Source organism: Hemiscyllium ocellatum, chromosome 10 (assembly GCF_020745735.1).
Source record: "Hemiscyllium ocellatum isolate sHemOce1 chromosome 10, sHemOce1.pat.X.cur, whole genome shotgun sequence".
Taxonomy (NCBI): Eukaryota; Metazoa; Chordata; class Chondrichthyes; order Orectolobiformes; family Hemiscylliidae; genus Hemiscyllium; species Hemiscyllium ocellatum.
The window spans coordinates 849,348-971,243 of NC_083410.1; the positions used below are offsets into that span (position 1 = coordinate 849,348).

Sequence of the window (121,896 nt, forward strand, 5' to 3'; positions counted from 1 at the left end):
TGGTGACGAAACGTCTGGAAATGAATCTTCCAGCTCAGCGAGCAAACCTACATCCAGAACCTCAACCTGAGCTACAAATCTTCTCAAAACTGTTTGTCTTCTTAACTACTGTAATAACCCATCCCACCATCTTCAGGCATCTGTTAACTACCATCACAAGTTCCTTCTGTTGTTCCGATCTTCCTAGCATCCTGCCCTTCATTGACCATAGACCACAGCACAGTACAAGCCCCTCAGTCCTCGATGTTCTGCCGACCTTTTACCCGACTCTAAGATCAAACTAACCTACAAAACCTTCATTTTACTATCACCTCTGTGCCTTTCCAAAAGTCGCTAAAATGTCCCTCATGTATCTAACTCTGCATTCTTCATTCAAACTCGACCTTTCGAAATAAATCACTTCACACTTTTCCAGGTTGAACTCCGTCTGCCACTTATCAGCCCAGCTCTGTATCCTGTCATTATTGTGTTGCCACTACAACAGCCCTCCACACTGTCCATCACTCTACAACAGCCCTCCACACTGTCCATCACTCTACAACAGCCTTCCACACTATCTACGTTCGTGTCATTGGCAAAGTCACTAATCTTAACTTGTTACTCCTTCCAAACTTCTGACTTTTCAGGGTTAAAGTCCATCTGCCAGTGATCTACTTATCTGACCAATTCTTCCATATCCTCCTGTAATCAAAGACATTCTTCATTAGTGCCAACCACTCAGCCAATCTTTGTGCCAACAATGAAAAAAATAGAAATTAATAAAGAAAACTTTGTACCATCTGCAAACTTGATCATCATCCCAGAAGACAATAAGGCATAGAAGCAAAAATTAGGCCGTTCAGCCCATCAAGTTTGCTATGCCATTCAATCGTGGCTGATCAGTTTCACAACCTCATTCTCCTGCTTTCTCCCCCTAACCCTTGATCCCTTTGATAATCAGGAACCCATCTATCTCGGTCTTAAATACACTCAATGACCTGGCCTCCATAACCTTCTGTGGCAATGAATTCCACAGATTCCCCACTCTCTGGCTGAAGCAGTTTCTCCTTATCTCCGTTCTAAAGGGTTTTCCCTTTACCCTAAGGCTGTGCCCTCGGGTCCGATTTCCTACCAATGGAGTCATCTTCCCAACATCCGCTCCGTCCAGGCCATTCAGTATTTGTATGTTTCAATTAGATCCCACTCATCCTTTTAAACTCCATCGAGTACAGACCCAGAGCCCTCAAACACTCCATACCCCCTCTCCATACTCACGTCCGTATTGTTTACATGTAGCACAAACGGTAAGTTAAAAATCACACAATCACCAGGTTATAGTCCAACAGGTTTAATTGGAAGCACTAGCTTTTGGAGTGCTGCTCCTTTATCAGGTGGTTGTGGAGAATAAGATTGTAAGACACAGAATTTATAACAAAAATTTACAGTGTGATGTAACTGAAATAATATATTGAAAAAGACCTGGATTGTTTGTTCAGTCTCTCCTCTTTTAGACCAGGTTTTATTTGTAAATAGCAAACCTTTTTTTAAAAAGTTACATTCTCGAGTGAACTTTAACAATTGGTGTCATGTCGGCCCAGATGATGTATTGAAGGTGTGAGCTTCCCTGTGTGAGGCTGTCTGTGCCACAATGGTCAGACTGATTCTCATCTAAAAAACGGATTTACAGAAACTTACATGGATTCGTGCAATTTTTGAGCAAAGGAAAATGTAACTCTATAAGTACAAATTCACTCCACAAACTTATATGTGTGTGTATGTGTGTGTGTGTGTGTGTGTGTGTGTGTGTGTGTGGGGGGGGGGGGCGAGTTATGAGTGTCTGTGAGAGAGTGTGTGTGGGAGTGAATGTGTGAACATATGTGACAGGGTCAGCGTGACTGTGAGTGTCTGTGTGTGCGTCTGTCTGTGTGTGTCCATCTGTCTGTGTGTGTGTACGGTGCAATGGTGATCACCTGTAATGTGACATGAACCCAAGGTCCCGGTTGAGGCCCTCCCCATGGGGACCGACCTTGGATATCAGCCTCTGCTCGGCCACTTTACGTTGTTGCCTGTTCCGAAGTCCACCTTGGAGGATGGTCACCTGAAGGTCCGAGGTCAAATGTCCCTGACTGCTGAAGTGTTCTCTGACTGGGAGGGAACACTCCTGTCTGCTGATAGTTGTGCATAAAGGATTCATCACTGATCCCTGTGGCACACTATTAGACACCAGCCTCCAGTCACACAAACAACTTTCCAACATCACCCTCTGTCTCCTACCACTAAGCCAATTTTGGATTCACTTGCCAAGTTACCCTGGAAATCCATATGAACCACATCAACTGCACTTCCCTCATCGAGACGCCTGGTCACCTCCTGGAAAATTCAATCAATGTGACTTTTTAAAAATTCATTCATGGGATGAGACCGTTGCTGGCTAGGCCAGTATTTATTGCCCATCTCAGAGTAGTTAAGAGTCCTACACATTGCTGTGGGTGTGGAGTCACATGTAGTCCTGACCAGTAAGGATGGCTGTTTCATAGAACATAGAATATAGAACAGTACAGCACAGTTCAGGCCCTTCGGCCCTCAATGTTGTGCCAACCTTTTATCCTACTCTTAGATCAGATTAGCCTACAAATCCTACATTTTACCATTATCCATGTGCCTATCCAAGAGTCACTTAAATGTCCCTAATGTCTCTGACTCTGCTACCACCGCCGGCAGTGCATTCCACACGCCCACCACTCTCTGTATAACAAACCTGTCTCTGATATCTCCCCTAAACCTTCCTCTAATCACCTTAAAATTATGCCCCCTTGTCATTGACATTCCCACTCTGGGAAACAGTCTCTGGCTATCCACTCTATCGATGCCTCTCTTCCTCTTGTACACCTCTATCACGTCACCTCTCATCCTTCTTCGCTCTAATGAGAAAAGCCCTAGCTCCCTCAACCTTTCTTCATAAGACACACCCTCCAGTCCAGGCAACATCTTGGTAAATCTCCTCTGCACCCTCTCTAAAGCTTCCACATCCTTCCTATAATGAGGCAAGGGGAACTGAGCACAGCAGGTTTTAGAAGATTTGTGGTCCAGGTTGAGGGTCTGGACGTAGGTTTGCTCGCTGAGCTGGAAGGTTCGTTTTCAGATGTTTCACCACCCTACTAGGTAACACCATCAGTGAGCCTCTGGATGAAACACAGGTGGTGTAACCCGCTTTCTATTTATGTGTTTGGGTTTCCTTGGGTTGGTGATGTCACTTCCTGTTCTTTTTGTCAGGGAGTGGTAAATGAGATCCAAGTCAATGTGTTTGTTGGTAGAGTTTGTGTTGGACTGAACACAATATTCCAAGTTTGGTCTAACCAGGGCTTTATAGAGCTGCAGCATAACCTCGTGTCTCTAAAACTCAATCCCTCTGCTGATGAAAGCCAACACGCTGTACACCATCTTAACAACCCTATCAACTTGGGTGGTAACTTTGAGGGATCTATGTGCATGGAACCCAAGATCCCTCTGTTCCTCCGCATTGCCAAGAATCCTGCCTTTAACCCTATATTCTGCATTCAAATTCGATCTTCCAAAATGAATCACTTCACACTTTTCCAGGTTAAACTTCATCTGCCACTCCTCAACCCAGCTCTGCATCCTGTCAATGTCCCATTGCAACCTACAATAGCCCTCCACACTACCCACCACTGCACCAACCTTGCTGGCATTGAAAAATGTACTAACCCATCCTTCATAATCACAAAGAGCAGAGATCCCAGAACCAATCCCTGTGGAACACCACTGGTCATTGAGCTCCAGGCTGAATAGTTTCCATCTACTACCACCCTCTGTCTTCTATGGGCCATCCAAGTCTGTATCCGGACAGACAGATTTCCCTGTATCCCATGTCTCCTTACTTTCTGAAACCTTGTCAAACGCCTCACTAAAATCCATGTACACCACGCCCACTGCTCTACCTTCATCAATGTGTTTTGTCATATCCTCAAAGAATTCAATAAGGTTTGTGAGACATGACCTGCCCCTCACAAAACCATGCTGACTATCTCTGATCAAACAATACTTTTTGAAGTAAGCCTAACTCCTGCCCCTCAGAATCCTCTCCAATAATTTGCCCACCACAGAAATTAGTCTGACTGGGATATAATTCCCAGGATTATCCCTATTCCCTTTCTGGAACAAGGGAATAATCTTTGCCACCCTCCAATCATCTGGCAGTACTCCAGTGGACAGTGAGGATGCAAAGATCATCACCAAAGGCGCAGCAACCTCTTCCCTCGCTTCCTGTAGTAACCTTGGGTATATCCCGTCTGGCCCAGGGGATTTATCTGTCCTTATGTTTTTCAAAATTTTCAGCACATCCTCCTCCTTAACATTAACCTGTTTGAGCATAACAGCCTGTTTCACGCCATCCTCACAAACGACAAGGTCTCTCTCACGAGTCAATACTGAAGCAAAGAATTCATTAAGAACCTCCCCTACCTCCTCCTACTCCAGGTACAAGTTCCCTCCACTACCCCTGATCGGCCCTACCTTCACTCTGGCCATCCTCTTGTTCCTCACAAACGTGTAGAACACCTTAAGGCTTTCCTTAATCCTACCCCCAAAGCTTTTTCATGCCCCCTTCCAGCTCTTCTCAGTCCATTCTTCAGTTCCTTCCTGGCTACTTTCTAACCCACGAGAGCCCTGTCTGATCTGCACAGAAGTGTAGAATGTCTTTGAGTTTTACTTAATCTTACCTTCTAAAGCTTTTCCCTTTCCTTAACAGGAATTAGTGTACCAGCTGGGTTTCCCTGACAATGGATTTATTGTCGTCATTAGTCTCTTAATTCCAGATTTTATTGAATTGAAATTCTATCATCTGCTGTGGTGGGATTCAAACCCAGGTCCCCAGAATATTGAATCTGGGATTAACAGTTTAGTGATATTACCACTAGGTCACCTCCTAGGGGAAGGTGAGGACTGCAGATGTTGGAGATCAGAGTCGAAAAGAGTGGTGCTGGGAAAGCACAGCAGGTCAGGCAACATCCAAGGAGCAGGAGGGTCCTGATAAAGAGCTCTTACCCAAAACATCGATGTCCTGCTCCTCGGATGCTGACTGACCGGCTGTGCTTTTCCAGCACCACACTCTTCGACTAGGTCATCACCTCCCTAACTTCCAATACGTGGAGGTCTCTACTCCAGAGAGGTATCCAACTGGGATCACTCACTGAAATTATTTAAAGGGTAGATAAATTATTGATCTATCATTGATTTGAGGTCTGTGAGAGAAGAGTTCACAGAGGTGAGGTCTGGCACAGATCAACTGCGACCTTATCGAATGATGTGCTGTCCTGAGGGGCTGAGTGGCCTGCTCCTGCTCCTATTTCTTATGTTTTTTCTGTGACACAGGAATTATTGTAGTGTCGCAGGGACAGGTGTCACTGTGATTCTGAGGTGGAAAGGAAGTCGGCAGTGAGTGTTTAATTGGGAACCAGTGGAAGCTGAAAAAATAGGAGGAAGTCTCAACTGGAAACGGTGGCTGTGTGTGATGGTCTGTACTAGACAAAGGCAATGTACAATCTTAGAAGCTGAGTGAGGTTTTAAAAAGAGAGTAGGTAGTTTGGGGTAATTTGGGGAGCAGAAATGTGCAGCAAGTCCAATAAGAGAAACAGGGGGATCCAAGATGGCAGCGACCTAGGAGAATCTTGTTTGTTGGTCTCCACACCATGACATCAGCAGGATAGAGCTAGAACCCGTCCCATCCATGCTACTGTGAGGAACAACACAGTAAAAGAGCTACAGGACATGAAAATGTCACTGACCTTCGTTTTTACTGCAGGAGAATGCTGAAGAAAGGAGGAGGTTCACCCAGGACCAGGGCCCTAGCCTAACCCACTGAGGCAGCAGGATTGATTACTCACCAGGCACTGGTTGAGGAGCTTGCTAAACCTCTCAAGATCCTGGGGAAGCAGATTGAAGAGAAAATCGAGGAGGAACTATCCCCAGTTTTTGCTGTGCTCCAAGACCTGGGGAAAAGGACGCTGAACTCGAGCAACAGGTCACATGGGCTGAGGCAGAGGCTGATTCATCCAAGAGTTGGATTGAAGCCGTGGTTTTCTGGATCTGCTGGATGACCTTGAGAACAGGGGCAGATGAAAGGTCCTTTGTGTTGTTGGCATACCAGAGGGGATGGAAGGTAAGTGGCCAGTAGAATTCTTTGAGAAGTGGTTCCTGGACTTCCTTCATTTGGAGGCTGAAAAGGGAAGGATAAGGATTGAGAGAGCTCACTGGGTCACGGTACAAAAGCCAGGTATGGGTCACTACCCCCACCCTTTACGGGTAAGGTTCCATCATTATAAAGACAAATACCAGAGTTATGGAAGCTTCCAGAGCCCAAGGGAAGGATCCGGGGGCGTTGGCGTGCAAGGGCTCCAGGGTCATGTATTTTCAAGAGTTTTCATCGACGGTGATCCAGAAAAGGAAGTCCAATGATGGCATCAAGAAGAGACTGAGAGAACCTGGGATCCTGTACTCTCTAAGATATCCAGCGGTGCTTCAGATTAGTTCTAATGGATCTGTACATGTATTTGACTCGCCAGAGAAAGCGAGGAACTTTGTGGACACGCTGACTTCAGCCAGACGATTGAATAGGTACGGATGACAGAGCTGTTTGGGTTTGTCCTTCTTTAGTGGAGTCTCCTTTCGTTGGTAATAAGTTGCGTTAAGTTATGCTTGGGATGGATAGAGTATTTACCTTTAATTTCTAAGTGACGATATACCAAGGGAATGGTGACGTATTTATCTTTACCTTACTTGTGTATGTTACTAATCTTGCTTTTCCCTACTGGGTTGCCTGTGTGTAAGACATGACCCTTGCTGGTGGGAGTTAAGTGGCTGGTTGGGATGGTTAGTAGGGTTTTGGATGTGTAGGTGCACCTTTGAATTGGGTTGGGGGGGGGGTAAATTCTTCTAATTGGTGCCTTTGGCGCTTTTTTGTTTTTCCGTTTTGGTGTATATAGTTTTTGCAGGTTTTGTAGGTTTGTGGGTTGCAGTTGTTTTATTTTATGGAGATTGTGTGTTTTGTGAAGCCCAGTGATTTGTAGTTCTCTGGAGTCTAAATGGTTCTGTAGAAGATTAAGGCTAAGGATGTGTTCATGTGGGGAACCTAGAACATTAAGGGCAGCCACTCTCTGGTCAAGAGGAAGAAGGTACTTTCCAGTATTAAAAGGGAGAGAGTGGATGTTGCTTTATTGCACTAAACACACCTAAATGATTCAGAGCATTCGAAACTGCAACAGAATGGGTATGATTGGGTTTATTTCTCATCTTTCAATATGAGGGGTAGAGGGGTGACCATTCTTGTTAGGAAGAATCTGCCATTTAAGTTGTTAGAGTGTATTAAAGACATACATGGGTGATTTGTAATCCTTAAAACTTTGGTACATGGGAAAGAGTACGGAATCTTAAATCAGAGAGAAGGTAGGGCCGGTCAGGGATAGCGGAGGGAACTTGTGTGTGGTGTTTGAGCGGATAGGGGAAGCCCTAAATGAGTTTTTTGCTTTGATTTTCACTAAGGAAAGGGACCTTGTTGTGAATGAGAACTTTGAGGAGCCAGGAAACAGATCGAGATTGATGAAGTTGATGTGCTGGAAATTTTGGCAAACATTAAGAATGATAAGTCCCCAGGGCCAGACCAGATTTATCCTAGGCTGCTCTGCAAAGCGAGAAAAGAGGTTGCTAACCCGCTGGCGAGGATATTTGCCTCCCCACTCTCCACAGGAGTCGTACCGGAGGATTGGCGGGAGGCGAATGTTGTTCCTCTTTTCAAGAAGGGGAATAGGGAATTCCCTGGCAATTACAGACCAGTCAGTTTTACGTCTGTGGTCACCAAAGTTTGGAAAGAATTCTGAGGGATAGGATTTATGACTATTTGGAAAAGCAGAGCGTGATTAAAGGCAGTCAGCATGGCTTTGTGAGGGGCAGGTCATGCCTCACAAATCTTATTGAGTTCTTTGAGGAGATGACGAGACAGGTCGACAATGGTAGAGCAGTGGATGTGGTGCATATGGACTTCAGCAAGACATTTGATAAGGTTCCCCATGGTAAATTCATTCATAAAGTCAGGCATTATGGAATACAGGGAGATTTGGCTATCTGGATTCAGAATTGGCTGGCTGACAGAAGGCAGAGAGTGGTTGTAGATGGAAAGTATTCTGCCTGGAGGTCAGTGTTGAGTGGGGTCCCACAGGGCTCTGTTCTTGGGCGTCTGCTCTTTGTAGTTTTTATAAATGACTTGGATGAGGAGGTTGAGGGGTGGGTTAGTAAATTTGCCGATGACACAAAGGTTGGAGGTGCCTTTGATAGTATCAAGGGCTACTGCAGGCCACAGTGCGACATAGACAGGAGGCAGAGCTGGGCTGAGAAATGGCAGGTGGAGTTTAACCTGGATAAATGCGAGTTGATGCATTTTGGGAGGTCGAACCTGAATGCTGAATATAGGATTAAAGACAGGATTCTTGGCAGTGTGGAGCTACATTAACAGGGGGATTGAGTTTAAGAGCCGCGAGGTTTTGCTGCAGCTCTACAAGTCCCTGGTGAGATCACACTTGGAATATTGTATCCAGTTCTGGTCGCCCTACTATAGGAAAGACAGAGGCTTTGGAGAGGGTGCAAAGAAGGTTTACCAGGATGCTGCCTAAATGGAGGGCTTGCCTTATGAAGAAAAGTTGAATAGGCTCGGACTTTTCTCTATGGCGAGAAGGAGGAAGAGAGGTGACCTGATCGAGGTGTACAAGGTAATGAGAGACATGGATAGAGTCAATAGCCAGAGACTTTTCCCCAGGGCAGGATTGACTGGTTCATGGGGTCATAGTTTGAAGATATTAGGAGGAAGGTATAAAGGAGATGTCAGAGGTAGGTTTGTTACGCAGAGAGTTGTGAATGTAAGGAATGTGTTGCCACCGGTGGTGGAAGCAGAGTCATTGGGGACATTTAAGCACCTGCTGGACATGCACATGGATAGCAGTGAGTTGAGAGGGGTCTAGGTTAAGTTATTATATTTTACATTAGGATTAAACTTTGGTACAACATCGTGGGCCAAAGGGCCTGTTCCGAGCTGTACATTTCTATGTTCTATGTTCTATGTTTACTGTCCCGTGGCCCACTCCCTCAAGTTCTTGATAGATGCACTTTCTGGATTGATTAATCTCACATCCCATATTATCACTGGGGGAGAGGGGGAGCTGTTGGCAGGATTTTAATATCTAATAGACTCTGCGGTGGACAGATTACCCAAAGACCCCCAATGTCTTCTTCACGATCTAAGCAATTAAGGGATTTGTATGTTGAACTAGGATTGGTAGATGTTTGGAGGCACCTTCACCCTACTGGCAGGGATTTTACATTTCATTCAAGTTCACACAAATGCCATACCTGGGTTGATCTCTTTTGGACTCCCACAGTGCATTTAGGCTCGGTGGTGTCAGGTACAATTGGCAATATCACTATTACTGAGCATGCTCCAGTGTATCTAATGGTCAAGGGTAAGGATACTATGGCAGGTCCGAGGCATTGACCTCTTCATCCTTAACGATAGCAGGTTTACTGAACTCTTTTTGACTGAATTCAGGGCTTTTTTAGACATTAATTCAGAATCAGCCAGTAACCCATCTATTCTCTGGGAAACCGCTAAAGCCTATGCTCAGAGGTTCGTTATTTCCTACTCTGCCAGTAACAAACAGCAGAAAGCTTGGCAGCAGTGTTTGTTTGAGACAGACCTGAAGGCATACTTCAACAGACCCTCGTTGGTTAAACTGCAGAGGATCCCAGCGCTTCGGTCTACACTGAGCTACATGCTCACACAGACAGCTAAGAGGGAGCTTACATTTGTAAACCAAAGACTGTTTGAGCACGGGGACAGGCTGGGCAAGTACTTGGCGTACCTTGCTAGGAATAGGAGTGCTCCCCAAGCCATTACATTGATCAGGGAGGATACTGGAAATTTAACCCATGATTCTAAAAAGATTAATGCGGCGTTTCGGAAATTTTACTCTGAACCAAACCAGTCTGAAAGTTGTGAGGATGGGTGGGTTAGGATGGAATCCTTTTTTTAAGAATTTGGACCTCCCGGGAGTGACCCCTGAGCAAGGGTCTCTCCTTAATGCCCCGTTGTCAGTACAAGAGGTGCAGGAGGCTGTGAGGCAGCTTCAGAATGGAAAGGTACCTCCCAGTGAGTTTTGTAAGGAATTTGTAAGTATACTGTTAGGACTGATGCTTAATATATTTAACGATTCACAAAATTGTGACCTGCTCCCGCCATCTTTAAGGGAGGCAAACATTTCTCTTAAAAAAGGGGAAGGCCTGAAGGACTGTGCTTCCTATAGGCCCATCTCACTCCTGAATCCGATTTCAAAATCCTACCGAAGACTCTTGCATTAAGACTAGAAACTTTTCTGCGCTCCATCATTAGGGAAGATCAAACAGGTTTTATAAAAGGTCGCAGGTCATCAGAAGGTTACTTAATATGATCCAAGTATGTCTACAATTGGTACACGGATTAGTGATCTCTTTAGATGCAGGAAAGGCATTTGACTGGGTCGAGTGGCCATATCTTTTTTATACTTTAAGGCGGTTTGGCCTGGGTGAAGCCTTTATCAGATGGGGAAAGGTTTTGTATAATGACCCTCTTGCCGCAGTCCTCACCAATGGAATACGGTCAAACAATTTCAATATTCATCGGGGCAGTCGACAGGGCTGTCCCTTGTCACCATTGCTTTTCATATTGGTGATCGAACCGCTGGTGGAGGCAATACACAGGGTCCAATATAACCGCTCCAGAAGTGGGGACAAAGTCACATAAGATCACACTGTATGTAGATGATGTTCTTGTCTTTTTATCAAACCCAACAGTTTCTGTCCCTTATCTGATACAATTCGTTTGGCGGCTTTTCAGGTTACAAGGTTAACTTTACGAAATCTGAGGCCTTGCCCATGGCCGGTCTCCCGAAAATGTCTGGTCCTGAGGACGAATGCGATTTTCCTTTACATGGTCACAGGAGGGCTTTTTCTACTTAGGTATGTTCATTACTCACGTCTTTGATCAGCTATTTAAAAACAATTTTGCCCATTTATTTGACAGAATCAAACAAGACCTTCGAAGATGGAAGGAGCTTCTGATCTCCTGGTTAGGTTGGATAGCCCTTATTAAACTAACATGAAGAGCGGCACGGTGGCACAGTGGTTAGCACTGCTGTCTCACAGCGCCTGAGACCTGGGTTCAATTCCCGACTCAGGTGACTGACTGTGTGGAGTTTGCACGTTCTCCCTGTGTCTGCGTGGGTTTCCTCTGGGTGCTCCAGTTCCGCATACAATGTATCATCCGCCGCCATTTCCGCCACCTCCAAACGGACCCCACCACCAAGGATATATTTCCCTCCCCTATCAGCGTTCCGCAAGGACCACTCCCTTCGTGACTCCCTCGTCAGATCCACACCCCCCACCAACCCAACCTCCACCCCCGGCACCTTCCCCTGCAACCGCAGGAAATGTAAAACTTGCGCCCACACCTCCACACTCACTTCCCTCCAAGGCCCCAAGGGATCCTTCCATATCCGCCATAAATTCACCTGTACCTCCACACACATCATCTATTGCATCCGCTGCACCCGATGTGGCCTCCTCTATATTGGGGAGACAGGCCGCTTACTTGCGGAACGCTTCAGAGAACACCTCCGGGCCGCCCGAACCAACCAACCCAATCACCCCGTGGCGCAACACTTTAACTCTCCCTCCCACTCCACCGAGGACATGCAGGTCCTTGGACTCCTCCACCAGCAGAACACAACAACACGACGGCTGGAGGAGGAGCGCCTCATCTTCCGCCTGTGAACCCTCCAACCACAAGGTATGAATTCAGATTTCTCCAGTTTCCTCATTTCCCCTCCCCCCACCTTGTCTCAGTCAGTTCCCTCAACTCAGCACCGCCCTCCTAACCTGCAATCCTCTTCCTGACCTCTCCGCCCCCACCCCACTCCGGCCTATCACCCTCACCTTGACCTCCTTCCACCTATCCCACCTCCATCGCCCCTCCCCCTAGTCCCTCCTCCCTACCTTTTATCTTAGCCTGCTTGGCTCTCTCTCTTATTCCTGATGAAGGGCTGATGCTCGAAACGTCGAATTCTCTATTCCTGAGATGCTGCCTGGCCTGCTGTGCTTTGACCAGCAACACATTTGCAGCTCCAGTTTCCTCCCACAGCCCAAAGATGTGCGGGTCAGGTGAATTGGCCATGCTAAATTGCCTGTAATGTTAGGTAAGGGGTAAAATGTAGGGGTATGGGTGGGTTGTGCTTCGGCGGGTCGGTGTGGACTTGTTGGGCCGAAGGGCCTGTTTCCACACTGTCAGTAATCTAATCTCCCCGTCGGCTGGATCCTTTGTGAATGCTTCCTCTGCTTTTTATGAAGCAAACATTTAGAAGATTGAATGGCTGGTTCAGTTCCTTTATCAGAGTTTTACAAGGGGACATAAATTTAAGGTGAAGGGTGGAAGGTATAGGGGGGATGTCAGGAGTAGGTTCTTTACCCAGAGAGTGGTGGGGCATGGAATGCGCTGCCTGTGGGAGTGGCAGAGTCAGAATCATTGGTGACCTTTAAGCGGCAATTGGATAGGTACATGGATAGGTGCTTAAGCTAGGACAAATGTTCGGCACAACATCGTGGGCCGAAGGGCCTGTTCTGTGCTGTATTGTTCTATGTTCTATGGTATTGCAAGTGACTCCTTATTAAACTGACTAAATTGCAGCTACCCCACAGACTGGGAGGTATGGACCTCCCAAATATCAAAAACTATCAGTTAGACTCATTGCTATCTCACGTGAATGAGGGCCTGGAGGAATCCTCACTTACTATGGTTATACATCAAAGCATCTCAGGCAACTCACCCCCTTGCTAGCTTGCTATTCTTAGACAACACGAGGACAGTTCAGGAATATTGTCACAGCCCAAAAGTTATTAATACTGTCCGGGTGTGGAGACCAATGCTTCAGAGTGAGGGCAATACTATTAAACATTATTTTTTTACACCCATAGCTGGGATGCCAGTGAAGTGGGAGTTGACATGGGGCACACAGGCATAAGATGGCTGCTGAGCTATTATGTGGAAAAGTACAGCGATGCATACACAGATACTGCCTGAGGCTAACAAGATACCAGCACAATAGACATAGAACATAGATGGTAAAAACAATGACTGCAGATGCTGGAAACCAGATTCTGGATCAGTGGTGCTGGAAGAGCACAGCAGTTCAGGCAGCATCCAAGGAGCAGGAAAATCGACGTTTCGGGCAAAAACCCTTCATCAGGAATAAAGGCAGTGAGCCTGAAGGGTGGAGAGATAAGTAAGAGGAGGGTGGGGGTGGGGAGAAAGTAGCATAGAGTACAATAGGTGAGTGGGGGAGGGGATAAAGGTGATAGGTCAGGGAGGAGGGTGGAGTGGATAGGTGGAAAAGGAGATAGGAAGGTAGGACAAGTCATTTAGTCTACCTCCAACGCATCTCGTCCACATCCCGCACCTCCGTCCTCAGATCCCACCCCTCCAACCGTAACAAGGACAGAACGCCCCTGGTGCTCACCTTCCACCCTTCAAACCTTCACATAAACCAAATCATCCGCCGACATTTCCGCCACCTCCAAAAAGACCCCACCACCAGGGGTATACTTCCTTCCTCACCCCTTTCCGCCTTCCGCAAAGACTGTTCCATCCGTGACTACCTGGTCAGGTCCACGCCCCCCTACGACCCACCCTCCCATCCTGGCACTTTCCCCTGCCACCACAGGAACTGTAAAACCTGTGCCCACACCTCCTCCCTCACCTCTATCCAAGGCCCTAAAGGAGCCTTCCACATCCATCAAAGTTTTACCTGCACATCCACTAATATCATTTATTGTATCCATTGCTCCCGATGCGGTCTCCTCTACATTGGGGAGACTGGGCGCCTCCTAGCAGACCGCTTTAGGGAACATCTCCGGGACACCCGCACCAATCAACCACACCGTCCCGTGGCCCAACATTTCAACTCCCACTCCCACTCTGCCGAGGACATGGAGGTCCTGGGCCTCCTTCACCACCGCTCCCTCACCACCCGACACCTGGAGGAAGAACGCCTCATCTTCCACCTCGGAACAATTCAACCCCAGGCCATCAATGTGGACTTCAACAGTTTCCTCATTTCCCCTTCCCCCACCTCACCCTAGTTCCAAACTTCCAGCTCAGCACTGTCCCCATTACTTGTCCGGACATGTCTGACCTGCCTAGCTCCTTTTCCACCTATCCACTCCATCCTTCTCCCTGACCTATCACCTTCATCCCCTCCCCCACTCACCTATTGTACTCTATGCTACTCTCTCCCCACCCCCCACCCTCCTCTAGCTTATCTCTCCACCCTTCAGGCTCACTGCCTTTATTCCTGATGAAGGGCTTTTGCCTGAAACGTCGATTTCGCTGCTCGTTGGATGCTGCCTGAACTGCTGTGCTCTTCCAGCACCACTAATCCAGAAGCTGATTAGTTTAAGGAGAGTGGGGGAGATAGTACACATCAGTAATGTCCAGTGCCCGCCAAAGAGTTTGTGTCCAGCCATTACTGGAAATGTTAATAGAAATGTTAACTACCTGAGGCTGCTTGTATTTAAGTGTTAATTATTCAGATTTGCTGTAATGGAAAACGATCTTCCTTCTCAGAAAGAATGATCACAACCAATTACTGCAGCAATGGACTTCTGTGTAGCTGTTGAAACTGACAATGGCTCTGTAATGTTTTCTGTAAACAAACCATGCTGTACAAACAAAGACTGGATACTAGAATATTATACCATGAAATGTATAAAATATCATGACATGTACACCGAGGGGGAGCGAAGGCTCACAGCTGACAGCCATGCTGCCAGACATCTCTCTCTCTGTCCCCGGAGCTCTGGTTTCTTTGTACAATAAACTCTGTTGTTAAATCCCGATTCTGACTCCAGACTGGTAATTTTCCCCACAACCCTGGGATTTCAGCCAGGGATGTTGGACTTGGGTTTAAACTATGGGCAGCTAGGGGGATATTCTGATGTCTTGCCTGGGGGACTTATTCAAGGGGGATATTCTGATGTCTTTTGACTAGATGGCTTGGAAATACGAGTTGCCCAGTAGGGAACTCTTCTGTTTTTTTCAAATTAGGAATTTCATATTAAAAGAGACCACACTTCTGATTGTAATCAATCTGACGTGGAGAAGAGGGTGCTGAGTGCTGAGAGTAAAAATCTTCGAGTAAAAAATGAGGTCTGCAGATGCTGGAGATCACAGCTGCAAATGTGTTGCTGATCAAAGCACAGCAGGTTAGGCAGCATCTCAGGAATAGAGAATTCGACGTTTCGAGCATAAGCCCTTCATCAGGAATAAGAGAGAGAGAGCCAAGCAGGCTAAGATAAAAGGTAGGGAGGAGGGACTAGGGGGAGGGGCGATGGAGGTGGGATAGGTGGAAGGAGGTCAAGGTGAGGGTGATAGGCCGGAGTGGGGTGGGGGCGGAGAGGTCAGGAAGAGGATTGCAGGTTAGGAGGGCGGTGCTGAGTTGAGGGAACCGACTGAGACAAGGTGGGGGGAGGGGAAATGAGGAAGCTGGAGAAATCTGAATTCATACCTTGTGGTTGGAGGGTTCCCAGGCGGAAGATGAGGCGCTCCTCCTCCAGCCGTCGTGTAGTTGTGTTCTGCCGGTGGAGGAGTCCAAGGACCTGCATGTCCTCGGTGGAGTGGGAGGGGGAGTTAAAGTCCCAATTCCTTCGTCTCCGCCGCATCTGCTCCCAGGAGGACCAGTTCCAACACCGCACAGCCCAGATGGCCTCCTTCTTCAAGGACTGCAGATTCCCCCCAGACGTGATCGACGATGCCCTCCACCGCATCTCCTCCACTTCCCGCTCCTCCGCCCTTGAGCCCCGCTCCTCCAACCGCCACCAAGACAGAACCCCACTGGTTCTCACCTACCACCCCACCAACCTGCGCATACAACGTATTATCCGCCGCCATTTCCGCCACCTCCAAACGGACCCCACCACCAAGGATATATTTCCCTCCCCTCCCCTATCAGCGTTCCGCAAGGACCACTCCCTTCGTGACTCCCTTGTCAGATCCACACCCCCCACCAACCCAACCTCCACCCCCGGCACCTTCCCCTGCAACCGCAGGAAATGTAAAACTTGCGCCCACACCTCCACACTCACTTCCCTCCAAGGCCCCAAGGGATCCTTCCATATCCACCACAAGTTCACCTGTACCTCCACACACATCATCTATTGCATCCGCTGCACCCGATGTGGCCTCCTCTATATTGGTGAGACAGGCCGCTTACTTGCGGAACGCTTCAGAGAACACCTCTGGGCCGCCCGAACCAACCAACCCAATCACCCCGTGGCTCAACACTTTAACTCCCCCTCCCACTCCACCGAGGACATGCAGGTCCTTGGACTCCTCCACCGGCAGAACACAACTACACGACGGCTGGAGGAGGAGCGCCTCATCTTCCGCCTGGGAACCCTCCAACCACAAGGTATGAATTCAGATTTCTCCAGCTTCCTCATTTCCCCTCCCCCCACCTTGTCTCAGTCGGTTCCCTCAACTCAGCACCGCCCTCCTAACCTGCAATCCTCTTCCTGACCTCTCCGCCCCCACCCCACTCCGGCCTATCACCCTCACCTTGACCTCCTTCCACCTATCCCACCTCCATCGCCCCTCCCCCTAGTCCCTCCTCCCTACCTTTTATCTCAGCCTGCTTGGCTCTCTCTCTTATTCCTGATGAAGGGCTTATGCTCGAAACGTCGAATTCTCTATTCCTGAGATGCTGCCTAACCTGCTGTGCTTTGACCAGCAACACATTTGCAGCTGAGTGCTGAGAGCACACTTTCTGTCAGTAATGTCTATCACCTATTAGAAGAGAGTTCCATGCATTAATCTGAACGGCTCTGTAAGGTATGGAAGAGAGAGCTGGACATTGAGATCTCTTCTGAAGTATGGGATGATATCTGGGAAAACACAAGGAAGCTCTCGATCTGCAACAGGACCCATGCCTTGCCATTGCAGATTCTCCACAGGGTCCACCTGACTCCAGACCCTCTTTCAAAATTTAAAGCAGGAGCATCTCCAATGTGTCCAAAATGCAGGGTGAGTATGGGCACGCTCACTCATTGTCTCTGGCCCTAGCACAGGCTGTGAGCATACTGGAGCTCTGTGGTAGGCGAAATAGAGAGGGTCTTGGGGACAGAGGTGGAGATGGACCCAGTAATTCTTCTTCTTGGCTTTGTTAATCCACTTCCATGAGCTGCACACACAAAAAGGCTTTTCAGTATCCTGACTTTTTGTGCAAGAAAGAACATTCTGTTCAGGTGGGGGTCTGAAACCCCCCTCCCCCCCTCCCCCTCCCCCCCAGGCTGTCAGCTGGCGTCAGCTAGTCATGGCGTAGATTCCTTTGGACTTTCTTATAAGTATGGTGCACCATAAAACTGAGAACTTTAATAAGATATGGCTACCCTTTCTGGACTACCTGTCTGCCATAATAGGGGTATTTATATAACCATAATGATTCTGTTTAATGAACCTGGTATCCAGACAGCAGGATCTACCACCACATGAATATGGATAAATTTATGTTCTTGATGGTCAAGGGCTATTATTTTGTTTTGTTGAGCTGTATTATTGTTATTGTTAATGTTATAATTATTATTATTTTTTCTGTCATGATATTTTAGTTAGTTATTAGTTATTTATTTATTAATTAATGTAATTAATGTTTTTTTTTGTATTGGTTTGAATTGTTCATTTTGTATTTGTTGTAATATCCAAAAACATTTCTTCTCTTTTCAATAAAAATATACTTTAAAAAAGCAGAAACAAACATTGAGAAATTCAGCAGGTCTAGCAGCATCTATAGAGGGAGAAAAAAGGAGTTAACATTTCAAGTCAAATGAGACTTCTTCAGAGTTTCTTCTGTTTGCTTCAGATTTCCAGCATCTACAATATTTGTTTGTATTTTTTTCATGGATTCATACAGCACAGAAAAGGCCCTTGGCCCATTGGGTCTGCACTGACATAACTCCCACCGAGGCAATATGGGTCAAGCTCAAAAATAACCTGGGTGCAATCACTCTGATAGGATTAGCCTACAGGCCCCCAGTGTCCACCGAGAGATTGAGGAACAAATATATAGGCAGATTGTGGAAAGGTGCGATAAAAACAACGTGGTCATAGTGGGTGACTTTAACTTCCCCAGTATTGACAGGGACTCCCTTAGAGCAACAGATGGGGCAGAATATGTTAGGTGCATCCAAGAGGGTTTCTTGAAACAGTATGTGGACAGTGTAACTAGAGGAGGGGGCATACTGGACCATGTACTGGTTAATGAGCCTGGCCAGTGACTGACCTTTCCTGGATTAAAGAAACAGTGATCACAACTCCTTAAGTTTTAAGATAGCTATAAATAAGGTTCAGAGTCTAGATAAGAATGGTGCTGGAAAAGCACAGCAGTTCAGGCAGCATCCCAGGAGCAGTAAAATCGACGTTTCGGACAAAAGCCCTTCATCCGGAATAAAGGCAGAGTGCCTGAAAGGTGGAGAGATAAATGAGAAGAGAGTGGGGGTGGGGAGAAAGTAGTATAGAGTACAATAGGTGAGTGGGGGAGGGAATGAAGGTGAACACTTTGGAAAAAAGAATAAAAGCATAGACTACTTTCTAAACGGTGAGAAAATTCATAAAGCCAAAGTACAAAGGGATCTGGGAGTGCGAGTCGAGAATTCTCTAAAGGTAAACATGCAGGTTGAGTCCGTGATTAAGAAAGTGAATGCAATGTTGTCATTTATCTCAAGAAGGTTGGAATATAAAAGCAGCGTTGTGCTACTGAGACTTTATAAAGCTCTGGTTAGGCCCCATTTGGAGTACTGTGTCCAGTTTTGGTCCCCACGCCTCAGGAAGGACATACTGGCACTGGAGCGTGTCCAGCGGAGATTCACACGGATGATCCCTGGAATGGTTGGTCTAACATACGAGGAACGGTTGAGGATCCTGGGATTGTATTCATTGGAGTTTAGAAGATTAAGGGGAGATCTAATAGAAACTTACAAGATAATACATGGCTTGGAAAGGGTGGATGCTAGGAAATTGTTTCCGTTAGGCGAGGAGACTAGGACCCGTGGAAATAGCCTTAGAATTAGAGGGGGTCAATTCAGAACAGAAATGCGGAGATACTTCTTCAGCCAGAGAGTGGTGGGCCTGTGGAATTCATTGCCGCAGAGTGCAGTGGAGGCAGGGACACTAAATGTCTTCAAGGCAGAGATTGATAAATTCTTGATGTCACAAGGAATTAAGGGCTACGGGGAGAATGCGGGTAAGTGGAGTTGAAATGCCCATCAGCCATGATTGAATGGCGAAGTGGACTCGATGGGCCGAATGGCCTTACTTCCACTCCTATGTCTTATGGTCTTATGGTGATAGGTCAGGGAGGAGGGCGGATTGGATAGGTGGAAAAGAAGATAGGCAGGTAGGACAGGTCATGGGGACAGTGCTGAGCTGGAAGTTTGGAACTAGGGTGAGGTGGGGGAAGGGGAAATGAGGAAACTGTTGAAGTCCACATTGATGCCCTGGGGTTGAAGTGTTCCGAGATGGAAGATATGGCGTTCTTCCTCCAAGCGTCTGGTGGTGAGGGAGCGCCAGTGAAGGAGGCCCAGGACCTCCATGTCCTCAGCAGAGTGGGAGGGGGAGTTGAAATGTTGGGCCACGGGCGGTGTGGTTGATTGGTGCGGGTGTCCCGGAGATGTTCCCTAAAGCGCTCTGCTAGGAGGCGCCCAGTCTCCCCAATGTAGAGGAGACCGCATCGGGAGCAACGGATACAATAAATGATATTAGTGGGTGTGCAGGTAAAACTTTGATGGATGTGGAAGGCTCCTTTAAGGCCTGGGATGGAGCAGGTAAAACTTTGAATAAGGCTAAGTCAGACCTTGTGCAAGGTACTAAATGGGGGAGGGTAAATTACATCAGCATTAGGCAGGAGCTAGGGAGTGTTAATTGGGAGGGGCTGTTTTCAGGCAAGTCCACAAGTGACAGGTGGGAACTGTTTAAAGATCTGCTGGGCAGAGTTCAAAACCGTAGGGAGGAAGGACAATGATGGCAGGTAAGGGACCCTTGGATAACGAGGGAGGTTGTGGAATTTAGTCAAAAGGGAAAAAGATGCATATGTAAGGTTGAGGAAGTGAAAATTGGATAGGACCCGCGAGGAATATAAGGAAAGCAGAAAAATACTCAAGCAGGGAATAAGGAGAGCACGAAAGGGCAATGAAATGACCCGAGTAAGCTGGGTTAAAGAGAATCCCAAGGCATTTGGTACATACGTTAAAAACAAGAGGATAATTGGGGAGAAGGTAGGATTACTCAGGTGAAGGTACCGAGGATTGTGAGATTTGTGTGGAGCATTTTGAAATCCAGAAAGAAGTGGTGCTGGATCTGTTGAAGAGCATTAAGATGGATAAGTCCCCAGGGCCTGACAGTAGTCCCCTCATTCCTGCTGAAGGGCTTTTGCCTGAAACGTCAATTTTCCTGCTCCTCAGACGCTGCCTGAACTGCTGTGCTATTCCAGCACCATTCTAATCTAGACCCTGAAGGTTACTGAGAGAGGCAAGAGGAGAGATTTCTGGAGCCTTGACTAAGATCTTTGTATCCTCATTAGCCGTTGAAGAGGTCCCAGAGGACTGGGGAGCAGCTAATGTTGTTCTCCTCCCCTCCCTTGCCCGCCATCCAGAGGGACCGAACCCTCCAGGATACCCTGGTCTACTCTTCCTTCACTCCCAACACCCCCCACATCCCCAGGCACCTTCCCCTGCCCCCCCTGAAGGTGTCCCACCTGCCCATGTCCCCCTCCCCCCTCGGGATCCAAGGGCCCAATCACACCTTCCAGGTGAAGCAGCACTTTCCCTGCCCTTCCCACAATCTGGGCGACTGCCCTCACTGCTCACAATGTGCTCTCCCCTACACTGGGGGGGGGGGCAAAGTGTAGACTGGGTGACCCCTTTACAGAACATCTACGTCCTGCCCACAAACCAGACCCTGAGCTTCCAGTTCCCCGTCACTGTAACCCCCCCACCCTGTTCTCTGTCACTGTAACCCCCCCACCCTGTTCCCCGTCACTGTAACCCCCCCCACCCTGTTCCCCATCACTGTAACCCCCCCACCCTGTTCCCTGTCACTGTAACCCCCCCCACCCTGTTCCCCATCACTGTAACCCCCCCACCCTGGTCCCTGTCACTGTAACCCCCCACCCTGGTCCCTGTCACTGTAATCCCCCCACCCTGGTCCCTGACCAACATCTCTGTCTCAGACTTGCTGTAGTGCTCCAGTGAAGCTCAGCACAAGCTGGAAGAACAGCCCCTCCCCTTCCACTCGGGGACCCTGTCCCCCTCCCCACTCAATATCCAGGTCAGTAACTTTAGGGCCTGGTCTCCCCCATGTCCCAGCCCCCTACCCCACACACCAGGCCTTGTTATCACATAGTCTGCCATTACACATGACCCACTGTTAGCCACTAACAGTCTCCATTAACAGTGATTCACCCTCCCAGCCGGATCGGTATTCACTCCTTTGGGACTTATACACTTCGTGGTAAGGTGCTGCGGAGTGTTGCTGAACAAAGAGACCTTGAAAGTGGAGTCGCAGGTAGATAGGATAGTGAAGAAGGCGTTTGGTACGCTTTCCTTTATTGGTCAGAATATTGAGTACAGGAGTTGGGAGGTCATGTTGCGGCTGGACAGGACATTGATTAGGCCACTGTTGGAATATTGCGTGCAATTCTGGTCTCTTTCCTATCGGAAAGATGTGGAATTTGGAAGGGTTCAGAAAAGATTTACAAGGAGGTTGTCAGGGTCGGAGGATTTGAGCTATAGGGAGAAGTTGAACAGGCTGGGGCTGTTTTCCCTGGAGCGTCGGAGGCTGAGGGAAGACTTTATAGAGGTTTATAAAATCATGAGGGGCATGGATAGGATAAATAGACAAAGTCTTTTTCCTGGGGTAGGCGACTCCAAAACTAGAGGGCATAGGTTTAGGGTGGTACGTGTATGGAATGAGCTGCCAGAGGAAGTTGTGGAGTCTGGTACAATTACAACATTTAAGAGGCATTTGGATGGGTATATGAACAGGAAGGGTTTGGAGGGATATGAGCCAGTTGCTGGCAGGTGGGACTAGATTGCATTGGAATATCTGGTCGGCATAGATGGGTTGGACCGAAGGGTCTGTTTCTGTGCTGTACATCTCTATGACGTTGTCTCTCCTCCTTACCTCCTCCCTACCTTCTGCATATGAACTGACATTTTTCCTCGCTACCATCATTTCTAAGGAAGAGTCACTGACTCGAAACATTAACTCTGATTTCTCTGCATAGACGCTGCCAGACCTGTTGAGCTTTTCCAGCAATTTGTGTTTTTGGATCTGATTTCCAGTACCTGCAGTTCTTTCACTTTTTTAGCTAATCGTGTTCATCTGTTCAAAGTTAAAAATCACACAACATTTGGAGCCTTAGCTTTTGGAGCTCAGCTCCTTTATCAAGTGGTTGTCTGTTCAAGATGAGAATAGGGATAATCTAAGAAGCTACAGACTGGTGAGTCTCACATTGGTGGTTGAGAAGCCACTGAAGAGAATTCTTAAGGATGGCATTTATATGCATTGGGGAAAGCATGGCCTAATTATGGACAGTCAGTGTGACTTTGTGCAGGGAAGGTCATGTCTTACTAACTTAATTTAACTTTTTGAGGAGGTGATAAAGTTGATCGATGAAGGTAGAGCAGTGGACATAGTCTGCACTGATTTTAATAAGACTTTCAACAAGGTCCCTCATGGTAGACTCATCCAGAAAATTAGGATGGATGTCCATGAACTAGTGGTGTTCCACAGGGATCGGTACTGGGTCCTCTGCTGTTTGTGATATATACAAACGACTTCCATGAAAACATAGAGTAATGAGTCAGTACGTTTGCAAATAATACAAAGACCAAAGTTGTGGAGAGTGTAGAAGGTTGTCAAAGAATACAGTGGGATATCGATCAGTCGCAGATTGGGGTGGAGAAATGGCAGATGGAGTTTAATCTGGGTAAGTGTGAGGTGTGCACTTTGGAGATCAATGTTAAGGAAAAGTATACAATTAATGGTACGACGCTGAACAGCATTGATGTACAGAGGGATCTTGGGGTTCAAGTCCATAGCTCCCTAAGAGTGGCCATACAAGAAGTTCGGGTGGTAAAGAAGGCATTTGGCGTGCTTGCCTTTATTGATCAGGGAATTGAGTACAAGATCAGGATGTCCCGTTGCAGCTTTATAAGACTTTGGTTAGGCCACAGTTAGAGTAGTGTGTTCAATTCTGGTCACCACATTACAGGAGGAATGTGGAGGCTTTGGAGAGAGTGCAGAAGAGGTTTACTGGGATGCTACCTGGATTAAAGGGTATGAGCAATAAGCAAAGGCCAGAAAACTGCAGGATGTTTTCCTCTTGAGTGGCAGGGATGAGAGGAGACTTGATAGAAGTCTCTAATATTATGAGATGCATAGGTAGGGTTGATGGTCAGAATCTTTCTCCCAGAGTTGAAATATCTAATACTCAGGGGCATGCATTGAAGGTGAGAGGGGAGAAAGTTCAAAGGAGATGTGAGGGGCAGATACTTTTTACACAGAGAGTGGTAGGAGTGTGAAATGTGCTGCTGGGTGGTGGTGGAGGCAGATAGAGGCATTTAAGAGGTTTTTAGGTAAGCACATGAATATGGAAAGAATGGAGGGATATGGATATGGAGGCAGAAGGGATTAGTTTAATTGGTGCCATGTTTGACACACAACACTGTGGGATGAAGGGTCCTTTCCTGTGCTGTACAACACAGTACTTTAGTGGTGCACTAATCCCAATTTCCCACACTTGTTCCATTGTCTTTAATGTCATGATATTTGAAGTGCTCATCGAAATATTTTTAAAATGTTTTAAGGTTTCGGGTTTCCCAGGCAGTGCACCCCAGATTCCCACCACCCACCAAGTGAAACATTTGTCTCTCAAATCCCCTCGGAATCTCCTGCCCCTTACCCTAATGTTTTACCCTCTTGTGATTGACCCCTCAGCCAAGGGGAACAGCTGCTGTCTACTCACCCTGTCCATATCCAACACCTCAATCACGACAGCTCCCCCTGCCCCCACACACTTCTCTGCTCTAAAGAAAACAATCCAAGCCCTTCTAGCTTCTTCCTGTAGTTTAATTTTTCCATCCTAGGCAACATCCTGGTGATCCTCCTCTGTACCCTCTCTAGTGCTATCACATCCTTCCTGTAGGGTGGGGACCAGAACTGTACTCAGTACCCCAGCTGGGGCTTGACCAATGCTCTGTACAACTCCAACAGAGGCATGGTACATTGGTGAGACAGAGCAGAGGTTACGGCAACGGATGAATGGACACTGCACAACAATCACCTGATAGGAGTGTTCCCTCCCAGTCGGAGAACACTTCAGCAGTCAGGGACATTCGACCTTGGACCTTTTGGGTGACTGTCCTCCAAGGCGGACTTCGGGACAGGCAGCAGAGAAAAGTGGCCGAGCAGAGACTGACAGTCAAGTTCAGTCCCCATAGGGAGAGCCTCAACCGGGGCCTTGCGTTCATGTCACATTACAGGTGACCACCATTGCACCGTACACACACAGAGACAGTCCTACACACACACGTGCACGCACACACTTACAGAACCACACACTCATGCAGACCCTCACACACACAAGCTCTCTCTCAATGCTCACATGTACATCTCCAACACTCACACCCACACCCTGTCACAGACTTAAACCAAATTACACATATACACAGTCTCTCACAGACACTCACACTGTGCCTCACTGCTGCACACACATACATGCTCACACTCACTCTGCCTCTCCTGCACATACATATATGTTTGTGGGGTGAATTTGTATTTGCAGAATTACATTTTATTTTGCTCAAAACCTGCATAAATCCATTTAACACTCTGTAAATCACACTTTAGAAATAGAGTCAGCCTGAACTTTGGGGCACAGACAGACTTTTAACAGTATGTAAGCTGAGATGGTACCTATTGTTAAAGCTAACTTTAAAAAATGTTCTGGTATTTACATATGAGAGAAGTGATACTATCATGGTCATTCTAACGGGTGAAAGACTTAAACAATCAAGGTATTTTTGAGTGTATAATTTCAGTTATATTACACTGTAAACTTTTGCTATAAATTCTGTGTCTTACAATTTTATTCTCCACAACTACCTGATGAAGGAGCAGCGCTCTGAAAGCTAGTGCTTCCAAATAAACCTGTGGAACTACAGCCTGGTGTTGTGAGATTTTCCAGATTGTTCTTATACTCTACACCACGACTGAAGCAAGCAAGTGTCCCATGTGCCTTCTAAACTATCCTGTTCACATGCTCTGCACCATGTGTAAGAGAGTGGAGAGGGTGGGTTTGTTAAGAGAGAGAGACAGAGAGAGAGAGCGGGATGATTGTTTGGGTAGATTCGCTCTGGGTCCTCTACACCAAGGTGAGGATTTCCTTGAGGTGGGCCCCACTTGGTGAGGCAGGCAGTGCATTTCCCTTTGAAGGGGCTGGAGGCGGTGTGCGCCTGCGCCGCTCGGGCCGGACAACGGGCGATGGCTCCTTTCCGAAAGCGGAGTAAAAGTTGTCCTTTTCTGAGCCAGGAATTCCTGATCCAGAACCACGCCGACATCGTCTCCTGCCTCGTCGTCCTGGTGCTGATTGGGCTCATGTTCGAGGTCAGCAAGGGGGCCCCGGGGGGGGGGGGTTCAAACAGACTCCCGCAAACTTCACCCAAACTTTTCCAAACTCCCGCAAACTTCACCCAAACTTTTCCAAACTCCCGCAAACTTCACCCAAACCCTCCCGCCCGGAGCGGGGGAAGCGGGGGCTGCAGCCGGATCCGAAACAGACTGACAGAGAGAGAGAGCCACGTCCCCCACCCCCGGGGAGGGAAAGACGAGGGGGGGAGGGGGGAAGAGACGGGGCGGGGGGCGGAGAAAGGGGGACAGAGAGAGAGAGAGCCACGTCCCCCACCCCCGGGGAGGGAGAGACGGAGACGGGGGGGGGGGAAAGAGAGAGCCACGTCCCCCCCGAGGCACGTCCTTCCCTTCCCAAAGCCACGCTCACTCTCCCTGTGCCTTTCTAAGTGATATTTGTCTGATCTCTCCGGTTTGATTCTAACAGTTGACCGAGCAGCCAGTAACATTATAATGGTTTGGGCATTTCCCTCGCACCCTTTTTAAATAAAGGAACCACATTTGCATTCCTCCAGTCCTGCAGCATCTCACTGTGGGTAGTGAAGATTAGAAAATAATCCTCAGCATCTACTTTACTCCCTGATCAACTTCAGAATCCAAGGGAATATTCACCCCCCCCCCCCCCCCCGTGATTTATTCACTTTGAAGGATTCTAACTTCTCTAACGCTTGCTATGATTATTTAGTCCAATATTTCACATTGCTCTCCTTGGATTACTATATCCACAGTATCCCATTTCTTTTGTGAATATAGAGACAAAAAGAATCTCTTTAAAATTATCCTGAAATCATCTGCTCTTCACACAAGTTCCCTTCTTCATCTCTGTAGGTTCCCTTTTTCCTTCACACACCAGGTGGTAGGACAACAGGTTTTTTTGGAAGTTGTAACTTTCGGAGCACTGCTCCCTTAGGGAGCTGTGGAGCAGGATCATGAGCCACAGAGTTTATAGCGAAAGATCATAGTGTCATGCAACTGAAAAGATATACTGAACAAACCTCGATTGTTGTTCAGTCTTTTATCGTTTAGAATGGGGATGTAGGTTTCAATTCATTCAAATGTTAATCTCAGAACTACTTCTGAGTCACATTCCTGAGCTAACTTAAAGTTTTTTTAAAAAGTGACATCTCAGCTCAGATAATGTATTAAAGGTGTGAGGTTAGAGTCTGCCTGTCTCCCAACCTCGAGTCCGACTGGTTCTCATTCCAAAGTAGGAATTTATAAAATGTCACATGGTTTGACTGCCTACAGATTGTGTGGTGCTGGAAAAGCACAGCCGGTCAAGCAGCACCTGAGGAGCAGGAGAGTCAATGTTTTGGGTATAAGCTTTACATCAGGAAGCAGCGGGGGGGGGCGGGGGGCTGCGGCTGCGGCGTGGGACTAGGGGAAAGTAGCTGGGAATGCGAGGGGTAGATGAAGGTGGGGGAGATGGTGATAAGTAGAGGGTGGAGCAGATAGGTGGGAAGGAAGATGGACAGGTCGGACAGTTCAGAGGGTGGTGCTGAGTTGGAGGGTTGGATCTGGGATACGGGGGAGGGGTGGAGGGGAGCTGAGGAAACTGGTGAAATCGACATTGATTCCATGTGGTTGGAGGGTCCCAAGGTGGAAGATGACGTGTTCTTCCTCCTGTCTTCGGGTGGCTAGGATTTGGTGAAGGAGGCGGCCCAGGACCTGCATGTCCTTGGGGGAGGGGGAGGGGGAGGGGGAGTTAAAGTGATTGGCCACAGGGCAGTGGGATTGTTTAGTGTGTGTATCCCAGAGATGTTCTCTAAAATGTTCCGCAAGGACACCAACTAGGATGCTGGAACTTTTTTTTTTATTTGTGCATGTGGACTCCACTTCCTTGGGATAAATTCAGCATTTGCTGGTTTAATTGCCAAGAGTTTCTTTCGAAGAATACCCAATGTTGCACAGACTTGTTTTGCTTCCAGTTTGCCAATGGGAATTCTTCCATTCCTAACTACGGTAGCAGGGTATGATGCTGTTGTGTCAAAGCCTTTGCTTTCAGGTGAACTCAATCCTCTCACATGTGCCCTAGTTACAGGAGGATTAGTGGTTTCTCTTGGAAGAATGTTGTATCCTGTTCTCCTGGCAATACCAATAAATGCTGGCCTTTCATCATGGTATAACACAGCCCTAATGCCACAATGAGGAAATATAATATGCTCCTGGATTACTATTTGTCAGTTATGAGGAAATTGAGCTTCATATTAATCCTTCACGCTCTCCTTTGAGTCCATCTGAATTTCAAGCACTATACAATTTATGTGGAAATAAACTCCTACAAATCCCAAACTAAATGCATAAATTGGAGGGAAAAAGAACATGTAATATCTTCAGGACTCACCAACATAGTTGTCGCTGGTGAATGCATGATCACATGAGAAGGTAATTTAGAAAACTTGAATAATAAAATTATAGCACACAACCAAACATGCCCAAAGCCACAAAGTAAATGATGCTACATTACTGTTTTTTATCATCCTGCTTTTGTGATTGTAACAGCTCGGCCTCTTATGCTCACATCCAAATCATTTATATAAACAATGAAAAGTAGTGGACGCAGCACCGATCCTTGTGGCACTCCGCTGGTCACTTTTGCCTGTGTGTAACAAGGTTTCAGATTCAAATCCCATTCCAGAATTCCAGCTGAAAAATCCTGACTCTGACACTCCAGTACAGCACTGACGACGTCTTTTGGCTAAGCTGTTAAAGGCCTCACCTGCGAGGTCGGGAAGACCTTAAAAAAACCCTAGCACTGTATCAAAGGAGAGCTGGTGTGCTGAACAATATTAATCACTCAATCTCCACCAAAAATAAGATTGTTTTTGAGAGTTAGTTTAGATTACTTACAGTGTGGAAACTGGCCCTTCGGCCCAACAAGTCCACACCGACCCACCCAGACCCATTCCCTCCATCTAGCATAGCTAATTCCCCTAACCTGCACATTTTTGAACTGTGGGAGGAAACCAGAGCAAACCCACACAGACACGGGGAGAACGTGCAAACTCCACATGTGTAGACATGGGGAGAATGTTCAAATTGCCCGAGGCTGGAATCGAACCTGGGACCCTGGTGCTATGAGGCAGCAGTGCTGACCACTGAGCCACCGTGCCACCCATTTAGTTCTGCACTAATTTGCTGTTAAGTGCTTCAAGATAGCAGGTGGTTTGTGAAAAGCGCAGTATATATATTTAATCATAAAGTCCAAGTGCTGCAATTGTAATATTAAATAATTTTTAAAAATTTCTTCTGGTTTCACCATTAGAATATGAAACTGATTGTGAAAGAAATCTTGAAAGTAAACCACAGCATGTACATGCATCCTTTATGTCATCAAGAAATAGCAGCAGCATGGATAATTTCCTGGATGTGATGGCAATCTAAGTCTTCATACTATAAATTTGTGTAAAATTTAAAAATACAGAGCGGCACAATAGCTCAGTGGTTAGCACTGCTGCCTCACAGCATCAGGGACTCTGGTTCGATTCCAGCCTCAGGCAATGGTCTGTGTGGAGTTTGCACACTCTCCCTGTGTCTGCGTGGGTTTCCCCTGGGTGCTCCAGTTTCCTCTCTCAATCCAAAGATGTGCAGGTCAGGTGAATTGGCCATGCTAAATTGTCCACAGTGTTCAGGGATCTGTAGGTTAGGTGCATTAGTCAGGGAAAATGTAGAATAGTAGGGTAGGGGAATGAGTCTGGGTGGGTTACTCTTTAGAGGGTCAGTATGGACTTGTTGGGCTGAAGGGCCTGTTTCCACACAATGCATTCTACGATGAGTCTATGATTCTATCACCTTCATCTACCTATTGCATTCCCAGCTACTTCCCTCCTCTCCCCCCCCCCCCCCCCCCCAAAAATCTCTCAGCCCCCTTGGCGCTCCCCCCCCCCCCCCCCCATTTCTGATGGAGGGCTTATGCTCAAAACATCAGTTCTCCTTCTCCTTGGATGCTGCCCGATGTGCTGTGCTTTTCCAGCAACAGGCTCTTAATTGATCTCTAACATTTGCAGTCCTCACTTTCTCCTGCCTGCAGATTGTCTGCTTTTTCAACAAAATAGAATGTATCTGCAAATACAGTTCTGCAAATGTAAACTCACGTGTGTGTGGGGGTGTGTGTGGGGTGTGTGTGTGTGGGGTGTGTGTGTGTGGGGTGTGTGTGTGTGGGTGTGTGTGTGTGGGGTGTGTGTGTGTGTGTGTGTGTGTGGGTGTGTGTGTGTGGGTGTGTGTGGGGGGGGGGAGGGGTGTGTGTGTGTGTGTGTGCAAGTGCAACATTTTATAAGTTCCTATTTTGGAAAGAGAACCAGTTTGACTCGAGATTGAAATCTATTGGACCTCTATTGGAATACAGGGAGAACTAGCCATTTGGATACAGAACTGGCTCAAAGGTAGAAGACAGAAGGTGGTGGTGGAGGGTTGTTTTTCAGACTGGAGGCCTGTGACCAGTGGAGTGCCACAAGGATCGGTGCTGAGTCCTCTACTTTTTGTCATTTACATAAATGATTTGGATGCGAGCATAAAAGGTACAGTTAGTAAGTTTGCAGATGACACCAAAATTGGAGGTGTAGTGAACAGCGTAGAGGGTTACCTCAGATTACAACAGGATCTGGACCAGATGAGCCAATGGGCTAAGAAGTGGCAGATGGAGTTTAATTCAGATAAATGTGAGGTGCTGCATTTTGGGAAAGTAAATCTCAGCAGGACGTATACACTTAATGGTAAGGTCCTAGGGAGTGTTGCTGAACAAAGAGATCTTGGAGTGCAGGTTCATAGCTCCTTGAAAATGGAGTCGCAGGTAGATAGGATAGTGAAGAAGGCGTTTGGTATGCTTTCCTTTATTGGTCAGAGTACTGAGTACAGGAGTTGGGAGGTGATGTTGCGGCTGTACAGGACATTGGTTAGGCCACTGTTGGAATATTGTGTGCAATTCTGGTCTCTTTCCTATCGGAAAGATGTTGTAAAACTTAAAAGGGTTCAGAAAAGATTTACAAGGATGTTGCCAGGATTGGAGGATTTGAGCTATAGGGAGAAGTTGAACAGGCTGGGGCTGTTTTCCCTGGAGCGTCGGAGGCTGAGGGGTGACCTTATAGAGGTTTATAAAATCATGAGGGGCATGGATAGGATAAATAGGCAAAGCCTTTTCCCTGGGGTGGGGGAGTCGAGGACTAGAAGGCATAGGTTTAGGGTGAGGGGGGAAAGAGATATAAAAGAGACCTAAGGGGCAACCTTTTTACACAGAGGGTGGTGAGTGTATGGAATGAGCTGCCAGAGGATGTGGTGGAGGCTGGTACAATTGCAACATTTAGATAGAGTGGTGCTGGAAAAGCACAGCAGGTCAGGCAGCATCTGTGGAGCAGCTAATCAACGTTTTGGGCAAAAGCCCTTCAGGAATGATGAAGGACTTTTGCCCGAAATGTCAAATTTCCTGTTCCTTGGATGCTGCCTGACCTGCGCTTTTCCAGCAACACATATTCAGTTCTGATCTCCAGCATCTGCAGACCTCACTTTCTCTTCGAAGATTTTAACGTACTGCGAATCCTCTTGCAAGAATGCCTACCTTGAAGAAGCTCTCTTCCTCCCTATTCCTGAAGAAGGGCTTATGCCCGAAACGTCAAATCTCCTGCTCCTTGGATGCTGCCTGACCTGCTGCGCTTTTCCAGCAACACATTTTCGGCTTTGTATATACTAGTAAACCATCTTTGTGTTTTCCTTTATCTTGCTGATATTTTCTCATGCCCTCTCTTTGATTTCCTTGTTTTTTTTTATTTGATCCCAATACTCTGTCCTCCACCAGGCTTTCTGCGATTTTGAGGTTTCTGGGACTATCATAAGCTTTCTTTTTCTGTTTCACCTTCCCTGTGTTTTTCTAGACCACCATGAGGGTCTAGATGTGGCAGTACCATTCTTGTTTTTGGAAAGGACATGCCTGCGTTGTGCTTCCAAAGCACCACCACCTGGTTTATCACTGATTTATCCTTCAGCCCTGTCTATGCCTGAAACGTCGATTCTCCTGATCCTCGGATGCCGCCTGACCTGCTGTGCTTTTCCAGCAACACACTCTCCACTCAGATCCCTTCTCCATTTTGTAAAACGTACCTTCCCTCAGTTTAAAACTTTTCCTCCTGATTTCCCTCTGTACTTTTTCATGATAAAACTAAATCTAACTGAATAGTGGCCACTATCCCTGACCTGGTCACCCACTGTATTCACCCACTTGCCCATCTTCATTTCCTGAAATTAAATCCAGAATCTCCTCTCATTGGGTTTGTCATGTATTGTTTAAAATAATTCTCCTGGATACCGTACATGAATTTTTTTACCCCAAAGCCCCTTAGGTTATTTGAAACCCGGTTGATATTGAGATAACTGAAGTCTCCTACAGTTATTGCCTTCCTGTTACTACAGGCAGAAATGTATATATTACAAATTTATTACACCTATGTTCTTCTCTCTCTCTCTCACTATTTGGGGCTCTGTTGTACAGGCCTAGTAATGTGATTGTCCCTTTTTTTGATTTCTGAACTCAACCTACAAACCCTCATCCTTTCTCACAACTGTCATTGCTTGTTCAACCAAGACTACAAACCCCTCCTCCTGGTCATCCACGCTCTCCTGCCTGTAAACTCTATATCCAGGGATATTGAGCTGTCAGGTTTACCCCTCCATTACCCAGGTTTCCATTGTAGCAATGACATCATGCTGCCATGTGTCCAGCTATGCCCATAGTTCATCTACCTGGTGTCTAATACTCCTTGCATTGAGGTAGAAACAGCTCTACCCCAGCAATTTCCTTCACTGGAAGCTTTTTAATCCTCATTTCTTTTGTCTTTCCAAATCACTCATGACATCACTGCCTAATGTTCTACCTACTGTTCCCTGATCTGAAACTGACCCATCAAAACCTGCAGTTTAGTTTCCATCTCCCCTCACACTGGTTTCAAACATCACCATAGAACCAGCAAAAGGCCCCAAGAGGATATTTGTCCAGCTCTGCCCAGGTACAACCTGTCAGGCTTGTAAAGGTTCCACCTTCCCCAGCAATGGTCCCAGTGCCTGAAGAATCTAAACCTCTCTCTGGTACAGCATTTCTCCAGTAACGCAGCCATCTGATCAATCCTCATATTCCCATTCTCGCTAGCACATGGCACTGGGAGTAGTCCTGAGATGACTACATTTGATTTTAATTTATCTCTTAACTTCCTACACTCAGCTTTGAGGTCCTTGTCCCTTTGTTTTCCTGTTGTTGGTCCCTATGTGTGTAACTACGACTGGTTGATCACCCTTTCCCTCCAGAATATCCTGCACCCAAAATTTGCTGGACTCTGGGGCAGTTCCAGCAGATTGGAAAACAGCAAATGTGTTTAAAAAGGGAAGTTGACAAAAGATGGGGAATCATAGACCAGTTAGCTTCCCCTCTGTAGTGGGGGAAATGTTGGAGTCTGTTATCAAGGAAGCAGTAGCATTAGGCTGATGCAGTATGGGTTCATGAAGGGCAGGTCATGCTTAGCTAATCTTTTGGAATTCTATGAAGGCATTATGAGCACGGTGGACAATGGGGACCCGGTAGATGTGGTGTACCTAGATTTCCAAAAGGCATCCAACAAGGTGCCGCACAAGACGCTGCTGCAGAAGATAAAGATGCATGGCATTATGGGTAAAGGATTAGCACAAATACACGATTGGTTAACTAACAGGAAGCAAAGAGTGTGAATAAATTAGTGCTTTTCTGGTTGGCAATGAGTGAACAGTGGTGTGCCTCAGGAATCAGTATTAGGACTGCAATTATTCACAATTTGTACAGATGATTTGGATGTAGGTTTGCTCACTTACCTGGAAGGCTCGTTTCAGACGTTTTGTCACCATACTGAGTAACATCATCAGTGGGTCTCCAGATGTAGCACTAATGGTATGGCCTGCTTTCTATTTATGTGTTTAGGTTTTATTGGGTTGATGTCATTTCCTGTTCCTTTTCTTGGGAGTGGTAAATAGGATCCAAGTCAATGTGTTTGTTGGTAGAATTCTGGTTGGAATGCCATGCTTCTAGGAATGACAGTTTGTTGTTGTTTTTCTCCTGTTTAGTGAATTTTATGCCAGTAAGGGTATTATTGATGGTCTTGAAGGTTTCCTCTAATTTGTTTAGTTTAGTGATTACAAAGGTGTCATCCACGTAGTGGACCCAGAGTTTGGGTTGGATGGTTGGCAGAGCTGTTTGTTCGAGTCTCTGCATTACTGCCTCTGCTAAGAACCCTGATATTGGAGATCCCATGGGTGTTCCATTGGTTTGTCTGTAGTTTTTGTTGTTGAAGGTGAAGTGGATGGTAAGGCATAGGTCCACTAGCTACATGATACCGTCCTTGCTGATAAAGTTGATGGTGTTTGGTGTATGTTTCTTTGGGTCTTCTAATCATCAGTGTTTCCTTGGCCAGTTTGATGTTGATGGATGTGAACAGGGCAAAGTGTGCAGAACACTCTGTAGAGGAACATAGATACATCGAGTGAGTGGGTAAAGGTCTGGCAGATGGAATGCAATGTTAGTAAATGTGAAGACATCCATTTTGGTAGGAATAACAATAAAAAGGATTATTACTTGAATGGCAAAAAGTTGCAGCATGCTGCTGTGCAGAGGGACCTGGGTGTCTTTGTGCATGAATCACAGAAGGTTGGTCTCAGGTACAACAGGTAATTCAGAAGGCAAATGGAATTTTGTCCTTCATTGCTATAGCGGTTGTTTAAGGCGATGGTGAGGCCACACCTGGAGTACTGTGTGCAGATTTGGTCTCCTTACTTGAGAAAGGATGTACTGGCCCTGGAGGGGGTGCAGAGGGGGGTTCACTGGGTTGATTCCGGAGTTGAAAGGGTTGGCTTATGAGGAGAGACTGAGTAAACTGGGATTATATTAATTAGAATTCAGAAGAATGAAGGAGAATCTTAAAGAAACATATAATGTTATGAAGGGAACCGATAAGATAGAAGTAGTGAGGATGTTTCCACAGGCAGGTGAAACTAGGACAGGAGGGCATCGCCTCAAGACTAGGGGGAGCAGGTTTCGGTTTGAACTGAGAAGGAATTTCTTCACCCGTAGGGTTGTTAATCGATGGAATTCCTTGCCCAGTGAAGTAGTTGACGCTAAAAGCTTTTAAAGCTAAGATAGACTTTTTTTTGAATAGTAAAGGAATTCAGAGTTATGGTGAGTGGGTGGGTAAGTGGAGCTGAGGCCATGAAAAGATCAGCCATGATCGTATTGAATGGGGGAGCAGGCTGAAAGGGCCGAATGGCCGACTCCTGCTCCAGGTTCTTACGTTTGTATGACCATGGGGGCTCCTGAACTTCGTTCCCGAACGGTTTACTGTGTCTGACGGTCACCCATTTCCTTTCTATCCTGGGAAAAAGACTGTGACTCTCCACCTATCCGTGACCCTCGAAACACTATCACGTCGTCCCTCAGCCTCTAACTCTCTAGTGCAGACAATCCAAGCTTGTCTATCCTCTCCTTGGAGCTAATAAGCTCCAATCCAGGCAACATCCTGGGAAATGTTTTGCACCCTGTCCACAGCCTCCACATCCTTCCTATAGTGGGACAACCAGAACTGCACACAATACTCCAAATGTGGTCAAATTAAAATTTTATACAGCTGCAACATGACTTGCTAATTTTATACTCAGTACCCTGACCAATGAAGGCTTTCTGTCTGATTACCACCTCATGCATTTGTATAGCCACTGTCAGGGAGCTATTGGCTCACATCCCAACATCACTATGTGTCTCAATTCTTTTAATAACAATCCTGTATATCAGTGCTCCTCAGGGTCTTAAACAAAAAAAATCCAAAAATCAGCAAATGTTGGAAATGAGAAAGCAAAACAGAAATTGTTGAGAAATCTCAGCCAGTCTGGCAGCCTCTGGAGATAAAGCAGAGTTAACATGTCTTCAGAAGGAGGATTGTAGACTTATAGAATCATAGAGATGTACAGCACAGAAACAGACCCTTCGGTCCAACTCCTTCGTGCTGACCAGATATCCCAACCCAATCTAGTCCCACCTGCCAGCACCCAGCCCATATCCCTCCAAACCCTTCCTATTCATATACCCATCCAAATGCCTCTTAAATGTTGCAATTGTTATGTTCTACGTTCAGTTAGAACGTAGAACATAACGGCACAGTACAGGCCCTTCGGCCCTTGGTTTTGCACCAATCTGAAGCCCATCTCTCCTACACTATTCCATTATCATCCATTTGCCTATCCAATGATCATTTAAATGTCCTTAAAGTTGGTGAGTCTACTACTGTTGCAGGCAGTACTTTCCACGCCCCTACTACTCTGAGTAAAGAAACTACCTCTGACATCTGTCCTATATCTATCACCCCTCAATTTAAAGCTATGCCCCCTCGTGCTAGTCATCACCATCTGAGGAAAAAGGCTGTCCCTGTCCACTCTATCTAACCCTCTCCCTGTCCACTCTATCTAACCTTCTATGTCCCAATTAAGTCACCTCACAACCACCTTCTCTCTAACGAAAACAGCCTCAAGTCCCTCAACATTTCCTCATAAGACCTTCCCTCCATACCAGGCAGCATCCTGGTAAATCTCCTCTGCACCCTTTCCTTGGCTTCCACATCCTTCCTATAGTTACTAGCTGTAGCCATTGGTTTTGAACTTATTTTCAACTGATATTTTCTCTCCTAGGTTACGGCAAAGACTGCGTTCATGTTTATTTCCCCGCAGAACAATGTCAGTACGGTGACTGCAGGTAATAAATCAGAAACTGACTTCAAAACTGCCCAGTGGGTTGGAAGAGGGAAGGTACAAAGTTTTATTTGTATATTCCCCTTTGGTTCCTTTAGGAGTTTCTGTTGAACCAGAATCTGCTACAGAGATTTCTAACTGATGCTGATGGATTTACAAAATGGTTAAAGTGAAAATCTTGGAATTATTAATGATCAGCAGAGCTGTCCTCAAAATGAATTCTTGAAGTTTCTCCCTGGTATTTATGAATGAGTGGGGTTCGGCAGGATTCAGCGGTGGGGTCCTTGCTATTTGTGGTTTACATAAATGATTTACACTTGAATATAGGAGAGTTTATCAGTAAATCGACAGATGTGGGGTGGCAAATACTGAGGAGAACAGATTACAGACGGATAGAAATGGGCAGATCAGTGGCAAATGAAATTCAGGGAGAAAGAGAGGACTGCAGATGCTGGAGATCAGAGCTGAAAATGTGTTGCTGGAAAAGCACAGCAGGTCAGGCAGCATCCAAGGAGCAGGAGAATCGACGTTTCGGGCATGAGCCTGAAGAAGGGCTCATGCCCGAAACGTCAACTCTCCTGCTCCTTGGATGCTGCCTGACCTGCTGCGCTTTTCCAGCAACATATTTTCAGCAAATGGACTTCAGTTTGAATAAATGAGAGGTGATGGAGTTCAAGAAGGCAGCTCACCTCCACTTTCTCAAGGACAACTACAGGCGAGTAATAAATACTGACCAATCAGCATCCCACGAGTAAATGAGAAATGAATGCTAGTTAGACAGGTTTTGGTTCAAGCAGGAGGAGGAGAAGGTTCACAGACCAGCAAGTTAAAGCGTCCAGAAAAGAGAGGTCGAAAAGCAGTATTCTGGTTAGCATGAAAATTACCTCAGCAAACCCTGTCAACAGAGACCAATGAGCAGCCATCCCAAGTCTTTCCCTCCCTCTGTCCATAACGGCCATGCCTTTTTTTCTCGTGTGTTTTAGATTAGATTAGATTACAGTGTGGAAACAGGCCATTCGGCCCAACAAGTCCACACCAACCCACAACCCACCCATACCCCTACATTTGCCCCTTACCTAACACTACGGGCAATTTATCGTGGCCAATTTATCTGACCTGCACATCTTTGGACTGTGGGAGGAAACCGGAGCACCCGGAGGAAACCCACACAGACACGGGGAGAACGTGCAAACTCCACACAGTCAGTCACCTGAGGTGGGAATTGAACCCAGGTCTCAGGCGCTGTGAGGCAGCAGTGCTAACCACTGTGCCACCGTGTCGCCCATGTGAGAGTGAGAGCGAGAGCATGAGCATACATTTTCCTGTAGCTAGAATCTAATAACTTTTAATAAATGGTAATTCATGTAAAGTAAAGCTGGTCCATTGCTTTTGTTTAAGCTGAGTCTAAAAGACTGGGAAATTGGGGGATTCTATGCATTTTGTAAAATCTTTTAGTTTTTGTGATGACTGTGGGGATAGTGGGTCTTTGTTTCCGAAGCGATATTCCAGTCAGAGGTAACAGCAATCATTCTAAAAGGAATGGGATCTGCTGATGAAGTGGTAATGTCCCTTTTTCTGGAATAAAGGTACAAATCCCACTACATCAGAAGTGTGTCATAAAATCGCCAAACAAATTATATATCATTCAGAAGGAAGTTCAGGAAAAGGGGATGGGTGGGCAGGAGTAAAACATAAACTTGCCCCCCAGAGAACCATAGGATTGTTTTCTCATTAGGGAGCGAGAGAACTAATGCTGAGTTTCCCTTAAGGGTCACTGCACCTCAGGGTCACTGCCCCTCAGGGTCATTGCCCCTTAAGGGTCACTGCCCCTCAGGGTCACTGTACCTCAGGGTCACTGCACCTTAAGGGTCACTGACCCTCAAGGTCACTGCACCTTAAGGGTCACTGCCCCTCAGGTGAGGGAGGTGGTTAAAGCAGGATCTTCCTGGTGATCTCGGTCAGTGCAGGAATGGAACCCGTATTGTTGGCACCACTCTGTCTCTCAAACTAGTTGTCTGCCCAACTGAGCTAACTGATGTGCACTAACCAATATCATAACCAAGTCAACCATTTGCCTTCAGTTCAATGGGCCCTGACAACATTTTGGCAATAGGACTGAAGCCATAGTGCTCCAGAACTTGCCACTCACCTATCAAGCTGCTCCAATACAGTCACAACCCAACAATGTGGAAAATTACCCGGGCATTTCCTGTACACAAAAAGTAGGACAGGTTCAACCTGGCCAAATATCGCCCCATTGGTCCACTCTCCATCATCAGTAAAGTGATGGACGGTGTCAGGAACAGTACCATCAGGCAGCACCTGCTCAGCAATAACCTGCTTAGTGACGCCCAGTTTGGGTTCCACCAGGGTCACTCAGCTCCTGACCTCATTACAGCCTCGGGTCAAACATGGACAAAAGGAGCTGAATTCCAGAGGGGGAGGGGGAGAGGGACAGCCCTTGCCATCAAGGCTGCATTCGACTGAGGAGCCCTAGTTAAACTGGAATCAAGGGTATAAGGGGGCAAACTTTCCAGTCGTTAGAGTCAGACCTGACACATAAGGTGGTTGTGGTTGTTGGAGGTCAGTCATCTCAGCTCCAGGACATCTCTGCAGGAGTTCCACTGGGGAGTGTCCTGGGCCCAATCATCTTAGCTTTTCATCAATGACCTTCCCTCCATCATAAGGACAGAAATGGGATTGTTCACCGATGGTTGCACGATGTTCAGTCCCACTCACAACTTCTCAGATACTGAGGCAGTCCATGTTCAAATGCAACAAGAACTGGGTAATACCCAGGCTTGGGCTGACAACTGGCAAGTAACATTCGCACCACACAAATGCCAGGCCACGATCATCACAGACAGTCTAACCACATGGTTACATTGTTATCACGGAATCTCCCTCTATCAATATCCTGGGAGTTAGCATTGATCAGAAACACACACAACACACGCACCCCCCACACAACACACATACAAACACCCTCCCCCACACACGCAAACACATGTACACACTTTAACCCCTCATGTCACCCCATCCAAGTACCTTTCAGGTGATTTGTATTTCTTTCAATCGACTCCCTTTATCTAGTCCAGTGTATTTGGTATTTACAATGAGACCACGTAATTGAGTTAGAGGGTTTTGATTGATAATGGGATCAAGGTAGGAGAATGGGGTTTAGAAACATAGCCATGATTGAATGGTGGGCAGACTCAGTGGGCCCAATGGCTTCATTTTGCTCCTATATTTTATGGTCTTATAGTCTCCTTTACATTGGGGAGACCAAACATTGACTGTGTGACCACTTTGCAGAACATCTCCACACTGTCGATAAGAATGGACCCAACTTCCGGTTATGGCTATTTCAATAAACTGTCTTGCTGCTGCCACTAACGTTTCCATCCTGATCTCAGTGCAGTGTCCCAGCAAGCAGGAAGAACAGGACCATCTCTCACTTCAAGACAGTTTATTGATAAGACTCAATATTAGGTTAAGATGTTACTACAGTTGTTATGGGGGATTTCAACATGCAGGTAGACTGGGAGAATCAGGATGGTATTGGACCTCAAGAAAGAGATGGATTCTTAGAACAGCTGGTGCTGGAGCCGACCAGGGAGAAGGCAATTCTGGATCTGGTATTGTGTAATGAACCAGAATTGATCAGGGACCTCGAAGTGAAGGAGCCATTGGGAAGTAGTGACCATAATACAATAAGCTTCAATCTGCAATTTGAGAGTGAGAGGGAACAATCAGAAGTGACAATATTTCTGTTGAATAAAGGGAACTGTGGAGCTATGAGGGAGGAGCTGGCCAAAGTTCAATGGTGCAATACCTTAGCAGGGATGACAGTGGAGGAACAATGGCAGATATTTCTGTGTATAATGCAGAAGTTGCAGGATCAGTTCATTCCAAAAAGAAAGAAAGATCCCAGGAGGAGGCATGGGTGGCTGTGGCTGACGAGGGAGGTTAAGAAACATATAAAGTTAAAAGAGAAAAAGTATAACATAGCAAAGATAAGTGGGAAAACTGAGGACTGGGAAGCTTTTAAAGAACAACAGAGGATTACTAAGAAGGAAATACGCACAGAAAAAATGAGGTACGAAGGTAAACTGGCCAAAAATATAAAGGAGGATAGTAAAAGTATTTTTTAGGTATGTGAAAGGCAAAAAAATGGTGAAGACTAAAATTGGGCTCTTGAAGACAGAAACGGGTGAATAAAGAAATGGCAGAAGAATTGAATTGGTCTTTCAGATCTGTGTTCACTGGGGAAGACACAAGCAATCTCCCTGAGGTAACAGTGGCTGAAGGACCTGAACTGAAGGGAATTTATATTTGTCAGGAATTGGTGTTGGAAAGACTGTTAGGTCTGAAGGTTGATATGTTCCTGGGGCCTGATGGTCTACATCCCAGGGTACTGAAGGAGGTGGCTCGGGAAATCGTGGATGCATTGGTGAATATTTTCCAGAGTTCGATAGATTCGGGGTCATTTCCTGAGGATTGGAGGGTGGCTAATGTTATACCACTTTTTAAGGAAGGTGGGAGAGAGATAGCAGGATATTATAGACCAGTTAGTCTGACCCTAGCGGTGGGAAAGATGCTGGAGTCTATTATAAAGGATGAAATTATGACACATCTGGATAGTAGTAAAATGATAGGTCAGAGTCAGCATGGATTTATGAAGGGGAAATCATGCTTGACTAATCTTCTGGCATTTTTTGAGGATGTATCTCTGAAGATGGACAAGGGAGATCCAGTAGATGTAGTGTACCTGGACTTTCAGAAAGCTTTTGATAAAGTCCCACATAGGAGGTTAGTGAGTAAACTTAGGGCGCATGGTATTGGGGGCAAAATACTGACTTGGATTGAAAATTGGTTGACTGACAGGAAGCAAAGAGTAGTGATAAATTGCTCCCTTTCAGGCAGTGACCAGTGGGATGCCGCAGGGATCAGTGCTGGGACTGCAGCTTTTTACAATATATGTTAATGATATAGAAGATGGAATCAAAGGTTATGGAGATAAGGCAGGAACAGGATACTGATTAAGGATGATCAGCCATGACCATAATGAATGGTGGTGCAGGCTCGAAGGGCAGAATGGCCTACTCCTGCACCTGTTGTCTATTGTCAACAACTTTTGACCAAGAACTCTGTCCCCCACTTTGGTTCTGCTTATTGTGCGATGTGCTGGTCTGAATATTATTCATTTTTGGCTTCCGCCAAAACTGCTGATTGTTTCCATTGACACCAATCCTTGTTGTTTTTTTACTAAAGCCGTCATCACTCCCTCTGTCTTTTGTTCCACCGGGTCTTTTATTGAATTTCTCCCAATCCCGAACCTATCCTATCCCAGACCTCCCCATTTCCCGTTCGAGTTCCCATTGTTAAGAAGGCTCATACATGAATGGAAAGTTAACTCTGTTCGTGTTAACTCTGTCTAATTCAGTGCTGTGGTGATAATGTCACCAAACCCCGGGCTAATGTATTGGACATGGACTCAGATCCACCGTTGCAGGTGGTGAAATTGAAATTCAATACAATCTGAGATGATAAGCCTTTCTATTATCATCAAACCCATTGTTGTCCTGAAATCTGCCATCCTTATGCAGCCTGGTTTACATGTGAAGCCAAACACACAGCAAATCCTTAACTGCCATCTGAAACGTTCCAGCAAGACACTCAGTTCGAGGGCAGTTAGGGATGGACAATAAATGCTGGCCCAGACAGTGACATCCACATTCCCATGAATAAAAACTATATTTTGAGACCTGCTGAGTATTTCTAGTACTTTGTTTGTTTCTCTATTTTGATTTTGTAATTTATGTATTTACAGCTACTTGGTATAAATTGCTTAAACTCTGCTTTTCACTCTGAGCTGAACGTGAACCTTATAAATTTACCCTCGCTGTTTTCAACTCTCACCTCAATAAACACCTGCTTAACATCCCCACCCCCCAGTTATTTATTGTGTAAGACCTTATTCGGGCAGTGAGGTGACACTCTGTGGCCTGGAGTTACTAACAATGTCCTGATGAAATAATGTGGTCAACGATTACCTTCCATGATATGATGAGAGATTGATATAAGTGGGCTGGCATGGAGAAGCTACAGAGAGAGTTGGAGGTATTGGAATGGGTGGGGAGAAGGTTAGGGGGAGTGCTGGATGGCATGGTGGGGAGGGTCAGGACCTTTGTTTCACGGGAATAAGGTGAATGATTGTTGTGGAGGAGGAGCAGCCAAAAACATTTTGGGAGTTCTGTATGATTTCTGACTCTGTCTTCAATCCCACCTTCTCTCTCTCTCTCTCTCTCTCTCTGTCTCTTTCTGTCTCAGATGGAGAAGTTGTTTATTATCTCTATGGGACCAGTGACTTTGTCACCATCTTGTTCTACATTTGCATCACCATTATCCTACATGCAGTCGTCCAGGAATACGCACTCGATGTAAGTAAATGAGGGGTGGGGGTGGGGTGGGGTGTGGTGTGGGAGAGGAGTGGGCAGATTAAAATAACAAGCATGGCTTGTTGGTGGGGGTGGGGATGGGGATGAAGAGGAGGACCTGGGATGGTGATATATACAATGAAGAAAGGTAGAGGGATAAGCATGGGCAAATTATTCAAACTGAGGTGTCATTGCTGAATTATATATTGATTTGTGTTGTGTTCAAATCTGAAAACGGAAGAAAGAGACATTGGAACTGTCAATAAATATTAAGATGAATAAAGATCAGCTCCGGTTCTGTCCTCTGTCATCTATGTTTTCAGAAGAGAGCAATGTTCTGTTCTTTATGTTTCAGAAACTAAACAAACGGCTACACCTGTCGAAGATCAAACACAGCAAGTTGAATGAGTCGGGTCAGTTGATAGTCCTTCATCTCATTTCTGGAATCTGGGGCTTTTACATCGTTGTGACAGTAAGTGGATGTAGTGAGTCTGACCAGGACAGGAATCCATGTTTACAGAGATTCTGAACAGTTCCTTTGACTCCCTTTACCCTCTCACAGTTTCCCACGTCATCACCACAACCTTAAATCTCCTCACCTTTTCCACACCCCCCCACTCACCAATCCCCCACGGCTTCCAATCCTTGTCTGTTTCACAGCTCCTCCACCACCACCATCGCCACTTCCTCATTCCCTGTCTCCCCTCGGTCTTCCCATCAATCGTTGCTGACCTTTCACGATGTGTTTTACAGGAAGGTTATGTGACTAACCCAAGCAGCCTCTGGGAGAAGTATCCTCACATCGAGCTCTCGTAAGTCTCAGCTTCTTGTTCAATCCCATCTCCTGGGAGTACGGCTCGACTCTCATTTAGCAACCAGCTGTTGGGATTGTTTTGAGCAGCAGATTATGGTTATTCGGTGGAGGTAGTGGGTGGGGCTGTAGTGCCTCCGGATGCAGTGGGAGAGAGGAGTGGGAATGAGGTGTGGTTTGGAGTAAGGATAGAGTTGAGCAGATTTGGGTTTTGCGAGGGTCCCAGTGGTTTGAAGCATGTCTGGAGATATGGATGGATGTCATTTCTCTTTGGGGGGGAGCTGGGGCCTGTCAGTAATTTGGTGTCACTCAGCAATGAAAGTAGATTAGTGATCAGAAGCTGTTCACTAACACCAACTGCTGCCTGCTTACCGAGGCAACCAGCCACTGAATACTGTAATGAGTTTACCCAGGACAGAGTAGAACCTTCACACATTATCCTAAACCTGGTCACATGACAGAGAGAGGCACTGGGAGGAGTGCAGCAAGAACATCGGGCCCATGGAGCATCGGGAGTGAGCGACTGGATTTTGTGCTGATATTATCTTCATTTCTCCCCAGCTTCCAGGTGAAATTTTTTTTCCTGTGCCAGCTCTCCTACTGGATACACTCGCTACCAGAGTTATACTTCCAAAGAGTGCGGAAAGTGAGTTCCACAATCCTCCCGATTGGATTGCTCCTGAGAGTGTTTGATGGGGGACAGTTTCAAAGAAGCTTTTACTCTGTGTTTAACCCTGAGCTGCCCTTGTGTGTTTGATGGGAGTGTAGTTGGAGCTTTACTTCATTTCCACCCTCATGGTGGACCTGTCGTGAGAGTGTTTGATGGGGACAGTGTCAAGGAAGCTTTTCTACAGTTTACTCTGTATCGAACCCGGGTGCTGTGCTTGTTGTGGGAGTGTTCAATGGGGACAGTATAGTTGGTTGAATTTTAATTTTCTCACTTCTGAGCCATGACCAGACAGGGTTCTTTATTCAGTGAGGTGGGTATTTGGGTCTGTGTGTGGAATGTTACAGTGGTTATTAATGTGCTCCATTGTCTCTCTGGCAGGAGGAGATTCCCCGACAGCTGCAGTACATCGGTCTCTACCTCCTGCACATTGCAGGCGCTTACCTACTCAAGTAAGATTGGTCTGGAGTAACCCCTTGTTGTGTATTGGTATTGGGTGAGGGCCTGATCATCAGAGTACAACCCAGCAGGTCTCCAAATCAAATGACCAGCACCAACACGGATATAACATTGGCTGCATGACAGAAAGCAGATTACTGGTTAATAGATATTTTACAGGCTGGGGAAGGTTTGTGATTGATTTCCCCAGGATCGGCATTGGGAGTCTTGCTTTGCCTGATGGTTTGGATCTTGGTGGATTAAATGAAAACTTAAAGATAATACTGTTATGATCCAAATTGATATTATTACTGGATAATTCAATTTCCACACTGAAATCTGTCTTGATGGGTTTGTTTTACAGTTTAAATAAAGTGCTATATAAGTATGTAGGTTAATCTGATCTTAGAGTAGGATAAAAGGCTGGTACAAGATGGAGGGTCGAAGGGCCTGTATTGTACTGTGCTGTACCGTTCTATGCTCTCTCAATGGAACATGAGCACACAATGCTGCAGGTTTCATCCATGCTGTAAAACTCTTTGACTCAAAAACAAAAGATTATTAAGCATTTGAAAAAAACAAGGGTAACAAAGGTAGTGCTGAAAATGTGTTGCTGGAAAAGCGCAGCAGGTCAGGCAGCATCCAAGGAGCAGGAGATTCGACGTTTCGGGCATAAGCCCTTCTTCAGGATTGTTCCTTGGATGCTGCCTGACCTGCTGCGCTTTTCCAGCAACACATTTTCAGCTCTGATCTCCAGCATCTGCAGACCTCACTTTCTCCTTAACAAAAGTAATGGCAGATCAGAGGATTGGGAGCAAGACGTATCAGAGCTGGGTTAGTCCATTTGATCATGACTGATATGTTTCTCAATGATATTCTCCTGCCTTCTCCCTGTGACCCTTGATCCCATTATTAATCAAGACCCTATCTCCCTCTGTCTTAAATGCACACAATGACGTGGCCAGGATGGCAGCCGGTGATTAGTGGAGTTCCTCAGAAGGACAACCCTTTAGAACCGAAATGAGGAAGAATTTCTTCAGTCAGAAAGTGGTGAATCTGAGGCACTCATTGTTGCAGAAGGCTGTGGAGGCCACCTCATTGAGTGCATTTAAGACAGAGGGAGATAGGGTCTTGATTAATAATGGGATCAAGGGTCACAGGGAGAAGGCAGGAGAATATCATTGAGAAACATATCAGTCATGATCAAATGGACTAACCCAGCTCTGATACGTCTTGCTCCCAATCCTCTGATCTGCCACGACCTTTGTTACCCTTGTTTTTTTAAAATGTTTTATTCCCACTTTCTGTTTTCTGTCTGTCAGCCACTCCTCTATCCATGTTAGTACCTTACCCATAACACCATGGACTCTTACTTTATTGAGCAGCACCTTGTCAGAGGCCTTCTGGAAATCCAAATAGATCACGTCCACTGTGTCTCCTTTGTCTCACTTGTTGGTTACATCCTCAAAGGTAACAGGTTTGTCAGGAGTGACCACTCCTTGACAAAGCTGTGCTGAGTCAGCTCTATTTTATCATACATTTCGATGTACTCCATAATCTCATCCTTAATAACAGACTGTAAAATCTTACCAATAATCAAGGTCAGACTAACAGGCCGATAGTTTCCTGTCTCCTGCGTTCCTCCATCCTTAAACATTTGCCACTTTTCAGATGGCTGTCTTCCTCCCTGGTTCCAGTAATTCCTGAAAGATCACCGCCAAATGTCTCCACAGTCTCCTCAGCTATGTCCTTCAGAACTCTGAGGTGTAGTTCATTGGTCTGGGTGATTTATCCACCTTCAAACATTTCAGTTTCCCCAGGGCCACCTCATTAGTGATGACCACTGCACTCACCTCTCCCCCTGAGTCTTGTGAACTTCTGATATGCTACTGGTGTCTTCCATCATAATGAATGATGCAAAGTACCTATTCAGTTCCTCTGCCGTTTCTTTGTTCCCAACAAAAGATAATCAAAACCATAATAGGGGGAAAAATAAACTCTTGAGTGTGAGTAATATAAAAGTGACAGCAAGAGCTTCTTTACACATATAAACAGAAAAGGGAGGCAGGAGTGACTCAGAATGAAGCTGAGAAATAATCATTTGAAACCAGGAAATGACAGATAATTTGATTAAATATTTTGCTTTGGTTTTCACATTAGAAGGCAGTAATAGCATTCCAAAATGACTGATCCAGAGCCTAAGCAGGCGAGAAATAAATACAATGACTCTCACGAGAGGGAGAAAAGTGTTAGGTAATTGGAGCTCCAGGTTATTACATCCCCTAGACCTGATGGGATGTATCCTAGAACATTAAAGAAAGTAGCTGCAGAGATGGTGGATGCACTGATGGTAATCTTCCAGGAAGCCTTTGCTTCTGGTATAGTAAAAGGATTAGAAAACCACCAATATAACACCTTTACTTAGAGAGGGAGACCAAAAAAAAGAGGAACTGTGGCCAGTTAGCTTAACATTTGTTGGAAAAATATTGAATGGTATTAGTGGGGTTGTAATTATTATAAAGGGTCGGTGCAGGGGTCACATTATTTACAATAAGCATTAATGACTTAGAGTCATACAGCACGGAAACAGCCTGTTTGATACATCCTGTCAGCACTGACCAGATATCCTGGGGGTGGCACGATGGCTCAGTGGTTAGCATTGCTGCCTCACAGCATCAGGGACCCGGGTTCGATTCCAGCCTGGACTGATCTGATCTAGGCCATTTATAGATTAGACTAGATTCCCTATAGTATGGAAACAGGCCCTTCGGCCCAACAAGTCCACACAGATCCTCAGAAGAGTAACCCACCCAGACCCATTCCTCTACTCTATACTTACCCATGACTTGGCAATTTAGCATGGCCAATTCACCCTAACCTGCAATCTTTTGGACTGTGGGAGGAAACCGGAGCACCTGGAGGAAACCCACGCAGACACGGGGAGGATGTGCAAACTCCACACAGAGTCGCTGGAGGCGGGAATCGAACCCGGGTCCCAGGTGCTGTGAGGCAGCAGTGCTAACCACTGAGCCACCATGCCAACCTTTGGCAGCATTTGGTCCATTTCCCTCGCAATCCTTCCTAAATGTACTTTTGCCAAATTTACAGATGAAACAAAGGTAGTTAGGATTGCAAATAGTGAGGGTGACAGAGTCTGCAGAGGGATATAGATCAAGTAAGCAGATATAACGTGCGAAAGTTTGGAGATGTATTTGTATTTTGCCAGGAGGAAGATGGAGCTGAATATTATTGAGATGGAGAGATACTGCAGAAAGCTTCAGAACGCAGGGAATTGGGAATCCCAATACATGAATCTCAAAACGTTAACATTCAAGTTCACCGGTTAATGGAAGAGACAAATGAAATGTTGAACTTGAATTTAAAGGCAATGGGCTATAAAAATAGGGAAGTCTTGTTAAAACTGTACAGCACACGAGTCAGACTGAGGCTGGAATAGTGTTAACGGTTTTGGCCCCTTATCTAAGGAGAGATGTACTGGCATTGCAGGGAGTCCAGAGAAGACTGGCTCGTTTATTCCAGGGTGTGGAGGGCTTTTGTTCTGATGAGAGATTTTGTAGATTGGTTTTGTACTCACTGGAGTTCAGATGAATGGGAAGAGATGTTATTGAAACATTATTGATAAAATAACCATGGAGGCTTTGTTTCCAGTTGTGGGGAAGTCTATGACCACAGGATATAATCTCACAATAAGGGGTTTGCACGCTTAAGATGAGGAATTTCTTTTCTCAGAAGGGTGTGAATCTGTGGAATTCTTTATCACAGAGGGTTGTTGAGGTTGGTTCGTTAAGGCCTGAGCTGGACAGATTTTTAATCAGTAAGGGAATCGAAGGCTGTAGAGTTATGAGGAAAATGGAGTTGAGAATTATCAGATTAGCCATGTTCTCATTGAATGGTCTTGATAGGCTGAATGGCCTCCTTTTGCTTCTGGTCTTATTTTCTTTAAAGAAATGAGCACAAAATAGAATTAACACTTAACTGCTTTCATATAACACCATTTTAACGATTTTTGGAACACAGGTTGAGAATCTGAGACCTCTTTATGGAGCTTTCATACAACTGAGCTTAAACATTCTTGGCTTCAAATTTCCCTTCAGGGTAATAGCCAAACACTTTAGGTATACAACTTTGACTAAATTCCTTAAAATTGAAATAGTCTATTTTTAATAATTCTAAACAGTCTTCTCCCTTTCTTGGGCAATTTTCTTACAAATCTAGCTTCAGCTAAGAACCATGCAGAATTGCCCAATCTGGAACTAAAAATTAACCCTTTCTTTCCCCCAAACTATAAAAAAATTGGAAAAATATTAAATTGTTCACCTTCTAAACTGAAGTCTTAATTTATCTTGTTTAACTGTTTGCACATAAAATTCTCCCAAGGTAAACAAGAACACATTCTTCAGGACATATTTCTCTGAGTTAAATCATTATGACTAGAGATGCACTTACCAGTTAATCATTAAAATGCTTTAGACACACAGAAAACCCATATGCCACTTATTCAAATTCAAAAAGCAGGCAGTGTGTAAGTTTACTTAATTCATGTGCCTTGCACCCCAATGCAAAATCTGTAAACGGGTGAAGAGGACAGTGTAGCCCTTCGAAAAGGCATTTTGGTTGGAGTGGGGGAACAGGTGGCAGATAATGTTCCATGGGGAAAAGTATGAAATGGTTCATTTTTGTAGGAAGAACATGAAGAGGAAGTATAAAAGAAAGTACAGCATTTAAAGGTGTTGTAGAGCAGAGGGATCTGGGTATATCTGTGCACAGATCATTGAAGGTGACAGGGCAGGCCAATAGTGCAGACAGTGTCCTTGACTTTATTAGTAACAGCACAGAATACAAGAGCAAGGTGGTGATATTGAACTTGTCAGACCTGAGCTGGAGTGTTCTGTACAATTCAGGGCAGCACGCTATGGGAAAGATGTGAATGCATTGCGGAGAGAGAGTGCAGAAGCAGTGCATGAAATGTGTCCCACGGATGGGAAGCTTCACTTTATGAGGAAAGATTGAACAAGTAGGGCCAGTTTTCTTTGGAGAGAGCGTGAGCGGTCTGGGGAGAATGAAAAAGGAGAAGATGTTTCCCACTCAGAATGATTGTGAATCAGAGGACACTGATGTGATAGGAGGGAAACGTGTTGTTAAAATTGAGAGAACGCAGAAAAGATTTACAAGGATGTTGCCAGGGTTGGAAGATTTGAGCTATAGGGAGAGGCTGAACAGGTTGTTTTCCCTGGAGCGTCGGAGGCTGAAGGATGATCTTATCAAGGTTCATAAAATCATGAGGGGCATAGATAAGATAAATAGCCAAAGTCTTTTTCCCTGGGTGAGTGTGTTCAAATCGAGAGGGCATAGGTTTAGGGTGAGAGGGGAAAGATCTAAAAGGGACCTAAAGGGCAACTTTTTCACACACAGAGGGTGGTACGTGTATGGAATGAGCTGTCAGAGGAATTGGTGAAGGTTGGTACAATTACAACATTTAAAAGGCACCTGGATGGGTATATGAATAAGAAGGGCACGGTGGCACAGTGGTTAGCACTGCTGCCTCACAGCGCCAGGGACCTGGGTTCAATTCCCGCCTCAGGCGACTGACTGTGTGGAGTTTGCACGTTCTCCCCGTGTCTGCGTGGGTTTCCTCCGAGTGCTCCGGTTTCCTCCCACAGTCACAAAGATGTGCGGGTCAGGTGAATTGGCCATGCTAAATTGCCCGTAGTGTTAGGTAAGGGGTAAATGTAGGGGTATGGGTGGGTTGTCGCTTCGGCGGGTCGGTGTGGACTTGTTGGGCCGAAGGGCCTGTTTCCACACTGTAAGTAATCTAATCTAATCTAATCTAAAAAGGGCTTAGAGGGATGTGGGCCAAGTGCTGGCAGGTGGGTCTGGGTAAATTATCTGGTTGGCCTGGAGGAGTTGGACTGAAGGGTCTGTTTCTCTGTGACAGTGTTTCTGGTTTCCACTGCCTGAGAATCTGGTGAAGGCTTGTTCAACCAAGGCTTTCAAAATGGGATTAGGTTGTAGGGTGAAAAGGAAGAATGTGCAGCCATGGGAATGAGCACCTCACTCAGTGCCATTCAGAGAGTCCGAGCCAGTACAGACACGATCGCCTCAATTGCTGCCTCCCCAACTGGAACAAATCTCTGCTTCTGGGTCAGAGTGCAGGACCGTAGGGTGACGAGTCAACGGCCAGTCTGGGGTTGGGAATAGCAAAGGAGTGGTATTAACTGGTTCTGTCTCCTCTGTAGTTTGACCCGGTTGGGAGTTCTGCTGTTGGTGTTACAGAGCGTGACAGAGCTGGTGTTTCACACAGCCCGTTTATTCTACTTCATCCATGAGAACAACCAAAAGTTGTGAGTATGAGCTCAGCAAGTGGTTCGCTAGTCTGGCACTGAGGAAGGTCCCACTTCACCCTGAAACACTGCATACAGGCAATTGTACAAAGGTATCAGGGGACGTAGCAAGAACGACCCGCCATTGTCTCATTAGATCACTCCTTCAGCACTGACCCTCTGACAGTGCAGCACTCCCTCAGCACTGACCCTCTGACAGTGCAGCACTCCCTCAGCACTGACCCTCCGACAGTGCGGCACTCCCTCAGCACTGACCCTCCGACAGTGCGGCGCTCCCTCAGCACTGACCCTCCAACAGTGCCCGCTCCCTCAGCACTGACCCTCCAGTGAGGTGCTCTGTCTGTATTAACGCTCCAGCAGTGCAGCACTCCCTCAGGGATTCAGTATGTTCTAGCCTGGATAAAGTGTTGATTTGACATTTCCAGTTGAGAGTCTGAGGTGTGGAGTGGAGTCGCAGACAGGAATGGACAGACGTTGTTGTGCTGGAGTTGGGCATTTTGTTCACTGCTGTTTTGTTTTTTGAGCAGTTTTAATGCCTGGGCAGTAGTCTTTGTCCTGACCCGTCTAATGACCTTAACACTCACTGTGTTGGTGGTGGGATTTGGACTCTCCCGTGTGGAACATCAGACCTTCGATATGGACAAAGGAATCTTCAACAGCCTTCCTATTCGGTGAGTCCAGTTTCAAGTCTCTGCTTTATTTCTTTATTTTGCCTCACTCCCAGCCTCAACCCCCCCCCCCCCCCCCCCACCTTATAGGCAGGGAGTAAAAGCAGGGCCTCATCTGTGGCATGCTCATCGCAAGAATGAATTTTTAAAAATCTTTTGTTATTTATTCCTGGAACATGGATGTCACTGTCTGAACCAGCAATTTATTACAGCTCAAGTTGCCCTTGAGAAGGTGGGGGTGAGCTGCCGCCTTGAAGTGCTGTAGTCCATGAGCTGTGGGTTGACCCATAATGCCCGTAGGGAGGGAATTCCAGGATTCTGACCCAGTGAGAGTGATGGGACAGTGATATATTTCCAAGTCAGGATGGTGAGTGACTTGAAAGGATGGTATTTCCTAGGGAAAGTGATCTGCTCTGGTACAGTACTGGATTTACCATCTAGAACTAGGCAAGTCCAAGCTCACATTGTGGCAGATGAGGTCACTGAGTGGAATGTAGAGTGTGTCCTATGTGGGAAGAGATGAATATTACTGACATCCCAGGTGACCTTGTGACAGGAAGTGCTCCTCAATGCAGAACTCTGAGCCCCAGGTTTCGGAGTTCACGTAGTGACTAGGAGACACTGTGGCCCATCAGCGAGGCTGGGAGTTACATGGACAGCACATCAGAGAGATGGTCATACCACAACTCCAGGGACTGGAGGAAAGAGGGGACTGGGTGGCCACCAAGCAGCGAAAGAGTATCCTGCAGATAGTGCAGGAGTCCCCTGGGGTCCCCTCACAAATCAGTTTTCCATTTTGTAAACTGATGAAGATGCTGGTTCCTGCTATCAGAGCCAAGCCTCTGACACTAAAGCAGGCTGGCTGTACAGAAGAGGAGGAAGACAGTACAGAGGTCGGAAAGCAAAGAGGGGACCTAAATAAACACTGGTGATTAAAATGAGGGAGAATCCAAGGGTATATCAAAGGGAAGAGGATGGTCAGGGCCCATTTGGTCAGAGGGAGATATCTGCATGGAGCTGAGGACATTAGTGAGTGTTCACATCTGTCTTCAGTTTGGGGAAGGAGGCTGTCGGTACAGAATTCAGGAAGAGGGCCTGTGAGGTGCTTTAACAGATTGACAGAGGTTGTGAGGACGTGTTGGAGGTTTTGATAAAGTGCAGCAGATTAGCAGCATACAGTGTTACAGCCTTAGAGATGGTGCAGAGGGAGAGAACTCAGTGATAAAAGCAATCTGAAACCAGAAGAGAAAATGCTGGAAAAACTCAGCTTTGACAAAGGGTCAGTTAGACTCGAAACGTCAGCTCTTTTCTCTCCTTACAGACGCTGCCAGACCTACTGAGATTTTCCAGCATGTTCTCTTTTGGATTGATCTGAACAAAAGTCTGATAACAGGGGAAGAATCTTCTTCGATCAGTTCATTCATGTATTCCAACTTTTCTATCATCTGCCCGATGGAAGAGGGTGGAAGTGAGTATAACCGGGTGGCACGGGCCTTTGATGACATTGGTTGCTTTCTTGACCCAGCAGGAAGTGTAGATAGAGTCAATGGGTGGGAGACTGGTTTGTGTGATAGGCTGGACTGTGATATCTTTCTGTAGTATCTTGTGGTTTTGGGCAGAGCAGGTGCCACCGTACCAAGCCGTGATGCATCTGGATAGGATGCTTTCCATGGTGCTACTATGGAAAGAGTCAAAGTTTGTGTGAAGATTTGTAGCTCGGGTGCTGGTTGTTGTGGTTCTGTTCGCCGAGCTGGGAATTTGTGTTGCAGATGTTTCGTCCCCTGTCTAGGTGACATCATGGAACATGGTGCCACTATAAATGCCGGAGGAAAGATCACAGAAGCGCTTCACAGGAGGCTCCCAAGCACTGAGGACTAGTGTAGATTTAGTGAGTCTTTGGTGTAGACCTGATGGGCTGAAGGGCCTCTTGCATTAGATATGATTCTATGAGCGTGTGGGCTAGGCCATCATGGGAGCTGGGTGTGAATGGGACCGAGCAACATCTGACGCTTGAGTGCTGTTTGATTCTCGACCTTCTCAGATAGTGAGCCATGTGAAGAACGTGTCTCCCCACTTGGGGGAGTCTTACCAATGGTGGCACTGGCTTTAGACATGTTTCCTGCCACAAAGAGTTCAGTTGAAATGTTCCAACTTGTCCAGGGTGTCAGTGAATCGACCTTCCACCAGGATCAAGAGCAGCATTAGGCAGGGAGGATTGTTTCCAAGGAGGAACCAGTGACAGGGAAACAGATGCCAGGCACTAGCAATGATGGGTCAGGGGGACAGACAGGGAAGTGACGAGGAGCATGGGAGGGTTGTAGGGTGGTGAGGGAGTGAGTTGGGCACTGGGCGATGGGGCAGGTGAGCAGGGACTAGGTGAGGGAGTTGGCTCATCTCTGTTTAAGGTGATAGTACTCATGAGTTGATGTCAAGAGTAGTTACTTTGAGCATTTGACCTGCTCTTGAACTATTTGTTAAACTAGTCCATTTCATTTTCTGATCAATGGTCATCCCCAGGATGTTGACATTGATGGATTCAGTGATGATAATGCCATTGAACATAAAGGAACAATGGTTAGATTGTCTCTTGTTGGAAATGGTCATTGCCTGGCATTTGTGTGGCACAAATGTTACTTGCCACTCTTTAGCCCAGACCTGATATTAGACAAGGACTGTATCTGAAGAGTTGTGAATGGTTATGAAATCATCCCCACTTCTGCTGAAGTAGCTGAAGATGGTTGGGCCATGGACGCTACCCTGAGAAGATCCTGCAGGGATGTCCTGGAACTGAGATGACTGACCTCCAACAACCACCACCATCTTCCTTTGTGTCAGGTCTGACTCCAACCAGCGGACCGTTTCTCCCCATTCCCATTGATTCCACGTTTCCGAGGTTGCCTTGATGCCACACTCAGTCAGCTGCTGCCTCGGTGTCAGGGGCTATCCCTCTCCCCTCCCCTCCCCTCTGGAATTCAGCCCTTCTATCCATGTTTGAGCTTTGCCCGAAACGTTGAATTTCTTGCTCCTCGGATGCTTCCTGACCTGCTGTGTTTTTTCAGCACCACTCTGACCTTTCCATGTTTGACCCAAGGCTGTAATGAGCTCAGGAGCTGAATGGCCCTGGGGGAACCCAAACTGGGCGTCACTGAGCAGGTGCTGTTTGCGAGCACTGTTACTGACACCGTCCATCACTTTTACTGATGTTGGAGAGTAGACTGATGGGACAGTAACGGGTGGGTTGGATTTGTCCTGCTTTTTATGGACAGGACTTAACTGATGGATGATGCTCCTGGCCTTCTCATTTGCTGCCTGTTACTCCCTCTCCATTTTCCCAGTGTAAGGTGATGTGTTCAATGATGTCTTCCTGAGCAGTGTGGTCTCTTGCTGTGCTCACGAGTCTCTCTTCTTTTTCTTTCTCTTTCGCTCTTCGTCTGTGTGTCTCTCTCTCTCTCTCACTCTCTCTCCCCCTCCGTCTCTCTCCCTGTCTCGCTCGCTCGTTCTCCTCCCTTTTCTGTCTCTCTCCCCCCTTCTCTTTCTCTCTCCCTATCTGTCTATTCCCCACGTCTCTTCCCCCCCCCCCCCCCCCCCCGTCTCTGTCTCCTTCCCCCGTCGCTGTCTCTTCCCCTGTCTCTCTCTCCTGTCCATCTCTCTCGGTCTCCCCCGTCTGTCTCGCTCTCCCCCCGTCTCTCTCACTCTCTCCCCCGTCTCTCTCGCTTTCTCCCCCCGTCTCTGTCACTCTCTCCCCCATCTCTCTCGCTCTCTCCCCCCGTCTCTCTCGCTCTCTCCCCCCGTCTCTCTCGCTCTCTCCCCCCGTCTCTCTCGCTCTCTCCCCCCGTCTCTCTCGCTTTCTCCCCCCGTCTCTCTCGCTTTCTCCCCCGTCTCTCTCGCTTTCTCCCCCCGTCTTTCTCGCTCTCTCCCCCGTCTCTCTCGCTCTCTCCCCCGTCTCTCTCGCTGTCACCCCCATCTCTCGCTCTCTCCCCCGTCTCTCTCGCTCTCTCCCCCGTCTCTCTCGCTCTCCCCTCCGTCTCTCTTGCTCTCCCCGTCTCTCTTGCGCTCCCTCCCGTCTCTCTCGCGCGCTCCCCCCGTCTCTCTCGCTCTCTCCCCGTCTCTCTCGCTCTCTCCCCGTCTCTCTCGCTCTCTCCCCGTCTCTCTCGCTCTCTCCCCGTCTCTCTCGCGCGCTCCCCCGTCTCTCTCGCGCGCTCCCCCGTCTCTCTCGCGCGCTCCCCCCCGTTTCTCTCACGCTCTCCCCCTGTCTCTCTCGCGCTCTCCCCCTGTCTCTCTCGCGCTCTCCCCCTGTCTCTCTCGCACTCTCCCCCTGTCTCTCTCGCTCTCTCCCCCCGTCTCTCTCGCTCTCCCCCCCGTCCGTCTTGCCCTCCCCCCATCTGTCTTGCTCTCCCCCCATCTCTCTCGTTCTCTCCTCCCCCATCTCTCTTGCTTTCTCCCCCCCGTCTCTCTCGCACTCTTCCCCCCCCATCTCTCTCGTTCTCTCCTCCCCCATCTCTCTTGCTTTCTCCCCCCCGTCTCTCTCGCACTCTTTCCCCCCCCATCTCTCTCGCTCTTCCTGCCTTTGCCTCTCTCTCTCTGCCTCTCTCTCTCTCTGTCTCTCTCGTTCTCTCTCTCTCTCTGACTCTCTCTCTGTCTCTCTCACACCCAGGCTGTGTATCCTGGTAACTGTGTGTAGCACCCAGGCCTGGATGATGTGGCGATTTATTAACTTCCAACTGCGACGATGGAGAGAGGTTCAAGCAGAGCAGGCATCTCGTAGGAAGATTGTAGGCACCATGGCAACACGAGGCCGGGTCCTCCGCAGGGAACCAGGTCAGTCTGTGGCTGTGGGAGGTTGAGGCAGATGTGTGTCTGATGGGTTTGTGGGATCACAGCTCAGGTGTGGGTCAGGGAGTTCCAGTTTGGAGTTGGTGAAGGTCAAATGGAACTCAGGCTGAGTATGGGAATGTCGGGGATTGGGTTGCAGTTTTGGGGTCAGCTGGGGTTCAATGGTCAGAATGGGAGTGCAAGGGTTTGGGTGAGGATTGGTGTCAGGGCTCCATGGTCTCTCAGTAACTTCTCCTCTTTCTTTCTCCCAGGTCACCATGACAATGGTTTGATCAAATCAGAGAATGGCACATCACCTCGGACTCGAAAATCCAAATCACCCTAAACTAGGCCAGTCAGGGCTGGGAGTCTTTCTGACCACATCACCCCTGGCCCAGGGGGATCAAACTTGGACCTTCAATAACTGTTTCTTATTCACCATTCTTCCCTGAAGCACAACCCCACCCTCCACTTCTTGAGTCCACTTTCCAGTCAGTGCCTCAGTCAACCATGCCCTCCACATTTTATCCAAATCTCTCCCATTTCCCAAATCCTTCCCAGGATCAAAGCATAAATTAATCCCACCATCCCCAATCCATGCTCAATCCTAACTCTTATCCACACACTGGATGAGATCAGCTCAGTTGGTGTAGATTGGAGATGAAGCCCTGTCCCCTCCCTGCCTCAGAGTGTGGACCACAGCACCGTCTTTTTGGCTGATTGAATTAACATGGGCCTCTTTACATTAAAGTGTAAAGTACATCTGGATATGTGTCAGCAACTGTCAATGGTCCTTGGAGGCTCTCCCAGTGCCCAGAGCAGGGTCTGCCAGTGCCCACAGCAGGGTCTGCCAGTGCCCACAGCAGGGTCTCCCAGTGCCCACAGCAAGGTTTCCCAGTGGCCCAGAGCTGGGATGAGCCTATCTGATGTCCAGTGTTTATCTGCTGTACCTACAGCTCCCCATGAGCAGCAGTGATTGATGGATGACTGGAAATATCATCACCGTGATCCTTCCTGCCCTCGCTGTAGGGTGACAGTCGTGTAAGTCTGACTGTAAATAAACATGCAAATTGAACATGATATCTTTTTGTGATCTGTTAATCTTTGAACATTGTACCTTAATGTTGTGGGAAGATGTCAGTATTAATTACAGTCCCACAAGCAGAGTCTGGGAGCCCTGCAGTGGGCAGATCAGTTGTCTGACAGTTTTGAGAGGAGGCTGCTGTGTTAGTTAAACCCCACAGGAGCTAAGATGTACCATTCACTGAAGGATAATCAGATCATTATCTAACAGACTGCTGGAAGTGTTTCAAATATTACTTTATTCAGTTTGCATTATGTTCCCTATTACAAAGATCATTGTTCCCCTTTTTGACATCAACAGTTATAATCCCCTATATGTATTTTGATCTTGGAGTCCCATGGGAGCACACTAAGGTGCATGGATATCTCCCTGGGACAGTGGTGGGCAGATATCTCTCTGGTGTTGAGGTGTACGGATATCTGCCTGGTTCTGTGGTGGGCAGATACCTGCTTGATATTGAGGTGCACTGATATCTGCCTGGTTCTGAGGTATATGGATATCTCCCTGGGATGGTGGTGGGCAGATATCTCTATGGTATTGAGGTGTGCGGATATCTCCCTGGTTCTGTGGTGGGCCGATACCTCCTTGATATTGAGGTGTGTGGATATCTCCCTGATTCTGTGGTGGGCAGATACCTGCTTGATATTGAGGTGGGCGGATATCTCCCTGGTTCTGTGGTGGGCAGATATCTGCTTGATATTGAGGTGTGCGGATGTCTCCCTGGTTCTGTGGTGGGCAGATACCTCCTTGATATTGAGGTGTGCGGATATCTCCCTGGTTCTGTGGTGGGCAGATACCTCCTTGATATTGAGGTGTGCGGATATCTCCCTGGTTCTGTGGTGGGCAGATATCTGCTTGATATTGAGGTGTGCGGATATCTCCCTGGTTCTGTGGTGGGCAGATATCTTTCTTGTACTGAAGTGTGCGGTTATCTCCCTGGGACTGAGCTTCTGATGGTCTCTGGTCAAGAAATTGCCAACATTCTGATGGCATCGTTGCACAGTCCTCACTGCTCATCTCAGCAGGAGCAAGCTCTGGATCACCAAATGACATAGAGCTGGAGAAACAAAAACAAAATTACAAAGGAAAAGATGAAACCAGAGCAGGAGTCAGTTATACATCCTCTTCAGCTTGTGTGACCACAATGCCAGTTCCCTGACAATCCCCATAACCTTTCAATATCTATTGATCTTTGACTTGAATCTACTCAGTGACTGAGCCATCACAGACTCCTGAGGTAGAGAGATCCCAAATTCAGAGTGAAGTAAATACTTATCCCAGTCCTCAATGGTTTCCCTCTTATTTTGAGACTGTGCAGTGATAATTAAACCTCTTGTGTAGGACCTTATTTTAAACTACAACATTCCACCATTTCCCCTCTATCTATTCTCCTGATTAGATATTCACAAAACCCCCAACTGGTTTGATCAATCCAGAATGACTCAGCCTAATCCTATCATTGTTTTCTCAGTATTTAATGATAAAATTCTTCATCAGTGATTCCAGCATTTCCCTATTATTGATGTCAGACTGATGAGTCAGTAATTGTCCATTTTCTATTTTTTTTAAATAGTGTCGTTCATTTAGCATCTTCCAATCTGCAGGAGCCAATCAGATTCTGAAGAATTCTGAAACGTGAGCCCCCTCTGGGGATGTAAATCATCGGGTCCAGGGGATTTATCTCTTTAAAGTCCCATTACTTTCCAAAATACTATTCTGTTTACTGTCACTAATATATTTCACTTTGTAAATCTTACTCATCTTGGGGCTCTCTTAAGTATTCCCAGGAGTTTCTTTCTCAGATTAAAATGAATAACTTGTTTCTCTGTCATTTCCTTTTTTCCCAGTGGTATGTTTTGCTATCTCTGCTTATATTACATCCATTTTTGATCTTTCTAAACTTTTTTTACAAACCAATTGCTGAAAGTGCTGGAGAAATTGATCAGATCTGGAGAGAAAGCAGAACGAACATTTTGTGTCTTGTCCTTCTGAACTGATAATCGTTATGACAAGGTGGTATATACGCTGAGGAGACTGATGGAGGTGGAACCCACTGAGAGAGAGCAACAGTCAGGAGGGAAAGGGATGGCTAATAGTAAGCCAGGGAGAAAGAAAGGATGATAATGGGGACCATGAGTAGATGAAAATGGGTGGGCTGTGCTGAAAGAAGCCCATGTCATGACAAAGCCTGATGTGTTGGGATGGGTAAAGGAGGTGCTGAGGTTCTAAAGTTACTGACCTGGATATTGAGTGGGGAGGGGGACAGGGTCCCCGAGTGGAAGGGGAGGGGCTGTTCTTCCAGCTTGTGCTGAGCTTCACTGGAGCCCTGCAGCAAGTCTGAGACAGAGATGTTGGTCAGGGACCAGGGTGGGGGGGTTACAGTGACGGGGAACAGGGTGGGGGGGGGTTACAGGGAACAGGGTGGGGGGGGGTTACAGTGACGGGGAACAGGGTGGGGGGGTTGCAGTGATGGGGAACAGGGTGGGGGGGTTACAGTGACGGGGAACTGGAAGCTCAGGGTCTGGTTTGTGGGCAGGACGTAGATGTTCTGTGAAGGGGTCACCCAGTCTACACTTTGCCACCCCCCCCAAGTGTAGGGGAGAGCACATTGTGAGCAGTGAGGGCAGTCGCCCAGATTGTGGGAAGGGCAGGGAAAGTGCTGCTTCACCTGGAAGGTGTGTGAAACATTGGATAGTGAGATGGGAGGAGGGACATGGGCAGGTGTATCTTCTGCAATTGCAGGACAAAGTGCCATTTGGCTGTGAGGAGGCGGTGGTGATGGTGTTGGGGGAGTGGACCAGGGGGTCATGGAGGAAATGCTGACAAGGGAGGACAATATTTACCTGGTCATAGCATTCTGCTCAGAAATGGCAGCTTATGGGCCTTTGAACGTTGATGCTGCTAGAGTGGAATCTGAGGATGGTGGGGGACCCTACCACTCTGTTGTTGAAGGGAAGAGAAGTGCAGGAAGTGGGTCAGACGTGGCAAATGACCCTGTCGAACAAGGTAGCAGGAAATCCTCAGCTGAGGAAAAAGTGGACATTTTTGAGAATCCCCTGTGGAACGTGGCACCCAGAGCAGATGAGATGCAGTCGGAGAAACTAGGAGAAGGGACTGGAATAGCTTTTGGATCTGCTTTTATATTTCACGGTGGCACAGTGGTTAGCACTGCTGCCTCACAGCACCAGAGACCTGGGTTCAATTCCCGACTCAGGCGACTGACTGTGTGGAGTTTGCACGTTCTCCCTGTGTCTGCGTGGGTTTCCTCCGGGTGCTCCGGTTTCCTCCCACAGTCACAAAGATGTGCGGGTCAGGTGAATTGGCCATGCTAAATTGCCCGTAGTGTTAGGTAAGGGGTAAATGTAAGGGTATGGGTGGGTTGCGCTTCGGCGGGTCGGTGTGGACTTGTTGGGCCGAAGGGCCTGTTTCCACACTGTAAGTCTAATCTAATCTAATTTCCTTTAATCTTTTCACTTAAATCGGGTAGTTAGACTTTGACCACAGAAGCAGTTAACGTTTCAGGTTCAGTAACCCTTCTTCAGAATCCATTTATTGCCGGTAGAATCTTGGGGTTATTATATCCCAAGTTTAGCAATGGAGCTCCGCCTGCAGGCCAGCTGTGTCTGTCTGTGAGAATTCCCGAGTACTAGTTACCAGCTAACCAGTCTCGTTCTGTCAAGGAAATAGGTCAGTCCAGGTCGTTCAGACACAGTGAGTGGAGTCAGTGCATTGAGATGATTTGATTGAGGTCAGGTTCCTAATTTGGTGGAAGGGCTGTTGCTGAAGCTGCCAGGGCTGTATGTCAGAGCCTACACGATAAAATTAAACTGGAAATGAAAACAAAGGGATGACTGACCGAGCTTTCTGATCCATCTCCTGTTGAGTCTTGGGGAGGGACTCTTGGACCAGAGACTCCTGGACTATTTGTGCCTTCCTTTCCTGAGCTTTCTGCTGGAATGAGTTGAGAACTTCACTCGGAAATTCTGCAGCATTCGCTTGCAGGTATTTGTGAACATATTCATCAGCGTCAGTGATGATGAAACGGCAACCGAGCACTGGAGAGGAAACAAGGTGAACAAGGCTGTTAGCACTGACTGAGGCAAAGGAAAAACCATGGCTCTGAGATTGAACTGTAGCACTCGGAGTATTACATACACAACATAACACAAGATACAGCACAGAAACAAGCTGTTCAAACAGCTAATCTGTATAGACCTTTAAGCCCCAGTCGACTCTTCTCCCATCCTACCTCATTTAAATATCAACATATCTCTCTACTTTGTTCTCTCTCATCTGTCTCTCCCTTAATGCATCTATACTATACACTTCAATTAAACCCCGGGGGAGCATGTTACACATTGTCAAACATACATTTGTCACAAAACTGGTCCCTTTTTTCTAAAAGCTGTCTCCTTTTGGATGTAGGTTTGCTCACTGAGCTGGAAGGTTTATTTTCAGTCATTTTGTCACCATACTGGGTAACATCTTCAGTGGGCCTCCGGATGAAGCACTGCTGATGATTCCTGCTTTCTGTTTATATGTTTGGGTTTCTTTGGGTTGATGATATCATTCCCTGTGATGATGTCATTTCCTGTTCTTTTTCTCAGGGTCCAAGTTAATGTGTTTGTTGATAGAGTTCCTGTTGGAATGCCATGTTTCTAGGAATTCTCGTGCATGTCTCTGTTTGGCTTGTCCTAGGATGGATGTGTTGTCCCAGTCGAAATGGTGTTCTTCCTCATCCGTATGTGAGGATACTAGTGAGAGAGGGTCATGTTATTTTGTGGCTAGTTGACATTCATGTATCCTGGTGGCTAGTTTTCTGCCTGTTTGTCCAATGTAGTGTTTATTACAGTTAATACTATGTTCCTAGAAGCATGGCATTCCAACTGGAACTCTATCAACAAACACATCGACTGGGACCCCATATACCACCCCCTGGGAAAAAGAACAGGAAATGGCATCACCAACCCAAAGAAACCCAAACATATACATAGAAATCAGGAACTATCAGCAATGCTTCGTCCTGAGGGCCACTGAAGATGTTACCTAGTATGGGTGACGAAACATCTGAAAATGGACCTTCCAGCTCAGCGAGCAAACCCACATCCTGAACCTCAACCTGAGCTACAAATCTTCTCAAAACACACTGGCTGTCTCTTTTCTCAAGGATACTGCGTCCTTGGTTCTTTCCTCAGAGGGGTCATAAATCCCTCCCAGCTCTGAGGTGACTAGTTTGGTACAGAGATGAAAAAGGATGTTGAAAGGCCTTTTGTTTATATGTAAACAGATAAGACTTCAGAGAGATAAGTACAGCAGTAGCTCAGCATTTAAATTTGCTGGAGAAACCATCAGAATCTATAGAGGTGGCAAGAATTCAATTGTAAATGAAGCAGCTTGAGTTAAAGGCGAGAGATAAAGAAAGGGCAGCAGAAATGAAACAGTTTGAGTTACGATTCAAAGCAAAAGAGAGGGAAAAGGAGAGCACAGAAAGAAAAAGAGTGTTTGAACTTCAAGAATTGACACTTAAAAAGGGAATGATTTGGAGATGACAGTGTTGGACTGGGGTGTACAAAGTTAAAAATCACACAACACCAGGTTATAGTCCAACAGGTTTAATTGGAAGCGCACTAGCTTTCAGAGCGTGATGAAGGAGCGTCGCTCCGAAAGCTAGTGTGTTTCCAATTAAACCTGTTGGACTATAACCTGGTGTTGTGTGATTTTCAACTTAAAAAGGAAAGGCAGCTTAAAAGGCTGGAGATAAAGGCTGAAGGAAACCTCAGTGAGACAGTATTGTGAACTCATGTGGAAGAGCAGAGAGTTAAGGTTAGCAGCTGAAGGGGCTGATGATTATGAGCTGGTCCATAAAACATGGTTTGGCTTCCAGAATCAATTACAGTCCATGAGGGATAGAAACTGGGGCAAAAGGAAATCTTCACACGGAAAGGGAAAGGAAAGGTAGATCTCAGTGAAGACCATAAGGATAACTTACTACAGGGTAAAAAAGAAACCCTTGAGGGGACAAACAAGTTAAAAGCTCCAGTGTTTTCATTGTAATAAAGTGACCCACACGAAATCACAGTGTTGGTGGGTTAGGAGAAAGCCAGATGTAGGAAAACCCAACAAACCTGGAAGTTCTGTTGGACTAGTAACAAAACGCACAAGGGAAGTTAGACAGCTGCCGCAGAGTGTACAAGATGATCAGAGGTTGGTTAAGGAAGAAGTGCCAGATCTGCTTAAGAAATATACATGCAAAGGTAAAGTTTATTCACACAGGCCAGAAGCAGTAGGTAAGGAGGTTACAATATTAAGGGACACAGGATCCTCTCAGTCTGTAATGCTGAAGGATGAGGAGATATGTATTCCTGAGAGACTATTGCCAGAAAAGGTACTGGTAACAGGAATTCATGGTGAAACAAAAAGTGAACAAGGAGAAAGTGAGGACTGCAGATGCTGGAGATCAGAGCTGAAAATGTGTTGCTGGAAACGCGCAGCAGGTCAGGCAGCATCCAAGGAGCAGGAGAGTCGATGTTTCGGGCATAAGCCCTTCTTCAGAAATGAGGAGAATGTGCCAAGCAGGCTAAGATAAAAGGTAGGGAGGAGGGAGTTGGGGGAGGGGTGTTGGGAATGCGATAGGTGCAATGAGGTTAAGGTGAGGGTGATAGGCCGGAGTGGGGGTGGGGGCGGAGAGGTCGGGAAGATGATTGCAGGTCAAGAGGGCGGTGCTGAGTTCGAGGGTTGGGACTGAGACAAGGTGGGGGGAGGGGAAATGAGGAAACTGGAGAAATCTGTATTTATTCCTTGTGGTTGGAGGGTTCCTAGGCGGAAGATGAGGCGCTCCTCCTCCAACCGTCGTGTTGTTATGGTCTGGCGAAAGAATCGCAGAGGGAGTGTTCTTTCCGGAACGCTGATAGGGGAGGGGAGGTGGCGGAAATGACAGAGGACCCCACCTCCCACCATCAAACCATTATCTCCCAGACCATAACCTCATCACCTCAGGGGATCTCCAATCCACCGCCTCCAACCTCATTGTCCCAAAACCCGCACCACCTGTTTCTAACTCCTAACCAAAACCCACAAACCCGACTGCCCCGGCTGGCCCATTGTCTCAGCCTGCTCCTGCCCCACCGAACTCATCTCTGCATACCTCAACACTGTCCTTCTCCCTCAGTCCAAGAACTCCCCACCTACATTCGGGACACCACCCACGCCCTCCACCTCCTCCAGGATTTTCGCTTCCCTGGTCCCCAATGCCTTATCTTCACAATGGACATCCAATCCCTGTACACCTCCATCCCCCATCACGAAGGACTCAAAGCCCTCCGCTTCTTCCTTTCCCGCCGCACCAACCAGTACCCTTCCACTGACACCCTCCTTCGACTGACTGAACTGGTCCTCACCCTGAACAACTTCTCTTTCCAATCCTCCCACTCCCTCCAAACTAAAGGAGTTGCCATGGGCACCCGCATGGGCCCCAGTTATGCCTGCCTCTTCATCTGATATGTGGAAAATCCATCTTCCGCAACTACACTGGCACCACCCCCCACCTTTTCCTCCACTACATCGATGACTGTATCGGCGCTGCCTCGTGCTCCCACGTGGAGGTTGAACAGTTCATCCACTTTATTAACACTTTCCACCTCGACCTCAAATTTACCTGGACCGTCTCAGACTCCTCCCTCCCCTTCCAAGACCTCTCCATTTCTATCTCAGGTGACCGACTCAACACGGACATTTACTATAAACCGACCGACTCCCACAGCTACCTGGACTACACCTCCTCCCACCCTGCCCCCTGTAAAAACTCCATCCCATATTCCCAATTCCTTCGTCTCCGCCGCATCTGTTCCCAGGAGGACCAATTCCAATACCAAACAACCTAGATGGCCTCCTTCTTCAAAGACCACAATTTCCCCCAGACGTGATCGACAATGCCCTCCACCGCATCTCCTCCACTTCCCGCTCCTCCGCCCTTGAACCCCACCTCTCCAACTGCCACCAGGACAGAACCCCACTGGTTCTCACCTACCACCCCACCAACCTCCAGATACATCGTATCATCCTTCATCATTTCCGCCACCTCCAAACAGACCCCACCACCAGGGATATATTTCCCTCCCCTCCCCTATCAGCGTTCCGGAAAGACCACTCACTCTGCAACTCCCTCATCAGGTCCACACCCCCCACCAACCCAACCTCCACTCCCGGCATCTTCCCCTGCAACCGCAAGAAATGTAAAGCCTGTGCCCACACCTCCTCCCTCACTTCCCTCCAAGGCCCCAAGGGATCCTTCCTTATCCGCCACAAATTCACCTGCACCTCCACACACATCATTTACTGCATTCGCTGCACCCCATGTGGCCTCCTCTATATTGGGGAGACAGGCCGCCTACTTGCGGAACGTTTTAGGGAACACCTCCGGGACACCCGGACCAACCAACCCAACCGCCCCGTGGCTCAAAACTTCAACTCCCCCTCCCACTCCACCGAGGACATGCAGGTCCTTGGCCTCGTCCATCGCCAGACCATGGCAACACGACTCCTGGAGGAAGAACGACTCATCTTCCGCCTAGGAACCCTCCAACCACAAGGGATGAATGCAGATTTCTCCAGCTTCCTCATTTCCCCTCCCCCCACCTTATTTCTGTCCCAACCCTCGAACTCAGCACCACCTTCCTAACCTGCAATCTTCATCCTGACCTCTCCGCCCCCATCCCCACTCCGGCCTATCACCCTCACTTTAACCTCCTTCCACCTATCGCATTTCCAACGCTCCTCCCCCAAGTCCTTCCTCCCTACCTTTTATCTTAGCCTGCTTGGCACATCCTCCTCATTCCTGACGAAGGGCTCATGCCCGAAACGTCGATTCTCCTACTCCTTGTATACTGCCTGACCTGCTGCACTTTTCCAGCAACGCATTTTTCAGCTCTGAAATAATAAGTGCTCAATCAAGTACAATGAGGCAAGATTGTCCAGAGAAGAGTGGAAATTTTGAGGTAGACGTACTGGACAGACTCTCAGCTCCAGGAATACAATTTGTCCTTGCAAATCATATAGTTGATTCACCACTAGGCGTGCTGCCTACTGTAGTTGAAAAGCAAGTAGAGACGCTGGCAACTGAAGATCTGGAGAAAGATTTTCCAAGTACCTTCCCAGATTGTGTGGTCACAAGATCACAGAGGCACAAGCTGAGGCAGGAGAGACCACAGATAAGGAAGCTGACCTAGCTGTATGGGACTTTTGTTTTTATCAGATAAGTGGTACAGAGCAGGAGCAAATAGGTAAACATGCAAGTATCCTTAGCTCTGCTAAGCTGATTGAGTTACAGCAGAAAGATGAGAACTTAAACCAGTTATATCAAAAGGCATATACAGAGAAAGAAAGTGAATGCATCCATATGTGTTATAACTTAACAAATGATGTCTTAATGAAGAAATGGAGACCATCACACATTCGAGCAAGTGAGAAACGGGCAGAGATTAATCAAATTGTTTTGCCTGTTTGGTGTAGAAAGGAGGTGCTGCGAATGGCCAATGAGCTACCACTTGGAGGTCATTTAGGGGTGAGGAAAACACAGGCTAAAATACAAAGACATTTTTACTGGCCTGGATTACACAAAGATTTTGCCAAACATGTCATACATGTCAGCTAATTGGAAAACTACAGGCATAATAAAACCTGCACTTTTATTACCTATTCCAACATTTGAGGAACCTTTCACAAGTCTTGATTGTTTGTGTAGATCCCCTACCTCAAACAAAAAGTGGGAATGAGTAATTATTGACCGTAATGGCTATGTCGACTAGATTTCCAGAGACAATCTCATTACACAATATCATAGCTAAAAGGGTTGTAGAAGAAATACTTAAATTTTTTATTTGATACGGCCTGCCAATAGAGATCCAGTCAAATCAAGGATCAAGCTTTGCATCCAAACTATACAAGGTGGTTGTGGATAACTTGGGAATGTGTACCATCCAGTATCACAGGGAGCTCGAGAGATGGCATCAAACATTAAAGACCATGTTGAGGGCTTATGATCAGGATTATCCAGATGATTGGGATAAGGGAGTTCTGTTTGTACTGTCTGCGATCAGCAATACACTGAATGAATCAACCAAATTCAGTCCATTTGAATTAACACTTGGGCATAAAGTAAGAGGACCGTTAAAATTGATTGAAGAGAAATTAATAAGTCAGAATTCACAGACAATCTATGTGGACTATGTGTCAAATTTTAGAGAATAATTAAATAGAGCTGGAGAGGTGGCTAGGCAGCATTTAAAAGTATCACAGCATACAATGAAACAAGAAGCAGATAAGAAATCACAAATTCGTAATTTTGCAATTGGGGATAAGGTGTTAGTGTTACTTCCAGTGACAGGTAAGCCTTTAAAAGCAAAGTTTAGTGGACGTTATCAAATCAAGAAGACATTGAGTGAGGTGAACTACTTCATCAGGACTCCAGGCAGGAAGAAATTTCACAAAGTGTGTGTCATGTAAATTTGTTCAAAAGGTATTTTGATCGGGAAGGAAAGCAAGAGGAGATGATGTTAATGATTACAGCCCAGAAGTAAGAACCACGTTCAGAGGATTCTGAATTGGACATTCCTCAAATCAAATTGGACATTGTCAAAAATTGGGATAAATTATTGAGCGACCTTCCACATGAAAATCGAAATGACCTGAAAGAGTTATTACTGTCACAAGGGGCAATATATGGAAATTAACTGGGAAGTATTAACATAATTGTGCATGATGTAGAGATTGGAGATGCTGTTCTGATTAAGCAACATCCTCATAGCTATAGCCCTCTAAAGTTGGCACAGGTTCAGAAGGAGAGACAGTGCATGTTCCAAGATGGCATAATCGAAGTGAGTTACAGTGACTGGAGCTCACCCAGAGTCATGGTGCCAAAGCCAGATGGTACCCAGCGGTGAGTTGTGGACTATCGCAAAGTCAACGCCGTTACAAAGACTGATGCATATCCAATTCCACGGTTGGAGGACTAGCTCAAAAAAGTGGGACAAGCAACTCACATTTCTAAGTTGTACTTGCTCAGAGGCGACTGGCAAGTACCTCTGTCAGAGACAGCAAAGGCAATTTCAGCTTTTGTAACGCCAAATGACTTTATCAGATCATGATTGTGCCATTTGGTATGAAAAACACTCCAGCCACATTTCAGAGACTGACTAATAAGGTATTGCCGGATTACCCAACAGTGTGGTGTATATTGATGACCTGGTGATTTTTAGTCACTTGTGGAAGGAACATTTACAGCATTTATCGGACTTGTTCGATCGACTTTGGAACGCAAACTTTGTAAAATCGAGCTAAAAGTGAATTTGCCAAAGCCCGAGTCACCTTCCTAGGCCAAGATGTTGGACATGGACAAATGGCCCCATAGGATGCAAAAATGAAAGTAAATTGGGAATTTCCCACACCGTCAACAAAAAAAGCAGCGCCAACGTTCCTGGGGTTGAGTGGATTTTACCGAAAGGTTGTGCTGAACTTTAACAGTGTGACTGCTCCACTCAGCGAATTGTTAAAGAAGGGCAAGAGGTTTCAGTGGACAGCAGACTGTCAAAAGGCATTTGACAGCCTCAAAACTGTGTTACCCACTGCCTCAGTATTAACCAGGCTCGATTACACAAAGGCGGCTATCAATGCCAGTGATGTAGGTGTCGGTGCAGTGCTCCTGCAGGAGGATGATGACGGGATAGTAAGACCCATCGGGTATTTGTCCATGAAGTTGAACGTTCGTCAACAGAAATATTCAACGGTGCAGAAAGAGACTTTAAGCTTGGTGTTGGCATTACAACATTTCAGTCTTTATATTACCAGCAATGTATCTGAGACAATCGTATACACTGATCATCATAGCCCATTGACATTTGTGGAAGAATTTAAGGACAAAAATGCCAGGCTGTTTAGGTGGAACTTGTTGTTCTCACCGTTCAGTTTGACAATAGTGCATGTGGCAGGTCACAAAAACATGATTGCTGACGCATTATCGAGACTCGAATGAGATACGGAGACGTTCAGTTGCAGGTGTGTCACAGCCTGAATTCGCATATGGTTGTGCATGTTTGCAATTTTATCGTTCATATAGTGTATTTGTGTGTTTAGACTACTATGGGTTACTGAAGGATTTTAAAACTGAAGCCATCTTTTGGTAATGATGGTTCATATTTTAAGGGGGGGATGTGTCACAAAGCAGGTTACATTTTTCTAAAAGCTGTTCCTTTTCTCAAGGATTCTGTGTCCTTCGTTTCTTTCAGAGGGGTCGTACACCCCTCCTGGTTCTGAGGTGACTAGTTTGGTATACAGAGGTGAAAAGGATACTGAGAGGCCTTTTGTTTATATTTAAATAGAAAAGACTTCCCACCAAAATGGTCATGTTTTAGAAGAGAATCATTAAAAGGGAGTGGTCACACTAGCTAAGCAAAAGTGAGGACTGCAGGTGCTGGAAACCAGAGTTTAGATTAGAGCGGTGCTGGAAAAGCACAGCAGGTCAGGCAGCATCCGAGGAGCAGGAAAATCGACGTTTCACGCAAATACCTTCATCAGGAACTCTAGCTGAGTAGTTCAGTCCAGAACTAGTTCCATACTAGCTGTGTGGAAACAGTCTCTCTCTCTCTCTCTCCCCTTCTGCCCTTCTAACTTCAACCTGTAAGCATTTGTTCCATTTTTACTGTATTTTAAGGGGGTTTGCTTATTGGGACTGTTGTGTATATTCAGAACTGCATAATGAAGTCTAGTTTGAACAGTTTGAGTTCTGTATGGGTTTTTTTATTCTGTTCTTGGTGTTTCATTGTGTAATTTTGTGAATAAATTTCTGCCTGTTTTAAAACCCGGTAGTCAACCTCGCTAACTTACTCCGGGTAACTCTCACTGCACACTGACTGAAACAGATTGCAAAGTTATGGTCTGACCTGCCTGCTTCCGAATGTTTTAAGTGGTCTGGCCTAGTCCATAACACACTTTCCAGGCTTAGACACATACACACACAAGAAAAGCTCGGTCGAGAGGTAAAGGGAGGTATTTAGCTTATGAGTAAATCAAGTAAATGAAATGTTTCAATTTCAACTCCTTTAAGTTGCATATGTTTCAGGCCTGTGTGAGTTCCCTTGTAACTCTTTAGATCCAATGAAATTGGAATCTCAGAACTTCTAGAGAAGTTCTATAGCCGAGTTCCTGTAAAGGAAACCTTTGCAGGTGAAAAGAATTAGATTCTCTACAGTTTGGAAACAGGCCATTTGGCCCAGCATATCCACACTGATTGTCTGAAGAGTAACCCATCCAGACCCATTCTCCTACCCTATATTTACCTACCCTGACCTACACATTCCTGAACACTGTGGGCAATTTAGCATGGCCAATTCATCTAACCTGCACATCTTTGAACTGGAGCACCCAAAGGAAGCCCACGCAGACACAGGGAGAATGTGCAAACTCCATGCAGAGAGTGACCCAAGGCTGAAATTGAACCCAGTTCCTTGGCAGTGTGAAGCAGCAGTGCAAACCACTGTGTCGCCCTATGACTGAGATGCCCTTGCACTGACTGGGTGTTAGACAGGTGTCTGCTCTTCTGATCCTGTCTGCAAACTGACCTGATTCCCCATGGACTGGTTATAATATTACAAAACTGTCTGCCTTCTGAAAAGGCTTCAATGGTTGGAATAATGCTAATTTAAGCCCTTATTCAAAAAGGGAGGCAAAAAGTAGGAATATATAGGAATCTATAGACTGTTTAGTTTAATATCTGTCATTGGGAACCTATTAAAATCTATTATCATAGAAATAACAATATGACATGTGGAAAGTCAAAGGGTAATCAATCAGAGTCAGCATGGTTTTATGGAGAAGGGTAACTCACGTTTGATTAATTTACTTAAAGTTCTTCAAAAATGTAGATTCTCGAGTTTCTTATCGAGAATAGGAGTACAATGAAAGTGTCTAATGTTGCCACTTTAAGTACCAAGGTGCCGAGGTACAAAGTTGTAAGAGAAACGAGAGTTTAAACGTTAAGTATTACTTCATAGAATAGTGGATAAATAGAGAAATAAGGTAATAGTTACCATTAAAGTCTCTCAATTTAAACAAGGAAAATAAAAGAATAAGTAAAAGGTCAAACAGGTTTTGATGAAACCTCGGTTTATCAAGCTGTACTGTCTGCTGCCATCAGAGATACTGTCACTGCTACTGGAACTGCTACCTTGTCGATCACCCCCAGTGCCTCAGGAACATGCTCAGGTAAGGTTCACTTGTTTGCCAAGCTGAGGTACTGCCATGAGCTGCTGAGAGACCAGGCCAGGACCCACTACGAACAGCTGAGAGACAAGGCAAAAATAAGGTAGAACTGAGCATCAGTCCCACTCATAGACACAGTGTCTTTCACTGGTGTCAAGGTTATGATATCTGCCGTGTCTATCTCAGAGGTTTCTTTGACACTGGCTGGAGGGGGAAAACCCATGTTTCCAAGGGACTGGGTATGTTTTGGTCCTGACCCGTGGGTGAGTTTGCTGCTTTCATGTGGTCCACCGGTTTGTTTAAGACCACCTCACCTTCCTAAACTTTGTGTGTCCTCTGACCTCATCTTGCGTTGACTGTGCCTCTTACGGAGCTCATCTTTTATGCTGAATGCCATTCACATTCAGAAAGTACTTGAATAACTTGTGAGTAAGTGATGGCCTGTTGCTTGTGACCAACACTTTCGGGAACCTGTGAACTATAAAATGATGCTTGCAACGTTTCAATTATCATCCCAGAGTTTGATGAGTGAACTGGATGCGATGTGCATTCAAAGTGATTGGATGTGCAATGACCGAGAACAATAAGCCCATGAAAGGACTGATATAGATGATGTGTAACAGAGTCCAGGGTTTACCTGGCTGTCACAATGGGGGAGCTGCTGCTGTAATGTTGTTCCTTGCTGACATTCTGTTGCATTGCCTCACCAATGCAGCAATGTCAACATCCAATCCTAACCATCAGACAAGCATTCTTACCAACAGCTTCATTTTGGAAATTCCTGGTGGAGTTCAGCCAGTATCTGGCAGCGACCTTTGCTCAGGACAATAACTCTTCCTCCTCAAATACAAAATGCCACCTCAACGGTGATCGGGTCTCGCTGCGCCCAGAAAGCTTTCAACTCTGATTGTGATTATCTTTGACTTGTCCGATCACCACCAGCTGTTTTAGTTTTGCCAGGACTGGAACTTTTTGTCCCCACAGTCTGATATGGTCAGTGCTGACTGGAAGGGTGTCCAGAAAGTTTAAAACCTAATGGTGGGGTATCTGCTAGTAGGAGGCAGCTCAAGGTATCTATATTTCATACTTGGCCTCCCAGGCAGTGTCCCACCTTATAATTGTACGCACTGACATTGAGAGCCCACTGCTGGATTTGACCTGAAGCCATGAGTGGCATTGCTTTATCCTCTCTGATCATCCCGAGCAGGGGAATATTACAAATTTACATCCATTAAAAAATGTTATTGGTGGAACCTTCTCACATTGAAAATAACCACCAAACCTTCCTTCTCTAGCTTGGGGTATTTACCAGCTGCATCAGGCAAAGTCTGGGAAGCATTTGCTGTTGGGCCATCTGGGAGCCTGACACCGTATGGAGAGGTATTTCACATCAGCTCCAGATCTCACTTGAGTTTAGAATGTGCCAACAACTTAGACGATACCAGCTGCTTTCTCACTTCCCTAAAGGCTAATTCTGGGCTCTGAGACCATTTCCAAGGCTGCCCCTTTCTCAGATGTAAGGCAACCAGGGTGGAGACAAGACTAGGTATGGACTTTTCGTAATAATTCACCAACCCAAGGAAAGACCAAAGCTCCTGTAGAGATACGGGAGCTGGGACAACTTTGATTACCCTAATTTTATCTTCCAACAGCAGTTATCTGGTTTTGAGAACTCTGTAGCCCAAGTCGCCCATTTCCCCCCTCAGGCAAATACCTGCCTTGGGGTAGACCATGTAAAATATTCCCCATCATCCACAGAAAAACAGCACACGCTGATGACACCCCAAATGGCAGCCTCGTATATTTGTACAAACCCTTATGGGAATTAATTTTTGCATATTTCTGGGAATCCCCATCTAACTGCAATTGGAGATATGCATGGTTTATATCCAGATTCCTGAAGGATAGCTCCCACCACCAGCTTTATGTATCAGTTCTTTATGCAAGGGATTGGGTATTTATCCAGCTGTGAAAAGGGGTTTACTGTTTGTTTAAAATCCCCACAAAGACAAACCAGCCATCAGGTTTCACTGTCAGTACAACCGGTGCTGCCCATTCTGAAAACTGGACAGGTTTGATGATTCCCTTGTTTTCCAGTCATTGAGTCAGAGCGATATACAGCACAGAAACACACTCTTCAGTCCAACTCAACCATGCCGACCAGATATCCCAACCTAATCTAGTCCCATTTTCCAGCACTTGGCCTGTATCTCTCTAAACCCTTCCTATTCATGTACCCATCCAGATGCCACGTAAATGTTGTAATTGTACCAGCCTCCACCACACCCTCTGGCAGCTCATTCCGGACACGCACTACTCTCTGAGTGAAAAAGTTTCCCCTTAGGTCCCTTTTATATCTTTCCCCTCTCACCTTAAACCTATGCCCCTCTCGTTCTGGACTCCCCCATGCAAAGGAAAATACCTTGTCTATTTACCCAAACTATGCCCCTCATGATTTTATAAACCTCTATAAGGTCACCCCTCAGCCTCCGACGCTCCAGGGAAAACAGCACCAGCCTGTTCAGCCTCTCCCTGTAGCTCAGATCCTCCAACCCTGGCAACATCCTTGTAAATCTTTTCTGAACCCTTTCAAGTTTCACAACATCTTTCCAATAGCAGGGAGACCAGAATTGCACACAATATTCCAACAGTAGTCCAACCTGTAATGTCCTGTACAGCTGCAACATGGCCTCCCAACTCCTGTACTCAATACTCTGACCAATAAAGGAAAGCATACCAAACGCCTTCTGAAGGGCTCTGGCCCGAAACGTCGAATTTCCTGTTCCTTGGATGCTGCCTGACCTGCTGTGCTTTAACCAGTAACACATTTTCAGCTCACTATCCTATCTACCTGCAACTCCACTTTCAAGGAGCTATGAACCTGCACTCCAAGGTCTCTTTATTCAGTAACACTCCCCAGGACCTTACCATTAAGTGTGTAAGTCCTACTCTGATTTGCCTTTCCAAAATGCAGCATCTCACATTTATCTGAATTAAATCCATCTGCCACTTTTCAGCCCATTGGCCCATCTGATCCAGATCCTGTTGTAATCTGAGGTAACCCTCTTCGCTGTCCACTACACCTCCAATCTTGTTTCATCCGCAAACTTACTAACTGTACCTTTTATGCTCGCATCCAAATCATTTATATAAATGATGAAAAGCAGTGGACCCAGCACCGATCCTTGTAGCACTCCACTGGTCACAGGCCTCCAGCCTGAAAAACAACCCTCCACCACCATCCTCTGTCTTCAACCTTTGAGCCAGTTCTGTATCCAAATGGCTAGTTCCCCCTGTATTCCATGAGATCTAACCTTGCTAATCAGTCTCCCATTGGGAACCTTGTTGAACGCCTTACTGAAGTCCATACAGATCATGTCCACCACTCTGCCCTCGTCAATCCTCTTTGTTACTTCTTCAAAAAATTGAATCAAGCTATGAGACTTCTGATTTCTGCCTCCATTTTTGCCAGTAAGGAAAATGGCATAAAGCAGGCCTTGCAGAATCATGGTCAACATACAAGGTGGCCTTGGCTCCATTGACAACCCTGAAACCTTCCTGAAAAATATCCAGGTATTGCATTAGGACTTCACTGAGGCAGCCATTTTCTGTTCAAAAAATGCTGACCCAATCAAGGTGAAAACTTCCTCAGCCAATTCCATGTCATCAGGCTTGTGCCCGAGCCTTTTATTACAGTCAATGGGAACTGAACCATCTGCTTCTCATAAGCGACAGGATCTGAAGTTATACCCATAATCTGTAAAAAAAAAAGTTTCAAGGTGTAGGTGCTGAGTCTAGCTGCGGCCTTGTGTAAACTTAAGGGTTGGTGAAGCCCCGAGTGAATGTTGGTAAAGACTGCTTTGCAATTGTTGCCACCGTTCTACCGACCTCCATTAGAACCAGGTGACCATTTAACTGGACTTTGATCAGTTTACTTTGATCGGTTCTGATTTAGAAGTTGCTGAGCAATCTAACTGTTGCAAGCCAGAGGTAGGAGGGCTTTCGCTCAGGACCCTTCAACCCCAGGGCAAGAATGTGGACTTCACTGGTTTCCTCATTTCCCCTCCCCCCACCTTACCCCAGTTTCAACCTTCCAGCTCAGCACTGTCCCCATGACCTATCCTACCGGCCTATCTCCCTTCCCACCTATCCACTCCACCCTCCTCCCTGACCTATCCCCACCTCCATCTACCTATTGCATTCTTAGCTACCTTTTCCCCAGCTCCCCCACTCCCATTTATCTCTCCAGCCCTGAGGCTTCCAGCCTCATTCCTGATGAAGGGCTCCTGCCCGAAACGTCGATTTTCCTGCTCCTCGGATGCTGCCCGACATGTGCTTTTCCAGCACCACCCTAATCTTGACTCTGACCTCTAGCATCTGCAGGCCTCACTTTCGCTCAGTTTGATTGATCCAGCTCTCAACACTACACTTTAGGAAAGTTGTGAAGACATCAGAGAGAGTATAGAGAAGATTCATGAGAATGGATACAGGGATGAGGAACCTCTGTTATGAAGATAGATTAGAGAAATTGGGGCTATTCTGAGTGTGGAGAGGGTTGAGGGGAAATTTGATCATCAAAGTGTTCAAAAGCATGGAGGTGGCTGGACAGAGCAGACAGAGAGAAACTGTTCCCTATCTGGAAGGACCAAAAACCAGCCAACCCTGCACCAAAATAAAACAATGGAAACACTATTTCACATCATGAGTGGTGAGAGTCTGGAGCGTGTGTAGAGGAGGCCAGTTCACCCAAGGCATTCAAATGGGAATTCGATTATGACCTGTAAAAGGAAGAATGTGTAGGGTTACGGGGAGAAGGTGGAAGAATGGTACTAAATGAATTGCTCCTTCAAAGATCCACCATGGACACATTGAGCTGACTGGCATTGCTCTATGCTCTAACCACTCTGTAATTTCAGAGAGAAACAGACAGGGAACGTTACTGAGTGAATACTAATCCCATCTTTGGACTGTAATCTGTTGCTGGCTCAGAGACACACCAAGTCACAGGTCAGGACCAGGGGTCAAATGCCACGTTGAAGTCTGTGAGAGTTATTTGCTGGATGAATTTTACCTTCAACAATTGAGCAGATCGCCAGATCCTTGGCTGTATAAAATTCTGGGTTTTCCACATTGGTTCCTGGTTTGGGAATCCTTATCTTTGATAATACTCTTCCTCCTATTCTCCCCGAGTTGCGGAGTGGAGGTTCAAAGATGCTGATCTCATCAGTGGCCACGTGGAAGCTGAGGATAAAACGTCGATTCCAGTCATCAGGATTCCTGGACTCCTGCAGCCAAGACAGACAGCAATATACTTAATAAGAGGGCCTAATACTTGTTAGCACAGACCCTCAGAATAGACTCACCCCTCTTTCCCTCTTAACCTGGCCTCCACTGCGAGTACAGCCCACCCAACTGGCAACTTACTCCTGCCCTGTGCCCACTCCCTGTACCCTTGTCTCTGTGTCTCAACTCTCCATGTGACACCCCCAACCCCATGTTCCCTGTCTCCTGCCCTTTCCTCTGTCTTGCCCTGCACTGCCTCCTCTAACGTGTCTCACTCATCCACCTTGTTCTTCCCCTCTCTTTCTGTGTTCTGTGGTTTAATGAAATGCAATCCCACCCTTTGTGTACTGGCAGGCTTGCCGTACTCATGTAGCATTTGCTGTAAGTGCCTTTCTGTGCAGTCAGAGAGAGTCATTAAACACATCACTTGAAACATGGTGCAGCTAAAAATGTGTAGATTTGCATAGCAGTAAGGAAGTCAGCTTCTGAAACCAAACAGCAAGGAAGGAGTAGGAAACCAGGTCAGCATGGACAAAAATAATGAGGTGTACAAAATAATGAGAGGAATAGATAGAGTCAATAGCCAGAGAGTTTTCCCCAGGGCAGGATTGACTGGTACGAGAAGTCATAGTTTGAAGATATTAGGAGGAAGGTATAAAGGAGACATCAGAGGTAGGTTCTTTACACAGAGAGTTGTGAATGCATGGAATGTGTTGCCAGCTGTGGTGGTGGAAGCAGAGTCATTGGGGATATTTAAGCGACTGCTGAACATGCACATGGAAAGCAGTGAGTTGAGGGGTGCGTAGGTTAAGGTACTATATTTTACATTAGGATCAAATCTTGGCACAACATTGTGGGTCTAAGGGCCTATTCTGTGCTGTACTGTTCTATGGACAGTGTGGGCCAAATGGTTTACATACTATATAGTTTTGACTATGACTCTAATGACTGCATTTTCTAATCTGTGCTTCTCTAGAAATCAAAAAGGTTTTCCTATTTTCACGGGAAAATAATATGGTTTAGCAACTAGAGAATACATGAGCAGTCCTTGTTATCTGTGTTGGGGAATGAGTGATCTTAGCTGAAGTATAGCCCCCGATATACCACTGAGGAGCAGAAAAATCAGACAGGAGATATTCTGAAAGTTTTAGAGGCACACTTTGAATATTATATTAAATAGCAATTGTAGTTAACATCGGAGCTCGGGGGAAAAGGGAAACTATTGATCAGGTAACACGGTGGCTCAGTGGTTAGCACTGCTGCCTCACAACAGCAGGGACCCGGGTTCAATTCCCCCCTCGGGCGACTGTCTGTGTGGAGTTTGTACATTCTCCCCGTGTCTGCATGGGTTTCCTCCGGGTGCTCTGGAATGTCCAAAAATGTGTAGGTCAGGTGAATTGACCATGCTAAATTGCTCGTAGTGTTAGGTGCATTAGTCAGGGGTAAATGTAGGGGAATGGGTCTGGGTGGGTTGCTCTTTGGAGAGTCAGTGTGGACTGGTTGGGCCGAAAGGCCTGTTTCCACACTGTAGGGAATCTAATCTAATCAGTGTTCTGGCTGAGTCCTGAGTTTGGTGATCTCATCAGAAATAGGTTGTCTTGTCAAGACAGGACACCCATAGAGAGGAGAAACTTACTCTCAAGAAAGCGGTTGACATGTGCAGAAACATTGATGTTGTCAATTATAATTCAAAACATTAATGGGAATAGAGACGACTTTGATGAGAGATGTTTCAGGTGGAATGGACGTAGCAATTTGGGGAAAAATTATTTAGAGAAAAGCCAATGGAACAAGAAAGGTCAGACAATGTCAATCTGGCAGAGGAGATCACAGAGGAGAAAAAAGGAGCAATGTCCAGCACATTAAAATCAGTCCTATACCTTCAAGAAGCGGAATTACTCTGGATTCAATTGTTTTAGTTCAAAGGAATCAGAGAAAGTTGACAAAAAGGTGATTGTTGAAAAGGTATCAGATGATGATTCTGATAAGTCACTCATCATCCAGTCGAAAGGTGTGAGATGGATAGTGACAGATAGGTTGATGATTGCAGAAGGAGAGCATGAGGTAAACAGGTGAAGAGGTGTCCTCAGTGCTGCATGCAGTATCATCGGTCTTGCAGACCTGACCAAAGTGGCTCAAGGTAGTGATCCAGAAATGAAGCCCTCAAAAAACATAAAGTTGAAGTTATTTGAGGGAACACTCAATCCAAGAGGACAAATGCAGCTGAGACGCTAAGCACAACTCATCTCAGCTGTAGCAAATCGAAAGCTTGGACTATTCACTCTGAACATGCTGAAAGAGATTTGTCGCGTTTCACTGATGACTAAGTCACTGAACCAAAAGGATTACTGAGACTTTTTAAAAAAGAAAAACAGGTCTTGATGTCTTCCTGGTGAATATCATCTCAAAGGGAAGAGTGTAAGGCCAGTTCAGCATCTGTTGAGAGGCCAGCCTGAAAGGCAAGATAAAATAGCTGGCCAGGAAAGTGAGTCTGACACACTGGGTTAGTAATATAAACTGAGAAAACCTGGAAATCTGAGAGGATGCATAGATCCAAATAATATAAAGAAATCTTTTAAAAGGTATCACTAGCCTCTGCCAACTATTGAAGAAGATTTGAAGGCAAGTGAATCATAGAATCCCTACAGTGGAGTAAGAGGCCATTCTGCCCATTGAATCTGCAGTGACCTTCTGAAGAACATCCCACCCAGACTCACCCTATCACCAAAACTCCCATTTCCCATGGCCAAATTCACCGAAATTACACATGTTTGAGCTGTGGGAGGGAGGGACACACACACATTCAACTGTGGGAGGGAGGGACACACACACACATGTTTGAACTGTGGGAGGGAGGGACACACATGTTTGAACTGTGGGAGGGAGGGACACACACACACATGTTTGAACTGTGGGAGGGAGGGACACACATGTTTGAACTGTGGGAGGGAGGGACACACACACACATGTTTGAACTGTGGGAGGAAGGGACACACACACACATGTTTGAACTGTGGGAGGGAGGGACACACACACACGTGTTTGAACTGTGGGAGGGAGGGACACACACACACATGTTTGAACTGTGGGAGGGAGGGACACACATGTTTGAACTGTGGGAGGGAGGGACACACACGTGTTTGAACTGTGGAAGGGACACACATACATGTTTGAATTGTGGGAGGGAGGGACACACACACACGAGACATAGATTGTAGTGTCGCACTGCTCTGGCAGAATACCAACCCAGTCAGCACAGGTGGTCAGTGATCTTTCTACAATGTCCGAACTCATGGCCATCAGCTCGTTAAAGTTGAGGGTTAACCAGCTGATGCCCATGACTTCAGAGATTGTAGAATGTCTCTGACAGTATTGATTATACCATTTCCGACGATATACCAGTGAAGAATTCAGTGCTTTGTAAAGGACTAAGAAATTTAACGTGTGAACTAACTACAGAGGACGGTACCCTGTCACCTAATCTTCATTTACTTCCATACAGTATCTGGCTGTGGTTTGACAGCTCGGATTGTGAATCGAGGAGATTCTAATCTGGTAATACTTTTTACTCATTCCTGATGGAGGATTTTTGCTCGAAACATCGATTCTCCTGCCCCTTGGATGCTGCCTGACCTGCTGTGCTTTTCCAGCACCACACTCTCGACTCTGATCTCCTTTTATTTTTTTCTCCCTAATCTGTTTTTTTTTATAAAGAACAACAAAAAACCCCAAAAAACCCAAAACTAAAAAAGAAAATCAGAAGGCAAATGTCTCCTTATTCTAGGAGACCCTCTTCCCCCTTACAGTTACACTGGCTGTGGCCATTCAGCTCAGAGTCAGTCACCTGAACCAAGGAGATTCTAATCTGGTTATATTCTTTTCTCCCTAATCTGGTAATACCTTTTTAAAATTTTTTTTTCTTTTTTTCCCTTATCTGGTTATGTCTTTTTATAATCCCCACACTACTGCCAAACAGTAGTAGTGCTTATTTTGCCCAGCACCCTTGTTGTGTGTGTAGAGGTATAAGTCACAGTGAATGAACAAGTGCATAAATCCTTATTCATGTCCCACCACCAGAAAGAAAGGAAGACACCTGAATGGCCAGTGACAAGCAGAGCTCTGCCCAACAAAGGACGATGTTAAGTGATGAAAAAGTGAAACAGGGAGGTGGGGGCAGGGATTAAATCAAAATAGAGTTGGAGGGGGAAATAAAGCACTCCACTCCCCACGGCGCCCCTAATCTGGTTATAAATATTTCATTCATTTTGAGTCTGTTGTAGTGTTTGTTATGTGATCATAGAATCCCTATAGTGTTGGGACAGACCATTTGGCCCAACAAGTCTACACCAGCCCTTCAAAGGGTATACCACCCAGACCCATTCCCCTACCGCTCTATACTTCCCCTGACTCATACACCTAGCCTACACACCCCTGGACACTCTGGGCAAATGAGCATGGCCAATTCACCTGACCTGCACATCTTTGGACTGTGGGAGGAAACCCACGCAGACACGGGGAGAATGCGCAAACTCCACACAGTCTCCCGAGGCTGGAACCAAACCCAGGTCCCTGGCGCTGTGAGGTAACAGTGCTAACCACTGTGCCACCCTAATCTGGTTTTTAATTTAACAAAGATGATTAGACTTTTACCCCTAAAGTCTTTAGCTGGTAGGATTAGGGAAAACCCAAAGGCTTTCTATAGGTATGTCAGGAATAAAAGGATGACTAGGGTAGGTATCGGTCCAGTCAAGGATAGTAGTGGGAAGTTGTGTGTGGAGGCGGAAGAGATTGGAGAGACACTAAATCAATACTTTTCATCAGTATTCACTCAGGAACAGGACACTGTTGCTGACGTGAATATGGAGTCACAAATGATTAGAATGGATGGCCTGGAAATATGCAGGGAAGAGGTTCTGGGAATATTGGAGAGGATGAAAATAGATAAGTCTCCTGGGCCTGATGGCATTTACCCTAGGATCCTATGGAAAGCTAGGGAGGAGATAGCAGAGCCATTGGCCTGGATTTTTATGTCGTCATTGTCAACGGGAATAGTACCAGAGGACTGGAGGATAGCGAATGTGGTCCCCTTGTTCAAGAAAGGGAGTAGGGATAGCCCTAGTAACTATAGGCCAGTGAGTCTGACTTCAGTGGTGGGCAAAGTCTTAGAGAGAATGGTAAGGGATAAGATTTATGAACATCTGGATAGGAATAACGTGATCAAGGATAGCCAGCATGGTTTTGTGAAGGGCAGGTCGTGCCTCACAAACCTTATTGAGTTCTTTGAGAAGGTGACTAAGGAAGTGGACGAGGGTAAAGCAGTAGATGTTGTGTATATGGATTTTAGTAAGGCGTTCGATAAGGTTCCCCATGGTAGGCTAATGCTAAAACTTCGGAGGTATGGCATTGAGGATACATTAGAGGTTTGGATTAGGAATTGGCTGGCTGGAAGGAGACAGAGGGTAGTAGTTGATGGATTATGTTCATCTTGGAGTTCAGTTACTAGCGGTGTACCACAAGGATCTGTTTTGGGACCATTGCTTTTTGTTATCTTTATAAATGATCTAGAGGAAGGGCTTGAAAGCTGGGTAAGCAAGTTTGCGGATGACACAAAAGTCGGTGGAGTTGTGGATAGTGAGGAAGGAAGTGGTAGGTTACAGCGGGATACAGATAAGTTGCAGAGCTGGGCAGAAAGGTGGCAAATGGAATTCAATGTAGCTAAGTGTGAAGTCATTCACTTTGGTAGGAGTAACAAGATGATGGATTACTGGGCTAATGGTAGGCTACTTGGTAGTGTGGATGAGCAGAGGGATCTTGGTGTCCATGTACACAGATCTCTGAAAGTGGCCACCCAGGTAAATAGTGCTGTGAGGAAGGCATATGGTGTACTGGGCTTTATTGGTAGAGGAATTGAGTTCCGGAGTCCTGAGGTCATGTTGCAGTTGTATAAGACTCTGGTGCGGCCTCATCTGGAGTATTGTGTGCAGTTTTGGTCGCCATACTATAGGAAGGATGTGGAGGCATTGGAACGAGTGCAGATGAGGTTTACCAGGATGTTGCCTGGAATGGTAGGAAAATCTTATGAGGAAAGGCTGAGGCACTTGGGGCTGTTCTCATTGGAGAAGAGAAGGTTTAGGGGAGATTTGATAGAGGTGTATAAGATGATTAGGGGTTTAGATAGGGTCGACACTGAGAACCTTTTACCGCTAATGGAGTCAGCTGTTACTAGGGGACACAGCTTTAAATTAAGGGGAGGTAGGTGTAGGACAGATGTTAGGGGTAGATTCTTTACTCAGCGGGTTGTGAGTTCATGGAATGCCCTGACAGTAGCAGTGGTGAACTCTCCTTCTTTATGGTCATTTAAGCGGGCATTGGATAGGCATATGGAGGTTATTGGGCTAGTGTAGGTTAGGTAGGATTCGGTCGGCGCAACATCGAGGGCCGAGGGGCCTGTACTGCGCTGTATCTTTCTATATTCTATGTTCTAGAATATGAACACCAATAACATAGCTGGCAATACATCAACTGGAACAGACTCCAGTGAACATGCTTTAGTCCTGGATGTGATTAGCACCAAAATCCCATCACGGTAATGCCTTGTGAACTCGCTGGTGTCTCAGCAGCGTGGATGAATGAATGGAACTCTTCCCACATTTAGAGCAGGTAAATGCTCTCTCCCCACCATGTACTCGGCGATGTGTCAGGAGTCATAGAGTCATAGAGATGTACAGCATGGAAACAGACCCTTCAGTCCAACCCGTCCATGCTGACCAGATATCTCAACCCAATCTAGTCCCACCTGCCAGCACCCGGCCCATATCCCTCCAAACCCTTCCTATACATATACCCATCCAGATGCCTCTTAAATGTTGTAATTGTACCAGCCTGCACCACATCCTCTGGCAGCTCATTCCATACACGTACCACCCTCTGTGTGAAAATGTTGCCCCTTTGGTCTCTTTTATATCTTTCCCCTCTCACCCTAAACCTATGCCCTCTAGTTCTGGACTCCCCGACCCCAGGGAAAAGACTTTGTCTATTTATCCTATCCATGTCCCTCATAATTTTGTAAACCTCTATAAGGTCACCCCTCAGCCTCCGACACTCCAGGGAAAACAGCCCCAGCCTGTTCAGCCTCTCCCTGTAGCTCAAATCCTCCAACCCTGGCAACATCCTTGGAAATCTTTTCTGAACCCTTTCAAGTTTCACAACATCTTTCCAATGGGAAGGAGACCAGAATTGCACACAATATTCCAACAGTGGCCTAACCAATGTCCTGTACAGCTGCAACATGACCTCCCAACTCCTGTACTCAATACTCTGACCAATAAAGGAAAGCATACCAAACACCTTGAGGTTGGATGAAGTAGTGAGGCCCTTCCCACACTGAGTGCAGGTGAAGGTCACTCCCCATTGTGAGTGTGCTGGTGGGTCAGCAGGGTGGACAATTGATGAATCTCTTTCCACACTCAAAGCAGGTGAACGGCCTCTCTCCAGAGTGAATCCGCCGGTGGGCACTGAGTTCAGATGATCACCTGAACCCAGTCCCACAACAAGAGCATGTAAATGGTCTCTCATCAGTGTGAACAAGTTGATGGGATGTCATTTCCCAGGAACATTTATAGCACTTCCCACAGTCTTGGCATTTGAAAGGCCTAATCTGGTTATATTGGTCAACCACGGCTTTCCTGATTGGACCAGGTTAACAACCCCAATCAAGAACGACAGTCAACAATATCCAGGTGGCTCCAAACACCCGACTGCCCCCAGTCTGGGGATGGAGGCCTGGTCATTCTCTTGTAGCCTTTCTTGTGATGTTTTTGCCCCAGCTCCAGTGCCTCTGACTCTGACACAGGCAGCGTATCACAGACCATGGCCCATCGCCTGCATCCAGAGAATCTAGGGAGACCTTCCTCCTCTTCTTCCGGTGGTAACAGTATCAATGTTTGGTTAGGTGGATTCACCTTGGTAGATATGGAGCTACAGGGATAGGGTAGAGGGCCTGGTCTAGATAGGATGGTCTTCAGAGGCTCAGTGTGGACGTGATGGGCTGAATGGCTTGCTTCCACATTGTTTGGATTCTATTCTGTTCTTTCTAGCATGATTTAACAATCACACATGTGATGCATGTGCAGAGATGTGGAACTGATTAATCAGGACAACCACCTGATTAAGGAACAGCCCTCCAGAAACCTGTTGGACTATAACCTGGTGTTGTGTGATTTTTAATCTTGTTCACCCCAGTCCAACACCGGCATCTCCAAACCATAACTACAGGGCTATAGGCTAAGTGCTGGGAAATGGGGCTAGAATAGTTAGATGGTTGTTTTTGACCACTGCTGATGGGCCAAAGAGCCTCTTTCCGTGCTGTACAGTGCAAAGGCTGTTAAAAGGGGAATATTTGGAGAAATACAATTGGTTTGATGTAGTCATGTGACTTCTACCTCTGCTGTGAGTGCAACCTTTGGGAGCCATTAAACAGACATCACTTGAAACAATACTTCTTACCATCTTAGCCTCATATCGCAGGATGACCTTGTCCATTTCCAGGATTTTGCGGACGTCCTTCTTTGGTGGTTTGGGGATGAACGATAAACAATTCCCCAGTGAATCCTCCACTGATCCAAATCCATTGTATGGAGGAACCCACTAGAGCCAATGGGAACAGAGTATTACAACACAACTACCAATAGGAACTGGGTATTTAGCACAGCAGCCAATGAGAACAGGCCATAATATGGATATGCAAATGTTGTACTGGGGTGGACAAGGTCAGAAGTCACATGACACCAGGTTATAGTCCGAACAGGTTTATTTGAAATCACAAGCTTTCGTAGCACTGCCCCTTCACTACTTCACTTGATGAATGAGAACAGGAGAAAGGGAAAGGCCAATGATTGGGTATGATCAGACTTGGAGGTTGATTAGACTCTAAACAAGATGGTGGTAATATCAGTGAACATAAAACATCATGATAATTGCAATAATTACAGTAGACTAGATTGAGTGTAATTCGGGTAAATCAGTATTTTACCCAGAAGGTGTGTCTCGAACCCAGGATGGAGAGGAGGGAGGAAGTAAATGGGCAGGTGTTATACCTTCTGTGATTCCAGGGGGAGGTGCTGTGGAGGTTTGGGGATGTACTGGGAGTGGAGGAGGGTTGGATCAGGGTGTCCCGGTGGGTACAGTCCCTAAGAAAGGCTGACAAGGGAGAGGAGGGGAATATGTATCTGGCAGTGTCATTCTGCTGGAGGTGACGGAGTGTGCCTTATGATCTTTTGGATGCGAATGCTGTTGAAGTGGTACTTGAGGACCATGAGACCTTGTTGGTGTTGTGGGTGGGAAGTCAGGAGGTGAGGGCACAGTGTAAGAAATGGGTCAGACACAGCTTGTTTACTACGGTGATTGGGAATCCTGGATTGAGGAAGAAGGTGGACATTTCAGAGGTTTGGTATCATCAGAACAGATGTGATGGGTTTGGACAAACTGGGAGAATGGAATAGATTCTTTACAGGAAGCAGTGTGAGAGGATGTATGGTCAAGCTAACTGGAGGAGTCAATGGGTTTGTAGGGGATATTGGTGGCCAGCTTATCACTAGAAATGGAAGCAGAGATGTTGAGGAAGGGAAGGGAGGAGTCAGGTGAAGGTGAGAGCAGGGTGGAAGTTGGAAGTGAAATTGATCATTTTTCCAAGCCTGGACAAGAGAGGGAAGGAGCACTGATGATGTCATCGATGTAGCAGAGAAAGAGTTGTGGGGATGGACCTGAGTAGGACTGGAACAAGGAATGTTCCGCAAACCCCACAAAGGGACAGGCATAACTGGGTCCATGTGGGTACCCGTGAAAGTGAGAGGTGTTAAAGGGGAAGTTGTTACAATGCAGTACGTCCCAACAGTGAGCAAGAGGTAGAAGAACAAATAGGTAAACAGATTATGGAAAGATGTAGAGGCAACAGGGTGATGGGAGATTTTCATTTTCCCAACATTGACAGGGATACATTTAGCATCAGAGGTCTGGATGGGTTAGAATTTGTACGAAGCGTCCAGGAGAGTTTTCTAGAGCAGTGTGTCAATAGTCCGACGAGGGAAGGAGCTTATTGGACCTGGTACTGGGGAACAAGCCAGGCCAGGTGTAGAAGTTGCGGTGGGGGATTTCTTTGGGAACAGTGACCACAATTCTGTAAGTTTTAGAATACTCATAGATGAAGTTGAGAGTAGTCCTAAGGGAAGAGTACTAAACTGGGCCAAGGCCTATTATATCAAAATTAGGCAGGAGCTGGGAAATGTGGATTGGACACAGCTATTTGAAGGGAAGTCCACATTTGAGATGTGGGAGGCTTTTAAAGATAAGTTGAAGATAGTGCAGGATAGGCATGTCCCGTTGAAAACAAGGGAAAGGAAAGGCACGATTTGTGAACCGTGGATGACAGGAGAAATCGAGCAAATAGCCAAGAGGAAAAGGGAAGCGTACATAAGGTCCAGGTAGCTAAGAACAGGACGCGCCTCGGAGGAATCTCAGGAGAGTTGGACCATTGTTAAATGAGGAATCAAGCAGGTAAAAGGGGACATGAAATAGCTTTAATGAGCAGAATTAAGGAGAATCCCAAAGCATTTTATTTTATATAAGAAGCAAGAGGGTAGAGAAAGGATTGGTCCACTAAAGAGATCTGGGTGTTCTTGTACACTAGTCAATGAAGGCAAGCATGCAGGTACAGCAGGTAGTGAAGAAGGCTGATAGCATGCTGGCCTTCATAACAAGAGGGATTGAGTATAGAAGCAAAGAGGTGCTTCTGCAGCTGTACAGGGCCCTGGTGAGACCACATCTGGAGTACTGTGTGCAGTTCTGGTCTCCAAATTTGTGGAAAGACATTCTGGCTATTGAGGGAGTGCAGCGTAGGTTCACGAGGTCAATTCCTGGAATGGCGGGACTACCTTACGCTGAAAGACTGGAGCGACTGGGCTTGTATACACTTGAGTTTAGAAGACAGAGAGGGGATCTGATTGAGACGTATAAGATTATGAAAGGATTGGACACTCTGGAGGCAGGAAACATGTTTCCGCTGATGGGTGAGTGCCAAACCAGAGGACACAGCTTAAAAATACGAGGTAGACCATTTAGGACAGAGATGAGGAGAAACTTCTTCACCCAGAGAATGGTGGCTGTGTGGAATGCTCTGCCCCAGAGGGCAGTGGAGGCCCAAAGTTTGTGAGATTTTAGCTCGGGTGCTCGTTGTTGTGGTTCTGTTCGCCGAGCTGGGAGTTTTTGTTGCAAACGTTTTGTCCCTTTTCTAGGTGACATCTTCAGTGCTTGGGAGCCTCCTGTGAAGCGCTTCTGTGCTGATTCCTCCGGCATTTATACTGGTTTGAATCTGCCGCTTCCGGTTGTCAGTTGCTGTCCGCTGCAGTGGCCGGTATATAGGGTCTAGGTCGATGTGTCTGTTAATCGAATTTGTGGATGAGTGCCATGCTTCTAGGAATTCCCTGGCTGTTCTCTGTTTGGCCTGCCCTATAATAGTGGTGTTGTCCCAATCGAATTCATGTTGTTTGTCATCTGTGTGTATGGCTACTAAGGATAGCTGGTTGTGTTGTTTCGTGGCTAGTTGATGTTCGTGGATGTGGGTTGTTTGCTGTCTTCCTGTTTGTCCTACTATGTAGTGTTTTGTGCAGTCCTTGCATGGGATTTTGTACATTACGTTGGTGTGTAGTACCACAAAACCACACTACTCAAAACCAACGTAGTGTACAAAATCCCATGCAAGGACTGCACAAAACACTACACAGGACAAACAGGAAGACAGCTAACAACCCGCATCCACGAACATCAACTAGCCACGAAACGACACGACCAGCTATCCCTAGTAGCCATACACTCAGATGACAAACAACATGAATTCGATTGGGACAACACCACTATTATAGGACAAGCCAAACAGAGAACAGCCAGGGAATTCCTAGAGGCATGGCACTCATCCACGAATTCTATCAACAGACACATCGACCTAGACCCTATATACCGGCCACTGCAGCGGACAGCAACTGACAACCGGAAGCGGCAGATTCAAACCAGTATAAATGCCGGAGGAATCAGCACAGAAGCGCTTCACAGGAGGCTCCCAAGCACTGAAGATGTCACCTAGAAAAGGGACGAAATGTTTGCAATAAAAACTCCCAGTTCGGCGAACAGAACCACAACAGTGGAGGCTCAGTCGCTGGATTCATTTAAGAAAGAGTTGGATAGAGCTCTCAAGGATAGTGGAATCAAGGGTTATGGAGATAAGGCAGGAACAGGATACTGATTAAGGATCAGCCATGATCATATTGAATGGTGGTGCAGGCTCGAAGGGCAGAGTGGCCTACTCCTGCACCTGTTGTCTATTGTCTATTGTCTATAAAGGATAAGGAAGGAAGGCTGTGTGTCAAACCTGAGAGAATGGGTGAGATTCTGAATGATTACTTTGCATCAGTGTTCAGTTTAAGGTGTGTCTAGACAGATGCATGAGTAGGTGGGGAGCTGAGGGATACAGATCCTTAGGGATTGGGCGACAGGTTTAGAGAGTGGATTAGGATCAGATCAGGCTCGGAGGGCTGTAAATTTTCTTTTTTCTTTGTTCAGAGTGAGGATGAGCCTGGCCGGGCAGAGGAGGGTGAGGGGAGATGAAGATGGTTTAGGCTGGATGGAGCAGAGAGCCCTGACACTATCCTGGTGTGGAAAGGAATTGCATATCTGTGTTGATGAGGTGGTGGCTGGTGCTGGCAAACTGGAAATTCTGAACCTGATTTAAAATGCCAGAAGAATCATGGATATAAGTGGGAGGAGGTTGGCCAAAGGGAAAGGAAATCAAGTTGAGGCAGGCACTGGGTATTTCGTCAGAGCATCAGCATTTACTGTTCTTTGTTTTATTCAAGAGTCAGTTGGCAAAGATTTAGGTGACAGTGATCATTGTATGATCAAAGTTGACGTTGATTATGAAGATGAACAAGAGCAAATCCCGAGTGAAATCATGACCTGGGGGAGGGCTGACCTTAATGGTATAAAAGACTGGCATTGGGCTGCCTCTGAAGAGGTGACAGTTTGGGTACCATTGAGGTACATTCCTAGAGTTCCCTGGATAAAGCAGAAAAACATTGTACATAACAGATATTGGATGGCTAAAACAGTTCAGAACTTGGCTGATATCATCTCAACCTCAACTCCACTTTCCTGCCCACTCCCTATAATCTCTCAAACTGTTACTAATTAAAACTCTGCCTATCTCCTCCTTAAATTTACTCAAAGTCCCAGCATCCTCAACAATCTGTGAATTTCACAGATTTGTGATCCATTGAGAGGAATAATTTCTCCTCATTTCCATTTTAAAACGGCTTCCCCTTATCGTAAGACAATGGCTTCTCATTCTATATTGCCACACATGAGGAAACATCCTCTCTACGTCTACTTTGTCAATCTTGTTTAGCATCTTATATACCTCAATTAAATTTTCTCTCATTTTTCTAAACTTCATAGTGTTAGGCCTAAAACTGCTCACTCTCTGCCCAAGACAAATCCCTCATCTCTGGAAACAAGGTAGTGAACCTCCTCTGAACTGCCTCTTAATACAATTACATCCCTCGTCAAGTCAGGGGACCACGATTGTAACCAATGCTCCAGGTGCAGTCTCACTATTGCCTTGTACAGTTGCAGAAACACTTTCCACTTTTACACTCTATTCCTTTAGCAATAAATGCCAATGTTCCATTGACCTTCCTTATTACCTGCTCTAATCTTTCTGTGATTCACCAAATCCTTCTACACCAAAACCATCTGCAGTTTCTCTCCATTTAGATAATAGGTTGCCTTTTCATTTCTCTGATCAAAACAGTTAACCATGATGTGGAGGAGCTGGTGTTGGACTGGGGTGGGCAACATTAAAAATCACACAACACCAGGTTATAGTCCAACAGGTTTAATTGGAAGCACTAGCTTTCGGAGCGCTGCTCCTTCATCAGGTAACTAGTAGGGCAGGATAAGTGGACATAGAATTTATAGTAAAAGTTGTATCACACTTTAATCTTTTACTATAAATTCTGTATCTTATGATCCTGCCCCACTAGCCCCACCTGATGATGGAGAAGCACTCTGAAAGCTTGAACTTCCAAATAAAACAGATAGCCTCACAGTTAACCACATTAAACTCCATCTGCCAATGTTCTGAGGAAGGGTGATTGGATCTGAAACGTTAACTCTGATTTCTGTCCACAGAGGCTGCCAAACCTGCTGTTAAGTTTTTCAGCAATTTCTTTTTGTTCCATTTGCCAAATTTGGCCCATTCACCGAATCTATCGCTGTTCGTTTGTAAACTTCTTTCTTTTTCATTGCAATTTCATTTCCCATCTATTTTAGTGTCATTTGAAAATTTGGGTCTAGCACCTTATCTCCCTGCTGAGAAATCATGAATATCGATTGTACATAGTTGGGGCCTGAGGGTCAAACCCTGTGGCACCTCACTAGTTACAACATACCAAGGGAAAAAGACCCATTTATCCCGGCTGTCTGGCCAAAATCTTCCAATGGTGTGAGATTTGGTGAGGCAATGACCATCTCCAACAACAGACAACCTAAACATCACCAATTAACATTCAATGTTGTCACTATAACTGAATTTCCTACTATCAAACATCCTGGATATTCCTGTTGATTAGATACTGAACTGGACTAACCTTTGAGATATTGTGGTTACAGACGAACATCCTGACTCCCCAAAACCTGTCCACCAGCAACAGGGCACAATCCAGGAATACTGGGTGAGTCCTTCATCATAGCTTCCTGGGAATACATGAATTCAATATAAAAAAACTGCAAACCTTTTTCTCTGGTGGTGCAGGTTTCTTGATGACATCAACGGGATGAAGCTCCACCCCCCTAATGTTCTGGTAAAAGTAATTCTTTGTGAACTCATCACAGTCATAGATGAAGAATTCACGACCAAGAAGAGTGACAGATTGACCAACAATGAAATCCCGTGGACCATACCATTCCTTCACCTCCTGGTCAGACACCTCCATTGAGATCGAGGGGAAGGTTGCTACAGAGGCAGGGACAGAAAAACAATGTGTGAGAGGGAGGTAATGACCATCATTGGGACTCAGAGCTATATCCCCAGTGAGAGTCAGTGCCTGAGGGACACCATACCCCAGTGAAAGTAAGTATATGACCCATTGCCAGTGAGAGTTGGTGTGTGTGGGGCTGTACCTCAGTGAGAATCAGTGTGGGTGGGACTGTACCCCAGTGAGAGTCAGTGTGGGTGGGACTGTACCCCAGTGAGAATCAGTGTGTGTAGGACTGTACCCCAGTGAGAGTCGGTGTGTGTGGGGCTGTACCTCAGTGAGAATCAGTGTGTGTGGGGCTATACCACAGTGAGAATCAGTGTGTGTAGGACTGTACCCCAGTGAGTGTCAGTGCATGTGAGACTATACCCCAGTGAGTGTCCATGTATGTGGGGCTATACCCCAGTGAGTGCCAGTGTGTGTAGGACTGTACCCCAGTGAGGGTCAGTGTGTGTGGGACTGTACCCCAATGAGAGTCAGTGTGTGTGGGACTATACCCCAGTGAGAGTCAGTGTGTGTGGCACTGTACCCCAGTGAGGGTCAGTGTTTGTGGCACTGTACCGCAGTGAGGGTCAGTGTGTGTGGGACTGTACCCCAGTAAAGGTCAGAGTGAGTTTCACTCTGGAAATTAGACTCTCACCTGCCTCGTCTTTCAATGTTTTGGGGTAACGCTTCCGACCCACCATCATTGGAAAAGGATCTCGTCCATCATTCTTTTCGTAAACATCACGGATTTCCAATGTCCCATCAGCCAGATAATAATGGATAACGTACCGTCTGCACTCACCAAACATATTGTCTGTGTCATTCCAGTAAGCATAGAATCTCAGAACCTACCAAAGGTAAGGAGAGTCAGGCAGAGAGGAATGATGCTGGGAGAGACCACAGGTTTTGTGCCTATCCCACCCAGTCCCATGATATCCTCCACCCTGCTACCATCACCATCCCATTGGATACTTTCCCTAAGATTAACATCTGGACCATCTCTTCATCATGAAGCCTCTGCCCTTCACATCCCCTCTCCATCTTTGAAACTGTCCCCTTCCAAATCCCTTCCCTTGGGCTTCACTCCCCTCAGGGCTCAATGTCCCTCCAGACTGCATTGTCCAGACCCTCTACCCTCTGGACAACCACACCTCAGGACCTCTTCCCTGTGGACCATGTTCCCATTTTGTTCTGTTTCCCTCCTGGATCACATCTATCTTCCTTCCATTACATCTCAACAGACCTTGTTCCTCCAAAGACTAGCTCTCTCCCACCCCCATCCCCAGAGTTCCACATTTCCATTCACCCGTTGGCTGACCTATCATCAGCTGCTGTGGGTATCTCTTGGCAGAAATGCCACAATCTGCTGAACCACATAATCCGGAAACTAAATTGATTGATGTGTTGGGAGCAAGGCTGACTACGACTTCCCCTCACACAAAGCCATTGAAATATTCCTTGGTCATGTATTGTTTGTGACAATCACTGGACTTGACAATTAGACAGAGACTCTCTGCTTTCCTAACCAAAGGTCTGCTTTCAATTGGTAATTAATTTCCAATCCAGTGACTTGTGATTGGTTATCAGGCCATTGGGTCACAAACTCCCAGTCAAAGGTCAGGTTACTAATCTTTAAGTTACGGGTCAGGATACAAACCTTTCGGTCATAGGTCAGGAACTGTTTGAGTTTATCAAAGTCTGAGGGAGTGATATGCTCCCGAGCAGGGTTTCTTTTGCGACTCTCGATGTAGGGATCTGGTGGGATCATCTCTGGACAATTTGGGATAATGCCATGGCTCACCATAAAATCCTGGGAAATTGGAGACAACACGTGGTTAGCAACAGGATTGAGAGGAGAAACAAAGCAAGCAGGAACCCAACAATCTTTTCAAATCAAATTAACCGCGCACACAAAAATAAATAAAACTGATAGTGCCACGCTCTCATTTTATGGAGACAGCTGGTGAGTTTCTAGGGCATGTCAATATAAAAAAAACGAGGAGTTGTTGGGTGTTTGAAAAGCATTAAGGTAGACAAATCCCCAGGACCTGATGGGATCGATATGGAACGGGTGAGGAATTTGCTGGGGCTTTGTACAAAATCTTCGTATCCTCTTCAGTCACAGCAGAAGTCCCAGAGGACTGGTAACAATCCAATGTTGTACCCTCGTTTAAGAAGGGCAGCAGGGATAATCCATGAAATTACAAGTTGGTGAGCCTTACATTAATGGTAAGGAAATTATTGGAGAAGATTCTTAGGTATAAAATTTACTTACATTAATGGACCTATTAGCGATAGACAGCATGGTTTTGTGCAGGGAAGTTTGTGTCTCACAAGTCTGTTTGAGTTTTTTTGAAGAATTGACAAAGGTGATTGGTGAGGGCAGATGTTGTCTATATGGACTTTAGCAAGGCTTTTGGTAAGGCCCCTCATGGCAGGCTGACACAGAAGGTGAAGTCACATGGAATCTACAGTGAGTTGGTAAATTGGATACAGAATTGGATACTGGCTTTGTCAAGGAAGACAGAGAGCAGTAGTGGATGGGTGTTTTGCAGACTGGAGATCTGTGACCAGTGAATGGCCTGATTAGTAAGTTTTCAGAAGATAGAAGGATTGGAAGAACTGCAAAAGGTGAGGGGGATTGCAATGGATACAGCAAGATACAGATAGGCTGGAGACTTGGGTAGAGAAATGGCAGATGGAATTTAATCCAGTCAAATGCAAGGTGATATATTTTGGGAGGAAAGTGTACAGTAAATGGCACAAACTTGAATAGCATCAACATGCAGAGAGATCTAATTGTAAAGATCCACAATTCTCTGAAGTAGTGACAAGTGGACAAGGTGGTGAAGAAGGCGTATGACATGCTTCCATTCATCATTCAGGGCATAGAGTGTAAAAACTAGCAAGTCATGTTGCAGCTATATAGAACTTTAGTTAGGCCACATTTGGAATATTGTGTACAATTCTGGCCACCACATCACCAGTAGGTAATGTCGAAGGTAACCTGAAAGAAATGACATAATTATGAGAGGTATGGACAGAATGCATTGGGCGGAGTCTTTTTCCCAGGGTAGAAATGTTAATTACTAGGGGACATGGGTTTAAGGTAAAAAGGGGAAAGTTTAAAGGAGATGTGAGAGGCAAGTTTTTACACAGAAGGTAGTAAGTGCCTGGAATACACTTCCAGAGGAAGTGGGGGAGGTGGATACAATAACAATGTATAACAGGCATCTTGACAGATACACGAATAGGCAGGAAATAGAGGGATGTGGACCATGTAGAGGCAAAGGGTTTTAGTTTAGAAAAGCATCCATGTGTTGGCGCAGTCTTCGAGGGCCGAAGGGGCTGCTTCAGTGCAGCACTGTTCTTTCAGTTTAACCTGGGTGTCCCCATACCTCAGACAAGGGCCAAGTCTGAGAAGGCAGCACCTTCAAAGTAACCTTGGCCAGTCTAGGAAATGAATCCTGCTGTTGGAATTGCTCTGCACTATATACCAGCCATCCCACCAACAAAGCTGACCAGTCCCCATACAAATACATTTGTTCTCAGTCACTGCTATCAAGTACTCAGCTCTGGGCCCAGGCTGTATTCACACTATTAGCAACAATCACTAAGGCCTCTTGTCTTTCCTTCATCACTGGATCCAGTTAAACTCTTTGAGTTGGTATTTCATTTCAGGAAGTGATAGACACAGATATAGCAACAATATTTAAAAGATATTTGAACAGGTGCACGAATAGGAAAGCATGGGAGGGATGTGGAAAGTGGGACTGGTGTAGTTTGGGAAATTTGGTTGACATGGCCAAATCGTGCTGTATGGCTCTAAGACTGTATGAGCCCCTGGATGAATTCCACTCTCTGTCAGTCTCCGGACATCACTGGAATCACTGGACATCATTCAGGAGCAGGAACCATGGCTGATTTCCCCCTTCTCTCAAACCTTGGCATCACTGGGCAGGGATCAGCAAGTGACTGCACCCCTGGCTGGTTTACTTTCGGGATTCTTGACCTTACGGATAGCCCAATTAGGGAAGAGGCCATATGGGACCTTGTCTTGGACAATGAGCCTGGGCAGATGATCAAAGTTTCAGTGGGAAAACATTTTGGAAACAGCGATCATAATTCCAAATGCTTTAAGATAGTTATGAGTAAAGAATAAGACTAGTCCTCGGGTGAAAGTTCTAAACTGGGGGAAGGCACCATAAGCTAGGAACTGAAGAAATTAGAATAGGGGGCTTTTGGGAGCAAATCCACATCTGACATGCTAGAATCTTTTAGAGGCCAATTGATCAGAGTTCAAGACCAGCACATTCCAGTGAGGATGAAAGGTAAGGATGGCAAGATTCAGGAACTCCGGAGATATTGAAAGTTTCATCAAAAATAAATAAGAAGCATATGTCAGGTTTAGGAAATTGAAATCAGACAAGGCCAATGAGAAATATAAGGAAAAGGAAAGAACTTAAACAAAGAATTAGAGGGTTAAAGGGGGCAATGAAATGTCATTGGAAAATAGGATTACGGAGAATCCCATGGCATTTTATACATATCATAGGCACAAAGAGGTAATCATGAAAAGCAAAAGTCTACCCAAGGACAAAGGAAGGAATTTATATGGAGCCAGAGGAAGTGGATGAGGTCTTTAATGAGTACTTCAGTATTCACCAGGGAGAAGGACTTTGATGATGGTAAGGTTAGGAAGGAGCATGTTGATATTCTGGGCCATGTCAGTATTGAGAAGCAGGAGGTGTTAAGTGTCTTGAAAACCATTAACTTAGTTAAATCCTAGGACCTTAGAGATCTTTCCCAGGATACTGAGACAGGCAAGGGAGGAAATTATTGGGGCCTTGATAAAGACCTTTGCATCCTCTTTAGCCACAGCCAAGGTCACAGGGATTGGAGATTAGCCAATGTTGTTCCTCTGTTGAAAAATGGCAATAGGGGAAATCCAAAAAAAAATCTAAATGAGGCTTCTATCAGTGAAAGGGGAATTATTAAAGAAGAATTTTAGGAACAGGATTTATTCTCATTTGGAAAAGAATGGACTTATTAGAGATAGTCAGCATGGCTTTGTGTGGGAGAGATCTTGTCTTTCAAATTTGATTGAATTTTTTGAGGAAGTGACAAAGATAATTGATGAGGGTAGGGCAGTAGATGTTGTCCTCATGGACTTTACTATCGCATTTTACAATGTCCATCATTGTAGGCTTGTCCAGAAGATTAAGTCACATGGGATCCATGGAGAGTTGGTAAATTGGATATAAAATTGGCTTGGTCTTTGAAGATGGGTGTTTTTGTGACTGAAGGTTTGTGACCATTGGAGTTTCACAAGGAGCACTGCTGAGACATCTGTGGTTTATAATATGGGAGAGCAGTCTGATTAGTGAGCATGTAAATGACCCAAAAATTGATGGAGTTGTGGATAGTGAGTAAGACTATCAAAGCATACAGCAGGATAAAGATATAGAAAAGTTGGATGGAGAAATGGAAGATAGAGTTTACTCCAGACAAGTGTGAGGTGATGCACGATGGGATGTTAAATGCAAGAGGAAAGTATGCAATAAAGGGCAGGACTCTGAGGAACATTGATATATGGAGGGATCGTGGGGCGTAATCCATAGCCTCCTGAAATTGGTCAGGGTATTGAACATAAATGTTGCAGATGTATAAACATTTAGTTAGACCAAATTTGGAATATTGTGTGCAGTTCTGGTTGCCATGCTGTCGAAAACATGTGGCGGCTTTGGAGAGGGTGCCACAGAGGTTTACTGGGACGATGCCTGGATTGGAATGTATTAGCAATAGGAGAGGTTGGACAAACTTGGATTGGTTTTGTCAGAGCATCAGAGGCTGAATGGGGGTGACCTGTTAGAAGTTTATAAAATGATACAAGGCATGGATAGGATAGAGAGTCGAACTGTCTTTTCCAGGTTGAAAGTGTCAAATACTAGAGAGCGTAGGTTTATGGTGAAAGGGGGAAAGTTTAAAGGAGATGTGCGAGACAACATTTGTATGCAGGGCGTGGTAGGTGCCTGGAATAGTCTGCCGGGAGATGTGGTAGAAGTAGATACAATGGCAAAGTTCAAGAGGCATTTAGACCGATACATGAACAGGCAGAGAGTAGAGAGATATGGACCATGGCATCATAGTCAGCACAGACATAATGTTGGGGCTGTTCCTGTGCTATATTATTCTATGTTTATGTCTGTAATGAGCATAGCTTTTCTCTGTTGCTGAAACATATATAGATGTTGTTGAGACAAAGAATACAAGATTTCCACATCAAAGATTATTGTTATAAGCCCATGCTATAGTAGGTAACCACTGATATAAGGAGAAGATTGGCAGGCTAACAGGAAGCAGAGAACAGGAATAAATGGATTTGTTCACGTTGGCAGGATGTCACCACTGATGTGTCACAAGGGTTGGTGTTCATACCTCAGCTCTTTACACATGTAAGATATGAGTTGGATGAAGGGATTGTAGATATGGTAGCTCAGCCTGTTAATGACACAAAAACAGGTAAGAAGGTGAATTGTGAAGAGGACAAAGGCCCCTACAAAGGGATATAGATAGGTTAGGGGACCAATGAAGTGCACTCCAAAAAAATGAAGTGCAAAATGGGAAAGTGTGAAATTGTCTACTTCGACAGAAAGAGTAAAAAAAATATTATCTAAATGGTGAAAGGTTGCAGAGCCCTGAGATGCAGATGGAATCTGGGTATCGCAGTACATGAATCACTGGGTTAGTGTATAGGTAAAGGAAATAATTAGGAAAGTTCATAGAATGTTATGGTTTATTGTGAGACAAATTGAATACAAGAGTAAGAATGTAATGCTTCAATTATAAAAACCAAAAGAACTGTGGATGTTGTAAATCAGAAACAAAAGCAGAAATTGCTGGAAAAGCTCAGCAGATCCTGCAGCATCGTGAATAGAAATCAGAGTTAACATTTCAGGTAGGGTGACCCTTCCTCAAAACTGATGGTAGCTAGGGAAAATGTTAGATCACATGCAGAAGATAAAGTGAGAGGAGGGGGTAATGAATACATGGTCAAGGAGAAAGATCAGAACCGAAATCCTGTCCGAAAGCTGACAGAACGTCTTCAAGTTGGGCATGCTTGGAAGTAATGTGGCAGTGAGTTAAATATTAAATAAAAACTGAAAGAACTTCAGATGCGGCAAATCAGAAACAAAAGCAGAAGTTGCTGGAAAAGCTCAGCAGCAGTGCATTGATGAGACTGAGTTCAGAGTACTATGTACAATTCTGGTCATGGTATTGATAGAAGAAAGTTAATGTGCTGGAAACAGTTCAGAGACGGTTGACTGGGCTAGTATCTGGATTCCCTGATAAAGAAAGGCTTGGCAGGCAGGGCTTGTATCCTCTGGAGTTGAGAAGAGTCAGAGGTGACTGATTGGAACACAGAAGATCCCCTGAGGTGACTTGACCAGGTGGATGTGGAGAGAATGGTTCCTTTTGTGGGAGAATCTAGAATTAGATGGTCATTATTTAAAAATAAAGGGGCACCCATTTGAAACAGAGATGAGGAAACATCTTTTGCCTCGGAGGATTGTGAATATTTGGAATTCCTTCCCTTAAAAGCCAGTGGATGCACACTTTTCACTGTACTCCTGTATGAAGGGCTTGTGCCCGAAACGTCGAATTTCCTGTTCCTTGGATGCTGCCTGACCTGCTGCGCTTTAACCAGCAACACATTTTCAGCTCCTGTATGTAAATACACATGTAGTGATTGGAACCAGGTTGATCTCATTGATGATGAGATCCTTGATTATATCCGTTAACCTGGGCCAATTGGGGAGCCCTTGCTAACAGATATAACCATAGGCTCCTGATTTCAGGTCACATGTAAATAAAGGGTGACTTGGTGATGGAATACCGGCCTCTGGGCAATTATTTCAACACATGAGAATTAAATCTAATTCTAATATTAACTCTAAAGAGGTAGATAGATTCTTGATTTCCCAGGAATATCGGGATATACAGGAATGTAGAATTAAGGTTAAAATCAGATTAGCCACAATTTTTTGAATTGTGGATCAAGCTCATGAGACCAAGAGGCCTACTCTGATTGCTTATATTTGCATTTTAATAAGATGATATGATGTTTTCGAAGGGTTGACTTACACACGTAAACTTGTCACAGCCAGTGAGATGGTAGCGCCTGCCGTAAGCCACCACCTCCATCGCTACATTGAGATCCTTCCAATGCCAACAATCCCCTTGGTCGTTCTTTGGGAGTCGCTGTCTGTTGATCAGTTTACCCTGATTTAGTCCAGAATTGTCCACTTCAGGCTCATGAATGGCAATACTATCATCCTCCAGGTAATAGTACAGGATGATCGGTCGAACCCGATAATATTCCTGTGAAGATTCATGAACTGTCTCCTTGAAATATCCATCAAATTTCAATACCTGATTTAAAATCGAGAAAACAGTTTCACTGAAAAAATACAGCAGTGGGTGGTGGGTTGGAGTTGGGGTGGGGGTGTAGCAGGAAATGTGATTGAGGGGAGAGTTGTGTCTGGGAGTAGGCATGGTTGGTGGGCGTAGGGTTGGAGGTCAATGGAAAATGTGGTCAGTGGGTGAATGATCAAAACATTACCTTCTTATCAAAAGCCACATGCCCAGGGATGAAATCTGCTGGCGGGGCCTGTTTGGCCTGGCCATAGGTTAATGTTGGTTTCTTGTTGGCCAATTCATCCACATCAGACAGAGACAGCTGATTGACATGGATTGGTTCCCCACCAATCCCAACCTTGGGCACAAGAGGAAGAGCAATCCCATTCTTGTAGGTGAAAGTCTGTGATCGATGGAAGTTAGATTTCTAAAGACAATTACAACGATATAATTTTCAGAAAAGGAACATGGAATTCATTCCTTATTAACGATCAGTCCCACCTCACTAACTTTCCCATTCCTCATTAGCATTCATTCCCTAAAAGTACAATAAGATACAGGAACTGAGGGAGTTTTGCCCCATTGAGTCTCACACTCTGCCGAAGCTCCTCTCCCTCACCCTCTCTCTCTCTCCCCCAAAATCTCTCTCTCCCTCCCTGTTATCCCTCTCTCTCCTTGTTACCCCTCTCACTCTCCCTGTTATCTATCTCTCTCTCTCCCCGATTACCCTTCTCATTCTCCCCCATTATGCATCTCTTTTCCCCCATGAACCCCTCTCTCTTTCCCTGTTATACTATCTATCTGTCCCCCCATTACCCCCTCTCTCTCCATTACCCCCTCTCTCCTGATTATCCCTCTGTCTCTCCCCATTACCCCCTTTCTCTATCTCCTCATTATTCCCTCACTGTTAACCACCTCTCTCTCCCCACTAACCCCTTTGCTCTCTCTTCCTTTTGACTCTATCTCCCTCCATTACCCCCTTTCTCTCTCCCCCTTTTAACCCTCTCCCCATTAACCCCTTTCTAATTCTCCCTATTACCACCTCACAACTACCCCACCTCTCTCTCTCTCCCTGTTAACCCTCTCTCTCTTTCTCTCTCTCCCAATGCCCCACGCCCTTCCCCAAAGCCATTCTCACCGTAGGGTCCAGGAAAGTGTTGCCTGGGAGGAGGGGAAGCCCCCTTACAGGGTAGCAGGACATTGCCTCTGCCCTGGTTGACAATTCTCCCTCTCTCACTCACACTCACTCTCTCTCTCTCACACACTCTCTCTCTCTCACACACTCTCTCTCTCTCTGTCCCCCTCTCCCTCTCTCTCACTCACTTTCTCTGTCTCTCTCTCTCACACTTACTCTCTCACACTTTTTCTCTCACTCATTCTCTTCCTCTCTCCCAGTGATAATCCTTTCTCTCTCTCACACACACAGTCTCTCTTTCTCTGTCTCTCTGTCACACTCTCTCTGTATCTGTCTCTCTCTTTCACACAATCTCTCTCTCTCACTCTGTTTCTCTCTCTCTCTCTCTTTCTCTTTTACACTCCGTCTGTCCCTGTATCTGTCTCTCTCTCTTTCACACAATCTCTCTCTCCTTGTCTCTCGCTCTCCCACTCTTTCTCTTTTACACTCTGTCTCTCCTCTCCATTGATGATAACCAGTTTTTCTCTCGGTATGGCTCCGGAATCTGTTTCCATGGAAACAGTAAACAACCCGGGCTCACTCGGCACCAAGTGAATCTGAACGCGGATTGGCTGTGAATCGCGTTTCTCCTCTTTGTTTTTAACCTCATCATCAGTTCCTAAATATTCCCTATCCTCAATTATTCCCAAATATTCCTATTTCGCAAATCTTCCCAATCCCCAAATATTTCCAATCCCAAATCATTCCAATTTCCCAAATATTCCCAATTCCAACATTCCTAATCCCCAAATATTGCCAATTCCCAAATATATCAGATATTGCCAATTCCCCATTACTCCCAATTTCCATGCACTCCTGTTCCCTAAATATTCTGAATTCCTGTAAGTTCCTAATTCCCAATATTCCATTTATTAATGTACCCAATCCCAATTATTCCTGTTTTCTAAACATTCCTAATCCCAAATGTTCTTGATCCCAATAATTCCTGATTCCCTTTTCCAAACTATTCCCAATTCCTAGTCATTCCTGATCCAAAGTATTCTTAATTTCCCAAATACCTAAGACTGCAATTTTGATCTTGTAAAGTGTTCTGACAGCATACGGTATTAATTTTGAGTATCAGATAACACTAGCCATTTAATACTGTTACCAGACAGAAACAACAAAGGTGGTGTTTGCCACTGATACGATGCTTCTGATGAACTAAACTGTTGTTTTGCATTCCATGCAACTGAGTAATAGGGTGTATGAGATTCAGTGCTGTGGTGATGCTAGATATGTAGCCTGTTAAATCCTAATGACTGAAGGATTATATCAAACAACAAATGCCCTTGTCCATCAGCAACCGCTAAAGTGCTGCCTGTACTCAACTAGACAAACTGTGACTCCACAACTGGACAACAATTGCTAAACAGTTCAGAATGTGCTAAAATAAAATCACAACAAACAATTTAGGACAATCAGTTGAGCAATATGGCTAATTTACACTTGCTAGAAACTACATAATTCATACACAGGCTACAGCTCAAGAAACTTGTCAAAGCGTTACGCTTTTCTCAATTACTTAAAAAAGTTGGAAGTCACCGTTTCTAAGTGCATTCTCCATGGCAACATCTCAATCAATCAGATTTAGGGTCCATTTATACATTGCGCTAAAATGTACCAGTCAGTTAAAAAAAAGTGCAACAGAATGATATGTGTTATAAACAGCTATGACAGAAAAGAAAATGTAGTTAAAAGTAAGTTAGATGATGGATTACTCTATAGAATTCCCAGCCTCTGATCTGCTCTTGTAATCATAATATTTGAAAATGTGTTGCTGGTTAAAGCACAGCAGGTCAGGCAGCATCTCAGGAATAGGGAATTCGACGTTTCGAGCATAAGCCCTTCATCAGGAATCCTGATGAAGGGCTTATGCTTGAAACATCGAATTCCCTATTCCTGAGATGCTGCCTGACCTGCTGTGCTTTAACCAGCAACACATTTTCAGCTGTGATCTCCAGCATCTGCAGACCTCATTTTTTACTCTAATCATAATATTTACCTAGCTAGTCCAGTCCAGTTCTGATCAATGATAGCTCCCAGGATGTTGATAATGGGGAATTCAGTGATGGTAATGCCATTGAGTGTCAGTGAGCAATGGTTAGATTCTCCCTCATTGGAGGGGCAGTACAGTGGCTCAGTGGTTAGCGCTGTTGCCTCACAGCACCAGGGTCCCAGGTTCGATTCCACCCTCTGGCAACTATCTGTGTGGAGTTTGCACATTCTCCCCGTGTCTGTGTGGGTTTTCCCTGGGTGCTCCAGTTTCCTCCCACAGTCCAAAGATGTGCAGGTCAGGTGAATTGGCCATGGGAAATTGCCCATAGTTTAAGGTGCATTAGTCAGAGGGAAATGGGTCTGGGTGGGTAACTCTTTGGAGGGTCAGCGTGGACTTGTTGGGCTGATGGGCCTGTTTCCACACTGTGGGGAATCGAATCTAATTGCCTGGAACTTGTGTTGTCCAAACCTGGTTATTGTTCATGTCTTGTTGCTGCCATTAGCTCATGAGAGACCACTAACTTTTAGAAAAGAATTTCAGCCTCCCAATTATTCCCCAAACTAATCATACTACAAGATTTCACATTTTAAACAAACTCGTTGTATAAGGGTAAAACAAAGCATAAACTGCTAATTTAACATAAAATGTTTAAAATTCAAACGTTAAAAACTGAAAAACTAACAGACTCTACGTTTAAAACAAAACCCTTCATAAACACTTTATCAAGGAAACTAATCATCTCAGCCACAAACCATTGTCTTAGGTGTTGGTCAGAGTTATATCCTAGAAACAGTCATCATCAGCTGTTATGTTGTGAAGTTAGAACCTGATGATCGTGCTGTGTTCAGCACCGTTTGCAACCCATTCCAGGTCCATACGGAGTGTTGTAAAAATGTTTCATAATTCATGTGTTTTAGAACTTTTAGTATTAGGAATTAAATTTCAAATGTAGGATAATTGGAAACATCTGATTGTGAAACTGGTAAACAACACTGAAGCAAGTTATACTGAAACATATCTGTGATTCAAAAGAAATTTTGTTGCATTTCTGGGGTGATGAAAGGACGGTGGGGGGCAAATTTCTTTCGCAGAGGATGGTTCACATGTGGAATCAACTTTCTGAGGAAGTGGTAGATGTGAATACAATTACAACATTTAAAAGATATTTGGACAAGTACATGAATAAAAATGTTTAAAGGGATATGGGCCAGGATCAGGCAGGTGGGACTAGTTTAGTTTGGGAAGAATGGGTCTGTTTCCGTGCTGTATGACTCAATGAGTTTATGATGGTTGAAGGTACTCATTCATAGGTTATAATGGTTATTTTGGGTCTACCTTGAGGAATAACTGAGGAAGTAATGACATGACAAAACTATGGCTTTAAGAGGTATATTTTGTAGTTTATTTTTGTGAAGGTATGTTGAGACAGAGGTGTCAAGCAGTCTGCTCTAAAGTCAACAAAATAAACAGCTTGTGAGGCTATCCAGTTCTGAACGGGTGGGGACAAACTCTCACAGAACAAAGATTGCATTTTAGTTTTCGCCTTGTGTAGCAGTTGCTGGGTGATGCTCGATGTGGGAACTGTTCATCCTCTCACTGTTACAACTAAAAGCTGGAGCTCTCCCTGCAGCTGGAATTACGTGAAACAATCTATTTTACTGAATTTGTCTTTGCCAAAACTGTGTTTATAGGAATTTACTATATCGGAACAGTTAGTTAGTGGTCATTAATAAATATCGGTTTCTCTGTATTTAACTATAGTGCATGAGGATAAATTATACAAGAGGGACGGGTTGCACCTTAATAGGTTGGGGACCAGCATTCTGGCAGGCAGGTTTGCCACTGCAACACAGCTGCGTTTAAACTAAATAATGGGGGGGAGGGGACAAAATGGATGTTTAAGAAAGAAATTGAAGGGAAAGTTAGAACAAGGGAAGTCAAGAAAGACAACTGTATCAATGAGGCAGAAAACTCAAAAAGGGATCATGCTGTAAGGTTGAGTGAAATAGGGATTGATGGAAAGGGTGAGGGGATACTGTGGGGATAACTGAGACGTGGCTTCAAATGGACAGGGCCTGGGAAATGAATATTCAAGGCTACACGTGCTATCGTAAGGACAGAGTGACGGGCAGAGGGGGTGGGGTGGCCATGTTGGTAAGGGATGATATTCAGTCCCTTGCGCGGGGGACCTAGAATCAGGGGATGTAGAGTCAGTGTGGATAGAGCTGAGAAATTTTAAAGGTAGAACGACCCTCATGGGAGTTACCTACAGGCCCCCAAACAGTAATCTGGATGTAGGGTGCAAGTTGAATCAGGAGCTGAAATTGACCTGTCTCAAAGATGTTACTACAGTTGTTATGGGGGATTTCAACATGCAGGAAGACTGGGAGAATCAGGATGGTACTGGATCCCAAGAAAGAGACTTTGTGGAGTGCTTCCGAGATGGATTCTTAGAACAGCTGGTGCTGGAGCCTTCCAGGGAGAAGGCAATTCTGGATCTGGAATTGTGCAACGAACCAGAATTGATCAGGGACCTCGAAGTGAAGGAGCCAATGGGAAGTAGTGACCATAATACAATAAGTTTCAATCTGCAATTTGAAAGGGAGAGGGTACATTCGGAAGTGACAATATTTCAGTTGAATAAAGGGAACTATGGAGCTATGAGGGAGGAGCTGGCCAAAATTCAATGTGCAATACCTTAGCAGGGATGACAGTGGAGGAACAATGGCAGATATTTCTGTGTATAATGCAGAAGTTGCAGGATCAGTTCATTCCAAAAAGGAAGAAAGATCCCAGGAGGAAGCATGGGCGGCCGTGGCTGACGAGGGAAGTTAAGGACCATATAAAGTCAAAAGAGAAAATGTAAAACATAGCAAAGATAAGTGGGAAAACGGAGGACTGGGAAGCTTTTAAAGAACAACAGAGGATAACTAAGAAGGAAATACGCAGAGAAAAAATGAGGTACGAAGGTAAACTCACCAAAGATATAAAGGAGGATAGTAAAAGCTTTTTTAGGTATGTGAAAGGGAAAAAAAATGGTTAAGACTAAAATTGGGCCCTTGAAGACAGAAATGGGTGAATATATTACAGGGAACAAAGAGATGGCAGAAGAGTTGAATTGGTACTTCAAATCTGTGTTCACTGGGGAAGATCTTCTAGGAGAAAGTGAGGACTGCAGATGCTGGAGATCAGAGCTGAAAATGTGTTGCTGGAAAAGCGCAACAGGTCAGACAGCATCCAAGGAACAGGAGAGTCGACGTTTTGGACATGAGCCCTTCTTCAGGAATAAGGCTCATTCCTGAAGAAGGGCTCATGCCCAAAACGTCGACTCTGCTGCTCCTTGGATGCTGCCTGACCTGTTGCGATTTTCCAGCAACAGATTAGATTAGACTTACAGTGTGGAAACAGGCCCTTCGGCCCAACAAGTCCACACCGACCCGCCGAAGCGCAACCCACCCATACCCCTACATTTACCCCTTACCTAACACTACGGGCAATTTAGCATGGCCAATTCACCTGACCCGCACATCTTTGGACTGTGGGAGGAAACCGGAGCACCCGGAGGAAACCCACGCAGACACGGGGAGAACGTGCAAACTCCACACAGTCTGAGTCGGGAATTGAACCCAGGTCTCAGGCGCTGTGAGGCAGCAGTGCTAACCACTGTGCCACCGTGCCGCCCATAATTTCAGTTTTCACTGGGGAAAACACAAGCAATCTCCCAGAGGTAATAGGGGCTGAAGAAGCTGAACTGGTGGGAATTTATATTTGCCAGGAATTGGTGTTGGAGAGATTGTTAGGTCTGAAGGCTGATAAGTCCCTGGGACCTGATGGTCTACATCCCAGGGAGCTGAAGGAGGTGGCTGTAGGAATCGTGGATGCATTGGTGATCATTTTCCAATGTTCTATAGATGCAGGATCAGTTCCTGCAGATTGGAGGGTGGCTAATGTTGTCCCACTGTTTAAAAAAGGTGGGAGAGAGAAAGCAGGAAATTATAGACCAGTTAGTCTGACCTCAGTGGTGGGAAAGATGCTGGAGTCTATTATAAAGGATGAAATTACAACACATCTGGATAGTAGTAACAGGATAGGTCAGAGTCAGCATGGATTTATGAAGGGGAAATCATGCTTGACTAATCTTCTGGAATTTTTTAAGGATATAACTCTGAAGATGGACAAGGGAGATCCAGTAGATGTAGTGTACCTGGACTTTTGATAAAGTCCCACATAGGAGGTTAGTGAGCAAAGTTAGGGTGCATGGTATTGGGGGCAAAACACTGACTTGGATTGAAAGTTGTTGGCTGACAGGAAACAAAGAGTAGTGATAAACAGCTCCATTTCGGAATGGCAGGCAGTAACCAGTGGGGTACCACAGGGATCAGTGCTGGGACCGCAGCTTTTTACAATATATATTAATGATATAGATGATGGTATTAAAAGTAATATTAGCAAATTTGCTGATGATACAAAGCTGGGTAGCAGGGTGAAATGTGAGGAGGATGTTAGGAGATTACAGGGTGACCTGGACAGGTTAGGTGAGTGCACAGATGCATGGCAGATGCATGGCAGATGCAGTTTAATGTGGATAAATGTATGGTTATCCACTTTGGTGGCAAGAACAGGAAGGCAGATTACTACCTCAATGGAATCAAGTTAGGTAAAGGGGCAGTACAACGAGATCTGGGTGTTCTTGTACACCAGTCAATGAAAGCAAGCATGCAGGTACAGCAGGTAGTGAAGAAGGCTAATAACATGCTGGCCTTCATAACAAGAGGAATTGGGTATAGAAGCAAAGAGGTTCTTCTGCAGCTGTACAGGGCTCTGGTGAGACCACACCTGGAATATTGTGTGCAGTTCTGGTCTCCAAATTTGAGGAAAGACATTCTGGCTATTCAGGGAGTGCAGCGCAGGTTCACAAGGTCAATTCCTGGAATGGCAGAATTACCTTACACTGAAAGACTGGAGCGACTGGGCTTGTATACCCTTGAGTTTAGAAGACTGAGAGGGGATCTGATTGAGACATATTAGATTAGGAAAGGTTTGGACACTCTGGAGGCAGGAAACATGTTTCCGCTGATGGGTGAGTGCCAAACCAGAGGACACAGCTTAAAAATATGGGGTAGACCATTTAGGACAGAGATGAGGAGAAACTTCTTCACCCAGAGAGTGGTGGCTGTGTGGAATGCTCTGCCCGAGAGGGCAGTGGAGACCCAGTCTCTGGATACTTTCAAGAAAGAGTTGGATAGAGCTCTCAAGGATAGTGGAATCAAGGGGTATGGAGATAAGGCAGGAACAGGATACTGATTGAGGATGATCAGCCATGATCATAATGAATGGCGGTGCAGGCTCGAAGGGCAGAATGGCCTACTCCTGCACCTATTGTCTATTGTCTATTGTCTATTATCTATTAAGTAAAGCGTGTTTTGTTTCAAGTCTGGTTAATTTGACCAATCAAATTGTATCCAGAAATTAACACCTTCCACTCACCTTTAAAATAAGAGAGAGGTAAGGTCTAGACTATCTTCTGAACATATTTTAAAGGGTTTAGTCTGATCCATAACAAACTGGAAGCTCATACAGAATCAAAGTCTCTAATTCCAGGTTAGGTTTAGGATTACTGTTGGTGTCCTCTTTTGAAGTGTTAAATTCAGTTGATGTAATCAGCATGTGGCTTGTCTAGTAATGGCTCTTTCACTCACTCAGAGTTTCCTGCGGGTGGAAGTAGTCACACTGGCAGTTTTACAGAAAGTGAGCAAGGTAAAGCGTTTGGAATGGGCAGACAGGCTGGAGTTGGGGGCTACCTTTGTCTGTGTGAAACGGGGAGGTAATAGCAGCAATAACTCAACATTTACGCTTGCTGGAAATCCATCAGAACCTTTGGAAATGGCTAAAATTAAATAGCAATACAAGGCTTGAACATAAACGGGAATGAAACGCTTGAATTATGATTAAAAGCAGAGAGAGAGTGTGTAATGCAGTGGGCTCACCTGTAGTGTGACATGAACCCAAGGTCCCGGTTGAGGCCCTTCTCCATGGGCACTGAACTTGACCCTCAGCCTCTGCTTGGCCACTTTGCGTTGTTGCCTGTCCCGAACTCTGTCATGGAGGATGGTCCCACAAAGGTCCAAGGTCAAATGTCCCGTAACAGAGGCTATGGCAACGGATGAACGGACACTGCACAACAATCATCAAGCAGGAATGTTCCCTCCCAGTCGGACAACACTTCAGTGGTTCGGGACATTTGACCTCAGACCTTCAGGTGACCATCTTCCAAGGCATACTTTGAGATAAGCAACAGCAAAAAGTGGCCGAATAGAGGTTGATAGCCAAGTTTGGTCTCCATGGGGATGGTCTCAACTGGGACCTTGGGTTCGTGTCACACTACAGGTCACCCCACTACACGCACGCGTACACACACACACACACACACACACACACACACACACACACACACACACACACACACACACACACACACACACACACACTTCCAAAGACACTCATACCTCCTGCACACACCACCCACATGCACACTCATAAATATAAGTTTGTGGGGTGAATTTGTACTTGCACAATTACATTTTCTTTTGCTCAAAAACTGCATGAATCCATGTAAGATTCCTAAGCTCCTTTTTTAGAAATAGAACTGTAAACTTTTGCTATAAATTCTGTGTCTTACAATCTTATTCTCCACAACCACCTGATGAAGAAGCAGCGCTCCGAAAGCTAGTGCTTCCAAATAAACCTGTTGGACTATAATCTTCTGTTGTGCAATTTTTAATGTGATGTGGGGTTGGTTGAGAAAAAAAGTGCCAGTTCTCTTTTAAGAATTTCTTTTCGTGGTAAAGTTTACTCATGTTTGTCAGGAAGAATGGTTAAGAAATTAAAATTTTAAGAGATACTGGTGAGAAATGAGGAGATATCTTATTCAGAAGGACTATTGCCAGAAGATGCGGTAATATGTGGAATATGATTAGACTAGATTCCCTACAGGGTGGAAACAGGCCCTTCAGCCCAACCAGTCCACAACAACCCTCTGAAGAGTAACCCACCCAGACCCATTTCCCTCTGACTAATGCACCTAACACTGTGGACAACTTAGCATGGCCAATTCACCTGACCTGCAGGAGGAAAGTGGAGCACCCAGAGGAAACCCACGCAGACACGGGGAGAATGTGCAAACTTCACACAGTCAGTCACCCGAGGCTGGAATCAAACCTGGGACCCTGGTGCTGTGAGGCAGCAGTGCTAACCACTGAGTCACCCCAGAATTGATGTTTTGAGCATAAGCCCTTCGTTAGAAATGGGGGTGGGGGAGTGCCAAGTGGGCTGAGAGATATTTGGGGGGGGGGAGGGAAGTAGCTGGGAATGCGATAGGTAAATGAAGGTGGGAGGGTGATGGTGATAGAATCATAGACTCATCCTAAAATGCATAGTGTGAAAACAGGCCCTTTGGCCCAACAAGTCACCAATATATGGTGCAGAAAGCAGTGTTCTGTTATATAAAGCGAGTGTGCAGAGTCTGGTGAAAAATGGTGAAGTGGTTGTAGGAATAATAAAGCAATTTTCGGTTCCGGAAATACAATTTATCCTTGGGAATGAAATAGCTGGATCACAGGTGGGAGTGATACCTATAACTATGTTGTAATGCCAGTGGACAATCAGGTAAGATATTACAGGGAGTTACTGGGGTTTACTGGGATTTATCCTGACTGTGTGGTAACAAGATCAAAAAGCCACATGCTGAATCAGGAGAAATCAAGGAGTAAGTTAAAGAAGCTGAAGTTCAATTATTAGGATTATGTTGATCAAATGGTTGAGTAAAACTTCAGATACATAGATAGCTTCAGAGATGTAGATAATTGGGATGCCTTCTGGGGAAGGTGGGACCTGGACAAGAAGGACGGGTTGCACCTGAACTGGAAGGGGACCAATGTCCTGGGTGGAAGGTTTACTCGAGTAGTTCCAGAGGGTTTAAACTCGTATGGCGGGGGGTGGGAACCTGGGCTGTATACCGGAGGTGAGAGTTGATGCAGATGAGGCAATAGCAAGAGGTAGACCAGCTAGTGGGAAGGATTTTCCTGGGAAGGAACCAAGGGATCAGTTAAAGTGTGTTTGCTTTAACGCAAGGAGTATCAGGAATAAAAGTGATGAGCTTAGAGCATGGATCAGTACCTGGTGCTATGATGTTGTGGCCATAACAGAGACATGGGTTTCTCACGGGCAGGAATGGTTGCTGGATGTTCCAGGGTTTAGAGCATTTAAAAAGAATAGGGAGGGGGGAAAAGAGGAGGGGGAGTAGCACTACTAATCAGAGAAGGTATCACAGCTACACAAGTTACCATTGTTGAGGAGGGTCTGCCTACCGAGTCAGTATGGGTGGAAATTAGGAACAGCAAGGGAGCAGTCACCTCGTTAGGGGTTTACTACAGGCCCCCAATAGCAGCAGGGAGATTGAAGAAAGCATATGTCGGCAGATTTTGGAAAAGTGTGGACGTAGTAGGGTTGTTGTAATGGGTGACTTTAACTTTCCCAATATTGATTGGAACCTCCTTCGAGCAGAAGATTTGAATGGAGCTGTTTTTGTAAGGTGTGTTCAGGAGAGTTTCCTAACTCAGTACGTTGACAGGCCGACGAGGGGAGAGGCCATTCTAGACTTGGTGCTTGGAAACGAACCGGGGCAGGTATCAGACCTTGTGGTGGGAGAGCATTTTGGTGATAGTGACCACAACTGCCTCACATTCTACATAGCTATGGAGAAGGAGAGGATTAGGCAAAATGGGAGGATATTTAATTGGGGAAGAGGAAACTATGATGCCATTAGACATGAGTTAGGAAGCATGGACTGGGAGCAATTATTCCATGGTAAAGGCACTATAGACATGTGGAGACTGTTTAAGGAACAGCTGTTGCAAGTGATGAATAAATATGTCCGTCTGAGACAGGTAAGAAGTGGTAAGATAAAGGAACCCTGGATGACGAGAGCAGTGGAGCTTCTCGTCAAAAGGAAGAAGGTAGCTTACATAAGGTGCAGGAAGCTAGGGTCAAGCTCAGCTCTAGAGGATTACAGGCAGGCGAGGAAGGAGCTTAAAAGTGGTCTGAGGAGAGCCAGGAGGGAGCACTAGAAAGGCTTGGCAGAACGGATTAGGGAGAACACAAAGACATTTTACACTTATGTGAGGAATAAGAGAATGGTCAAAGAAAGAGTAGGGCCGATCAGGGATAGCATAGGGAATTTGTGTGTGGAGTCTGAGGAGGTAGGGGAAGTCCTAAATGGGTTTTTTGCTTCTGTCTTTACGAAAGAAACAAACTTTGTAGTGAATGAAACCTTTGAAGAGCAGGTGTGCATGCTGGAATGGATGGAGATAGAGGAAGCTGATGTGCTGAAAATTTTGTCAAACATTAAGATTGACAAGTCGCCAGGCCTGGACCAGATTTGTCCTCAGCTGCTTTGGGAAACGAGAAATGCAATTGCTTCGCCACTTGCGAAGATCTTTGCATCCTCGCTCTCCACTGGAGTTGTACCTGAGGACTGGAGAGAGGCAAATGTAATTCCTCTCTTCAAGAAAGGAAATAGGGAAATCCCTGGCAATTACAGACCAGTAAGTCTCACATCTGTCGTCTGCAAGGTGTGAGAAAGGATTCCGAGGGATAGGATTTATGACCATCTGGAAGAGCATGGCTTGATTAAATGCAATCAACACGGCTTTGTGAGGGGCAGGTCATGCCTCACAAACCTTATCGAGTTCTTTGAGGATGTGACTAGAAACGTTGATGAGGGTGGAGCTGTAGATGTAGTGTATCTGGACTTCAACAAGGCATTTGATAAGGTTCCCCATGGTAGGCTCATTCAGAAGGTCAGGAGGAATGGGATACAGGGGAACATAGCTGTCTGGATACAGAATTGGCTGGCCAACAGAAGACAGCGAGTGGTAGTAGAAGGGAAATATTCTGCCTGGAAGTCTGTGGTGAGTGGTGTTCCACAGAGATCTGTCCTTGGGCCTCTACTGTTTGTAATTTTTATTAATAACTTGGATGAGGGGATTGAAGGATTGGTCAGCAAGTTTGCAGATGACACAAAGGTTGGAGGTGTCGTTGACGGTATAGAGGGCTGTTGTAGGCTGCAGCGGGACATTGACAGGATGCAGAGATGGGCTGAGAGGTGGCAGATGGATAAATGCAAGGTGATGCATTTTGGAAGGTCAAATTTGAAAGCTGAGTACAGGATTAAGGATAGGATTCTTGGCAGTGTGGAGGAACAGAGGGATCTTGGTGTGCAGGTACATAGATCCCTTAAAATGGCCACCCAAGTGGACAGGGTTGTTAAGAAAGCATATGGTGTTTTGGCTTTCATTAACAGGGGGACTGAGTTTAAGAGCCATGAGATCTTGTTGCAGCTCTATAAAACTTTGTTTAGACCGCACTTGGAATACTGCGTCCAGTTGTGGTCACCCTATTATAGGAAAGATGTGGATGCTTTGGGGAGGGTTCAGAGGAGGTTTACCAGGATGCTGCCTGGACTGAAGGGCTTATCTTATGAAGAGAGGTTGACTGAGCTCGGACCTTTTTAAAGGAGGAGTAAAGGAGGAGGAGAGGGGACCTAATTGAGGTATACAAGATAATGAGAGGCATAGATAGAGTCGATAGCCAGAGACTATTTCCCAGGGTAGAAATGACTAACACGAGGGGTCATAGTTTTAAGCTGTTTGGAGGAAAGTATAGAGGGGATGTCAGAGGCGGGTTCTTTACACAGAGAGTTGTGAGAGCATGGGATGCGTTGCCAGCAGCAGTTGTGGAAGCAAGGTCATTGGGGACATTTAAGAGACTGTTGGACATGTATATGGTCACAGAAATTTGAGGGTGCATACATGACAATAGACAATAGACAATAGGAGTAGGCCATTCTGCCCTTCAAGCCTGCACCACCATTCAAAATGATCATGGCTGATCATCCTTAATCAGTATCCTGTTCCTGCCTTATCTCCATAACCCTTGATTCCACTATCCTTGAGAGCTCTATCCAACTTTTCTTAAATGAATCCAGAGACTGGGCCTCCACTGCCCTCTGGGGCAGAGCATTCCACACAGCCACCACTCTCTGGGTGAAGATGTTTCTCCTCATCTCTGTCCTAAATGGTCTACCCCGTATTTTTAAGCTGTGTCCTCTGGTTCAGCACTCGCCCATCAGCGGAAACATGTTTCCTGCCTCCAGAGTGTCCAATCCTTTAATAATCTTATATGTCTCAATCAGATCTCCTCTCAGTCTTCTAAACTCAAGGGTATACAAGCCCAGTCGCTCCAGTCTTTCAGCGTAAGGTAATTCCACCATTCCAGAAATTGACCTCGTGAACCTACCCTGCACTCCCTGAATAGCCAGAATGTCTTTCCTCAAATTTGGAGACCAGAACTGCACACAGTACTCCAGGTATGGTCTCACCAGAGCCCTGTACAGCTGCAGAAGAACCTCTTTGCTTCTATACTCAATCCCTCTTGTTATGAAAGCCAGCATGCTATTAGTAGAGTAAAAAGTGAGGTCTGCAGACGCTGGAGATCAGAGCTGAAAATGTGTTGCTGGTTAAAGCGCAGCAGGTCAGACAGCATCCAAGGAACAGGAAATTCGATGTGCCCGAAACGTCGAATTTCCTGTTCCTTGGATGCTGCCTGACCTGCTGCGCTTTAACCAGCAACACATTTTCAGCATGCTATTAGCCTTCTTCACTTTGCCCCCAATACCATGCGTCCTAAGTTTACTCACTAACCTCCTATGTGGGACTTTATCAAAAGCTTTCTGAAAGTCCAGGTACACTACATCTACTGGATCTCCCTTGTCCATCTTCAGAGATACATCTTCAAAAATTCCAGAAGATTAGTCAAGCATGATTTCCCCTTCATAAATCCATGCTGAGTCTGACCTATCCTGTTACTACTATCCAGATGTGTCATAATTTCATCCTTTATAATAGACTTCAGCATCTTTCCCACCACTGAGGTCAGACTAACTGGTCTATAATTTCCTGCTTTCTCTCTCCCACTTTTCTTAAAAAGTGGTATAACATTAGCCACCCTCCAATCCGCAGGAACTGATCCCGAATCTATCGAACTCTGGAAAATAATCACCAACGCATCCACGATTTCCCGAGCCACCTCCTTCAGTACCCTGGGATGTAGACTATCAGGCCCCGGGAACTTATCAACCTTCAGACCTAACAGTCTCTCCAACACCAAATCCTGGCAAATATAAATTCCCTTCAGTTCAGGTCCTTCAGCCACTGTTACCTCAGAGAGATTGCTTGTGTCTTCCCCAGTGAACACAGATCTGAAGTACCAATTCAATTCTTCTGCTATTTCTTTGTTCCCTGTAATATATTCCCTTGTTTCTGTCTTCAAGGGCCCAATTTCAGTCTTCACCATTTTTTTGCCTTTCACATACCTAAAAAAACTTTTACTATCCTCCTTTATATGATTGGCCAGTTTACCTTCGTACCTCATTTTTTCTGTGCGTATTTCCTTCTTAGTAATCCTCTGTTGTTCTTTAAAAGCTTCCCAGTCCTCCGTTTTCCCACTTATCTTTGCTATGTTTTACTTTTTCTCTTTTGACTTCATATGTTTCTTAACTTCCCTCCTCAGCCACGGCCACCCATGCCTCCTCCTAGGATCTTTCTTCCTTTTTGGAATAAACTGATCCTGCAACTTCTGCATTATACACAGAAATATCCGCCATTGTTCCTCCACTGGCATCCCTGCTAAGGTATTGCACCATTGAACTTTGGCCAGCTCCTCCCTCATAGCTCCATAGTTCCCTTTATTCAACTGAAATATTGTCACTTCCGATTGTACCCTCTCCCTCTCAAATTGCAGATTGAAGCTTATTGTATTATGGTCACTACTTCCCATTGGCTCCTTCACTTCGAGGTCCCTGACCAATTCTGGTTCGTTGCACAATACCAGATCCAGAATTGCCTTCTCCCTGGGAGGCTCCAGCACCAGCTACTCTAAGAATCCATCTCGGAGGCACTCCACAAAGTCTCTTTCTTGAGGTCCAATACCATCCTGATTCTCCCAGTCTACCTGCATGTTGAAATCCCCCATAACAACTGTAGTAACATCTTTGTGACAGGCCAATTTCAGCTCCTGATTCAACTTACATCCGACATCCAGACTACTGTTTGGGGACCTGTAGATAACGCCCAAGAAGGTCTTTTTACCCTTAGAATTTCTCAGCTCTATCCACACTGACTCCACATCCCCTGACTCTAAGTCCCCCCGCGCAAGGGACTGAATATCTTCCCTTCCCAACATGGCCTCCCTACCCTCTCTGCCTGTCAGTCTGTCCTTACGATAGCACGTGTAGCCTTGAATATTCATTTCCCAGGCCCTGTCCACTTGAAGCCACGTCTCAGTTATCCCCACAGTATTGTATCTGCCAATTTCCAAAAGAGCCTCAAGCTCATCCATCTTATTTCTAACGCTTCGTGCATTCATATACAATATTTTTAATTGTTACTGAGGATCAATGGTCGGCACAACATCGTGGGCTGAAGGGCCTGTTCTGTGCTGTACTGTTCTGTGTTCTGAAACCCAAACAGGTGGAGGGACAAATTGGATATTTTCAGTTCAGAGAAATTAGCTACATTACAACAGAAAGATGAAAAACTAAAGCAGAAAGCATACACTGAAAAAAAACTGAGTGTATCCCAGAGTATTTCTACCTTAAAAATGATATCGATGAGGAAATGGAGACTGTCACATATTCAGGTGAATGAGAAATGGGTCGAAGTTCATTGTATTGTATTAGCGGTGGGTTGTAGAAAGGAGGTGTTACAGCGAGAACATGAATTACCAGACGTTTGGGAGTGAGGAAAACTCAAGCAAAGATACAAAAACATTTTTACTGGAATGCATAACGATGTGGTTAGGTTTTGCCAGGCATGTGATATGCATCACGTAATTTGAAAACTGCAAGCAGTGATAAAACAAACTCCTTAATACCCACTCGTGCATTTGAAGAACCTTTCACAAAGGGACTTAATTAACTGTGTATGACCCTTACCTAAAACAAAAAGTGGGAATCAGTATTGTTGACCATAATGGAACAGTCTATTAGATTTCCAGAAAACAATCCATTTTGCAGTATCACTGCTAAAACAATTGTAGGAGAGTTACACAATTTTTTATTAGATGCAGATTATCCACAGAATTACAATTGGATCAAGGGTCAAATTTTACATCAAGGTTATTCGAAGAAGTTATTGAAAGCTTAGGAATAAAACAATTTAATCCGTGTTCCATCCAGAATCACAGGGAGAATTAGAACAGTGACATCAAACTTTAAAGACCGTGTTGAGGGATTATGGTCAAGACTAGCCAGAGGATTAGGATAAAGAAATTCCATTTGTACTTTTTGAAATTAGGAATGCATGAGTATGTTCTGGGATCCAGTGGTCAGAGGTTGCGAGCAGGCACTCCCTGACAATGTTCCAGGATCTGGTTGTGGCACCAGTAGTTAGAGAATCGGAGGCGGGACCAGAAACTGCCTGTTTCTGTACTTGAATCTTCACTGTGAAGGATAACATACTTCTTCACTTCTGTCTTCTTCACTGCCTGTTGCACCTGCTTGCTTACTTTCAGTGATTGGTGTGCCTCCCCTTTTCCCAATCTACTGCCTTTCAGATAATAATCTGCCTCCCTGTTTTTGCCATCAAAGTGGATAACCTCACTTTTGTCCACATTATCCTGCATCTGCTATGTATAAGTCCTCTCTCCAAGCCTGTCCAACTCATATTGCAACATCTCAGCATCCTCTTCACAGCTCACCCTCCCATCCAGCTTTGTGTCATCTGCAAAGTTTAGGATATTACATTTAGTTCCTCAACAAAATCACATATTAGATGTGTGTGTATGATATATAAATATATATATATTTAGCACTGATCCCTGCAGTATCCCACCGGACATCGGCTGCCTCCCGGAAAGTGGCCCACTTATTCCTGCTCTTTGTTTCAGTACACTCGCACCAGTGCCATGTACTTTAATTTTACGCACGAATCTCTTCTGTGAGATCTTATCAAGTGCCTTCTGAAAGTCAAAATATACCTCACCCACTGGCTCTGGGGATGATCAACTCTACAAGTTACATGCTCGATAGATTCCGGTAGATTTGTTACGCATGATTTCTCTTTCATAACTCCATCTGATCCTGCCACCATTTTTCAAAGTTCTCAGCTATTGAATCTTTGATAATAGACTCTAGCATTTCTCTACTACCATCGGGGCAACCTCTCGATAACTCGTTTTCTCTCTACCTGCTTTTTTACATAGTTAGAGTTGCTGGAAAACCATAGCCTGTCAAGCAGTGTCTGAGGAGCAGGACAGTCAATGTTTCAGGCATAAGCTCTTCATCAGAAATAAGGCCAGAGTTAGGTGACATTAACTACTCTCCAATCCATAGGCACTGTTCCAGAGTCTATAGAATCTTGAAAAATGACCACTCTTGGTCACCAAAGGTGACCATCCTTGGGCCACACCCTTAAACACTGTGGGATGTTGATTATTGGGCCTTGGAGATTTACTGGCCTTTTATCCTATCAATTTTCTCAAAACCATTTCTCTACTAATCCTTATTTCCTTCAGTCCCACCTTGTCATTGGCTCAAGGGTTTCCCAACACTTTTAGAGCCGTGTGGACAGAATCAAAGTATGTATTTAATTGGTCTGCCACCCCTTTGCTCCCTGCTGTAAGATATCCTGTTTTGGAGTCTATTTGTCTTCACTAATCTTTTTCTCTTCACATACCTATAGTTTTTAGAGTTTATATGATTCCCCCATGCTTACTCTCATACTCTATATTCCCCCTTTTATTAAATCCTGTTGTCTTCATTTACTGAAATCTAATCTGCTCCCAATGCTCAGGTCTGCTGCTTGTTTTTTGTAATGGTATGCCCCTTCCTTAGACTTAATATCTCTAACCTCCCCTTGTTTTCCATTGCTGGACCTCCCTTCCCTTTTGTTTTGTGTCAGACAGGAATGAGTAATTGTTGCCATTTCTCCCTGCATCTTTAAATGTTTGCTATTGTCTATCCACTGTCATCCCTTCAAGTATTTATATATGTATTTATCATAGCCACCTCACACCATTGTAATTTCCTTTATTTAGATTCAGAACCCAGTCTCAAAATCAATTATGCCAGTCCACTTCATAATGAAAAATTCTATCACATTATGATCACTATTCCCCGAGGGCCTTGTACAACTGCATTGACAATTATTCCTTCCTCAGGACACAATATCTGGTCTAATATGGCTGTTCTTTAGTTAGTTCCTCAACACATTGGTCCAGAAAACCAGCTCGTTCATACTCCAGGCATTCCTCCTTTGTGTGTTTTGTTTCCAATTTGATTTGCCTAATCTATATGCACATTAAAGTTGCCCATAATTACAGATGTAACTTTATTGTTTGCATCTCTAATTTCTTGACTAATGCCTTCCCCAACATTAACCAACATTTGGGGAGGGGCTATGTATATCCTCCATTATTGTTTTGAGTCTTGCTTTCCATTTCCCTCTTAGTCTTTGATAAGATGTTTATTAGAATTAATTTTCTCAGCTACATCTCTTTCCTCAGTGTTTGTCTCCAGCTCCAACTTACCCCATTTGGAGATGGATTCCAACTGGAGTTCATATTTCATGCTGTGAATCCACACAGGATTAAAGGGATCTTCAAGTCTTCAATAGCTTCTTGGACAGCTGTTCTCATCACAGTGATCTATGCTCAGTATCATGGAGGAGAGCAGCTGGAGTGGGACTCTTGGCAGTGGCCTGACCTGTCCCAGGATAGATGTGTTGTCCCCGTCGAAATGGTGGTTTATTTTCCTCCATGTGCAGGGCTACTAGGGACAGGCTAAGCAAAGACATGCCAGAGAATTCCTAGAGGCCTGGCACTCCAACCACAACGCCATAAACAAACACATAAATCTAGATGCCATCTATCAACCCCTCAGAAAACGAACAGGAAATGACATCACCACAAACCCCAGGAACCCCATCCAGGTGAAAGATATAAATAGAAAGCAGGAGACAACAGCTTCGCTTCACTTGGAGGTCACCACTGATGATGTTACCGAGCCAGGTAATGAAACGTCTGGATATCAAACCTACAGCTCAGTGAGCAAACCTACACCATAAACTCAGCTGATTTGGCAGCATCTGTGGGGACAAAGCAGAGTTAACCTTCCAAGTCCAGACTCTTCATAAGAACTGCAGAAGGGCTGTGAACCAGAGCAAAATTATTTAAGGTGATTAGCCAAAGACGACAACTACCTGAAGACAAGCAGTTTTACTTAGTGGATGGTGAGGACCTCAAAACGGAGTGTGGTGTGGAGCTACATTTAAAAATGGAATTGGAACATTTTCTGCAGAAAAAAGACAGCCAAGTGACATAAGGTGCATTGTTCAGACACAGTGCCAACACAGACATCTCAGGTCAAATAGTCTCCTCTGCACATCTCAGCAGTTAACTCTTAAACCACTGCACACTGGTTCATAAACTGCTGCAGCATTTGTTCCATTTTGTCACAATTTCAATTCGATATTGCCTGGGAAACTCATTTGGATAGACTCTGGGTCAGTGTGCACAGCCCACACACAGCCCACAGGGTCCATGGATAGACTCTGGGTCAGTTTGCACAGCCCACACACAGCCCACAGGGTCCATGGATAGACTCTGGGTCAGTGTGCACAGCCCACACACAGTCAACAGGGTCCATGGATAGACTCTGGGTCAGTGTGTACAGCCCACACACAGCCCACAAGGTCCATGGATAGACTCTGGGTCAGTGTGCACAGCCCACACACAGCCAACAGGGTCCATGGATAGACTCTGGGTC

The 121,896-nt window shown here is 45.6% G+C and overlaps 2 protein-coding genes across 2 annotated transcripts; one reads left to right on the forward strand and one right to left on the reverse strand.

The window, feature by feature from the left end:
• Positions 1–25,635: 25,635 nt before the first annotated feature.
• tram2 (translocation associated membrane protein 2) lies at positions 25,636–57,822 on the forward strand. Its single transcript, XM_060831179.1, has 11 exons — positions 25,636–25,783; positions 36,485–36,548; positions 42,878–42,987; positions 43,340–43,456; positions 43,738–43,796; positions 44,357–44,441; positions 44,844–44,914; positions 51,158–51,262; positions 51,790–51,933; positions 56,585–56,748; positions 57,015–57,822. The coding sequence occupies exons 1-11, from the start codon at positions 25,661–25,663 to the stop codon at positions 57,086–57,088; spliced, it is 1,116 nt and encodes a 371-aa protein (XP_060687162.1). The 5' UTR covers positions 25,636–25,660; the 3' UTR covers positions 57,089–57,822.
• Positions 57,823–58,174: 352 nt separating this feature from the next.
• Positions 58,175–102,043, reverse strand: efhc1 (EF-hand domain (C-terminal) containing 1). Its single transcript, XM_060830690.1, has 10 exons — positions 101,981–102,043; positions 101,048–101,269; positions 100,570–100,857; positions 94,082–94,234; positions 93,080–93,272; positions 92,197–92,417; positions 85,865–86,005; positions 77,148–77,361; positions 61,683–61,881; positions 58,175–58,883 (listed from the first exon to the last, which is right to left on the reverse strand). The coding sequence occupies exons 1-10, from the start codon at positions 102,041–102,043 to the stop codon at positions 58,175–58,177; spliced, it is 2,403 nt and encodes an 800-aa protein (XP_060686673.1).
• Between the last annotated feature and the right edge of the window lie 19,853 nt (positions 102,044–121,896).

Bases quoted from the DNA above. Each gene is read 5' to 3' on its own strand.
- tram2 (XM_060831179.1), top strand. From the start codon at position 25,661: ATGGCTCCTTTCCGAAAGCGGAGTAAAAGTTGTCCTTTTCTGAGCCAG. The intron at 43,797-44,356 runs GTAAGTCTCAGC...ATTTCTCCCCAG, and splicing joins TATCCTCACATCGAGCTCTC to CTTCCAGGTGAAATTTTTTT. The intron at 56,749-57,014 runs GTCAGTCTGTGG...TCTTTCTCCCAG, and splicing joins GGTCCTCCGCAGGGAACCAG to GTCACCATGACAATGGTTTG.
- efhc1 (XM_060830690.1), bottom strand. From the start codon at position 102,043: ATGTCCTGCTACCCTGTAAGGGGGCTTCCCCTCCTCCCAGGCAACACT. The intron at 86,006-92,196 runs GTTTGCAGTTTT...CATTGGCTCTAG, and splicing joins CTGCACCACCAGAGAAAAAG to TGGGTTCCTCCATACAATGG. The intron at 77,362-85,864 runs GTAAGAAGTATT...TCTTGGCTGCAG, and splicing joins TGCGATATGAGGCTAAGATG to GAGTCCAGGAATCCTGATGA.